Raw genomic sequence first — 144,179 nt, forward strand, 5'->3', positions numbered from 1 at the left:
GTTTCAGTGCTACCCTGCTCACGCCTCCTCGCCCCTTGTCAGTGGGGAGACACCCGCTCCCTGGCTGTCCCTAAGACAAGCTTAACGCACAGGAGTTCTGGACAGAAGAGAAGATTGTCTCATTCCAAGGCAGCCATGGTCTTCTGTTCCAGCTGGGTTTGAGACACAGACCACTGGGCTCTGATTAGTGGGAAGAGTGCCACTGGTTCTCTCTTGCTGTTGAACAGGGCTCGGACCCCAAACAGTGCACCATGGAAGTTAAGACTTGAAAGACATTGTTTGGGGATTAGTATCCAGAATATATAAAGAACTCCTAGAGCTCCATAAAATGCACAATCAACCCAATTTGTAAAAATAGGCAAAGGGCTTGAAGAGACACTTCTCTAAAGAAGATATACAGATGACCAGTAAGGCCAGGAAAAGATGTTCGCCCTTACTAATCATTACAGAAATGCCGAGCAAAACCACCCTGAGATAACACTTCACGCCCATTAGGATTTGTATTAACACAAACACAGAAACCAACCAGAGAGGACGTTTATAGACAGGATGTGGAGGAATAGGAACCCTGGTACTCTGCTCGTGAGGATGTCCAATGGTGCAGCCACTGGGGCCAACAGGATGGCGACTCCTCAACAAATGAAGCATGGAATTACCATATATATATGACCCAGCAATTCCATTTCCAGGTACACACCCAAAAGAATTGAAAGCAGGGACTAAAACAGGTATCTGTACGCCCATGCTCAGTTATTCTCAATAGCTATTATTAATCTCAATAGTATTAATAGTAATTAGTATTAGTACCATTAATAGTTACCACTATTAATATTAATGGTATTAATAGTGGTAACTATTAATGGTACTAATACTAATTACTATTAAGTAGTATTTATTAGTATTAGTAATTAGTCTTTATTAGTATTATCAGTAATTAGTGATTTCTAATAGTATTAACAGTATTAATAGTATTAATCTCAATAGCATTATTATTTTTTTAAGATTTTATTTATTTATTTGACAGACAGAGATTACAAGTAGACAGAGAGGCAGTCAGAGAGAGGAGGAAGCAGACTCCCTGCTGAGCAGAGAGCCCGATGTGGGGGGCTCGATCCCAGGACCCTGGGACCATCACCTGAGCTGAAGGCAGAGGCTTTAACCCACTGAGCCACCCAGGCACCCCAATAGTATTATTCTCAATAGCTAAAGGGTATGAACCACTTGAGTGCCCATCCCCATAAGAACAGATAAAGAGAATGCGGGCTGTGCCTACCACGGACTACTATTGAGCCTTTAAAAGGAAGGAAATTGGGTGACGGTCATGACAGAGGACAGGTATTGTGATGAGCACTGGGTGTTACATGCAGCTAATGAATCGTTGAACACTACCTCAAACACTAAGGATGTACTGCATAGTGGCTAACTGAACATAATAAAAGATCAAAGGGAATTAGTAGGAGTGTAACAAAGAGTATCTATCTATGGTCCTTCAAAGAGGCCAGAGGTTACTACTTTGAATTTATCATGAAGGAAATATGCTCTTGGCACAATAAATTGCCCTGGCACTAAATAAAATTTACGATCATAATAAAAAATAAACAAAAATGAAACAAAATAAAAAGGAAGGAAAATTCTGACCCGTGCTAAGCCATGGATGGACACGGTAAGGGAGATAACCAGTCCGAAAGACACACACACTGTAGGATTTACCTGCAAGGGAATTCACAGAGACAGTGAGGATAACAGTGGTTGCCAGGGGCTGGGGGGGGGGGCAGGGAATGGAAGTTAGTGGTTAATGAGCAGAGTTTTCCATTCACAGGATAAAGTGTTCTGTGGACAGAAGGGGCTGATGGTTGGACATCAACATGCATGCACTTAATGCCTCCAAACTGGGTTCTTAAAAAATAATTAAGATGAGGGGCGCCTGGGTGTCTCCGTCAATTAAGCATCTGCCCTTGGCTTGGGTCATGATATCAGGGTCCTGCGATCAGGTCCCGCGTGGGGCTCCCTGCTCAGCGGGGAGTCTGCTTCTTCCCCTCCATCTGCCCCCCGCCCCTCACTCATGCTCTCTCTCTCACATCAACAAATAAAATCTTAAAAAAAAGTAATTAAGATGATACCTGTTATGTGTGTTTCACCACTTTTTTTTAAAAAAAGGATAAAACCCAGCATGAACCTCAACCTCATCCCAGGAGAAGCTTTGTTCAAAATTGCAAGCATTTGTTCACAGGAGATTAAATGAACGTCTACTGGTTTGCAGGCTGTGTTGGGCACTAAGGGAGGGAAAAGAAAGGTTGTGCCCAGTGGGAAGACATCACACTTCCCTCAGCTCAGGGGAAGAGGGAGAGAAGAGGAGACAATTATTAACTCAAATGAAAGGCAGAATGGCTCACCAGAGATATGTGAACAGGCCTTAAGTTTTAGAGGAAAGAAACCGAACATCTCCACACCAAACAGGAGATTTAGGGGAGGGAGGCAGATTTCAACACCGCAGACTACCTAAGAAACCGGGACTGACTGGCGAACACCTAGAGGAGAGGAAATCTTGACGATGATAGCGTAGCGTGGAGACCAGAGGAAAAGGAGAGAGAACAGGTTGGCTGCTGCAATTGAGACATCTTCTAGAACAGTGCTTAGTAAGAGAACTACTAAAATACACAGAATTAAATCCCCCACAGAACCACCAACTACAGCCAATGTCTCCGGAAACAGAGCTTCCCGGCAAAGAATTTGCATTTCCAAGAATATTCGTATTATGCACACCATGGTTCTCTTCCGTGCAATGTAGCAGGGCAGTTGCCAGAGAACCCTGAGGTTCCGGGTCACCCTATGGGGGTGTCAGGGAAGCCGCGGGAGGACGGGTCTGTGGCCCAGGGTCCTTCCCGCTCGGTGCCTGCGCGCACCCAAGCCCGCGCCCTGACAGGAAAAGAGAAGCCTTCACTCCCTTGAAATGCAGAAATATTTATTTTGGTTTCCTTCATTGTTTTTTGGAAATTCTGTTTTGGTTTATAAAACATAGAAATAGCCAACACTTAAAAGCAAACATTCAAAACCCCAAGGTGACAAATTATTGACTTTTTGTGCAATGAAGAACACACGGATGAAGTTAGGCTACCCAATAGTGTTACTACGGTGACAACCCTTCAGTGCCAACCCTGTCGTGCTCAGGTAAGACACAGACTCTCACAAACCCCAAACCAGCTGCTTTCAGTGTGTACAGGACAAACCTCATTCGGTCACACGTGGCAAAGACTTGCAGCAAAGTGAAATGCAGCTAACTTCCAAATTAACTTTTAAAAGAACAAAACAAAAAAAATCCCTTGAGAAGTGAATCCCAGAAAATGAGTTTTCCAGATTTCTACACGCTAGAATTTTGGCTTGTCGAACACATTTCATAAAAATCAGGTAGCACTGTAAGAGCCTTCATTCTCACTGTCCATTTCGGTAAGTGCCCAAGCGTACCTACTCCCTTAATAGGCTTAAAGACATGCCCTGCCTGAGAATTGATCCGGGGGTGGGGAAAACCACTTAATCACAACACAATCTTTTGATATGAAAACCACATTAAAAATCCGTCGGCCATCACAAAGAATGACTGTTTCGGCGGAGATCAAGGGGGACAGTTCACTAGGCGTCACAGTTGAGCATGGTCGATCCAGGTAATTATTTCCTTCTTGAAATGCTTGTCTTCACTGCAGAGTCTGAGGCAGATTTTTTAATAACCCCTGGGAAGCGATCGGTGAGCGGGGAGGGAATCGGGTCTGGAGAAGAGGGTCTGAGAACATTCTGCGCTTGTGGGCACCGGAAGCCGTTCGCTCAGGTGAGCAGCCGCTCATCGGAGACCCGGCGCCTGTGCTGGTCTGAGCGGGATCTGTTCTCTCCTTCGCCGGGAACCTTCTGGTCCTCCGGGATCAGAGGGACCGTGGAGAAGCACGGCCGCTCTGAGACTGGGTCGGGCGCGTGTGAGGCAGGGGTTAAGAAAGAATCTCTGGTCCACTTGTGACGTCCTCCAGCTGGGACAGTCCTTGCTTTTAAGGGACAGCTTCCCTCCAGTGCACTGTACTTTGCAGAGCAGCAGAACACCTGCAGGATTTGCAGCAAGTAGCAGACATCTCGGAAATAGCAAAGTCCTAACCCCTTAGTTAGAAAAACAGGGAGACAAAAGTTTTCACCCGTCTTTTTTTTTTTTTTTTTTTTAATACCGAGGAAGTCTCAAATAACTTAGCCCATGGATAGTTTCCCCTTGACAATTTTAAGGCTCATTTAGGAAATTGTGTATCACCATAAACACGGTCTGCAACAGGAGGTGACTGTAAGGCAGTGTTCCGTTTCCTCTAATGTTCCTATGACGAGAACCCCGAATGCACAAGTCAAACATGGGCGCTCCCTTTCCTATGCGCGCTCTAGTCAAGATGACCGCCGTGAAGGCCCGCAGCTCCAGGAGACGGCGGAGGTGGGCGGCTTCGTCCTCGCATTAAACTTTGATGGTGGAATAAAGTTCATCTATCTGTGACCTAAAATAATTCCGAAGTTCGGGCCGTTTTGCCTTCATCGTTGGGGTCAGGAGGCCGTTGTCGATGGAAAACAGTTCAGGGTGAAGACTAATGCCTTTGACCTGCAAATAAATGAGGCCATTAAAGCAAACCTAGGGCCGACGGAACCCAGGCCTTAAAGCACGTTGGTCGGAAAGGATGGACACCCTGTGGCCGTCCAGTCCCTCCTGGGCCTCAGGCCAGCGGCTCGCTCAACACGGGGCAGGAGCTGCTCCCAGGACAGGCCCCAGGCTTGGATCCTGACCTCCGGGGAAAGAGCATGCCTGCCCTTGGTTATAGAAATCCCTCCCTGGGCCAAAGCTTGCCCTTTGTCATTCCTCGTGGGTTTCTTGAGGTCCTCTTGTGCTCCATACTTATTCATACAAAATCCTCAGGTCAGAGATGGGTTTTGTAGGGGTGCAGGCTCCATGACGCCAATCTTACCTGTTCAAATGGCTTCAGGCCAGAATCCTTCCCAAGCCTCACCATGTCCTCCAGGATGGCTTTTTTGACATCCTAGGAAGGTGAGAAAACGACAAGCTTGCTGTGTTGGCATCTCTGAAGGCACGCCCTGTGCCAAGCCAAGGTCCGAGGAAGCCGACCGCCCAACTCCCGAGCCTTACCTTGTTCCGGCACAGTTCTTCAAAGGAACCTGCGAATCCTTTCTTTTGGGCCCAGGGACGTAATGTCTCAGCATCTGGTACCACAATTGCTATGAGAAATGCCTTTAACACAGACAAGTGAGTTATTAGGTGGCTTGATCCAGATGTTCTGAAATAACAATTCTTTGTCATTCTGCATGAAACCTGGGACGATCTGACGGAAGTTACAGACCCTCCCTTCAGAACATATTATCAGCCCCAGGAGTCTACTGCGCCCAGGTTAAGAGCTCCCAGCTCTAAAATACAGATGGCATCAGAAATTTTTCAATTAAATATCTTAAAAAGGACCCCTGGGAATCAAAATCTAACGAAACCCTAATTTTTTACTTTTGTGCGCAAGCACGTGCGCGCGTGTGTGTGTGCATGTATACAGTTTAATAAAACAGGGTCAAATAAGCAGTGAGACCATAGACATCAAGTAACTTAAAAAAGAGAGAAAAAAATTTATATAGATTCATTTTTTTAGATCTCCAACACCGCATTTTTTACAATTTAGTAACAATAAAAGCAAATAAAAGTCGACGGTATGTTAAGATTATAGGTCAAAGGGAGATGCCTGGGTGGTTCAGTGGGTTAAGCCTCTGCCTTCAGCTCAGGTCATGGTCCCAGGGTCCTGGGATCGAGTCCCGCATCGGGCTCCCTGCTCAGTGGGGAATCTGCTTCTCTCTCTCCCTCTGCCTGCTGCTCCCCCTTCTTGCACTCTCTCTCTGTCAAATGAATAAAATCTTAAAAAAAAAAAAAAGATTCTAGGGCAAAGAAAAACAGGTATATTCTCAAAGAAAAACAGGTGCATTCCTTACAAGATAATATTCTTCAACAACTATTTAAAAGTCTCAAGATTCATAAAAAGATTAGCTTTCAGGGGACCAGGCCCTTTTCTTTTCCCTGACACCATCTACTTGATGTTTTGGCAATGAGACGTTCCGTTACGATATTGACCTTGGTTTTCAACTATACGTATTTACTGGCTCACAACCCCCACTGCTCACACACACGATTTTGGAGACACAGCACAAATACGATGGGTTTAATATGTTGAAAATTCTAAACTTTCTTATAATCAACCCATCAATATTTCCTTTCATAGTTTAAATTTAGAAGCATATTTTACGCACCCCCTAGTATCCTTATCCAGCTGCCCTTGGTATGCCAGAACACTCTAGGTGAAATAAAAATATGGGATTTAAAGAGAAAAAATTTTTTGGATGAGAAATGCCAAGCAGCAAACCCCGATAATGTTCTAGCACGTCACACGAGAAAGGCAATTCAGTCCTCACTACAGACCTTCCACTGCCCTGCAAATGCCCGGAGTTTGAGGCCCCGGCCACGCCCGTGCGACTCGGCTCACAGCCCTGAACGCGCGTACCTGCAAGCTTTCTCCGTGGACAAACACCTGAGCGACAGGCTCACTCCGCACGTAGATGTTCTCGATCTTCTCAGGTGCTATGTATTCTCCCTGTGCCAGTTTGAATATGTGCTTTTTCCTGTCGATGATCTTCAAGGTACCGTTCTGTATACGAGAGGGTGGGGAGGGGGGTGCTGTCAGGGGGTGGGTGGGAGGGGCGGGGGGGGCTCACTCCTGGGCCCTGGGGCAGGTCCATCAGGCCTACGCTGGGACTGTGGGAAGGATACAACCCCTGCACCGGACATGCCAAATGCCACCGTGTCCCCTCTGGTTGTCAAAACCCACCCCTGGGGGCCTTCCTGTGGTTCCAAAAGTCGGCTGCAGGGAAGTTTCTCTGGTTCTGGCACATTGGTCCCGCACCACGTCCCCAAGAAGAAGACTGAGGTCAAGGTGATGATGAAATGTGTTCCCAAGAGCCCAAGCCAGAACTGGACTGACGCTTAATCCCTCTTGAACTTGAAAGAAGGGACTTAATGTATTTCGGAGCACCTTGGTATTCTGAAGTCTGAATTAGCTGGGTGGGGAGGGGGAGCATTTTTCAAATCCGTAAAAATTTCCGGGAGTCTCATGCACCTTAAATCTACAAGAATGGGACAATGCAATGATAAAATCATGCAATGATAAAACTGGCGTACGCCACTTCTGTAATAGCAGTTCAACACGGGGACAACTTAGAAGAAGCAATTCCGAACTGGTCCCGGCCAGCCAAACTGGTCAAACCCACGGTTGTGGTTTCTTAAAGCTCTTTTCCTTCCTTTGACGGACCCCGGCATTTGTCTACAGTAATAATTCTGAGACTACATTCAAAGACGTTGGCCTAACCTGTGGGACACTTACCTCTTTTTAAGGGGAGGGCAAGCCTAAGAAACACACACACTCGCAACTTCTTGCCCACCACACCTCCTTCCTGGCCATTGACCACAATGTACCCTGTACCTTCTGGAACTAAGGCCTTCACGTGGAGGCCCAGCACTGATACAGAAAAAGCCATACACCGTTCTCTCTGGATTTCGAATGGGAAGCAGCCATCAGAATTGATGTCACGCATCAAAACCAAACATACTCGCTACATTTCAAGTGAAAAACCCACCCAGGCACGCTAGGAGTATAAAGCTGTTCCCTGCAGGAGATGGAAGAGCCTCCCTGCTACCCGCCTCTGCAGGGAAGGGGAACGTGAGGTCGCACAACAGCCATGGGCAGAAGAAAAGTATCTGCGCACGGGGGAGGGGAGAGCTTACCGGAAGCCACTTTCCAATGTCCCCCGTGTGTAACCAGCCATCTTTGTCCAGAACTTCTGCTGTTTTTGCTGGGTCCTTCAGGTAGCCTTTAAATACATTTGGCCCTTTCACACACACCTGAAGAGAGAAAGATCGGGAGCGAGGGTGGTTGGGCGGAAGTGGAGGGCGGGGGCCGAAAGTTCCGGTTAGGACTCAGGTAGGCATCGGAGACTGAATGTACAGCCCAGTGCCCTCCGCCCACACAGACTTGTGACTGTATTCAACAGCTAAGAGATGAGATCTTCAGAGTTCTCAACACAAGGGGAAAAAAAAATGATTTTCCTTGTATCTCTGTGAGATGATGGACTATGAAGGAGACTTATTGTGGGGAGTAATCACTCCACCACTGATGGACGTAAATCATTATGACGTTTACTCTCAACGCATACAGCGTGTATGTCAGTGACATCTTGAGAGAACTGTGGGGGACAAAGGTGATCTGTTAAGAGCATTTACGGGAGGGGTATTCTATGGAGAAAATGTGTGTGTGTGTGTGTGTGTGTGTGTGTGTGTGTGTGTTACATATCTCAACCTTTAGTGAGAAGCCCCGAATTCCATGATCCAGAGGGAGCTAGCAGGGAACCACACTGGGACCCTGGAGGTTCATCCAATGCCTCTGGTCCCCTTACCCTAACGACATCAGTCACAGTCAAGCTATAGGGCTGATGACTGCCTGAGGTTCCGGCTCAAAGCCCCCAAGAGGAGGAAATCACTCTGAAGTCATCAGGCTTTCCTTCCACTAGCCAGTGGCTCACTAATAGGCCTCCAGGGCCATGAGTTGTCAGAAACTATGCTCCAGGCCTTCGGGCACAGGAGACTTTGCACGGTCTCGAGCCCAAGTCCCTGCGGTGTCTGGCGGAAGAGACATGCATGGTACCCTCCCACATAAGGGTACCTTCAAAGAGAAGCCTATTTGATCCAGGATCACCAAGAACATCAAGCTCGGTGGCCTTACGTGACACTGCCGGCAAGCGGCCGAACTATCGGGGGAATGGCAGTGTGGGTGAATGACTTGCGAGGGGTGGGCTGGGGGGGCCACTCACCTCGCCCTCGCCCTTGGAAGCCAAGTAGTTCATCTCTTCCACGTCCACGAGTTTTATAAGGTTGCAAGGCATTGGGGCGCCAACATGGCCTGCGTGGTAAATAAAAGAATGATCATTCCCAGGAGGACTCCTACTATCTTTAAGCCAAATGACTTTTCTGGCCAACAGGCCCGCTCAGGAGGAGAACAGCTGGTGTAAATGTCTGTCTGCAGCGACGACAATCCGTCTCCCCGGTAAATGAGCACAGACAGTGTATTTCCAGAATAGAGACAAACATTCATAAGTCTCTTAGGACCTTTCCCCAGTTTGAGGCCCCAAGTTATTTTTTCAGAGTAGAAGTACTCCGGCTGTGGACTGTGAGGGTTTCTACAAATTCCTGGAAGCAGGCGTTCCGAAACCTTTACCAGGTTCCTATGATCTGACGGCCTGTGCTCACGGACTGCCCCGTCTCCCTCACTCAGACTTCTCTACTCCCTACTTCCTCTGAGAGGAGAAAACACACAGCTTTGGCGACTGGATTACTCTCTCGACGTCACCTGGTTCTGACCAAGATGGTCTTCACTTCCTTAAGTACAGGGGAACACGTTTTAGATTTAAGTTTATTAAGACAGGATGGCGGGGGGGCTGGGGGGCTCAGTCGGTTGGGCATCTGCCCTCGGCTCAGGCCATGATCCTGGGGTCCTGGGATGAAGCCCCGCATCCGGCTCCCTGCTCCTCCCTCTCTTCCTCGCTCATGCTCTCTCCATCTCTTTCTCTCTCTCAAATAAATAAGTAAAACCTTAAAAAATAAAAATCTCATTCTCACAGTTAACTCTCCTGCCAGAAGTTGCTAGGACTGGGTTGACTTTTTCCAAACAAACAATAGAAATGAGACGGGCTTTAAGAGCAACACAAATAATTCCTTCTATGTTTTAATAATGTCTGTGTAAAGAGATCGCTGTTCCAGGTTCTCTAGTCTGGTAAGGAACCAGTGGTTAAGAATTAAACCACGAAGAAGGTTCAGAGACCGTCAGTACGAGTCCCAGCAGAATTGTGCTCCTACAGTCTGGACACAAGAGTCCAAGTTCCCAGACGGTGCTCACATTTATGCCACAGCAAACACATCAGCAGCATTAGCCTACCAGAGCGTAGAATGTACCACTGGTCAGCCTTGGGGTGGGATTCTGGCTGGGTAAGTTCCTATACACTGTTTATGTGCTTTTCCACCAACAATCACTTCCTGTCAGAGGGCCCCAAGGACTTGGGCCCCAAGGATGTTCCTGGGATGAAACCACCGACATGCTCAAGGACCACTGCTCCACTGGGTAATTTCTGTATCTGCCTCTCCTTATGCCTTTCGGGAGAAATGACATCTTTCTTTCTCTCTGTGGGCTCAACCCCCAGCCCAGCACCCAGTGTAAACTTGAGTCAAATTTACCAGCAAATAATTTGACCCAAATCCATTCCCGGAAAGCTCTGTGAGGCCAAATGTTCTGAACCTGGTGCAAAGGGCTTTCATCCCTCAGCTGTTGGCTTCAGATTCTAGGTGAATCTCTACCACCACCTGCCTTCCGGCTGGTCCTCCAAGCACATGCGCTCTGTCACAGCAGCCCTTTTCCACGAGGATCCCTGATTTACAAGGCCATTTGCCCCAAGGCTTGATCACCCGAGACACAGAACTTCGTTGGTCAAGGGACCAAGGACAAACCCAATTCCAAGAATTCCCATCGGAATAACGAGATTCCCATAAGGAGTGTCCCACGGCTCGTACCTGCTGTCCAGTCCCCAGGCACAGTCAGGCAGCAGCCGGCGGTGCACTCGGTCTGTCCGTAGCCTTCATAAAACTGGACCAGCAAGAGACAAAACGTTAGTAAAGAGAACAGTCACACTGTTCTGCAAAGGCACAAATCAGGACGTTCTTCTCACTCCTGAGTGATGGCTAACTGTGGCAACATGTCTCTTTTAAAAATCTGTTCAGAACTACTACGACGGCACCCAAAAATCTCCCCCCAAATCCGAAACCCTGGCCGCTGTCCACGGTCATCTTCTACTTGCCCTCCTGCAGAGAGGTGAGGGGGACACTGACATGGCCTGACAGGTCACACTGCACATGACCTGCCCAGGAAGGCACTCGCTCTGTCTGCTCATGGCTGTGCCCCACACCTATCCCGTTAGTCACCCGGTCCCTGCTGCCTCCCGGTGCCCTTCAAGGCAGGTTCTCCCCAGGGTTTGCAGGTTAGGTCCTCACTTGCAACCCATCCCCATCCCCTCAGGCCTGATGAAAGGCTAGTTTCCTGGCTGGTACTTCCCCCAGTCTGTGGTGGCCAAAGACACATTACCTCCTGCCCAGGGGACAAGACAGACACACTCCTGTCTCCAAGCAACCTGGGAATAACGTGCTCTTCCAAACCAAAGTAAGACACCGGCTTATAAGAATGCCTTTGTGGAGAAGAGAGACCTGGGCTGGCAAAAGCCGGAGATAAGGAGCAGAAGGGACGCCCACCTCACCTGACAGCCGAGCGCTGCTCTCAGAAACGTCAGCACAGTGGCGGACACCGGCGCAGCTCCTGTGATCATCAGCCTGACTTTTCCTCCCAGGCTCGACTTGCAAGGTAAAGAGAGGGGAGACAGTGAGGGGCCAATGGCTGCACGCGGGTGGGTTCCTCAAAGACCCCTTCTGGAAACCTAGTCCCCGGATCCACCAGCTCCTCTGCAGGCCGCACAGAGAACTCTCGGGTGTTTGAAAGAGGAAGGCCTGGCCGTAGATGGTTGCCCCCTGAGGCTACCCCCTTCTCTATCAACACAAGCCAACACCTCTACCTGCAGGTATTTTGAAGGAATTAGAACAAGACTGTGGTGGGCTTGGAGGTAACCACCACATCTGGGGCATTTTGGGGGACACGGTATCATTATTCCATATTCTTAATCCCACGTGCCTATAAAATGACGTCAATCATAACATACTTGTTGCAGAAAAGGAAAGCAAAATAAAAAAATTAGAAAGGCTGAGTGCATCTGGGTGATTCAGCCAGTTAAGTTCCTGACTCTTGATTTCGGCTCAGGTCATGAGCTCGGGGTTGTGAGATGGAGCCCCACGTCGGGCTCTGTGCTCAGCAGGGAGTCTGCTTGAGATTCTCTCTCTCCCTCTCCCTCTGCCCCTGCACGCCTTCTCTCTTTCTCTCAAATAAATAAATCTTTTTTTAAAAAATTACACTGATAAATCACTGAACACTACACCTGAAACTAACGATGTACTCTATATGTTGACTAATTGACTTACAGTAAAAAAATATAAAAAATAAAAAATAAAAAAATTAGAAAGGCTCCAATACCCTGAATCCTTTTCTGCCTCTCCATGTTACCATGTTGTTCAGGTTTGCATGGGATACTGAGGTTTAAGTACCGGCTTTGTCCTTAATTTTTAGAAATGTGCCTGGTTTACTAAAAACGTGCTCCTCTCTCTCAGCTTCATACCGCGCTTTAAGAAAGAGCCCTCACAGACACTCCAAAAGGCCAAGTGAGTTTCCCCCGGCAGACAAGAGCTGTGAATGTGTCACCTGTATCTTGTGAAAGATCAGTCTGTCCCACAGGCTGTTGTTTCTAATGATGCCACTGCGGAGCTCTGCTTCTTTCCTCTTGGAGGCGAAGTCCAGCAGCCACCGTTTCAGCGTGGTGTTTGCCTGCCCAAAAATCTGACGGGTCAAGGAAAAAGAGAGTTACAAAATGATGGGGATGGCTCGAATCGAAAAGTCAGATAATAACAAGTGTTGGTGAAGATGTGGAGAAACTGGAGCCCTCAGCCTATGCTGGGGGGCAGGGAGTGTAATATGGCACGGTTGCTCTGGAGAACAGACCAGTAGTTCCTTAAATGGTTAAACCCAGAAGTACCACGGGGCCCAGCAATTCTGCTCCTAGGTAAGTGCCCAAGAGAAATGAAAATGTTCATTGCATCATTATGCATAATGGCCAAAAAGTGACAACAACCCACATGCCCACCGATGCGTGAAAGGAGAAATAAAATGTGTTGTAGCCACACGGTGGGATATTACTTGGCCATTAAAAGGGATGAAGTAGGGTCACGTGCCACCACATAGATGAACCTGTGAAAGAAACCAATCACGGAAGAACACGTTACATGATTCCATTCATATGAAAGTCCGGAATAGAGAAATCTACAGATTCAACAATCAGATGCATTTGCCTGGGAGTGGAAGGGGTAGAGATCAGCTCCAGGACAGATGCAGGGTTTCTTTCTGAGGTGATAAAAATGGGCTGTGGTGATGGTTGCAGAACTCTGTGGATATACCCCAAACCTTGGAATTTTATACTTTAAATGGGTGAATTATATGGAATGTGAATTATATATCTCAGTCAAGCTGTTTTTAAAGAACCATGAAGAAAAAACACCAGAGGTTCTCATAGATCACAGAAGCCTTGCCTTACACTAAAGAACATGAAAACTACCTCATCCAAATTGACCTTGAAGACTGCTCGTGCCACACGCTGGTCTCACCCAGGATGGGTGGTCCGTGCCACAGAGACCTCCCTGCCCCAAGGGGCTGGCCGTCTCTCCATCCCTGGCTTGGCTTGTCACTTCTTTCCGTGTGGCTAAGTAAGTAATGTTAAGTGCGTATGAACGTTACAATTTCTAGAACCATTTCAGTTATAGTTCTAATGTGATGCAACTGGCAACTTTATGAGCTAGACAGCAGGGGGAGGAGGCAACAGTCCATCGTGCAGATAAGAAAATGGAGGCTCTAAAGTGTTTATGGTACAAATAATATGATCTCCCACCTTCCACCTGTATTGGGCCTTCCGGTTTACAAAGTACGTTCATGTGTTTTCTCTTCTAATCCTCACCAATGGTTCTGTGATATAAACGCATTCTGGTTTAACTGATGGATAAACCACACTTCTGCGAGACCTCGTGTACAGAAGGTATCTGGCTGGCCCAATTCGAACCAAAGTCTCGGACTCCCTGTCCAGTGCTCTGTCCCCACTCTGCTGCTCCTTGGAACTTACTCGGTCAAACATCCGGTTCAGCAGTCTAGGGACCACAGGAAAGATTGTGGGTTGAAGTGTCTTGAGGTCGTCCATAAGCAGCCTGATATCTCCTTGGAAAAATCCTATTTTAGCTCCATGACACAGCATTACACACTAGCGTAGGAAAAAAAAATAACACCCATGTCTTCATCAAAGCAGGGACCACACAACATACACACAGACACACAAGGCTTCTGTTTTAGCATTTTGGAGCAGTGTCCAGAAACCATGAAGTTCCTACACGTTGGTCACTTTTCAAAAAACATTCTTGACTTCCCTGGTCATTATACAACATCAAAGTGTGGTTTTTCTCTTGATCACCCTGAAGATAAAGGAGCTGGTAAGAGACCAGACGACGTTGTTTTTAGTGATGATCATGGAGTTTCTGCTATTTCAGCTCTAGGATAAACAGCTGGTGAGTGAATGACAGGGTGTTAAGTAATCCCAGTATTTCACTTGCCTAGAAAATTTAGGCCTAATTTGTTCTCCAAACAACAACAGAGCAACTTGCAAACTTGGCTACTTGCCAAGTGTGTTCCAGTCTCATTTTTAAAAATCTGAATCTCACAAAAAAATGTCTGAAAAGCCACTGACTATGTTGCAGCTGGGACACTGGGGTGTCAAAGAGCAGAGTGGCTTAACATTCAGCTATGAACTACTCCATGGGTTTGTTCCCACACGATGCAAACCGCACCGGCAAGCCGTATGCAGTTGACCCACAGTCTGGCTGTTTTAAATTTTAAAGAGAAAGAGAGATTCAAAAGATGATGCCATGGAAGTACAAATGGTCTCAGGCTTGAAAGCAGAAACCACTAGAAAGGTACGCCCAGCCTGGTTCATGGTTTAAAAATTCAAGCTGGGCGAGGAGGGCTTTTGTCCTCGATGGCCTGCCTCCCAGGCACACATCCCAAACTGCAATTAGGCATACATGGGCCATTATCAGCCCATCTGAGATCGCTTTGGAAACTCACAAGATCTCCTGAGGTGCACAGGAGGAGAGGTAACAGACCCAAGATGGGATCTCATGACCCTTGGTCCTTTAGGGTAAGTGCACCCTACGGGCCAGCAGCCGATCAAAGGGCCACTCGCTCTCAGTCACCTCTCAATTAGTCTCAGTCACTGACACTCAGCACAGTGCCTGGCATACAGCCGGAGCTCAATAAATATTTGTTAAATGAATGGATGGTGCCCACGGTTTTTTCCTAAAGTACAGGATCCAAACTGTTGGAGAAGCGAAAGAGATGGTTGTTGTCACACAGTCGTACAAAGGGAGGCGAGGCTAAGGTCAGCTAAAGATCATCCTACTTTTCCAAGGGCACTTGGAATACTGGTGAAAAAAATGAATCGTAAGCGGACTTGTACAGTATGAACAACCCTAAGGAAAACCAGCAGCTCTTTACAGAGGCAGAGGCTTCATGAAGCTTTGCAGGATGGCATTCATAAAAATTCTACCTTGACAGTTAATCTTTCTGGAATCATGCCTAGGTGCATCTCCTGCAGAAGCCTGAGCTTCCAATTTTAAAATGAATGATTAAAGTTCACGTACTCAGACCGCTCCCCCTCCTCGCAACATTTATACTCTTTTAAGTAATTAGCGCCATTTCTAAAAGGGGGCCGTGCAAACAATTCTCTCTGGGGGTGACACTCTGCCCTGAAAACTTACCTGCATCAGTTGCTCATACATGTGTGCAAGTGGTAAAAACGAAATGTGTATGTCACTGGCATTCAAGTCAAGAGATTTCTGGAAAACACAACAACTTAGCAGAACACAAACAAACAAGCAAGCGCGCGCAGAAAAACAAAACAAGGCCTACCTCTACAACTCTTTCAAACATATGGGCGAGAGGCAAGAAAGATATCAAAGTATCATCTGGGGAAGGATTGACTGTATTCTGTAAGCAAAGACACCGGCAAGCAGAGAAGCGTTAAGATTCCCAGTAATTTCCCATTTTTATTTCAGAGCACATGATACCTTAACACTAAGGAGAAAGCGGCTTTCACTTGCAATCGGCCATTAATTCTCACAGAAGGATGGAAATGAAAAGGCAAGGCTTTTTATGAGTGGAGGTCATTCCTCATGACAAGGGAAACCCACTCAGGATTTTAGCCTGAACAGGGAAAATTTTGCCCAGATTGCCATATTAAGGGATCATGTGCTTTAATCATTTAGTATTCCAAAGTTACTGTACCCCACTGCCCAGCAAACTCAATTCCACCATAAGTAAGAAATAAAAGGTCCATTCCAACATAACACAGCATATTATGTTGTGGGAATAGATGATCTATTCCAACATAAAATAGCATTTTATGTTATAAAGGGATAGGAGGAGGGATGATAAGAGAAACTGATTTCCAAGCTCTTTTCATTTATAGTATAAATGCATTTTGAGTATTTTAGTTTGATCAAGATCTTTACCTGAGTGGCCTGCTTTATACCCCATGAAAACTACATCGATTTGTTTAGTGCAAGAGCTCTCCTCTGGCCCCAACTCCTCTAAAATGCTGATTTGTGATAGAGTTCTGCATCTAGGCTAAGCTGGACATCTGGTTTCCATTGCAAGGCTAAGGCTAAGAATGGTCTTTACTTAGGACGAGGCATAGTGAGGGTTTTACGGGGAATATTCATGTTATTCATGTGTAAGGAATTCTAGCCAAAGTAAGAGATGACCTCCAGCAGCTGCCACCATGCCAGTCAGGTGCCTATGCAACTGCCCCCAAGCCATGCCCAACCCCCACCAGTGTGGAGCAAACCCAGTAGCATGATCCTGCCACAATCTTAGATTAATTTTATTCCAGTGTGATCTGCATCCCAACTAGTTCATCTCAGGAGGTAACTGTTTATATAATGAGAAGTCAGATTCTATAATTTTTATACTTTTCAATTTTTGATCTGGTACTCAAAAGAAAATGTGCATTAGCAAGATTAGAAGTTTTACAAAGTTGAGAATGCCCTTGATCGTATCATTAATTTTAAACCAAGTTTGTAATCATTTGCCTCAGTGAGCCAGGAGTGTATTTTAAGTTTTCTTCAAAGGCTAGTTAGGAAATAAAAATTCTACTTGGGTGAGGTGCTAAATGTTGAATTGTTTATGAAATATATGCCCCCAAAATAGGTGTTTGGGACTAAGAAAGTGTGGGTGTAGGCAGGAGGGAGCTAGGCCTTCCGTAGCCACCAAAGACATGTACTCCCCAAAACCATTAAGCATGGGGGCTCTGGTCATGAAAATTAGGGCTCACAGAAGAACCCTCTCAGACACTGTTATGAGGGAAAGGCATTATATTGTTTGAGAAGGACTTTTAAAACTCAAGTTTGAGGGGCGCCTGGGTGGCTCAGTGGGTTAAGCCGCTGCCTTTGGCTCAGGTCATGATCTCAGGGTCCTGGGATCGAGTCCCGCATCGGGCTCTCTGCTCAGCAGGGAGCCTGCTTCCTCCTCTCTCTCTGCCTGCCTCTTTGCCTGCTTGTGATCTCTCTCTGTCAAATAAATAAATAAAATCTTTATAAAAAAAAAATAAAAAAATAAAAAAAATAAAACTCAAGTTTGAAATATATCCTTGGTGCTTGGACCGAATTGTATCACCCCTCTGCCCAAATTCATGTTTAAGTCCTAATCCCCCATGTGATTGGATTTGGGGATGGAGCCCTTGGGGAGGTAATTCAGGTAAAATGAGATCATGGGGTGGGGGACCTGATCCAACAGGCAGGTGTCCTTGCAAGCAGAGGAAGAAACAGCAGAAACCTCTCCCTCATTCTCCATGTGCACACAGAGGAAAGAGCAGGTGAGGACACAATTCTGGAGGTGGCTACCTACAGGCCAGGAAGAGAGCCCTCACCAGCAACCGAATTTGCTGATACTTTGATCATGGACTTCCAGCCTCCCGCACTGTGAGAAAATAAATATCTGTCGTTTAAGGCCCTCAGCCTGCGGGATTTTGTTATGGTCACCCAGAGGACGAGGACACACTGGGGTGGGGGAGGAGCGGAGCAAACTTTAAGATGACAGGAAACACTAAAGGTCAAAGCTTTAATCTTTCTCGTAAAATGGAAGTGAAGTCAACTGCAATAAGGACCCATAATTCAAAAACCTTCTGCGTCCCATTAAGATTTCATTTCTCCACTTAAACTATTTCCCCCGCACTGGAATAGTAGGTGGATAAGGGCACAAGAGAGTCAGTTCTTCTTGGTTCTGTCCCGGAAACAGTTATAGGACAGTATCCAAATAAATTTGTACCCTCAACAAGTTGTAATAACTTCTGTCTGTCAACTTAGCTTTACGGTCACACACAGGACTTGGGGGATGAGGTCCACAATGAAAATGATTTGAGGGCGGTGACCTTAGACTATATTAAAGCTCAGCTCTGAACTCTGCCTCTAATACAGCAGGGGCCTGACACAGTGGGGCTGCCTTTCCCGCTCTCATTCTTGAGGCCTCATGCCAACCAAGGAACATGAAGGAAGATGATGATACCCCCGAAGTTTACCTCTGTGACTTTCACAAAAGCTGAACAATCGCTCACTATATTTCCATGAGTGATCAGTGCTCCTTTGGGGTTGCCTGCAGAACACACAGGAGCAAAACAAAGTTAAAGAAAGTCCACCCAAAAGTGCACGAAATTAAGGACGCCCAGAACCCTATGTAATTGGGTTATGTGCCTCTAGCATTAGGTGCACCCGGGAGAGCCAAATACAGAATGACCTTACATTCTGGAAAAATCTGCCATCCTTTACGTGAAACTTCTTATCATGAACAACCTTTACTAACACGGGTGACTTTTAGAGGGCATGTAAGAAAATGTAGGAATTTTATTTCTGGAAATCAAATGTTGGTTTGTCCCAGGAAAGGGGAATCTACCGTCCGCTCCCATAAACATCTGAGGAAGTGCACAGCACACTCAGATTCCGAGGTCAGACACAGTGACGGGGAAGAGTGCTCGAACCCCTATGTCCTCTGCTTTTGGTCCATCTGTAGCTCAACTAAGTCCCACGTCACCTGCCATCCAAGAAAGGGGGTGTGGAGGGGACACACCTCCAGACACTGCTCAGAAGCGACTGCATTTCAAAACTTACCTGTCGTCCCGCTGGTGAAACAAATGACTGCAAGGTCTTCAGGTGCCGGAGGCTACAGGACATTTAAAAACAAAAACAAAAACCAAAAAGAAACCACACACAACCAAGGTGGTGTAAGTCAGAACCGAAAAGAAAACTACAAGCCATAAGCTAACCCCCAAGATCTGTACTAGTCTCAGAGACAAGTAGATATTGGAAGAGCTGAAGCAAGGGGCTGACTGGATGAACTTACCTTGGGCCTCTGTCTGTTGGCTCTTCCCAGGTCCTAAAGGAGAAGAGAAAAAAAAATCCTAAATGGGAACATTTTCTAAAAGTAAAGAAGGTGACATCCAGTCACTCCAAGCCGACCTCACCGTGGGATTCACTTATCACTGGCCCAAAGACAGTAGACATTTCAAATGAAAGAAATGGGCAATTTTAACCAACCTAAAGTGATATATTTAGGCATCGTCTTCAGACGCCATTTTCCAGTTGTCTTCGCTCATAAATAAAACCGTATAAATGGTATGAGGACTAGTCTTTCAAATAGGATTTACTCAAAAGAGAGGAATTAGAGTCTTTGACCGTGGATTTCTTGCCCCCACTCCCACTCCCCTTTATGGTCTTTAGCAAAGCCTGGCTCTTAACCAACGTCAAACCATAATCTTAACCCAAGAACTGAAGATGTTCTGTACCCTTCCGCGGTCACCCAATTCTGGGTAACTGGCATCTTCTTCAGTCTAGAGAGAATAATCCATCTCTCGTAGACGAAATGCTAGAGGCTCAAATAGCTGTACTCCACACATGGACTGGATTAAAAAAAATAAAGATTTTGGAACCTCCAATTACAAAACAGTCCTCTCGAATGGTCATAAAGAGTGGCAGGTTTGTTTCCGAAGGGTGCATTTCCCAGCAGCTAGCACCCGTCACTGCCAGGGGTCATTTGGATGTTGCTCAGTTCACTGCACACAGGTATCTCGGTGGCCACTTTAATTAGTTATTAATTTCTCTAATGAGCCATTTATATTCTTTTCCTATTAAAACTGAATGGCCTGAATGAACATATGGAGTGAGCATGCCTAGAATTAAGTGGAAATCTGATGAGTACGCTTAGGGTTCAGGGAGTTTCTGCCCGGCGTATGGTTTTAAACTGTTTTTAATCTTAATTACATTTTAAATTATATCAGAGACAGACCACTAATTCAAAACAGGAACAGTAAAGTCAACCAAGAGCTGAAGCAATGATAATTTCATTTTTTTCCCCAAAGGAATCTTCATCAGACACAAATCTCCATTCATCTGTTCAAAATTCTTACATAACTTCAACAGTTACATGCGATCTGACTTTTAATTTATCAGGAATAAACGTTATCCAAATGAGTGCCCTATGGGACAAGAAAGCCCAGAGCCTCAAACCTGTCTAAAGACATTATGTAGAAGAGAGTACAGCAACCATAAAAATGAAAGAGTTGTTGCCATCTTTAGGTTCCAAATGCCAAAAACAAAAACCAAAAAAACTTAAACCAGAAGAAAATCCAAATTCCAGTTAATGATTAGCATGCTAAAGTATTTAGGGGTGAAACAAGTGTAACTTAAAGAAAATGCATTAAAAAAATAGATGCAGATATGGGGGCTTAAGTGGGTAGGAGAAGAATAAACGAAACAAGATGGGATCGGGAGGGAGACAAACCATAAGTGACTCTTAATCTCACAAAACAAACTGAGGGTTGCTGGGGGGAGGGGGTTTGGGAGAAGGGGGTGGGATTATGGACATTGGGGAGGGTATGTGCTTTGGTGAGTGCTGTGAAGTGTGTAAACCTGGTGATTCACAGACCTGTACCCCCTGGGGATAAAAATACATGTTTATTAAAAAAAATTTTTTTTTAAAAATAGATGCAGGAATAAATGGAGGGAGTGATGTGTAGGGGATGAAGCAAATATATTGAAACACTAGCTGTGGGATGCTTGGGGGCTGCGCAGTAGTCTACTGACCAATTCTCCCAACTTGTTTCCATGTTTGAAAATTTTCATAATAAAGTATCAAAACAAGCAAAAATTCCAAATACCAATATTTCTCTTTTTGATCCTATAAAGCTATCTGTTAATATAAACTTGATCACAGGATCAGCCACAAAGCCAGTTTTACAACCACTTCTTGGAAATTAACCTTTGGCTTACCAAATTTTTAAAGACCGAGTATGAATTACATTACACAGGGAAGTATAGAGCGCCTTTGATAAAATGAAGCCTTTGATATAAACTTCATATTACAATCTTCATTTACCTAAATTTTTTCATCTTAAAATTACTAAATCGTAGAGGCATCGAAAAACACACCAAATTCCTGTGTGCGCACGTTTGTGTGGTGGGGTCACGGAGAAAGAGGAAAGCTGGAAACGATAGCATTATTGTGAGCGGCAATCACAAGGGCAGAAGCAAACGCGTGAGAACGCTCGGTAAAGAGCCAGCTTGCCCCATTGAACAGTACGGCATATGCGTTCTTATAGACTCAGCTTCTCTGCTACTGTGTGTGTACGTTTGTGTGTAAATATGTACACGTATAAGGACTCTGTTCGAACAAAGTACAGTTTCCCTATGAAGACTAAGTTCCTCCAGAAAGGTATGACACAGATCCTTGTTTGTAGCCTCCAAGGAGAACCATAAGTAAAATAAAACCCTATTGATAACAATTCCAGGGAAATATTTATAACATTTTCGGAAGGAGAACAACTTACTACTGCATGTAGCCTCCTCCTGCGATATGTCCCTGACAAGATCCTCCTCTTACCAGCTCCTTGGGATTAAACTATAATTCAAATCCTACTGGAGAATCAGCTTTTTACACAATGTGATGTCAAACAACTGATTTAAATATGGGCCCTGCTCATTTTCCTAGCATGGTTACCTTGAAAGTTTTGATTAACGTGAATCTTAAGAAATTCAATATAAAAATAAACCAAATCCGACATCTATGCTGGGAATTCACCAGGATGCTACAAAAGCAACTTGGGAAAAAAATAATGAGGTCAGTAGTCTAGAATAAATGTGTGGGCACTGCAACTTGTTTTACAAGAGCACCTTCTGTGTGATGGATTCACAGTGGGGCAAGCACGTAGAATTCTTCTTTCCAGTTAAGGAGACAGGAATTTCCACTCTGGGTCTTTTATAGGTTGTTGAGATGACCAAGCAGAGCTAGGATTTTCACATTTGAACCAAAATGGCCCCAGGGACACCTGTCAGAGGAATGGGCAGGATGACTCACCTCCAACGCCTTCATACTGATGATTTCCACGCCACATCTTTTGCCTCGTTCCAACAGATCGATGCCATAGGAGTCCATGAGGACGATGGTTTTAATGCCTGGTGTTAACTTATTTTCTACACCGTCTAATAAGAGGTTGGCCTTCTCTGGCTTGTCAACAAAAACCAGAGAGAGTTCAGCTAGGAAGGAAGAGATATGTGAAGAATGAGCTCTGAGGTATTAAAAACCTGACTGTATCATATCTGACACCAGGTTATTTTAAGGACTACAGTCTTTGAAGAGAAAGAATTGTGTGCATTTAAACAAAATCCTGGGGATGCCTGGGTGGCTCAGTCGGTGAAGCATCTACCTTCGGCTCAGGTCATGACCCAGGGGTCCTGGGATGAGCCCGATGGTGGCTCCCCGCTCAGAGAGGAGTCGGCTTCTCCCTCTCCCTCTGGCCCTCCCCCCGTTCTTGTGTTTTCTCTCTCTCTCTTCCCCTCTTTCTCTCAAATGAATAAACAAAATCTTTAAAAAAACAAACAAACATAAAGTCCCTATCAAATCAAATATAACCCAACATAAATCCACCAAAGCGAGCTGATAACCAGGCCAATGTCCACCCAAAAACCACAGACCTACCTTTGTTGACTATGTAGGTGATTGCTTCCGTTCCAAGGGTATCATAGAGGGGAACGACCACCATAGAGTAAGCAAAGCATCCTTGTTCAATCATCACCCACTAGAGGACCAGTAAAGGTTAGGGAGAGAAAAACGAGATGTCACCATGGAACTAATTCAAGAACACCACTCTAGAGAGATTCAAAGTGGAAACACTAAACGTGGCAAAATTCACATTTGTGTGTCTGCTACTATGTGCCAGGCACCCGGAGGGACTCATCGTGCGAACAAAACACCTGCTCCCTTCTAAGAAGGAAAGAGCAATTTGCTGGGAGAACTGATGCACATACACGAAAAGATAATTAACAATACAAGAGAGTGACCGACTCGGACACGAGGGAGCCCATGGTGGGCCACCTTCGTGGGGACGATAACTGAGCTCAACCCTTTGCCAGGGCAGCACAGTTTGGATGGAGAGAAAAGCCAGGAGACTCCAGTAGTGGGGACCGCATGACCGAGAGCAGGGAGGTAGGCAAGCACCCTGGCTGGCATGGGTGGCCCAGCAGGCAAGGCTGCGGTGCGACTAGGGAGGGGCCCAGTTCCATTCCCCAGGGAACACAGCCACGGAGGCTTCTCAGCACAGCAGAGGCCCTGGGGTCTGCAGATCAGCCAGGCAGCTGTATGCAGTAGGATCTGGGAACTGAGGAAGGAGGGACACATGCTTGTGTAACAGGAGAAATGTTCTGGCAACATCTCCCCGGAGAAGTGATACCGGAAAGACATGATAAGGTAACTGGTCACCTTGCCTCTAAACTCATCAGTCATGTGGCAACTACTCTGCCTTCCGGGCTAACACAGTGAGGTCAGCCTTTCACTTAAAATCCTTGGCCGCCGCATCACCTCCAGCTGGATCCTCGCATCCCCGGCAGCCCGCCGAAATCCTCGCATCCCCGGCAGCCCGCCGACACATGGCACCGATACAGACAGAGCTGCTGTGCTTAAGGAGCACGGTGCACTTACGTTTACTTGGCCCCGAACTACTTTTCCCCCTTTTCTTTCCCAGCACCAGTTCCAAGCGACAGATGTGGAGGTCAGGTCCGAGCTTCTCAGCGGGGTCGTGTGGTACGTGGTACAGGAGTCTTTCCTGCCCCTCCAAGCTCTACCATAAGAAAATGTCTCCTTCCCCAACACAGACATGCTGCTTGATGCAAACATGTGGTTGTTCCTGACATTTCCTTGGCTCCCCCACCCTCAGATACTTCAACACTCCACTGGGAGGCCACCTCCAGGAAGTCCTCCTTGACTGAGCTCCCATAATCCTTTTTCTCTGTGTCCACCCTTACCACACTTCAGAGAAAGCAGGAACTTATGGGCCGGTCTTCCAAGTCACTGTTGTGCTTTGGTGCCTCGCAGTGCCTGGCATATAGTAGGTGCTCAGTAAACATTTATTAAACTAGCTGATACATACAGGAAGGGGCTTACTCTGTGAAGTAAGGAATACCTGTCCTCGTGATCGACTCATTATAAAATTCCACTCATGCAAAAATCTGGGTTGTGTTCCCTTGAATGAGTTTTACTTGAAATGAAAGAAACTAAATTTCATGAGCCTGGTCACCATCCAGCTGTGGAAAACGCTGTTTTCCCTTACCAATACATAAAGCTGTAGGAAACCATCCTCATTTATACAACAGTCGGTAGCACAGGGATGGAGTCCACAAGTCTTTTGGACACAGGAACCAATCCAACTTCTTCAAGCTTAGTACCTGAATTTTTCCCAGCCAAGTTATGCCATTAATCTGTTCACAAAGGCCATAAGCAACAGCTCCAAAAGGGCTTCTCATGTAAACTGATCTTTAATGCAAGGGTCTGAAGAAGCACCTGACAGTGCCCTTGACAGCCAGTCAGACAGACAGACCACACACCCACACACAAAGGCTGACTCATGGTCAAGGCATGCCCATGATGTTTTTCCCCCCCGCTGCTCATGGTATTTTCAACTTTGTAATCTGATCAGAGGGCAAGCTCCTACCTTTCAGAGAGCAAAGAGGAGAGTCTGCAACTGACAAAGATGTGTCATGCTATTCTTCTAATCACAGACATAAGCCTTAAGGTAAGAAGATTCTTTGTGAGCTACTTGTTCTAGCAACTTCTCTGTTAAGTTTTTGTTTGGAACCTGGTTTTAAAAAAACAAAAACCAATAATCCAAAAAGTGATTTTCTTTTCCTCTGCACTTAAGGTCAAGGACACTCTGGCTCGGGTTTTTGTATGAGGCACTTTAAAAAAAATTTTTATTTATTTAAATTCAATTAACATAAAATGTTTGTTAATATAACATATAATAATTGCTAATAATGTTAATGTTTCAGAGGTAGAGGTCAGTGATGCATCAGTCTTCTACAACATCCACTGCTCAGAGCAGTGGATATTGTATCCGTTACTTCATGCCCTCACTATTCTCCCCTCCAGCAACCCTCAGTGTGTTTCCTATGGTTCAGAGTCTCTTATGGTTTGTCTCCCTCTCTGATTTCATCCCCTATGATCCTCTGTCTTGTTTCTTGAATTCCACATATGAGTGAAATCACAAGATAACTATGTCACTTTCTAAGTAATAACACAGAGACATATTCTCGGTAGAGATCAGAACACAAAATCAGGTCCTGAGCAAAAGCAGGTATGAATTCCCAATGGCTCTTCCATTCCAAAACTCTCAACACCACTCAGAATTGTCTCATGGTCAATACCTCGGGTCTGTTCTGAGCGAAGATGCCAATGAATTGATCCGAGGAAGGCTTGAAGCCCTTCTGGAGGAGCGCTGAGCCCACACACTCGGCTATCTCGGCAACCTAGAATGGGAAGGACAGACATCAGGACGGGTCAGGCCCAGCGCAAGGAACAGAGCTCACCGGGTGATGGCCGCGCCCAACACCTTGGCCAGCGAGCAGGAGCACACGATGAGGAGACCCTTAGCGCTACGTTTATAAAACGCAAGGCATGATTCGCCAGATCTCACTCTTAAGGGAAATGATCAGACGGCCTCCTCCTGGAAAGCAGACGAATCGGATCCCAACAGCTACAGGCCACAGATCGCTGGATGTTAGGCCTTCTGAGACATTTCTATTTCACACTTTACTTTCATAAAATTATAAAACTATAATTTCATAAAATTATAAATAATACAAGGACACAGAACTATTATTATTATTATTATTATTATTGTGACCATCTGAAGTTATAAAGAGGAGCAAAGCAGCCCAAACTTGTCACTTGCTATAAAAACAGAAATAACAAGGTTGGGGGACACCCTCCTTCAAAAAACTTGTAAAAAGTTTACATAAAATAAAGAGATAAGAAAATAAATACTCTTATTGCAAGTAAAAATAGGTAGATTCATAAAAATTAGGTAGGACTATAAACTTGCCCCCATCCTCTCCCTATTCCTGTTCCAAAGTAACTAAAAAAAATTTGTTTTAATCTTCAAATTTGGATTATTTTCCTGATTCTCAGGTGGTGGCTTCTCAAGAGCACTTGGGAATCACACCCACGCCCGTGGGATAAAGCCACACCTATTCTGGCCCAGAACTGTTTGTCCTGGCACATGGCGCCACCGCACTCTGCCTATGGGGACGAGAGCTGACACAGGTGAGGTGACAGCAAGAATGATATGAATATGCTTATTGTTTTCGTCCCACGGCCTGTTTCACAACCTCTGCTCGCATGTCAGGGACGGGAGCCCGTGAAACGCTGCCGTGGCTGGCAGAGAGTATCAGGATAAACCGCAGGCATTTCTAGCTCTAGATAGAGGCTCCGTACATTTGTTCGGGAAACCTCAAAGGGACTCCTAGCCCCACAAAGGTCAGAGTCACTAGGCTAATGAAAAGGCTTGAAGGTACAAGTCCAGAGTTGGCTTCTCTGGGTCTAGTTTTAGGTCTTCACCAGCCTCTGGCTGAAATGTACCAAACACAGATGAATGTCTTCAGAAACTGCAGCGATTTTTAATCTGCCTCGAGAAAATCCAATCGGCCAAGGACTTGCCTTCTCTGCCTTCTGGCTGGCATACAATAGAAGGAATCAGACAGCACTGGGGGGGATCTGTGAGGCCTGAAGCCCACCATGCAACACTGTGTGTCCAAAGCAATCGACTGTTTACACACCACGTGTGAAAATGAGGCGGCTCGGCAACTGCCTTATCTGGGCTCTGGTAAAGCAAAAGGAAAGAGGCAAACTCTCTCTGGCCCCCAGGGCCACACAGCACATTGCTCCTTCCACAAGGAAGGTACGCCACGCTGTTCTGCTGCTCTGCTCTTCGTCAAGAGCTTTGCAAGCAAAGCCTTTTGCATTTCATTCATCCTCAGAAGAGGGAAGGGGAAGAAAACACGGTGTGTGTCTCCGTGTGGGGAGGGCCGGTGAGCACAAGTCCCAGGCCGGCTTTGGGGTGCTTCGTGACCATCCCCGATCACATACACTCCAGCATGTGTCAGCTGTCAGGGCGCCCTTCCCACGGAACGTGGAAGGAGGAAGCTCATTTGTAGTCCTGAATGCCACAGGATGACCTGTCCCTACAGCAGGGAGCCATTTCCTGGACAGCCGTGCTGGAAACACGAGGCAGCAGACTGGACAATTCCCAGGGGCTCCTGTACACTCTTGGGGTCCTACTGCCATGGGGGAGAGAAACAGGTGCTTCGAGATGTCCTGTTATCATGATAAAAATATAAAGCAAAGTCTTCCTGCTCTGCTTTCTGCTGTCAGCAACTATTTAAACAGCAGCAGCTGTGAATCAGCGGGGCCTGCAGAGGGACAAGAATAAATCCACCCCGATCCCAGCTTCCTTTGTGCTGATACAGTAATGCAGGTGTCGCCTCTGAACATCTGTACCACTCACTACAGCTGCCCCGTCACACCAGTCCCCAGTGGGTCAGGTTACCTAGACCAGAAGATGTGGATCTCACTTCCGGTCCCATTTTTGCCGCTGACCAACTGTGACCTTGGGCGAGTCCCATCCTTTCCTAGGGGCTGTTTTCTCATCTTTAAAATGAGAGAGTTGCTCTATATTGGGGCTTCTAAAAGTCTCTAGCACCCCGTAAGGCAGAGGAGAGCTTCTATCCCCTCACGGGCTTTGGGAGAGAGTCACCTGCTTCAAGCACATTTCTAGAATATTATCTCGGAATTATATTCTGCTCTACGGTGTGCCCACTTAAGTTCTACAAGAAAGTGCTTTTGAACCACCAATGAAGTGACTTAACCATTTTTTCCCAAATCTTTGTGTAAAATTTCTCCCTTCAGAGGCTGCACATTAACCCCAGAGCTCTGGGCTAGCCCAGCGCACAGATCCTGGAGTAAGCTTTCAGTCCTCCCAGTCAGTAACTCCAAGAACGGACAGATTTCAGCCCCACAGTGTACGTGAGGACCCACAGAGCCAGAAAACTCACCTGTTTGTATGAAAGCCATTCGTAGGGCTGGTCTGGCTTCCGAGAGCCTAAACAAGGGCCATTATCTAAAAAAAGAAAAAAAGAATGAAAAACAAAAAATGGGTTTAATGTGCATAAATATTCTAATTGGTACCTGACTTCATTCTATAAAGTATCCACAGACTTTGGTCCCCAGATTGGAAATAAGGTAGTTCAGATTAGAAATGTGTTCTCCCAGGGTTCTGGTGTGATTTTTTGTTTGTTTGTTTCTATTTTATTCCTTAAATGGGGCAGGAGAAGAGGAAAAGTAAGAGGATACGAGGCAGGGGTGCCGGATGGCTCAGTCAGTCAAGCGTCTGCCTTTGGCTCAAGGGTCCTGGAATCCAGCCCTGCTCACCAGGGAGCCTGCTTCTCCCTCTGCCCCTGCCACTCCCCATGCCTGTGTTTTGTCTCTCACTCACTCTCTCTCAAATAAATAAAAAATATATATATATTTTAAAAAAGATATGAGGCAAATACAATTTTTAAGGACAATCAATTTGTGAATTCTTCATACCCTATTGGTTTAGAAAGGAGTCAACAGCTGCATGGTAAAAAAAAAAAAAATCCTAGTGTAGGTTTCAGAAGAATTCCTCAAAATTTCTAAAGTATAAAGCATTCTAACTCAAAATGTAAAAAGGAAAATGTGACTCTTAAATGTCCAAATTCTGATGACTTGGAATGTACTTACATGGGTGAAGCCTTACTGGCAGAGAAACAAAATAAGGAAAAGATACAAAATAAAGAGAAAATAAGGTGGGGTATTTGCGAAAGCAAAAAATAAAGAAATATCAGGATGTGTCCTGATTCTAACTTGGGTACTGAATAGGCAGAGAGCAAGAAAACCCGTATTACGTATTGCTGCTAAGGGCTAGTATAGTAAAAAGTACCACTGAGATCATTTATATTTGGAATCACGGGAGTTTCCTTCTGCAGATCGACCCCAAGCTCACTTTACGCTCAAGTTTGTAACTGTTGAAGACAAAGCAATGTCCAGCTAAAGGAAAAAGAAAGAAAGAGAAGAGAAAAAGCTGCCATGTTCAGATGATGAGAGCTGACCACAGAGCTAACGAGAAACATAGGCTCTGTGTTAAGCTGGGCCTCATAGCTCCTGCCACAGGGCGTGTTTTTGTCATCTCCCCTCTGGAACAGGGGACCTGCATTTCTGCTTTGAGACTACAGCGTATACAGCTGCCCCATTCTGTGTTTGAGTGTCTGCTGAGGTGTCCCGATTTGGTCTGGGGGCCTGGAGGATGGCAGGAAGGCTGAGCCTGGCCCCATCGGCAGTGCATGAGGTAGGGCCCATGAGGCAGAGTCATGCCCTGAAGAAAAGGAGGGGGATGGGTGATGGGTCAATCCCGAGGACAGGGAGGACCCAGGCTGGACCGAGTCACTGCTTCACATTGACTTCTGGCTGTCTCTACTGCAGCCTTGAGGCAAACAGAAAAGAGCACTAGGGGCCTCCTTCTCAGACTCTCTGCCATTCACAGGGACTGTGATAAAGGCCAGGCCGGACATCACAAGTTCCACCAGACACACGCCATATGAAATAATATTAGGTTATTCTCCCAGAACAGGGATTGGCAGTGTATGTAAGCTGCGGCCAAATCAAGCCTGCCACCTGTTTTTGTGAAGCCAGTCTTGCCGGAGCACAGCCTCACTCGCTCATTTACATATTATCTAAGACCTTCAGCCGAGCAGGCCTGATAGAGACTTTGTGGTCCCAAGAGTCTACATATTTACTATCTGGCCCTTTCCAGAAAAGGTTTACAGAACCCAGCTCCAGGACAGTTGGAACTTAAAAAAATACCATACCCGGGCCCTACTAACAACAACAAAAAAATTTTAATTCTTAAAAAAAAAAAAAAAAAAAAAACTTAAACTCAATTAATTAACATGTAATGTATGATTTGTTTCAGGGGTAGAGGTCTGTGATTTGTCAGTCTTTTTTTTTTTTTTTAAGACTTTATTTATTTATTTTTTATTTTAAAAGATTTTATTTATTTCTTTGACAGACAGAGATCACAAGTAGGCAGGCAGAGAGAGAGGAGGAAGCAGGCTCCCTGCAGAGCAGAGAGCCCAATTCGGGGCTCGATCCCAGGACCCTGGGATCATGACGGGAGCCCAAGGCAGAGGCTTTAACCCACTGAGCCACCCAGGCACCCCTCATCAGTCTTATATAATGCCCAGTGCTCATTATAACACATACCCTCCCCAGTGTCCATCACCCAGCCCAATTCTTTATATAATTGGACAGGGATGGGTTCCGGGCAATACTGCTGTGGAACAGAGACAAGAATCCACAGGTTCGCAGGCAGAGCCCTCCTCTTACACGTGGCTCCCTGTGTACAGTCTGAAAAGACAAGCTTTTAACAACTCCATGCCGGCTTCTCCTTTCATTCAAGAAACTCCCAAGTACCTTATCTAGATGCTGGTGTTTGCTCTCCTGTAAAGGCTTCGTCATATGGTAGTCTAGGCAAATTAAAGCTTAGAATAAGGATGCCTGGGTGGCTCGCATGGTTAAGCGTCTGCCTTCGGCTCAGGCAGGGTCCTGGGATCAAGCCCCATGTCAGGTTCTCTGCTTAGCAGGGAATCTGCTTCTCCCTTTCCCTCTGCCTGCTGCTCCCCCTCCCTCAAATAAATAAATAAAATCTTAAAAAAAAAACAAAAAAACTTTAAAAAAAAAAGGCTTAGAATAAAAAAAAGCTTCCCTGGTGGGGGTTAGAAGGCAAAAGTGACTTACAAAGCACATTCCTTCAATCAGTATAGATTAAGAAGCGTGAACTTTGTTTTCTTCAACTTCTCTGTAACAGTCACATAAGATTTTCATTTTCTTTTTTTTTTTTTTTTTTTAAAGATTTTATTTATTTATTTGACAGAGAGAAATCACAAGTAGATGGAGAGCAGGCAGAGAGAGAGAGGGAAGCAGGCTCTCCGCTGAGCAGAGAGCCCGATGCGGGACTCGATCCCAGGACTCTGAGATCATGACCTGAGCCGAAGGCAGCGGCTTAACCCACTGAGCCACCCAGGCGCCCCAGATTTTCATTTTCTAAGTAGAGAAAGTGACCAAAAAATTCTTGAAAAGTTACTGTCTTGAGGTCAGAGGAGAGTCAGAAGGATAACGTAAGTCATCATACTAGCAGGATGAATTCATTCTCTGCTCACACTGAGAAAAACGTAAAAACATTTCTACACATGGCTTTGTGGTAGTGGTAAAGATTCTATACACATATGTACAAATCTATACATATACGAATATTTAGTATACAAATATTTTGAAGTGGCTGTATGGAATGACCCACCCTGACCCTGACACTATATTTGAACAAGTTCAAAATATAGAAGTAAGTTGGCTTTCCCTTTAGAGTGGGGCTTAATGAATCTTCTATAGGAACACTGGGTCAAAAACACATTAGAGCCATCCAGTGTTACCAGTAGCCAGTAAAAAACAGGGCACTTCTGAGCGTGTATTATCTGCAATACATTGTGGGGCCAGAGTCGGCAACAGCACACAGTCCCTCACTGTCAGCCGACTCCAGTCTAGCTAATTGTGGCAAAAATAAAAGCTAGCCATCAAAAGATTTAAACAACAAACCATGAATCCCGGAGACCATTTCTACAGAGTAACCTGGAACAAGCCAAAACTAAGAGGTGAAAACACAAAGAGGGATGCGGGCAGCTGAGGAGACATTAATGGAGCACCTACTGTTTGCCAGGCCGTGTGCCAATGTCGAGAGAAGAGACAGCTGCCCTGCTCAAGGAGCCCTGGTGAGTGGGACAGAACAGCAGGCGAGTGTCTCCGCTCCCTGGAGGGGCGATTACAGAAATAGGCACAATTTGCTAGGGGGGAAACACCTCACCTAGAGGCAGGAGATGAAAAGGAAAGACTAGGGCAGTGGCACAAAAAAGGAAGAAATGCAACAGGCCCTGTAGAGGGCCAGTACACAGAGACAAGCGCACGAAGGCGTGGGGTTATGAGAAAGGGGAGAGGAGTGCTGGTTTTGCAAGAGGTTCGGTGTAAACTTGAGGAGACTCTATCCGGGGCCTGACAGGGAGAGAGGCCGGAAAGGCAGGCAGGAGCCGTGGAGCGCGGGCTGGGTTTCTCCGGCGACCGTTAGTGTGGGAGCGTGTCCCGTGAGCCACACTTGCAAAGGCTCTCCTAGAACACTACTTCTTTGGGATGTCAGTGTTTATTTCTCAAAATACGGGTCTCGTGGTCCAGTAAGTTTGAAAATGTTGGATCGGGCCCCATTAAACCCTTTGACCTCAGGAAATGTCAGTGCCCGATAATGAGCTAATCTCTGTGAGACTCTGCATAAAATCCAGGACACGCCGAAAACCTATTTGACCATGAGACCCTCTCTGCCCCAGGAGCAGCCAGAGAGGCTCGTGAGCTTTGGGGTTCACTCTCGAGATGGTATGGGAGGCGGCAGGGGACTTGAACAGGGAGAAGGGGACAGAGATGACAGCAAATACGACGTCCTCGAGAGAGACCGCTTGTTCTCAGTGAAAATCACTGACCATTAGTCACACAAGTGCAGCAAACGCTTACTTGAAATCTGGATGCCTCTCTGGAAGCCTTCGTACAAAGTTCTGACATCTTCGTAGAAATACACCAAGGGCTCATCGCTATCCAGCAGCGGGGATCTCCGAGCGCCATCGCTACCCTGTGCAAAGAGACACAGACGCAGGAGCACATTAGGGGAAAAACATTAAAAATAAAAAGCCTAACGTGCGCGTCCACCAGGCCCTCCACAGGACCCCTGTGGGGTCACTGCTCAGTATTTGTGGAATGAATGGAAGTGCAGGATTGCTAAGAGAACTCATTTGCCTGGGGTCAAGTGTAGCAGGCTTCAAAGAATCAAGGCTAAGACCAAACAGCCGTCAGAGGGGCCCATCTCTGAGCAGGGGTCTGGCCGGATAAGGGGAAGAGAACAGAAGAACTAGAAATGTGCCGCCACCACCACACAAGCCTCTACTATCCACGGCACGGGGGACGGAGCCTGCATCAGCTCTCATGGAAATGACAGGCTGTTTGCTTTTACTTCCATCCTGTGTATTCCTTTCGAGATGATTTCCACTGTTTGATCCCCATGTCCACAGTAGCATAATCTGGGAGGACCTTCTGATTTTCCAGGGAAATCAGACGACGACACAGGAACTTCTGGTACTATAGGAAAGGACCACTCACTAGACTATTTCTAGTGTGAGGTTTGAAGAAAGCAGAGAGGAAAGCCTTCACGAGAAAGGAGCAAAGGGCTGGGTCTCAGACAGCACAGTTGCTGATGGAGACACAAGAAGCATTACAGGGCAAGAACCAACATGGAGAGCCTTCGTAGGTCATGACCGCCAGACAGACTTTGGTGGATCCTTTTTCTTCTTCTGTTTTTTTTTGTTTTTTTTTTTTAATGTGTGTGTTTTTTAAAAGATTTTATTTATTCATTTAACAGAGAGAGCGAGCGAGCGAGCGAGAGAGGGAACACAAGCAGGGAGAAACAGGCTTCCCACCAAGCAGGAAGCCCCATGTGGGGCTCTATCCCAGGACCCCAGGATCATGACCCAAGCTGAAGGCAGACACTGAACAGACTGAGCCACCCAGGCACCCCTGTTTTTTGTTTGTTTGTTTATTTGTTTTTTTTTTTTTTTTAAGGATTTCGGTAGGATTCTTCATATCTCCTGTAAGCTCTCCCCCCAACCAATTTATCATATATGGACTTCAAAAAAAAAAAAGAACAGTACAGAAATATATTAAGAAAAAAAATGACTAGCTCCTATTATCAGTTCGATGAGTTCTTTCCAGACTTTTTTCTTTGCTTTACGTAAGTTTATATAAACTCTTTCATTATCTACTAGATACTAGTATGTGTTTGACACTTGACCTAATGCAGCAAATCGTTTTCTGGGATAAATATCACCCGATGATATATTTGACTCATCAGCATACTCTATCTTGGCAGATGCCTGCTAACACCTGTGGCCATGATTCCAAACATAATTATTAATTATAACACACTACTTAATAAGGCAGACAAGTTATTCTCTGTTTGTACTATGGTAGGAAAATCTCTGCTCCGTAGAATCATGCGTCATGACGACTTAATCTCTGAGTCTGTTTGCTTGTCTGCAAAACGGGGATCCCATGTGTCCGTGTCCAGGGTTACTCTCAGCTAAACAAAACTGGTCCTATAAAAGAGGAGTATGTAGAATACGATTCAGACACCCTATAACAAGCCTTAACTACGAATGCCAGTCCTGCTTAGCCTGTATCTTTTCTCCAACAAATACTCTGATTAAAATTCAGAAGTAATTTTGTGGCTTTACAGTACGCATTGGAAGCCTTTTCAAGCCGGGAAGGCACCCACCACAAAGAGCCAGGGGGTCACGGCTACGGCAGGAGAAAAAGGAGCAAGGGACGGAGTGAGAGCAAACAGGAAGAACAGAGGTGTGCCTGCTGCAGAGGAGCAAACAGCCACGTGTAACCGCCTCCTGGCCCCTGGCCCGGCCTGGCCCACTGTGCCTATCAAGCACGGCCAGGAGGCACAGACAGCTTGGTGACCCAGGTCCTCATGACCTCAGCTTAGGACAGGGCCTCCTATGCCTCCTATCCTGCCATGGTATCACTCGGGGGTCTCTCTGCAAAAGCAATCCTGCCCTCCCCCAGCATTCCACTGAAAACTCTCACAGCTATCAGTGGGGCAGAGGGGCATCAGGGGAATAAGACACAGAGCTTTCTCCGAAGGACTGCCGCGTCTTATCCTTACCAGGCCCTTCTAAGGAAAGCAAGTTAGCTCACCCTTCCCTAGATCTACTGAATCAGAAACTCTGATCCAGCACAGTGTGATCCAGCAGCTGTAGCAAGCCCTCCAGGGGATTCTGGTGCATGCTGGTAAGAACCACTCACTGGACGCATTAAGGTACGCAGGGGAGTAGTGAAAATCAGAATGATGCGTCAGAAAGAGAGCTATAAGAAGTGAGGCAGCAGCACGAAGAATGAGATGGAGGGCAAGGGACCAGGGAAAAATGCACTCATGTGGGCCTGGGTGAGGGCAGTGCCAAGTGGGAACGGGGTGAAGGGTGCCACCAGAAGTCGGAAGGGTTAATAAACGGGATCTGCCCAGTCACCGGGTCTAAAGGAGGTGGTCTAAAAATAGCAGTTCCATTTAATCAAAAATAGAAGACTGGGCATGGGGGCCAGGTTTGAGAAGAGAGTCCGTTTAGCTTTGGATATAGGGAGACCATATCCCTTTCAAGATAGTAGGTCAACCTCCCAATCCCTATTTTGAGAATCACTGGTCTGGAGGATAATTTGATGACAAACTTTTGGTTAAATACTTCTTTGGTTAATTTTTTGGTGGTACATAATCCTCAAAACTTTGAGAAACATGGAAGTAACAGAGCCAAATCCAAGTTAAAGAAGTTAATTGAAGACAAGATGTTTATTATTCTTCTTCTAATAAGCAATCAGAATACTTAGCAAAGGTTTGAAGACGAAGCAATAAATGAGCTCTAGGCCCCAAAGGCACACCATTTAAGGCATAGGTGAAACTAGGTAAAAAGTCACACTGTCACTTACTCGTAATATACTCTGTAATTTCAAAATTTCTGAATGAAAGGGGAGGGGGGCACTAAGCAAGATCTGTGCTTTGCAATGTGCTGCTCTATGAAATGATCACACATTCCCCTGAGGAATCACCATTTTAAAACAAAAATGCTATTTATAAACACTGGGTGTTGGCAACCTTAATTATACCTACAAAGGGGAAAGGACTGCACTCGGGGTGTTGGGAATCAGGGGTGAAACTGAGCTCACATGTCTATATGTGCTACAAACTCAAGCCATTTCAAAAGGAGGGCATTCCATTACTGGGTCACGCAAGGACATGTCGCTATTTCTAGGAACATTTACTTAAATGAAACAAAAATACTTCTGGACTTCTGATATAACCTACAGATGGAGGGTAGAGGCTGGGGTTTCAAATATTTCCAAGAAACAGAGAGAGCAGGGGTTCCGAGGTGGCTCGGTTGATTGGGCATATGCCTTGGGCTCAGAAGTAACCCCAAGGGTCCTGGGATTGAGCCCCGTGTCGGGCTCCCTGCTCAATGGGGGCCTGCTTCCCCCTCTCCCTCTCCCCAGCTTGTGTTCTCTTTCTCTCTCGAATAAATAAATAATTAATAAATAAATGAAAAGAAGGAAGGAAGAAACAGGGAGAGATAAGCAGACAACCCCAACTAAACGTACAGGAAATCAGTCAGTAAGATTGAGTATCAAGGAGAATTACGCTATACACTTCTTTAATGTGGTTTCAGAGTCTTCTAATTTAACAAAAAAATAGAGAAGGTCATGAGTCAAATACACTACGGTCACATCAGTGGTCCTGAGTCCATTCGGCAACATCTCTATAAGCTAAGGTTCCTCTTGAGGTCAGTATCCCCATGTGGGCTGAATTAGGAAATGAAAGTTCAAGTTCCACTTGGGGCCAGTAAGGGCAGGACCTCAGTGGATGTCTGCGTATCCGTGGTTCCCAAGACCGGAACCTTTGCCTATACGGGCCCTTGCTCCCACTTTCTGAAAGTTCACTTTATGAAACTTGACTTTTATGAAAGACTCGCATGAGTACTACCTGTTTCACCAACTGGACAAAATCCGAAGAGGAGTTTCACGTTTATGCAAAAAGGAGTTTTGTGTTTACGTAGATATTTTTGTAAAAGGGAAGTGGCATAACTGGAACTTCTGGAAAGTTGGGGGCACTCTTGCTTCATGCCCTTTAAAGGGCATACAAACGCTTACAAACGCTTTCAGAGGTGCGCTCTACTTATGGATACCAGGGGAAACCTGTATTTGATGAAAAGGACTCAAGATGATGAGAGTCATTTTGTGCACGCTCATATTTAAATGCAAAAATGGAATTACAGGGGCACCTGGGTGGCTCAGTGGGTTAAAGCCTCTGCCTTTGGCTCTGGTCATGATCCCAGGGTCCTGGGATTGAGCCCCGCGATGATGGGTTCTCTGCTCAGCGGGGAGCCTGCTTCCCTTCCTCTCTCTCTGCCTACTTGTGATCTCTATCTGCCAAATAAATAAATAAAATCTTTTTTAAAAAAATGGAATTACATTGTTGTGGGTTTCTGGAGGATAGAAAGATCCAGACTTTGTAAACTGGTCTCGTTCATCTCTGTCTAGAAAATGGGTATCTGCAGGCCATGACAGTCAAGTTCCCTCTGTGTTACTCCTGTTTACTCCTGCTGGGGGGCGGGGGCAGAAAGAGGAAGGGAGACAAGGGGGGGAAGGTGAACTACGTAACTTGTAAGGAAACTGTGGAAGACGTGGCTGAATTTTAATGTTAAATCCATCTCCAGGGGAAAAACAGCAGAATCACAGCCCTAGGGGCATGGGGTTTTTATGGGTTGTTGGATTTTTGTTTATTCATTTATTTATTATTTTGTATTGCCAATATCCTCCATGTGAAACTTTATTCCCAGCACTTACATTTTTACATGCCTCTTACCCTGCCCAGAGCATCACTGTCTTGCTCCACAGGCACAAAAACCACTCTTAAATCCAGTGACCTCTTAGACTCCCTGGCCACCAATTCTCAATCCCACCAACACCAGATTTTTGCTGTATGAAACAGGGCCTTTAAAGGCCAGCCGGTCGGTAACCTTCCCACCTCAATTCCCGAACGCTAACAGACAAGACACGTAAAACACACCTAAACTCCCCGTGATATGCTGAGCTGTCTACATCCCAGCATAGCAGGGAACCGTCAGGCTCTCTGTTCATGCTTACCCTTGAACAAACTGACTTCCTCAGATCCTTTACGCCCAGGGAGGAAAGAAAGGACAGAACCATCAGTGCTGGGTTCTGTCATCTGAGTGCAGGAACAATGGAGCTAAGTGACTATTTCCTGAGCACCCGCTACGCTACATGCCAGCCGCTCTGCAGGTGAGAAAGCAGCCCCAGGGCAAGGCTTTGGCAGGAAATGTCCTGGACGCAGCTCCGTTGACATCTGGCATGGTAAGAAGATTCTGTGGGTCCTGAGCAGGTTCAAACTCACCCCCACACCACTCATCTCCATCTTCAAGGAGCCAGGCCCAGATCACCGGTGGCCGACTCAGTTTTTTGGATCTTTAACACTTTCCCCTCATCCCAGAAGGGCTTCCATTTCACACCCCCCACCCGGTTTCCTACTTCCTGAGCCCCCACTTTCCCAAGCGAAGGATGTGCTTCCGGGGCGTGGGGCGGGGGGGGAGATCTGGCACAGCACTTGGAAACGATAGTTCTGTGCCCCAAGGCACATTTCAATGTCATCACGAGGGGACGTCAGCCAACCACAGAAGGGAAAATAGCACCCTCCCACCTCCGTGAGAGGGAAGAAAGTCTGGAGCCACCAAACCCCAAACCCACAAACACACATTGTTCCAGCAGGACAAAACTGCCTGTAGCATCTCTACATGCCCGCCTTTAGACATGCCAACCATTCCGCTCCGCTGTGGGCGAGTCGACAGGGAACCAGTGTCTACTTCTCATCCATGGCCGGCCTTCTAGACATGAAATATGAGAAGGAGGGAGTTTTGTCGAGGGGCTCGGAAAGTTTTCAGTTGTCATTTTTCATTTGACACGAGTTGCCCTGGCTATTTTTAAACTCAAATAAATATTCCAGCACACACTTCTGTCATTTATGAATACACACGTTCCCTGCTCAAGGAAGCCTGTGAGAGGCGGCATCCCTTGCACAAAATCAAAGCTCGTGGTCAGACCTGTTTGACCATACTCCTATTTAGTGAACAGTCGTAAGCGTTTACTGCCTGGTTAAATGGAACCGAGAAATAGATTTTTCTAAAACAATCATCTTTCTATCTTTGCATTCCTAAAGGCAGCTACTTAATAACCTCCAGGGCCTGGTCTTGGCATGGAGTCAGAAGCTCTGCCTTCAGTTCTCTGTCATGCCTGCCCTTGTCCATACGCCCACTCGCCCGCCCACCGCGGCCCCATGACCAGCGCCTCCTCATTCAAATGACCAGTCACCGTCAATTAGCGGATGAGCCCAAAAACCTAGAGAAGCCCGGTGAAATGTCCTTCGATGTGAGTGTAGCCAAGAAAAAAGTAACTAGCAAGGTTTTTCATACCTTTTTATTAAGAAGGTGGGGAGTCTTAGAAGACGTGCTAAAGTTACGGCAAGGTATGAAAATGCTGATGTTTGCATACCCCCAGGATGCTAGGTCTAAACAAACACAGCCCTTCCATCCACTCCCACTGCCCCAACTGCTAGGACCGCTTGCTAAAAATGCCCTCCGATGCCAAATGCTTTAGAAAAACGTGTTTGAAAACACTCTGAGCACCAGAGTAGCCAAGTTGCTAGGGATAAGATTAAAAAGCCAAATCTTTAAAAAAAGAAAAGCAAATCTTTGCATACGTCTTTAACCACACACACAACGATTTTGCAGTTGGACCAGGGAAGCACGGGCGGGGGGGGATGCTGACCGGACACCTGCAATTACAAACGGCAAGTGAATGGAGGCTGGCACCCCCCACACAGGAATTCCCACAAGCACTACTGACCGGTATGACGCCAGCGCATCAAGCCAGGAGATCCTCTGGGAGCCACCCGGACTTCCAGTCGACCATTCCAAGTCTCCTCCAGGATGAGAATTCTGTTTTTACTGAGGTTTCTAGTTACACGTGACTGCAGAAAGAGCTAGACTGTTGCTGCTATCTCTCCCTTCCTCTTCTTGCTCCCCTGCCACCTGCCACCGGGTTCGAATTCGTGAGTCTGACGCCCCCTGTTGCGGGTGCTCGGCCAAGGCCACCAGGCGGGCGGCCATGGGTGCACCGTGTGAATGCATCCGCCCTTCCCACGGCTCTTCCTGCTCTGGCCCGGCAGCGACCCCGCGGACCCTTCCTGCCACTCTGCCTCACGGCTGTGTTTGCCCCACTCGGAACCAGCCCCAGCCATTCACGTCCCGCGCGTTGCCATTCTTTGCCTTTTGATTTTTCCCAGCTTTACTGAGGTGTCCTCGATAAAGGCCCCTAGAGTGTACCGAGGTCCCGTGAGGCCCCTAGAGTGTACCGAGAGAGAGAGAGGCCTGCACTGTGAAGATTCTCGCAATGGAGTCATTAACATCTCGTCACCTCACAGACGTGCATTTTGTTTTCTTTTTTGCTGAAAACACTGGAGTCCTTCGCTCTTAGCGACTCTCAGTTGTCCCGGGCAGGGTTCTCCGCCACGTCGCCATGTTCTAGGCGAGCGCCTCAGACCTCGCTCATCGGGGAGCTGGAAGTCTGGGCCCTCTTCTCCCTATAGTCCCACCTCCCGCCCCGGGGAACCACCGTTCTCCTCACGGCTTCTCTGAGTCAACTTCTTTGGGTCATTTTCACTCTCTGGATTGCCAATGTCATTACCTCAGAGACAGGCAGTGTGTCTGTGCAGGTCCCATGTGAGTCTTCATCAAAACTTAAGCCCACGCTATCTGCTGAGCGTGGCCTCCAGGCCAGATGTGTTCCCTTTGGTGCGCTCCTTTCAGAGTTCTGATGAACCAGAGCTCTAGCTTGAGGGCACGAGAACCAGCTGCTCATATTACTCTTGGCTTAAGGACGCTCCTTGCCCTCTGCCAGGGAGAGAAGAGGTCCTTGGCTGTTCTGCCCTCCACCCTGTAAGCAATGCGAGGCCAACAACCTCTTCTTCCCAGGGACAGGGCGCACATTGCTCGGCCGATGTTCAAGTGCTTCTGAATGGATGCCCGTCAGATAACATCTCTGTGACTCATGGCAGACTAAATCCAGAGTGTCCCCTCCTCCGTAGGAGACCTTCTAGAGCACAGGACTAACACGCTATGGCAAGCTGCTCACCGTATATAGCCCACCATGTGGACGGGCCGATCTCAAGCTTTCCTGCCAAAACGGAGAGCCAGCCAGCATGCGCCCGAATGTCAGGAGATCATCTGGTGTGAAAGTCATCCAACTCAGACAAGAAGCCCGACACCCAAAGAACCGGTTCTGTATTGTGAAAGATACGGAGCCTCCCTGGAACCAAGGGGCCATGGCTAACAAGTTTAAACAGTGAATCTGTTACAGATTGATTGGTTTAGTTGCCAGAGATAAATCTGAAACGAAGTCCTGATATTTTTAAAATGAAGTCTCAAAAAGCCTGGACCTGTTGGTATAAAAAAGTTTTGGGGGGCTGTCTGGGGTGGCTCAGTTGGTTAAGCGTCTGCCTTCAGCTCGGGTCATGATCTCCGGGTCCTGGGATCCAGACCAGCATCGGCTCCTTGCTCAGCAGAGTCTGCTTCTCCCTCCCCCACACCCCATACCCTTCCCCTGCTGTGCACACGCTCACATAAATAAATAAAATCTTAAAAAAAAAAGAAAAAAAGTTTTTTGCATCCTACAATCTACTCCCTTCTTTAATATTGAAAAACAAAGCATATCACTTGGGTTTTCATTTAAGTACACCCTAATCTAGCCGTAGTCACTCAAAATCTTTCCATGTGAATTTGACAAGTAAGCTATCTCAAGGCCTGCAGGACATCTCTCATCTTCTTTCTTCTACCTCCTTCAGCAATTACAATGATTCCCTTTTATGCTTTGGGATGGTTTGTTGCCTCGATCCCTTAAACTCTGGTAGGTGGGCTTACGACCCAATCAGCACCAAGTTTTGCTCTGACCCCATCTACGTCCAACCTGGTGCAGGGGAGGAGGAGGAGGGGAGGCAGCTCACCAGAAATCCACCTTTGCTGCTGGCCCAGGCTCTGGCAGCTCCATGCTCTCGGCCCCAGGCATCCCTCCCACCCCATTCTTGACGGTGTCTGATCCCGCCGCCAGCCTGTGCGGGACACTCAGACTTCATTCTTCTATTACCCGTTCCTTTTCTTCCTTTCATTCCATCACTACTCGCAAACTCATCCGCCTGCAATACCCGCTGTCAGAAGAGGCTGCTCCTGGGTCCAAAGGTCTAGCCACTGGCTCTTCACATTAATCTAGACAGGGATACCTGGGTGGCTCAATCGGTGAGCTCAGGTCATGATCCCGGGGGGTACTGGGATCCAGCCCCAAATCAGGCTCCCTGCTCTGTGAGGAGCCTGCTTCTCCCTCTCCTCTGCCTGCCTCCCCCGCCTACGCTCTCTTTCCCTCTGTCAAATAAATAAATAAAATCTTTAAAAAATTAATCGAGACAGACCGCAACTTGCCTTATTATCCTTATCTTCCTCCTCCCCCGCCCCTGAAAAACCCTAGCTAGAATCCCTAACTTCCAAGTACTGCCATGAACTGTAATGAAAGCAGCATAACAGAGCCCTTGATAGCCCACTAATGGTAGGTGCGATTTTGCCTCTTTGGATTCAACTGTTTTCTTATATATAAAACATGATGGTTACGAGGAGGCCTTTACAGAGGAAGAAAACTAACACTGACCGAACACTTAGCATGGGCAAGCGGACACTCTGCAAATAATCTAAGCAGCGCCAATCTAATCTAACCCACCAGGGAGGGCAGATACTGTCACTCCTGTTTTCTAGAAGGCTGAAGGTCGGGAAAGTCAGGGGAACTTGCCCAAAGCTGCCCGGTCTAAGCCAAGGAGCCAGGCCCAGCCTCTGCCACATCCGCAGCCTCCCTGGTCCTCTCCAGCGCCAGCATGCTCTCCTCTGTCCCACCAAGGCCTGGGTCTAGGTCCCAAGGGGTCCCTAGTCACTGTGGTGAAGGTCATCTTCACCAGGGGACGTGGAGATCTCAGCCGACAGGCAGAGGCAAGCTGAACCTGGAAATGTGCACATCACCTGTGAACGTGATTAAAGGCCGCACAGACACAGAAAACCTCGCTTCCCTCCACAGCTCAGAGTCATGGAGCAGCAGCAGAAAAATTCTGTGGCAGATGGAAGTTCCTCCCCAACATGCAGGAAGAAGCAGTCCTTGGGGTCCCGCTGCTGCAGGCCGGGTCAGCTGCCACCACGGATGCCGGGGCACAGCCCTCTAAACACAGCCCAGATCAAACCATGCTTGAAAGTTAAAAAAGGCTTGCTGGATTCTGTTCCAAACTCCAGCTTCTCTGTCCCATTCCGCAGCCCATGTCCTCACTGCCTTTCATACATGGGGCTAGGGCTCAATGCTAACATCCCCTTTATCACCGTGACTTTTTTAAAAATTGTTTTTATTCACTTGAGAAAGTGAGAGAGAAGAGGAGAGAGAGAGAGAGAGAGAGAGAGAGAGCAAAAGTGGGAGGCGGGCAGAGGGAGAGGGAAAAGCAGGCTCCCCATTAAGCAGGAATCCTGACGTAGGACTCAATGCCAGGACCCTGGGATCATGATCTGAGCCAAAGGCAGACTCTTAACCAACGGAGCCACCCAGGCGCCCTTCCACCCTGACTTTTAAAAGGAAATGTCAGAAGCGGTAACTTATCAAGAACCTCTGTGCCGCTGCTTTAAGAAGGTGTAGCTTGGAGGGGCGCCTGGGTGGCTCAGTCATTAAGAGTCTGCCTTCGGCTCAGATCCCAGGGTCTTGGGATCGAGTCCCACATCAGGCTCCCTGCTCTGTGGGAACCCTGCTTCTCCTCCCACGCCCCCTGCTTGTGTTCCCTCTCTCGCTGTGTCTCTCTGTCAAATAAATAAAATCTTTAAAAAAAAAAAAGAAGGTGTAGCTTGGAATCACGCGGTGGGTGGTCATGAGATGCAGCAAAACCAAAAAGTGCAGATTCCTCTCGTTTTAATAACTGGGAAGGTTTATGGGAAGCGGGAGAGGGTAAAAATCTGGATGTGAAATGGACGGGGGGGGGGGGGGGAGAATCAGGATGTGGACTGGCAAATGGTGCTTGCTTGTTTTCAAAGTAGGAACCAAACAACAATATTTTATTCCGGCAATCAGTTCCTCTGACCGTGCCAGATAAGCAGGCTTTTCATGAATATGTAATGAAATGAATTAAGGGCTTCTTTCTGCCATAAGCAGTCCATACGGCCATGCTAGCTATATAAACGCATCTATAACTACCAAGCTCTCTTGAATTCGATATTTTAAGGTCTTTTTTTAGAAATGCAAAGCAAAAGGACCTACAAGTTCTGAAAACCAGAACTAAGTCCATTTCTATAAGCCAAGAGAAAAATCAGGAAGCCTCTCTACCAGGGAGTGGAATTATAGATTTTAATTTTCTTTCCGCTTCTCAGTAATTTTTAAACTATTCCACAGAGGACACGCATGCTTATTTTCCCAAGTCTCAGAATGACTTTATGCGAAGCTGGAGCTTAAAGAGCATATTGTAAGTGCTTCCACAATTTCTCATATAATACGAATTAGGCATTTACAGTTACTGCTAAATTATAAATATCTTAAACCTGCGCTTGCCAAATATTCTTTTCACAGCAATGGCAATGCTACTGTGAGACACCAGGTCCTCCTCCAGAAGAAAAGGAATCTCAAAAACCTCACACACATCTATTAGAAAAACTGAATTCTTCTCCTTCACAGTTTGTGATTAGCTGAGGTAAAATATTAAGCCATGTTTACCTTCTAAATAAGGCATAGAACCAACTTTTCTTGGCAATAATTCAGACATTCTATTTTTACATTTTGGCATGTATTAGACTGACATATCTACTATATATTTAAAAAGCTTCAAATTAATGAATCCAAGCAATTGTCTAAAGGAAAGCAAAGAACTAAAACTATAAATAACAAAACTATAAATAACAAAAAGGTACTCATCAGGCCAAGGTTCATTTGAAAGGGCATCTCTCCTGCTCACGGCCATCAGCCTGGGGAGCAGGGCAGGTTGGAGAAAAAGAAATATTCTTTATATGTGCTAAAAGTTAGAAATACTGAAAACGGATTCTGCCCTGGGTAGGGGAAAGCGAGAGACGACAACGCAGAGAATAGGCCAAGAGTCCCAGCACCAGAGAGACTCGGCTGCTTCATCTTTTCAACCCCTCACGTTTTATACTAAAGAGATTCAGAAGGGAAGGAAGGCAGAGCCGAAGCATTAAGAAAGAATCTTTCTAAAAAGGGTCCTTAACTTTCCCCATGCCATGGCAACCATTCGGCCCTAATGAGGGAAATACATTGCGTTTCACTTCCATGACAACAAGAACATGGCTGACGGTGTGCCCAAGTTCTACACAACTGTGGTACTCAACCTCTGATACCACCTGAATGCTCTTGGCTTGTTCTTGGCCTACCCAAAACTCTGTGGCCGTGTTATTCTGGCAAGTTCCTAGCATTGCCTTTTCCTAGGTGAAATCTCAGAGTCTCTTTCAAAAGCTTGGGAGGTGTTCTAAGTATCAGGTATACCACAGAGGAAATCCTTCTTTCTGGAATGTTTGTTTGACAACTCTCTTCTCTGCTGGAACACAAGCCCCTTGGGAACAGGGACTCTATGCCTCTCCTTTCCTGCTCACAGAATCTTCTGGGCCGACTATAGGGCCTAGCAACGGGTCAAAACTGAGTAGGACTCTTGCAGTGAGCCTCTGGGTGACTAGAGGGAGACACCCCGCCAACACCACCCACTTTGTCCCTCTGCCCTGTATTTTGGCCCTTACCCCCATCTATGACCCCACCGGCCAACTTTGTGTGTTGAGCACATTTTGGCTTACAAAGTGCCCTTGCAAGCAAATATCGGCCAGTGACTGATGTTGACCAACATAGCACTCGACGGGGAACCTGGAGAAATGCAGAGAAAATGCACACAGCAGGCAGGCCAGCCCCTCCACTTACCGGCACTTCCACAGACTGCATGGAGAGGTCGCATGGTGGCTTCAGGGCTTTGGGCCTCGTGGCGTACCAGAAGGTGGTGAGGGCGGCAAAAGCTCCAAAGCCCATGAGTGTGTTGGTCGGCAGCGTGCGAACGTACTGTCGGAAGTCAGCCAGCTCTGGCATTCGAAAATACCGAAACAACTCGTGGGCTTGCATCGTCCCGTGATGGTCGCTCCCTAAGCTGAATTCTGTCAAAAGACAAGAATGTCACATTCCTTCCAGGAAGGCAAGACCTGTGTCCAAAACTCCTAAAGGCCAACCATTCAACTTGATTCCTGACCAGTCAAGGCTCTGAACCCACAGTCTAACGGTCCAGCTCTTTCCTTGGCTGTCAAGCTTCACGTCTCTAAAAACCCTTTAGAAATTCATTGTACGTTTGTACGTGTAGGGGTGCCTGGGTGGCTCAGTGGGTTAAAGCCTCTGCCTTCGGCTCGGGTCATGGTCTCAGGGTCCTGGGATGGAGCCCCACATCGGGCTCTCTGCTCAGCGGGGAGCCTGCTTCCTCCTGCCTGCCTCTCTACCTGCTTGTGGTCTCTGTCTGTCAAATAAATAAATCAAAAATCTTTTAAAAAAAATAAAAAATAAAAAGAAGAAGTTCATTATATGTGTATCAGTTTGTGTCAAGCTTCCATTCCCCATGTTAAAAGGTTTCATTCAGGAAGAATTCTTGCCACAACATGCTCCAGGGGCGTAAGTCACCACCTCCTTCCCTGATACCGTCTCTGTTCCCTTCCACCTGATCAGATATACTCAGCTGTCATTATCACGGCTAATGAGAAGAAAGGGGAAGAGGCACAAATAAGCCCACACCACCTAACGGCCATCCGCTCCCGCTTCTGCCCACGCATCTCAGAACGAGCTCCCGATGGATACAGCACGCCAACCTAAATTTCAACATGCCTCTTGCCATCCCCATACTCTGTACCACAAAAGCAGCAACACATATGCCAGAGAACCAGAGTTCACTATTTGGATCGAATAATTTCTTTTATATATATATAATATGTATAAAATTTCTTCTATATATAATATAGTATTACATTATATTATAATGCTAAAAGGGTGCACATGAAGTTCAAACCAACCACCAAACATCTAGAGAGAGACTGTAGCGTAGTAGCTGAGAAGTAGTAACGAAGGGTATTTAAGACCCCAGATTCAAGAGCCAAATCCTGTCTTCCCAGCTTATTAGCTAGAGGACTGAGGACACATTACTTCACCTCTCTGAGTCTTGTAGCCCTAAGAATAAATGGAGGCTGAAAACAGTAGTGATCTCATGGGTTTTTATAAGGACTAAATGCACGGGGCACCAGAAACGACTCAATACGTTCTAGGCACTATCATTATTTCGCCTACCAAGACTCTGTGATTGGTCCTGTGTGTAGAACAGGAAGGGACAGAGTTAATTAAAAACAAGGCTAGACCACAAAGAGTTCACCAACAAAATTAAGAGGCCAAAAACGCACAGAAGAAAACTAGACAAAAAGCCTCACACTGGATATTACAGACAACTCATACATATACCAGTATAAAAAGTGTGCAGTACAGATAATAAGTAAGAGTAACTCTAAGGAGAAAACTATTGATGAGGAAGTACTCTACAGCATGTGTGGCAGTAAAGCGGAGAACATCGTGGTAAATGCGGACGGCTTTTCTCGAACACCGCCTGCCGATTCACAGAGTACGAACATTTTAGCTATCATTCAGGAGGCATCTGTGAGCCACTTACAGTGTGTTCTTTTAAAGAGCTAGGTCACAAAGCTGAAGATAATTTTCTTTTTTCAAATACAGACATGTTTACGTTTCCAATCTATACTACTGTAAATTTTTTTTTTTTTTTTTTTTTTTAATGGAGTGGCAGGGGACCCATTGTTTTCACCAGCCACCAGTCCTGTCAGTCTGGTCAGCTTGGGCAGACATGTGCTACAACAGCTCTGTGTAGGTGTACACACACACACACACACACACACACACAGAGGAAATTTCCAGGTTTTACATAACAATTGAGAAGGAACAGATAAGCAAGATCTCTTTAGGTCACAATGGTGGAGAGAGAGAGCTCTCGGACTTACAAAACCACTCACCATCTGTGCCACCCGGGGCTGACTGCTAGGTGACAAGCCACCACAGAGCAGAAGAGGTGGCGAGGGCTGGGGGTGGGAGGGGGCTGGAGGAGCTCAGCCGCCGCTTACCCGACCTGCCAAGGTCTCTCAGGACATCAGTCACATGCTGACTCGCGCGCTGCTGCCCACTGGGCTAAAGGTAACTAGCAGACAAAATTCATACTTGACTTCCCAGGAGGAGAGAGGGTGGAGGATAGGCCAATGAGCAGCTGAGAGCAGAGTCACCCCACTGCTCCACCCATGGGCAGGGACAGGCATCAGTGTCACTGCCAGTGCCAGATCTGAAAACAGACACTGTTTTCTTTCTGCTCAGTTTCCCCATGAGAAGAGACAATGGACATATTTAAAAAAAAAAAACAAAACAGCAAAATACATGATCAGATGTTGGGTGGTTATGTCGAACCAACATGAGACAGACCAAGAAAGAAACAGATTGTCTGTAGTACACTCCCGGCAGATTTACTCTAGATGAATGCACAGGAACTGAGTTACTCTGGTTGGTGCCCATCGTGGGGCATCCGGCATATGCCAGGCCCGGTGCCCACAGTGGGGAGAACCCGGTGCAGGTTCTCCATGGGCTCACCTGCTGGTGGGGAAGGTGCAAAATCAAGCCAGCAATGTCTGCACGGTGTGAGAAGCGCTCCCGTCGGTGGAGCCGGAGACGAGGCAATGTCTCTGTGAGGAAGAGACCGCGAGGATAAGCAGACAAAATCAAGTCTGGCCCCTGTGGTCACGTTGCAAAAACAGCACTGCTACCCTAAGGACGCGAAGCAACCGGATGTGTACAACGTGCAAACGTGCCTTTCTCTGCAATCGTTCCGCCTTCCAGCCGCCTTCACACCACGGCGCCCCAGATCTGAACAGGACTTTCCCACCCACCCCCGACACACCCCTCTGCCCTGGTCTCTTCTCTCCCACAGGTCCCGAAGGTGATTTCCATAAAACCTAGACTGCGTGAATTCGCCGGGGCTGTTCAACAGAATCCCATCGCTGTGTGAGGACAAAAAATAATTCCCCCGTGAACAAATGGTTATAAGCTGGTGATTTTTCTTTTCTGTTTTAAGCATCAGCAGTAGCCAAACTGTAGACAGCATTAGACTAAGAAAGAAAAAAAAAAAAAAAGTCTCTTTCTAGAGATAAGAAATAAATTAAGATACTAAGAAAACTAAGAAAGAAAACTTGAAAAAAACAAAAACTTCAGAAAATTACTGATTTAGGGGCACCTGGGTGACAGTGGGTTGGGCCTTTGCCTTCGGCTCAGGTCATAATCTCGGGGTCCTGGGACTGAGCCCCGCATCGGGCTCTCTGCTCAGCGGGGAGCCTTTTCCCTCTCTCTCTCTCTGCCTACCTCTCTGCCTACTTGTGATGTCTGTCAAAAAATAAAATAAAAATCTTAAAAAAAAAATAAAGAAAATTACTGATTTAGTAGCACCCCGGCTAGACCATTTAATCAGACCTGAGTGTGTAACTTTAAGGGTTTAAATCCAGCTGCATTCTTATCTTTAACTGGTAATGATGAGGTATAGCAATTTAATTCATGCCTCTCAGAGGAGAGCCAGGCGACAAGCCACAAACCAGCTTCACTGAACCCACTGGCTAACGCTGTATATAGGAAAACTATAGTCTTTCCGGTAAAGAACTAAAGCAAATCCTTCTTTTAAATCCACAGGAAGAACAACTCCTGTAAAGCATTATAAATCTCCCCTCTATGGAACTGCTATGAAGGAAAAAGTACTTGGGGTGTTTAAAAATGAAGGCAGACCCACATCCAAAGAAAACTGGCCACAATAAATAGCCTTTTAATGCTGCAGGTGAATATAAACACCACGCTTTAAGACAGTCCCCCAACAGGTCTTGAGGAAGAAGAATCCAACAAATTATTAAAAACCAGACAGATTTTATTCTTATTCCAATGGTGTTCCAGCTGGAATATTTTTAAAATTCTTTCAAAAGCAAATTTCCACATCATCCTCTCCATACGTTTGCAGGCCTGGCAAATAACAATGTTGCTGTTTGCTAAGAATAATGATTCAATCAGCTTAAAGGCTTAGGCAGTCAGTATTTCTCTGTCAAGAACGCACAAGCCTATTGTCAGCTAGCTTCTCCTTCCCTGCAACGCTCTTGAGACTCCTTCCTCCTCACACCTACGAAAAGGGGGTTTGCTCACTGGGGTCCTGAAGTCTAAAACCACAGAATGGGGGCACCTGGGTGGCTCAGTCAGTTAAGTGTCTGCCTTAGCTCAGGTCATGATCTCAGGGTCCTGGGATAGAGCCCCGCATGGGGCTCTCTGCTCAGCAGGGAGCCTGCTTCCTCCCTCCCCAACCTCTGCCTGCCTCTCTGCCTATTTGTGATCTCTGTCAAATAAATAAAATCTTAAAAAACAAACAACCACAAAATGGACAGTGAACATAAGAACAGCGGTCAGGGAAGTGTGGTGCACTTCCACGGCAAAGTACCAGAGGGAAGGGTGCCTGGGCTTCCAGAAACAGATGCACGGGGCCAAGTCACAAAAACTGGATTGCATGACCATCAGAAAACAGAAATCCTGGTACTTATCAACCCAAACTGTGGAGAGCCTTGCTAGTGGCCCAGCAAATGCTGATTTAGTGTTTCAGGAAGTAAAGCTTTCACACTCTGTATCACACTGTCTCGCAATACAAAACGATTATAAGGAAGCTGAGGCTGGAGATTTACGGGGCTTCCCCGAGACACTGACCTAGCTCTCAAGTAGTGCTTTTTCCTGTACGTGAACCATTCCTACCCTCTGCCCCTGGTCCTTAGCACAAGGAACATGCACCTACCCCTCTGCGCGGGGCGGGGGGGTAGGGATTGTGTGCAACTTGCAAGTCTCCTGACACCCACCCCGGCTCAGGAACCGTGAGAGCGGCTGCTCTCTAAAGGTCCTTCTGGCACTCACTTTCCACAACAGGAGCAGAGCCTAGCATCTGAACTCCATGTGAATGCCCCATGTCTTACATAACCGCTCGCGCTTGCCCCATCATCCTGCACTCGAACATATGGGCCCAAGGCCACCTGCACACAAAGTCTCACTTCTTACCATTTTGTTTACACCAGGAAAAAGGGGTGTGGGGCAAAGGTGACTCACAAGGGCATCATTCTCTAAGGACACAGGGGCACACACGTGTGCGTACACACACACATGCGCGCGCGCACACACACACACACAGCTCCTATGATTGCGTAGATTTATACTTACATCAGCATTTTATTTTCTTCCTATCATTTGCAAACCCAAAAAAAAAGGTAATCTGGACGTGTCTCCCCTTCTAAAGTTCCTCAAGCTTTCATTCAGCTGAATAATCACGGTCTGATGGAATACTTCGCTAGGAATGCAGCCTTCAAGCAAACCCACAGAAATAAACTGCACCCTTGTCCTGGCAGCGGCAGATGAAGAAATCCTGACATCTCTCCTTAAAAGCAACAAGCCAAGCTGGCAAGATGCTGCCATTCCTTGCCCCACCTCCTCCCCTGGTACAATAGGCTATTTACAGAAGCTCAAACTCCCCCTTTGTCCTGCGCTGGCTTGGGCAGAGCTTGACCTCCGGAAGGAACAAGAGGGCGGCAGCCAGACCGTGCGCTGTTCTTTCAATGTGCCACTCCAAAACTGTCGGATTCGTGCTCCTTAACCCTGGCTGGCAAATGACCTAAAGCTAGATTTGCTTAAGCCATCCCCTCTTGAACCAGAAGAGCGACCGGGCTCTCCCTGAAGAGGGTTGTATGGGAGTTCCACAGGGACGCCGGAGTCCACCAGTTTGGGAGGAAAAGCAGAAGTCGCTGTCCAAACCCCATTCTATACAAGAGCTCCTGACCACAGACACTGCCCTGGGACCATCGTCCTGTTCTGAGCCTGAGTAGGGCAAAGACCAACCATCCAGGTAACTTCGGGAACCCACACAACAGCACGCAAGTCGTTCCACAGGGAATTAATTACTCCCTTCTACTGCCTTGGAGCGGTTCTTCCCAACTAAGTATAATAAACCTTAAGCAACACATTTGATTTCCATGAAAGTGAGGCTCTGGATCACCAAGTCAATTTCCAACAAGATTGTAAAAGGAGCAATGAAGCAGAGACACTCTCCCTGCCCATATGCCCAAAGTTAGAAAGAGGACATAAAGCATCTAAAGCATCAAGCTCGACTAATTTATAACCAGTGAGACCAGGGTGATGCCTCACCTGTTCATACTGGCCACCAAGACACAACTTCCAGATGTGCCCCCAAGCAGTGAGATTCCAAATATCATGGGTCCAACTTGAACAGATCAACTTTCAGGGATAGAGGACATGGTCCAAGGTCTACTTATAACAACAGTTTCTGTAAGCTACGTACATACTTAGGCCACATGACAAAAAATTACTTGAGAAGTGTGTGCTTTTTCCTATTTACATTTCACTGGTATTTTATTAGAGTTCTTTGAGCAAGCTTCTTCAAACAGGATCTTTAAACGTGCTTCTTCAAATAGGATTTCGTGCGGTTACGTTGGTTGCCACCACTGAACAAATTCTCCCATGTCACAGTAACACACCTGTACAATGTTAGGACAGTTTAAAAAATGTGCCCGATGGGTCCATATTATATAACTCAACCTCATACCTGATTGCTTGTTAAACTGACTTTTAAAAGCTTTTGACAGTAATATCCACTATTTGCCTTTATAAGGTCAAACCTCCAGAAAAAACAACCTAATGAGTATTACATTTCTTTTCCTTAGAAAAAATCTGAAGTCAGTGAGGTAGGCTCTGTGAGGACCCAAGACTGGGACTGGCCGAGGGGCCTTTTCTACCTGATGGGTGTTCAAACTGAGGTGACTGACAGAACCCCCCCCCCCCACAAATGAGAGCCTGGGTAAGAGAGAGGCACCTTGCAAAATGAGGGAACCTGGGTGACATGAGGACATCAAGACTGACAGAGTTTGGGGGAAATCCTCACCCTCTCTCGGGGCATCTACATTATTTACTCTTCACATGTGGACCGTGTTCGTGAAGTTTGGAAGTAAGAAACGTAACACAAATATACACACAACATTCTGAGAAACAAGGTGGCAGTCAGGGCCAAAGAAATGAGAGAAGAGGTCACACACCCTCAAAGAGGAGCCGTGTGCAGAAGCCACAAAGAGGGCTGGTCCTCAAGGGATCGGTGTGGCCTCTGACCGTCAGCTCTGCTTCAGGGTATGGGGACTAAACAGTACGGTTGGAAGCAACTCCCCAGCTCAGCGCTAGGACTTGAACAGATTAATCTGGAATGAGTGACAGGATGAAACTGGGTTCAGGAGAAGGGAAGGAAGACCTTCAGGGAAATCAGTGTGAAATGATTTCTTTGAGAGCCGCTGTGCTAAGCAATCACAAACATGACTAAGCACAATTCTCACAACAGCCCCACGCAGGGAGATGTTATTAGCTTCAGCTCAAAGATAGGAGGCTGTGCCCGGGGAAAGTCCAATGTCGTGCCCCAGCTCCATGCGAGAACGGAACTAGACACCAGGTCTGAAGGCGAAGCCTGGGGACGCTGAAAGGCACAGGCTGCCACCAAGGCATGCGGTGATTCAAATCTAGACAAAGGTGGGAGGCAATGCACTGGATGGTAAAAGAACCATGACATGGGGCTTTGAAAAGCGGGGATCTGAACCCCAAAGCTCACCGACAGATGGAGGACCCAAATGTGGAACCTGCAGACAACGGAGTATCGTTCAGCCTTTAGAGCAGAAGAAAATTCCGACACGCACCATAATGTGGATGAACCCTGAAATGACGATATGTGTTCCAGGGACTTTGGATGCGGCGAGTTCGTGGAGACAGAAATAGAGGCTACAGGAGTGGAAGGTGGGAGGGGCAGGCAGTGACTGTGGGTCTGTGTTTGGGATGATGAAAAATTCTGGAACTCCACAGCACTAACGGTTACACAATACTGAGAAAGTGCTTAATGACAATGAACTGTATGCTCCAAAGTGGGTTAAAGGGTAAATTTTACATTATGCCTATTTAACAGTAAGAGGCTTTTAATGACTTAAAAAAAAAAAAACATATTTTGGTATGTGGATATAAAGGGGAAAAAGGAGGAACTGGAGGGCTAGGTTTTCGAGCCCGGAGAATGAACCATAGAATGTGGAAGAAAAATGGGGAGGGGGGAGGCTGGAAGGTGGTTTGTGGGCTCCCAGCCAGCTTCCCAAGGTCCTGAAAGCTGCCCTCCACGTGTGAGGAGAAGGGTCCACCTTCTCGTCTCTGGGTGAGCTCCCCTCCTGGCGCCTCACCTCAGCAGGGCTAGGAAGCAAGTGTCCCAGTCTCCACTCCTCCACGGAGCTCCTGACCTTCCCTGGAAGGCACCAGAAGGTCTTCCCTATGCCTCCACGCCCACTCTGTATCCCCTCCCTTTGCTGTCTCCTTCACCTACAGCCCTTTCCCTGGCACTGTTTTCAGATGTCCAGCCCACCCAAACAGGCCATTTTCTCTCATCAGTTCGTAAGTACATGACCTCCTCGGTCAGAAGCAGTCAGCGCCCCCCCCAAATCCTTGGAGGATGCTCCCCGCAGCCCATGGGTGACCCTTCACGCCTCCTACTTCGCACTTGTGGGGAGCGTCTGCGTCTCTCTCTCGGGCCGAGGGTCTCTTCCCATCTGTCTTTATGTGCCCCGATGCCTTGTCCAGGACAGGTGCTTTATTGACCGTCACTTAGTTGTGAGTGACCCTCTTGGATTCTGACCAGTTCTCTGCTATGGGCCCTGGGGAGGGTGTATTTATAGAACAATGATTCTCCAAAGGGAAAGGAGGTATTCCAAGTATTTCTAAACTTCAGCATTCTCCCTCTAAACCCCACATCGTGGCGGCGGCGGCAGCTGCTGGGAGCCCGCGTACAAGAAGGAAGCAAGCACCCCCACCTAGTGATGCGGGGGGTGGGGGGGAGAAAAGGTGGGAGACCACTGAATTAAAGCGATTTTAAAAAAATACTCTCCTGCCCATCTTCCCATGATGTTCTCCAATGCCCAGTCTGTTGCACTTCTGTATAATGTCGCCTCAAGTTCATCCAAGGACAAGGGTCCTCTCCTCTCCTTAGCAGACATGTAGACATATATTCAGACAGGAGACTGTGGATCGCTTTTTGAAAGACCAGGGTTGCCCATAAGGAAGGGAAGAGAGCAGACAAATACCTTTCTTAAGTAGAACTGCAAATGTCAGAAGAAGCGCTTGAGTCCTGACACCAGGCTGGCACCCAGCTTCTGGAGGCGAGTCTTCTAGGGCAGAGAAGAGAAGCCTCGAAACCAGAGAAACCTCCCAGGAGCCGCTGGGAGCAGCGGCGGGACTGCAGGGAGGTGAGCCCGTGGCACCGCCCGCGGCCGCGGGTGGGCGGCCATCTGAGAAAGGAATGCCACGCGCAGGACCTGCCCAGCATTCTCTGGAAGGCAGAGGAAAGAAAGCCGAAGAGTGCTCCTTCCATCACCCTTCAACATAGATGCGAAGATCTGTCACGGACAGCCACTTGGGAGAATGGTGACTGCAGTCTGCGCACATGAGGTGGCTTGGATTTAAGAGGAGACGTTTCCATTAAAAAAAAAAAAAAAAAAATATTCCTAAGGGAAGCAAGGTTTTTCCACTGGTCTTCAAACATTGATTTAATTTTGTTAAGTGAGTCCTCAGAAGCCAAGCCAAGGCAGGGCCATTTCCCGCTGCGAGGTGGAGAAAGGGGCAGGGTGGGCGGAACGGGCCTCGGCCAGTCAGTCGCCTCACTTGAGCTGGTGGACATCAGACCCGCTGGCTAGGCCGACCCAACCCTTCCGTGGGAACAGAGACAGAAGGGGCTTCGGTAGGTCCGGCTTCCCACTCACCCACTGGATCCAACAAGGCACGTGACCTCAGCTGACATTTGGCACAGGAGCCCAAATTATGTCTGGAGGACCACATGTTATGAACATGACACCACGGTCTGGGGGACAGGGCAACACCAGGAGAGCCTATTCTGACAAGAGCTAGGGAAGGAAATACAATTCAGAACGGACTCTCCACCTTCCAGGCCTGCGATGAACCACAGAACAAGCTCTGGGACAGGAGGCTTCACCCCCTGGGAGGGAAAGACCTTACTAGGAAAGAGGACAAATGTCTTTTGATGTTAGCCATGGCTGGACCCCATGAGGCAGGAACTCTACTTAGGGCTCCAGGATGGGAAGGGGGGCCCATTTGTTTGAGAAACTGCACACAGAGAAGGTACCTAAGTCCCGGGGTCCCCTCAGATGTTGTGTCCAGGAAAACAGGAGTCTCAGAGGCAAAAACCTCCTTGCTCTAGGGACTGGCTGTGCCCGCTGAGCTGCTGCCTGTGTGGGCCTCCGAGGGGATCCAGAAAGGGGGGGACAGAGGAAATCTGTGCGTCCTTTTGTCACCAACACCAGGGAGCTTCTCCAGGGCGATGCTACAGAGAGCAGAAGGTGGCCACGCAGCCTTGTCTTGAGTCAGGGACTTGGTAACAGATTCCACCCCCACCCAGAAACTCCAGATGACAGCATGACACGGAAAGATGACAAGCAACATTACATTAAAAACTGTCACTTCTATGCTACACCACATAGGTATTTGTTTTGTGATTTTATTAGTCTATGTACTTTGCTGTGTTATTACTTTTTTTTTTTTATTTCTCAAGATGAAGAAGATATCACTAGGTGAAGTCAGTTCATTTCTTCTCACACATACATATTTCCCACCTCTCCAGAAAATGGCCTAGGGCCTTCTAGAAGAGTGACAGATGGGGCAGAAGCCCCATCACTGTCCACCTGGTGTGGGACACTGGTGCAGCCAGTGACCAGCTATGTGGCAACTTCCACCTGAGGGTCTCTCTGAGAAAGGTCCCACCGCGAATGAGCAAAATCGCAGGGAAAAAAAAACACTCTCCCTCCTCCCTGGCCGACAGAAGGCCAACAGCATGAGGACGCAGTGCTCGTGGGCTTCCTCTGCCTTCGAAAAGTTTAGGGTATCGGTGAAAACAAACACTCCTGCAGGAAAGATTTAATCCAACTATCCAGGCAGAAAGTGAAGAAGTGAGTGGTACAGGGCTTCGGGAGGGAGAAAGCACTACAGATGGGCTGGTGTGGAGGCAGGGCCTTCCAGAAGGCGGAGGGGAGCAGGCAGAGACCAGTGGGGGGGAGGCAACAGCCCGAGAGCCAGCCCAGGCTGGCAGGTGGGGGGCAGGGGCGGCTGGCTGGTCAGGAACCGCAGTGCCACAAACCAGGGTCACTGTCATGCCACCAGTTCACGCTGAGCCCTGGCTGGCTGCAGAAGCTCGTCCCCCTGCAGTGGGGCATCGTCTGCCAAGCATCCCGTGTCCCCACCAGGGTGAGGCCTGATGCGGGTGACAGAGAAAAAGGAGGCCCAGTCCTTGCTGCTCACAGAGGTCACGACGATCAAATAGCAATGACCTGGCTAAGAAGGCTGAAGGGACACAACGTTGGGTCGAGTTACTTACACCTCTGAAAATAGACCATGGCTGCAGGGGGGCGGATAAACTAGACGAGCGGCTTAGCCGGGCGGGTAAGTGGGAGACAGAACACGGGCGGACCTCCACCCACACAGAGGAAGGCCAGCCACCCAGGGACGGGGACGCTTTCGAGTGTCTGCGGATTTCAGCACAGAAATTAATTGTTTAATTGTCTGTGTCCCTAAACAGCAGCGATGAAGGGAACCTCCCATTATTCTTACCCGGTGGGCTTCCTCAAGGCCAAACAGAGCCTTGGAAGAGTGTGGGACCCCCAATGCGACCTCTCCGTGTGGTCAGCTCTGGGGGAGACCTCTGGTGGAGGAAGTGACACATGAGACGCACACAGGGTTGAAGGATTAAGCTCATTGTATGTGGAGGGAAGGGTGGGGGCCTGGTGACAACCAGAGACAAGGGCTAGAATAACAGCCAGAGTTCAGGTAACTACCAGAGGAGGTGGCAGGCGGCAGGTAAGCTGCAAACAACACACACCCAACAGCTGAAAAATGACACCATGTTCCAAAGGGAAGGAAGAAGAAGAGATGGCCTCCGCCGGCTATTACCTACTTGCAACAAGTGACACGAATTCGGGGTCTCTATTTTTCCCTTGTGTTTTTTTTTAAATTTTATTAGGAAAATGCCCACATGGATTCAAAGGTAATTAGAATAGTTTAAGAAGGCACGATGTGCCCCTAATCCCAGCTTGAGCTTTATTCAGGACCAACGTTTTACGACTATTGTCTCATTTTACACCCATTGAAACAAAAAGCTTTCAAAACAAAAAGATTTCAAAGAAATGCCACACCTCCTCTCATTCAGGTGACACTTCGGAGGTCCGTCCAGCATGATGCTCCCAGCATGATGCTCGGGGAGCTCTGTGCACGGATCTGCTGGGAGTCAGGCTGACTGACCCATCCCTGAGTCCTGCCCTCTGACTACAGGTTTCAACAAAGAAAGCTAACCTAAATATTGACTTAAGTGCCATATGCAGCATGATTTTTAATTGTCACCCAAGGGAAGGTCCGTATGTTCAATTGAGAATATTTCCTGTGTATGCACTCTATATCAAACATTGCTCTAGCCTCAGGGGAGGGACACAGCATAAAATAAAAAATAAAACCTTTGTCCTAGGGATGCCTGGGTGGCTCAGTCAGTTAAGCATCTGCCTCTGGGACCTGGGATCAAGTCCAATATCAGGCTCCCTGCTCAGTGGGGAGCCTGCTTCTTCCTCTCCCTCTGCCCCTCCCCCTCCTTATGCTCTCTCTCTCAAAGAAATAAATAAAATCTTTAAGAAATAAAAAATTAAAATAAAATTTTTTTCCTAATGAGGCTTCTACATTGTTAAGCTTTGGTCCAAAGTCAAAATATACTCTGGGTTTAACATGACTCTTCTGACATAAGAGGCCAAATTAACATGAGTCACAACCTAGTTTTGCAAAGCAGTTTTGATTCCCCCTTAACTGACAAACTGAGTTCTCTCTCTCTCTCTATTTTTTAATGGCATTTATAGGTATCCTGCCATGCTGATGTACAAAGAAGGAGTTATTTTCTGGTTCTCTCAACTTTTTAAAATGCATCCAGAATAATAAAGAAATGGGTACGTAATATGGAAATGCAGCCATCAATGAACTCTAGACATCTGCAAATATTTTCTGAACACTGCTATATATATATATATATATATATATATGAATTTAACCTAAAAAGTAAATAGCTGCAGAAGTTCTAATGCCTCCACTCTGCACCCTGGGTGGTCTTCCCACTTCGGGGCACGGGGCACGTGTGCTCCGTTTTGGAAACTACCACTGAGCAGTACCCGCAAATTCTGCGAGCACCTGCCTGACCGGAGTCTCTGTCAGCTCTTGAGTATGGGAGACCAACAAACAAAAGTGCTAACTGGAGCCCCCTGAAAAGTGTGCCACAGCTAGGGGGCAGCGTTACCAGTTGGGGACAAAGCCTACACACAGACTTCCCACTGAAGAGGGAGACAAAGACACTCAACATTGCCCATGAGGGCAAGAAGTGTTCTGGAGAGGACAGGCTTTGCCAGGGATGTCGCTGGGGCAAGCGTGAGGGCCCAAATGGACTGGGCCAGCTAGTCTGGAGGAAGGAGAACCAGTGCCCCAGAGCCACAGGGGATCCACGGCGCTTATCTCTGAACCCTGTCAGGAAAACACAGGCTGGCTCTGCCTTCCAAGTCGAGCCTGTGTCTGGGCCCGCAGCCACACCTCTCTGGACCACGGTTCTGGCCTCTGGGAGGTGGCTGGTTGGACTGCTTGACAGGCAAGTTCCCTGCCAGCTCCCCATTCTGGGGTACCTCAGAAGCCTGCGTGACGCACAATGTGGGTAATTGTCCCTAGAGAAGGAACAAACAGCTATTTGACCATTTTACTAGTGGCACGGAGACAAGGTATGGTTTTAAGTAGAACTACCAGGTAAATGAAGACTAGGGTACAGTTATGTAAGATTATCTAGAACCTGACACTGATCTGCCTTCTTCCCACTACAAAGCCTATAGCCACCTGCTGTTTGAAAATCTCCGGAAGTACCCTGCAAACGATACCTCAGATATACCCCTAGACATTAAGTTCAACCCAATGAAAGTTCAGGCTTTGGTCTAGTGATTTTTGATGCCTTGATCTTACCTACAAGATCTAAGCTTTGCCCAGAACCATAATACACAAACCTGGGGCATCTAAAAGTATATTCTTGTCAGCCAGTGACTCCCTTCTATACCTCATCATCGGAACGTCTCCTGGTCTCAACCAACCATCAGGCGGTATTAAGTGCTTACTTGCAGTAAGGTCCCATGTCAAATGCTGCTGAAAACTCACAGATGACAATGACTAGGTCTGTTAAATGCCCAGAGCCTAGAACGGAGCTGCGGAGCCTATGTGAGGGAATAAGATATGTTCACGTGAAAGACAAATGAAGGACGGAGGGAGTTATTCCAAACCAGGAATAACCAGTACAGCCAGGCACCAACCAACTGGGAGCGAAGTAAGCCACTGGCCCACAACAGGCTCAGGAGATCCCCGGATGAACCAGGCTGGAAGTCTTCCAAATCAGAATTAGGGGTGGGGGCCCTTAGGGTGGCAGCTATTTCTACCCAGTATGGGAGTGTTTCCACATCTGAACCATCATCGTGGCTGCGGGCACACCGCCGCTCGCTGAATGTCAGCCCGGGGTTCCAGTGAGTGATGGGGATTCTCTAAGGAGCAAGGCTCTGAAGAAGGGGCGTGCGATAAGGCCTCGCAGACAGGTCATGCTAAATGCACAGGGTCCCTGGGGTCCTTCCAGGACATAGGAAAGCCAGTCAGGCAGAGGAGAGAGCTCACGGAAATGTTCTTGGGAGGCAGAGATCTTGATGCAACACTATGCTTCCAGAGTCTGCCTTTCCAGAAGTCCCAGGATGTGGTAGCTGGGGAGATATAAGGTAAACTGCAAGCTGGAAGCAAACTCTAGAAGCTCATGAGAGCCAGGCTGAAGACGTGGGGCTTTCTAAAGGGAGTCCTGGAAGCCTTCTGGGCAGAAGGGAGGGATTCACTCAGAGTTCTGCATTAGGAAAAGTAATCACCCTCCCTCTCCCTCTCTCTCTCTCTCTTTTTTTTTTAAGATTTTATTTGTTTATTTGACACAGAGAGATCACAAGTAGGCAGAGAGGCAGGCAAAGAGAGAGTGGGGGAAAGCAGGCTCCCCGCTGAGCAGAGAGCCCGATGTGGGGCTCGATCCCAGGGCCCTGAGATCATGACCTGAGCTGAAGGCAGAGGCTTAACCCACTGAGCCACCCAGGTGCCCCTCTCTCTCTCTCTCTCTCTTTTTTTTTTAAACGAAGGGTCTCTGCTGTCTAAACCAGAGGTGATGGGGCTATGGATTGGGCGGTGATGCCCAGGAGGAAATGGAAGAATGGCTATGTGTTGTGCAACCCTGTACAGAGAGTAAATTAAGAAAAGCAAATTGCAGGACAAAAATCAGAGAGTACATCGAGATCTGGTCATTCCCCGAACAGGCCCAGGAACAAACTCCCCTGTGTGTCATGGCCAGAGGGGAACACAGGTTGTGTAACCTGGGCTCAGTCACCCATCTCCCAAACAACAGGTTTGCCAAGAGAGCAAATTAGTCTATTTCAGTGTGGTGGGGGCCTGGGGTTGCTGGGAAGTCCCTCAGACCAGGGTGACTGAGGAAGCGAAGTGCCTGAGCTGGGGTCCCTACCCTGGCCCCCTTCGACCATGCAGCCCTGCTTTTATTTGCTATCTTGGGGTTCTGCCTAAAACTGTACTAGAAAAAAGGCAGCCCTCCCCACTAGAGGATACCACTGTGCCTTCAAACACTGAAAATGCACAATTCTGTTCTCTTGTCTAAAACATGCTGAGAAAGTCTGTTTCTGGTAAAAAGTGCCCTAAGATATGCAGCGGAAAGCAAATCTATGTGCCGCGGCGAGGCTGAGCACTTCCTTAAGCAGGTGAGGCTTGAGCAGCTCTGCTAAGCCTGGGTCCCTGGCCTCAGCCATGCAGCTCTTCCTTCCACACACCTGATGCAGTAAGCATGCGCCTCGACGGTTCACCAGTCTTAGGAGACCAACTTCCAGGGCAGGGCAGGCACAGCCTTTTACTCTTTAATTCTCTAGAAAGTCAAGCTGCTTAGCCAGTGATCCTGCTACTCACTAAACTGAGCTGAACCCAAATTTGTTGTCCTTTTCGGCACTCTGGTGGTCCGAGACCGAGTGTAAAAATGAGACAGGGAAATAGCAAGGGGCAGTGACATGGAGACTGTTCTCAGTCTCACCACCAGCTGGGTAACCTGGAACTTTCCAGACACTCCCTGGACCAAGAACGTTTCAAGGTCTTCAGAGGCAGCGGAGCCAATTAATTAGGAGCTCTGACCCTGAAGCCTGACTATGCGTGCAGGTTCAAATCCCACTGTGGGCGACTTAATGCCTGCACCTGTTTCTATATCCTTTGTAAAACAGGGATAATAGCAGGACTTACTTTGCAGGGCTGTTGGGAGGCTTAACTGAGTCAACACGTGAGAAGCACTGAGCACAGGGCCTGGCGCGGTTGGCTGTTATCACCACCTCTCCCGTCCCGAGCCTGAGCCTGCCCCTGCCCGGGTTGGGACCACAAGGTTAGTCATCTGACACTGCCCTGCTTTGTAGGGGACAGCTGAGCCTTGAGGCAGAAAGTAGTCTCTGTAGCAACTTTCTTTTTATTCTAGTTGTTAAAAGAATAAACGGTATTTGAGGTATTTGGGCCTTAGCTCTACAGACATTTCTCTCTTAACAAACCTGAGGGGGAAAGTACCCATTTCTCTTGCAGCCAAAACTGTGCATACGGACAGATAATACATTTATCAGAAGGCCTTCCAGAATGAGGAAATGGTATAAACAGCAATCCACATTTCCTCCTCTGATGCCCTAATTTTTTCCATTTCTCTTTCCAGACCATGAAATCCTTATTTCGACAGCTTCTGACTAGAACATATGAACCCCAAAGTCCATTAAAACCATTCATGAACAAAAATAATTCTCAAATCACTGTCCATTCCAACAGTTTTAGAGCAGAACATGCCCTAATTTCTTAAAAAGATACATTTAAATATATGAGAAGCTTGGCAAACTGTCCTAAAATAGTTATTCTTAAATATTCAACAATAGGGGCCCCTGGGTGGCTCAGGCAGTTCAGCATCCGACTCTTGATTTTAGCTCAGGTCACGATCTCGAAGCCCTGGGATCAAGTCCCATGTTGGGTTTGGTACTCAGCAGGGAGTCTGATTGAGGATTCTCTCCCTCCCCCTCTGCCCCACCCCCACACACATGGTGCCCTCTCTCTCTCTCTCTAAAATAAGTAAATATTTTTAAAAAATATATCCAACGATAGGAAAAGGGTAAATGAATTGGGACATATCCCATATACCACATTATACAGTTATCCTCAAGTCATTTTTTGAGGAGCAGGTAACAACATGGAAAAATGTTCACAATATAACTTACGTGATTAAAATTAAGTTATCAAAATTTTTATATTTGGGGAGCCTCGGTGACTCAGTCATTAAGTGTCTGCCTATGGCTCAGGCCATGATCCCAGAGTCCTGGGATTGAGCCCTGCATCGGGCTCCCAGCTCAGCAGGGAGCCTGCTTCCTCCTCTCTCTCACTCCCCCTCCTTGTGTTCCCTCTCTCTCTGTCAAGTAAATAAATAAAATCTTGAAAAAATTGTTTTATCTTCAATTAAAACTATATGCTCAAAGTAAAAAAGGCAATTGTTTAGAAAAACACAAAAAGGAAATGCACAAAAATGTGAACAGCATTTATTCTCTTGAAGACGGGTTTTTTAAGAGCTCCCAAATTTTCTATAAGCATAGATTCCTGTTATAATATAAAAAACATATAATATATATTCCTATTTTAATATAATTCTATAACAAAAGCATACATTCCTATTATAAATACTTTCATATTTATATACTATATACACTTTTTTAAATTATAATTTTATATTTTATATTCATACACACACACAAACATACACATACATATATAGGTTTTCTAAGGCAAATCATTTTGACTTAGGTATTAGTTTTCAAGTTTTCATGTAAAACTTGAAGACTGGCAACTAACTCATGAAGAGAATTTGGCCAGGTACCCACACAGAGCCACCAGTTTTGAAATCTTAGATTTTGCAAACAAGACATTTGCCTCTAGCCACAGGCATTCTCCCAAGCAGGCAGCACAGGGCAACAGAGTGCTCACCTCCACCTCAGCTTTTGTCCAAAGAATGTGCCCTCTGTCCAAGCCAGCCACGTTTCAAGCAAGGCTTGTTCCATATTTCATGGTCCCCTCTTGATTCCAAAAGGTTACAACTCAGTCAAGAACTTCTGAATGTGAGGATATAAAAAAGGCAGGAACAGTAACCTAACACAGACTACACAATAGTTTTCTCTCATCCTTGCCGTCTGGGCAATTTTTTCACAATTCTGTATCACGTTCCACAAACTAGAAATTCCTAGGCGCTGTCTGTCATTCCCCATTTTAGTTAAGGAACTGGAGATAAAATGATCATTTCTGAGTTGCAGCCAGAAACACTGGTAAAACTGCTTCTATTCTAGTTCTTAAGCTTTACAAACTTGGGTTTCTTTAAAAGCTCTCAGAGAGGGGCACCTGGGTGGCTCAGTCAGTTAAGCGTCTGCCTCGGGCTCAGGTCATGATCCCAGGGTCCTGGAATCCAGCCCCAGATCCCTAGGTCCCCAGGTGTCCAGGTGTGGGCTCCCTGCATAGTGGGGAGTCCACCTCTTCCCTGTCTCTCTCCCTACTCATGCTCGCTCGCTCTCTCTCTTTCAAATAAATAAATAAAATCTTTAAAAAAAAACAATTTTTTAAATAAATTAAAAAAAAAAAAAAAGCTCTCAGAGCCCCTTTAAGTACGACAGTGTTTAAAACTAAACCCAACCCCTGGCAGCTTCAGATCAGCTCCGTTCAGAGATGCAACCTCTAGGCATGAATGTCAAAGAAAAGTGTCCCTAAGATATTTGTCTGCTCAAGCTGGTGTGACAACCTACAGTAAAAACCTCTGGCTCCTTCAGTCTACCTCTGACTGAGCTGCCCGTGAGAGAGCAAGGCTTGAAGACCACGGTTTCAAGTTAGGCTGTAAGATACCAACAGCTTGGAGCTGCCTTAAAGGAAGTTCTTCTGTATTTTTGAACACAAGAGTCTAACCCATTGCATCATCCAAACAATACTGTTCATAAAACATTGTTAATGGATCCTAACTCAACAGATTTTGTATATAAGAGAAAGTTAGTGCCAAAGAATAATGGACAGATGCTTTATGGGGAAAGTTTGCGCAATAAATTCAGCAGCTGACCTTAAAAATTATATATTCATCTCAGGTTCTTGAGTGTCAACATCTAGAAATTACTAGTATTTCGTAGTCTTGGTCTTTCCACAAAAGTGAAACTTAAAGAGAGAGAGGAGAAATCCCCAGCTGTAAGGACAAACCAGTCTGATCTTTCCCTGGCCCCTCCTCTGAACAGGTCCATTTTCCACAAAACGGCTACCTCAAAAACAAAAGATGTGGTAAAGCCTGGACAGGAGGCATGACAATGTGGCATGCGAGGAAACTTTGAGTTCTTTCAAGCTCCATTCAGAAGAGAGAGAGCCATGACAACTCTGCCTCTCTGATACAAACAGAAACCAGTCCCTACCTGCATTTGTCCCAAGTAGCTCTCTCTCTCTCAAATGTCCCAAATCAAAAAGCCCAGAGATCTCTTTCTAGTCAGGCTGCCAGCAATCATAATAAAATTACTGCCAAAATATGCATGACATAGACAGGAAGGAAATAGGTCAAAATGCTTATAATTGCGAGGGAAGGGTGATTAAAAAAAAAAAAAAAAGCTTCTCTGTTTACAGTAAATGCAAAAAACAGAGGTGTATAATATATGGCCTATGATAGGTCTACATCATTTAAGTGAGGAAGGTAAGTATGAAGTTTGCTTTTAAGGACTGTCTTTTTCAAGTCATAGAATCTTAGCTCCTGAAAGGCTTCAAGCCTAATGTGAAAGGCTCCTTTCACAAATAAGGAGTCAAGTTTCAGACTGGAAGGTATTCTCCCAGTTTGAGTGAGGACTAGAAAGAAAGCCTCCAAAGACCGGCTCCACCATGTTGGCAAGCAAGATTTCCTCTAATAAAGTTCGACCTCCTCGACCCCACTCATCCGCCAATCTAAGCTGCCGTCTCCACTTGAAAAGTGCAGAATCAACCAGAAATTTTGTTTGTGTTAAGCAAATAACTGCTTACATTGAGGTAACCACAGGGGATATTTGTGTCAGAAATTGTGAGATTTCACGTTTTTCTCATGTTAAGCAAAGACAAAAATAGATAGATAGATAGATAGATAGATAAATAAATAAATAAAAGGAAGGGTATTGACAGTCGGGGGCACTTCGGATACTCCTGCACCAGGAAGATGCTTAAAAGTGTTAACTTCAGGGACGCCTGGGTGGCTCAGTTGGTCGGACGACTGCCTTCGGCTCAGGTCATGATCCTGGAGTCCCGGGATCGAGTCCCGCATCAGACTCCCAGCTCCATGGGGAGTCTGCTTCTCTCTCTGACCTTCTCCTCGTTCATGCTCTCTCTCACTGTCTCTCTCTCAAGTAAATAAATAAAATCTTTAAAAAAAAAAAAAAGTGTTAACTTCAAAAGACAAAGAACACTTTTATCAAGGTTTTAATTAAGCTCCATAACCTTGAAGGTAGGCGGATCGGGGAAGGGGTCTGAGATTTAACACACACACTGATCAGTGTCTGTCTCTAGGTCCGAGTCCACGTGTCCATTCAAGCCGTTTCCCACCACTCTCTGTTCACGCCGCAAGGAGATAAGGCATCATTTCTGCTTCCTAATTTCAAAACACAGGCTTCGTACATGAGTGACTCCAGCACCGCTGTGTGCAGCGGCTATGGGCACTCTGGAGACACCGCGAGAATTTCTACACTTGGCAACCGGCTTTTGGATGCTGCCTTTGACCTTTCCGCAAGCGCCCCGCGCAGGGGCCACTGTCACGCCGCGGCAGCAGGACCGTCCGGCTCGTGCTTCCAGGCGCGGTCCGAGAGCGCCTCAAAAACCCTGCCACGGGGCCAGGAAGGACGCCCGTGGCCGAGAGACCACCGGTCCCAGCCCCGCGGGATCATCCCTGGCATGTGAAGCTCGGGGTCCGCCTTGCGGGCCGGGCCGGTCCCCGCCGCCACACAAACGAGAGGCCGATCCCGCGGCGCGCGTCCCCCGGACCCCGCCGCGCACCAGCCCCGCTCCCGCGCAGCCCGGGCATCCCCGGCTCAGGCACAGGAAGCGGCCCGAAGGCCTCTGCCACCGCGGAAAGAGGAGCCGAGGGCAGAGGCCGGAAAAGCAGAACGGCCCTGGGAGCCGAGGGGAGGCTCACGCGTCTCCGCGGCGGCCGCTGCCTCCCGGGCTTGGGCCGGCGGGGCAGCCTGAGCCCCCGCGCCTCCACCGAGACCACCGGCGCCGCAGCCGGAAAGGACGCGGCTCCCCTCGGCAAGAGCACTCACCTCCTCGGCTGGCCGGCCGCTACGCCGCCAGCTGTCAGCACAGCCCACAGCCTGCTCAGCGCCCGCTCGGATGCTATTTAAGGGCGCCGCCGTAGAGCCGCGGCTCCCTGGCTGCGCCCCAGCTTCCTCCGCCGCGGAGCCAAGCCGCTTGCCGGTGCGCCAGCCGCGCCCGCCCCGCCCCGCCCCGCCCCGCCCCGCCCCGCCCCCGTCCACAAGCCCCGCCTCCGCCAGCAAGCCCCGCCCCCGACGTGCGCCTGCCTGCCTCCGGGCGGGAGGAACCCAAACCTGGCTGCGTGCGGGCGGGTGCTGGGAGGCAACGAGCAAACTCAGCAGGAGTCGCTTCGCCTGCCTTCCATTTCTTAGCGAACCTGTGGAAGGGCGAAGGGTGTATCATAGAGCCTCAGCCTAGAAGCCCGGCCAGCTCTGGGGTCCCGTTGCTGCGGGGACCGGAACACGCCCTTTTGCGTGCTCCACTTTTGGCGACCCGGGTTTCTCTGCAGGCAGAGACCCGGGGCGGGGTGGGGAGCTTCCCTGGCCTATTTTCTTTCTTTCTTTTTTTTTTTTTGACACTCACTTGCGGAGCCCTTTTTACCCGATTTCACCACGGTCCCCACATGGGGTTTTGCCACAGTCCCTGGCAGGGAAGACTCGTCTGGACTTCTGCAATGTCTTGATCGTGAAGCAACTCCGGACCTATCATACTGGTCTAGTTACAGCAGAATGCAGATCCAGCGTTACTCAAGGACAATATCCACCTGCCAAGTTCTTGAGGCCTCTATCTCCAATTCAGCCCTGGCTGGGGTTTTGAGGGGTTCTGCATCTGTGCAATGCCCATTTGACATGAACTTCTTCAGGTCCTATAACAAATGTTATTTTTCCTCCCAGCACCTGAGGTCTGCCAATGTCCTTAACCTCTAATAACGGTGGTTCAGGTTACAGGGGTGCTTGCGCCTGGTATTGGGAAGAGAGCTGCTATCTAGTACTTCTTTAAATTTGCAGCATGAAAAACATCATTGTGATGATAAACCCCTCTGGAAACAACAGCCACAATGTACTGAAACAGTTCACACACGTTATCTCCTTGAATCTTCATCATAACCCTATGAGGTGGATGCTGACATGATTCTCCTTTCACAGATGAGGGAGAAACTGAGGCACAAAGGTTGAATGCTACTGCAGACAAAACCGCACTTGGAACTCATGCAGTCTGCTTCCAGAGCACGCCATAATAACCACTGGACTGCACTTTGTCCTTAAGATTTTGCGAGCCGTGCTCACTGGAGGTGGTCTCCAGCATATCAAGTTGACTCAAGCAAGTCATATCCCGGGGACTTTCCTCCCAAAGTGTGCCAGGCACTATAAGACAGTGATGGCGAGGGCAACCCATGCTCCAGTGGCCTCTGCAGCAGCACAGGACTCCACAGACTCTCTAAGATGAAAAACGGGCTCCACTTTCCTTTCTGTTGGTTTTCACTTGGCTAATCCTTGGTTTGTCTGCTCAGATCTCTTCTTCCTCACCTGTGATTTCATCACTCGTAGCCTCTTCTTTTTTCTCTTGCTTCTCCAACCAGTCCTTCAGCCCCTCCTTATGCACTTCAAAGTTCTCTGCTGTAGTGGTTTGTACAGGGCTGCCATTACAAGTATCACAAACCAGGGAGCTTACACAACATAAATGTATTGTCTCAGAGTCCTAGAGGCTGGAATTTCAAAATGAAGGTGTGGGCTAGGGTTGGTTCCTTCTGAGGGCAGCGAGGGAAGAATCTGCTTCAGGCATCTCTCTTTGGCTTGGAGAAAGCTGTCTTTTCCCTGGGTCTCCTCACCCGGTTTTTCCACTGTGTGCGTTGTGACCACATGTCTCCTTATGAGGACATCAGTCATATTGGATCAGGGTTCACCGTAAGGGCATTAATTTGAGGACCTCTGTGGAGGCCCTATCTACTTGGGAGTTAAGACTTCAACAAATAAATCTGGGGAGAGGAAGAGATGCAATTCAACCCACAACGTGTGACAGCTGTCACGGACTATCTTCCCTGTCGCTTCCCCCTCCAAGACCCTTTTTTCCTCGTCGGTTGGCTCTTCCTTGGTTTCTAGCTCTAATGCAGGTAACTGACCCCTGAGAATGAGAAAGGCACACAATCAGGAATTACATCTCAATTCCTACTCTCTCTGGTAAAGCTGCTGTATGATATAGGGAAGGAAGCAAGTTCAGGTTTCTCCTCTGGAAAAAAAGGTTACTAGACTAAATAATTCCTCAGGTCTCTTTCATAGCTAACACTTAAAAACAAAACAAAACAAAAAAATTATCTCAAAAAAAGTTTCACAACGTATAGGGTTTCACAACATATAGGGTTGTTCCATGACCATGAAATAAAGACTTTGAAGGCACGCAGAACTGCACAGTGGTTAAAAACATTGGCTAAGCCCCCTCTCTTCCTCTGTAAGACAGGAATAATGGCACCCACCTTAGGAGGGTGTCAGCCCATCGCCTTAGTTTTCTCATTAAATGAACGTTCCAGGCTCCACGGTGGGGGGTTCCATTTTGTGACTTGGAAAGATATAGGAACACAGACTTAAGTCCCTTTTCCATCTTCTTTTTTTCCCCAAACATTTCTGTAGCCACCCGAACAAAAGGCAATTAATTGAGTGTTGCAATGGAGCAAATCTCTGATCAGTTGTTCTCAGTCCCATATTGGCTTGATTAAAATGCTATGGCTAACTCTGGCTAGATCCAGATCTATCGAACACCAGTTGATCCATTTTCTGGAGAAGCTAAACAGAATCAAGGTCCTTTTGGAGACAAACTGAGGGACAGGTTGACAATGATCTTGTCTCAAAAGCTCCCACTTGTGATTGCCAGCAGCAGAATTGTCACTATTATTGATCTTCTGTATCTACCGATTTTGAGCACAGTCATCTGCAGGATAACCACATCCATTAATAGTGGCCGATGTGCTTTTAATTCCAGGATGGCTAAAGAAAGGGTTGGCATCAGTGGCTGGTGCTTCTCTCTCAGTCTCCTTTGAGGCTACATTTGCACTAGGCATATATCCCTCTCCCCCGTGAAACTGTTAGTGTCTAGAAAGCGGGACTGTATGCCATTAATCTCAGATTTGCTGGGCTTCCAGCAATAGGAAGAAAGGATGTTTCCACCAAACTGACACTGTTCTATAACTACTGGTGATTATCACATAGTCTCCAGTGGCCCTCATTGAAGCCATAGTCTTCCCTTCTCCCACGCCCCTTTTATTGCTGCCATGCACTTGATCCTCTGACTTCATTAACTTTATGAGGAGAGTTAGTCTACAGCTCTCTAGCCAGTAACCTCCATGGGTGTACCCATCTTCCCACTGGGAAGTTCCCAGAGGCTCTCCGAGGCTCTTGTCCTGCTGGGTGGAAATACCTGCCGATTAAGAGCAAAGCCTTAGAGTCAGACTGCTTGGATTCAAATTCCGCAATTTACTGGTCCCAGACCTTGGGCAAAAAACCCTCTAATCCCTAGTTTGTTTTATTTTTTTTTTAAGATTTTTATTTATTTATTAAAGAGAGAGAGAGAGCATGAGCAGGGGGAGGGGTTGAGGGAAGATGGGGGAAGCAGACTCCCCCACCAAGCAAGAAGCCTGACACCCATCTCCATGTGGGGCTCTATGGCAGGACCCAGAGATCATGACCTGAGCTGAAGGCAGACACATAAGCAACTGAACCACCCAGGCACCGCTAATCCCTAGCTTTCTTATCTGCCAAGTGAGTATGATATCCTAGGGCAGCCAATCTAAATCACAATCCGTTGTAAAGTGCACCATTATTGTATGTATCTCTGAGAAAGAAAAAAAAATGTTCCACATTATATTTGCAACATCACAGTTGACAGATGAACCCTATATTGCTTGGCTTTTACTGCATAACAAATCACCTTAAACCTTAGCGGCTAAATGTCGGTCTTTGGCTCGGTCATTATCCCAGGGTCCTGGAATCAAGTGCCTGCATCCGGCTCCGTGCTCAGTGGGGTTTCTGCTTCTCCCTGACTTCCCCCCACGTTCACTGCTTCTGCTGTCCTCTCACTCTCTCTTTCTTTCACAAATAAATAAATAAATAAAATTTTAAAAAAGAAAAAAAAAAACTTAGTGGCTTAAAATAACAACCATTTATTAGCTCACAGTTCTGTGGCTGGGTCCATGGGCTGGGTTCAACCAGATAGCTTCTCTGCTGGTCTCTCCTGAGCTCGCTCTCTCTCTCTTGCCGCCAGTCAGCCAGTAGATAGATGAGCTGGATGGTTCGAGAATGGCCTCAGTCACTTGGTCGTCAGGCTGTTTGCTGGGGTCCCTTAGTTCTCTTCCAGGTGCCCACTCCAGGGAGCTAGTTCATGTGTGCTAAAATGGTGGGCTCAGGGCTCCAAGCTCAGCAAAGGGGACAAGCCCTGATGTGCAATTGCTTTTCAGATGCCATGTCTGCCGCCATTCCAAGAAAGCCACATGACCAAGTCAAGTATCCATGTGGGAAAGGATTACCCAAGGACATCAATTCAGAGGGGAACTATGGTGACCATGTTGCAAAAAATCTGGAAAAAAAAATATGCATTTAAGAATACACAAAATATAGTAGTAGCGATGGATGTTAAAGATTTATTAGGGTGATCATATTATAATATACATATATCCAATCATTACACTATATACCTGAAACTAATATGTTATATGTCAATCAATCTCAACTTGAGAAAGTAGAGAAGAAACATATTAGCTGAAGTGAACATAGAGTTTAAGAATATTTACTTTGTAGCTTTGTTGGTGGAGGGACAGCCCCCCCCTCCCCATGCTTAAGGAGATGAAAGGCAAATGTTCTGGAAAGCAGAAGTCATTAGCTTCTAGCAGAGGCAAGACCTTTCTCTGGGACTGGAGGCAAAGAAGTTCAAGTTGGTACGGATCAAGTTTGAAAATAGTAGAGTTCAAAGAGGAAGGAATCAGGCCCTCCACTCTTGTGACCAAAGTAAATAAAATATTCTTCATTCTAAAGAATATAGAGTCGTGATGCCCTTTCTCCCTCCGCATTCCTCCAGAGATTGCAGTCCTGTGCTCCCTCTGTTTTCACAGAAGAAATAGGGTTTTTACAGGAAAAGCCAGGCGTCTGTGAGTTTAGCCTTGATCAATTTTAAAACATGACTGTCCAGTTCATTGGATAGTGCTGGTATATACTGTTTCCCTAAGAGTTTCTACCTTTGAGCATTCCTGACGGGTCTAGCCTTCCTTAAACTTCAGTAAGCCAGCACGGTTTATCAAACTAAAGTTCCCAATTCATAACCACTGATGCTCTGATAAAATAAGCATTTCTGCTTTAAAACTTGGAGTGTCCCTTTAAACAGTTTAGATTGACAAGATGAAATATATCACCAAAAGAGCTCCTTTCAGGGTACTTAAATATTAATCACGCCCCTGCCTTCCAAACATTGCGTTCTTTGTTCAATAATCCCTCCACTGACCAATAGAGGAATACAGAAGCCAACACTGCTGAGTGTGTGTTTTCTGCTTATTAGAAGAACATTTAAAAAAAGAAGAAGAAGAAGAAGAAGAAGAAGAAGAAGAAGAAGAAGAAGAAGAAGAAGAAGAGGAAAACCATAATTTCTTAAGAAAATAAAATCCTGGGGCACGTTGGTGGCTCAGTAGTTAAGTGTCTGCCTTCGGTGCAGATCCTGATCCCAGAGTCCTGGGATCAAGCCCTACATTGGGCTCCCTGCTTGTCAGGAAGCCTGCTTCACTCCCTCCCACTCCCCCTGCTTGAGTTCCCTCTCTTGCTGCATTTCTGTCAAATAATTAAATAAAATCTTTTTAAAAAAAATAAATACAATCCTATGTCTGATTCCTGAATAAACACTGGGATAGATCTGGACAGACGGGCAGATGATGATAGGTAGGTAGATAGATAGATAGATAGATATAGACAGAGGGATAGATATGATTGGAGTATGATGGGCCTTTGGGGACCAAGGGTCATCTTGGATCCAAGAAAGGATTTTATTTAAGAAAAAAAGCAGGGTGGGAGTGGTTAGTTGCCCTGTGAGATAATGTCTGTGAAGCACTCAGTACCTAGTACCGAGCTCGATAAATACTATTGCTTTTGCTTCTCTTTGGAAAGCCTTTGTAGCTTATGCTTCTTTCTACCTGCAACCCTGTAAAGTCTTATTTATCATCCAAAACCTAACTCAGGCATCCCTTTCTCCAGGACACACACACGGACACACACACACACACATAATGTATTGTCCCCAGAGCCGTGCTAGCCTGCACATGGAATGTGTGGCCTGTTGTAACTAACAGATTGTCCCTTCTGTGCTTCGAGGCCCATGGGCCTGGCTTTGAGCTCCCTGACAGCAGACATTCTGTGTCTAGCCATCTCCTACCCTCCTGTCAACGCGACACTGGACACTCAATACCCATTTATTCAACGGAACAGCTCTGCCGCCTCCAATAGAACAGCTTCTCATTCCCCAAGTGTAATTGTTCTTTCCTCTGGAGTTGCTCCCCTGGCTCTTTGTAATGTTTCCATCGTAGGACTTGTCACACTCTGTTGTGATGACCTGTTGGTGTAACACGCACGCGGACAGAATGTGCGTGATTCTCCCTGATATCACACAGATTCCCCCTTTCCCTATGCCTGATAGTAGCCGGGAGTACTCTGCAGATTCCTGTAAATGAATAAAAACTGTTTCAAATGCCCATTCTAGTTATACTCAGAAAGGCCTGTGGCCTAGAGGTCCGGAGGAAACTTAGATTTAGTATTAATTCCTCAGTTATCTCTAGTCCTCCCCTCTCCTCTCAGGTGGCAATGCTGTTCCCTTACCACATGCTTGGGAGAGTGGTCAGTGGAGGCCCAGCCCCGGTGCCTGGGGCCTCTCCCACCTCCTACCGTCCCCCACCCCCCTACCCCCACCTGCCACCACCAACAAGGAAATATTATGTGGCAGGCCCACAACACCCAGCAGTATTTTAAGTTTCTCTCAAGTGAATAGAATGTGGCTGGAAACACCACAGGGAGTGCAGGGGACTTGGACCAGATCATTGGCCACCCCAGTTCCTGGGGACAGGACACTGGTAACCCCCCGCCCCAGGGTTGGCACATCAGCTCTGAGAGGTTTTGAAACTGGGCGAATGGAGCAACACGCAGCCTCCCTTCGATCCGCTGGGGCTTCTCCTTCATCCCCACTGCACCAGCCCTCCCTCTAAACGCCCCCCCAAGCCCACGCCTCCGCCTTCTGGAGACTGCCATGGCCCACCTTGAGAATCTGATGAACGCTACACATCCTCACTTCCTAAGTGTTTATCACATGCTGTCTGTGGGTGTCCGAGGATCCCTAGGTTAAGAGCCTCTGATCGAATAGAAAGAGTATTCAGCGGGGGATTATAAAGATCTAAGTTCAAGGCTGGTCTCTGCCCCTTAGCGGTTTAAAAAAAAAAAAATGGTTCAAGAAAACAATTTAAGTGATATTGATGAGGGAGCAGAAAGCAAAGTGAGGGCAAAGCACAGGCTGAGACCCCACAACACCCCGGCAACAGGTGGCATCTGTGGGATCTCTGTGACATTCCTCAGTCACTCCCAGCTGTCCTGAAACTAAGGAAAGGAGAAATGGTTAACTAACAGCGATCACAGTCCTGCAAGACCTGAGTCTCTATCAGTGATTTAGAAGAAAAAACCATTCTTACGGGTCTCCAGAAGTTAGGATGTTGATAGACCCCCAAGATTCAATTTCCTGAAGCCCTACCATCAGCCTCCCATCCAAAGTACGGCGGGAAACAAAGGTAGAAGGAAATGTAAATCAAGTAAAACTTCCTTACAATTTGCAGCCCATTGACCAACACTAGCCGCCGGCAGAATAGAACCTTCCTCCAGGAAACTCCCAACAGTCAGAATGTTAATGCTTGGCTGGAGGGAAAAACCACCTCAGCTTGACAATAGCCAGGCCCCCAGGATCCTCCAAGGCTTCTTTAGCATATCAAAGTCCTTTTGGATGCCTCCCTTTCCCCTCACCTCCCCCACCTCCCCAATACAGAATGACCTACCCCTCACCAGCCCAGCTCAGCCACTTTTCCTGCCCCCGCTTCAAAAAAATCATCTTTTTCTGCACCGAAGACGTCTCAAGAATTCTTTTCTGCACCTTCAGCTCCAGACCTCACCTACATTCCCAAACTACATCAATAGGAACAAATTATTGAACACTTCATGGAGCCGATAGCTCCCATTCAAGAACCATACAGCAGGGAGGGAAAGCAGGAAGCACTTTAAAGATAAATAATAAAGAACAGGGAAGAGAAAAACAGAAAATCTCTAATTGGCTGGGGCTACCCAGTTAACCTTGACTGCAGTGAGAAGGAACGAAGACATACTAGAGACTGAGCTGGCTTGGCATTTGGGGATTGGTGGACTCAATATATTGCATTTCTGGGCAAGGGGAGCATTTATAGGGACACGAAAGTTATCTGAATTTTGGTTTCCTGATGGTACATCATGGGCAGGAGCAGGAGCAGATCCATCATGGGCTTAGAAATTTGTTTTAAGGCTGGTTACGTGAATCAGCTCTGAGCCTCTACAGGTTGTAAGCGGCTTGCCACCTAACAGGCTCTTGGTTCTAGGTTCCCCAGCGCAAGCTTTCAGCTATAACCGTTTTTAAGTCCGTGGTGCTATCAGTTTGGCACAAGCAGGCAGCGAACGATTGATGGTTTACTCGAAGTTCAGCTCTGCATCCCTTCACTTTAAAGCATTTGCTGGATCCATTGACTAGATGACCTCCAGGAGCCCGGGACTGGAGAGGGCAGGTAAGCGCGGGACCTCATGTGTGTACACCTGCTCATGAAAGGTGTCGAGAGCGGACTAATACACGGGACCGCAGCTCACAGTATGATGGCCTCCTGCCTCTCTATCCCTAGAATAGACTCCCTCTCAAAAATTTCAGCACAAAATATTTTACCTAATTCACGCCCTAAAAGAACCCGTGGTATGGGTGCCTCCAGCCTTGTGGCCAGGTGATCGAAGTCTGACCCTTGTTTGGCGTCCCCCTCTAGAACATTCTCTTTCTTCCCTGACCCTGTTCAAGTCAAAGCCAAGAGTCTCCATCAGGAATATTCTTATATAGTCAGCACTGAGGGAGACGTCTTTGGCCTAAATATGCAGAACACACGGCTTTTTGAAATTAGTTCCATTTGGTAAATAACCAATGTTCTCACTGACTGAATAAAATTTATCATAATATTCACTCTGCCCAGCTAAAGGCTACTAAAATGTGTTTTGCAAAGGACTGGTTTTGCATCACTGTTAAAAATCCTTATACTTTTTTTTTTTTTTTTTAATAGCTGTCAAGATATTCTTCAATTTAAAATGCAGGCAGCTCACATACATATGGGCTTCTGGTCATTTAGACTCACTAAACGTTTAGGGACGACTGGGTGGCTCAGTGAGTTGGGTGGCTGCCTTCAGCTCAGGTCATGATCCCAGTGTCCTAGGATCGAGTCCCACATCGGGGAATCCTTGCTCAGCGGGGAGCCTGCTTCTCCCTGTTTGCCACTCCCCCTGCCTGTGCTCTCTCCCACGCTCTCTCTCTAAGAAATACATACATACATACATACATAAATACAAAAAAATTTAGACTCCTCTACTTTCATGGGGTCTTCTTCAGGTCAGTTGATTTGCCAAAATTTACAAAGCTCCCGCTTTGCCAAGCACTGGGGTTTTGGATAATAATCTGGAGAGGTCACCTAAGGCATAACTAATTGTAATTTTCTGAACTCTTTCTCCTGGGTGTTGTTCTTACTGAGGTACCCCATGCTATTTAGTTTCTATAACTTTCATGTTAGATGGGGGGAAAAATAGCACAGTGGTCCAGTCTAAACACTGCATTCATAGGTCTGCTTTAATGGGTCATCTTTTCAGGTTTATTGAAAAACCGTCTCTACCACCCATTCACATTGATGAAGCAAGCACCATCTGGGGCTAGAACTGTTGGGGGTATAAGACATGATTTCTGCTTGCAAAGGTTTTTAAATTAAATTGGGAACTGTGATAAAATAAGGAATATATTTAGTCTTTATCCTTGATTCCTGGCACAGAGTCCCTAAAACCCTTGGAAATTCCCAAGTCCTTAGTGTCTTTTATTACTCAAAGTGAGTCCCTTTAGCTTGAGTTTATGCTAATGAGGCTATGTGGGTCTCAGGATAGGATTGGTCTTCCAGGAAGGGGCAGGGGTCTGGAGATTAAGTTTTATAAAACTTCTGAAAAGAAGAAATTGGATGAGCTTCTGGGTGAGTGGTTGCAGTCACCCGCCCGGAGGGAGGGGGCCATAGCCCCACGCCACAGAGAGAGACACTCCTGAACTCAGGACCCCCCTGGACCTTACCCTATGTACCTCTTCATCTGGCTGTTTATTCTTATCCGTCATAATTTCCTTTAGAGTAAACCAACAAATGTAATGTTTCCCTGAGTTTTATCAGTTGTTCTAGCCAATTATGGAATCTGAGAAGTGGGTCACGGAAACCCCCAATCTATAGCCAAATCGGACACAAGTGTGGGGTGTCACTACTTGTAACTGGCATTGGAAGCTTGGGGGGCAGTCTTTCGGGGACTGAGCCCTTAACCTGTAGGGGTCTGTGCCGACTCTGCGTTAGGCACAGAACTGAATTGTGGACATCAGCAGAAAATTGGCTGTTGGTGTTGGAAAATACCCCAGGAACGCAGAATATATTGATTTAAAGATAAATAAGAATGCCAAATAGCACTTGAAAAATGTGAGTGGTGTCTCCATGAGCTTATGCTAGGTCTTGCTACAGTAACATGACCTCTGAAATGTCGGTGGCTGATAACACAAGTTGATTTTTCATTCTCATGACAGCTGAGCTAGAGATCAGCGGTGAACGCCACAGAGATCAGCGGTGAACGCCACAGATCTTCATCTTTCTAGGACCCAAGATGGCGGGACAGCTTCCCTCTAAGGAGAGGTCCCTCACGGCAGAGAAGAAAGTGCAAGTACCACGAAATCGCTCTCAAAGCTCCGCTTGGACGGAGCACGTGTCACTTCCATTCACGTTTTATTGCCCCCATCAAGTTATGAGAGTATCATAATAAGAATCCTTTCATAGGAAGGGACTTCGGATAACAGGGCCCGAGATTCTCATCTATCACAAATAGTGTAGAGAAGGAGCGCTCTGAGAACGAAGTTGGAGGAAGATCTTGGGAACCGTAGCCATGACAGGCCCCTCAGCTGGAGCCACTGAAGGGGTCTTGAAGGAGGGTTAGGATTCAGACAGATGGAGTGGTTCTGGGCCCTTTAAATGCCATGGCAAAGTGCCCAAGACATATTCAGATGTCAAGAAACAGACAATTCAGAAAGAATTAGGGTTGGAGTTGGTAGGTTGTTTAGGAGGAAGGCTGAACTACTTGAATCACTATATATGGAAATGTGAAGTAACTGCTACTATTTATTGAACTTTGCCCTAGGAGTTGAGATAAATATACTCTTCTTTAAATCTACCATGAGCTTTCTCCCCATTTTAGAGAAATTATGGCTTTAGAGATCGAGGTCCTGGCCTGAAGCCACAAAGCTGATGCGTGCAGAAGTCAGGATCCAAACCGTGACAGTCTGCTGCAGAAATAGTCTTTGGTCTACTACTGCTGGGAGAGCCTGGAGGGATTAATACACTTGCCCTGTGCCCTAAGCCAAAAAGCCGGCTTCTTAGCAGCAAGCAACAGAAGCCCACTATGACTGATGTGGATAGATCCAGAACACTGGGAAGAACTCACAGGATGTTCAGGATGTTCAGGACATGCACCTGGCATCTAAGCCGAGAAGCAGGTAGAAGCCTACCCATCTCTTAGCAAGATGAGTCTTGTTAGAATGCCACCAGCACAGCCGCGATAACTGCCACAGGTAGACGCCAGCCCTCCCTTTGTGTCTGTTACCCTCACTCAAGAGTCCAAATTGTAGGATGAGCTTCGGCTGCCAGCTTCTGGCCCTGTGCCTGAGCCCTGGCTGCCAGGGGTAGAGAGAGAAAGAAGGAGGATCTCTCTGCTTTGTTGTCTGGAGTTGCCGGCAAGGTAGCATGACCCCCCAGATAGGAGGAGTGTTGAACATTGCAGAGCAAACTGCAATGTCAACCATATGACAAATGTCCACCATATTCTGTAAACCCATGGGGGGGGGCATGCAATTCGGTTATTGATATCATATATCTCATATGCATATATATGCAAAACATATGCATATATAACATATGCAAGGCGAGAGGCAGGTACTAGGATTGGAATTGATATAGACAAGGTGAGTTAATTATCTCTCAGACACTTGGGGTGATGGAATAACGGAAGGCCTTAGGGTGGAGTAGCCCCTCAAAGTTTTGAAGGAGAAATGCATAAGGATCATCAAGCTGATGATAACAAGCCCAGGTACCCATGAGCATGTAGGGAGGTACAGGTGTGTGACACAGCACCGACTGTGAAGTACCGGGAGTTGAAGAGGGACACGGGGCCGCCATGACAGCTGCTCTCGGCCAGCCCAGCTGGTTGCACTGGGTGATGGAGAGGTAATCAACAGTTTCAAAGAGAGGTGGCTCACGGTTGCATTTTATTCATTTACTTATTTATTTTAAGATTTTATTTACTTATTGAACAGACAGAGATCACAAGCAGGCAGAGAGGCAGGCAGAGCAAGAGAGATGGGGAAGCAGGTTCCCTGCCAAACAGAGAGCCCAATGCAGGACTCGATCTCAGGACCCTGGGATCAAGGGGCTTAACTCACTGAGCCACCCAGGCGCCCCACGTGCTTGCATTTTTGAAAGCTCGCTCTGATCCCTGATGGAGGGTGGACAGCAGGAATGGGTGTGGATTGGGGTTAAGCCTGGCCACAGGAGATCAAGTTTCCATTTCGACTCTTTCACCAATTAACTGTGTGATTTGGCCTCCAACTTGGGCTTTCTGTGTTTAGGTCTCATTATTCTCATCTTTAAGAAGATTTAGATGGATAAGATAAATTTTTTTTAAGATCTTTTGTTTATTTTAGATGGAGGGCAGAGAGAGAGAAACTCAAGCGGACTCCCTGATGAGGGTAGAGCCTGAGGCTGTGTTCCATCTCATGACCCTGACTGAGATCATGACCGGAGCAGAAACCAGGAGTCCCACGCCTCAGCTGAGCCACCCAGGTGCCCTGGATGGATAAGATAATCTGGACGTGGTCCAGTTCCCTTCAGAAGTTCTAGGTTTAGTCACCCCAAAGGCAGATTGGAGTACAAATATAAAAGAACGTCAGTTCCAGGGTAAGGTATTTGAACTACTTACTGATTTATTCAACAAACATTTATTGCGTTTTCTACGTCCAGCACTGTTCTAGGGACGTAGCAGAGGACAAGAAAATTCTCCAATCCTAACAGGGTGGGAAGTCAACAGTAAAGAGACAACGGACTAATAATATCTAGTGGCAATATGTGCTATCAAGAAAAATAAAGCAAAGCAAAAATAAAAGTTGGGGGGATTGAGAGTGACAGGAGAGAGGCACCCCCTACACGTGCTGGCAAGGAAGGCTTCTCAAGGAAGCAAAAAAGATTTTGAGAAGATATTTAAATGAAGGAGGGATCAAGAGCCTTGAAGACAGGTGGAAAGAATTTCCCCAGCAGAGTGAGCAAATAAATGGCAACTGTATTCTTAACAACGTGGATGGAGCTAGAGAGTACTGTGCTAAACGAAGTCAGAGAAAGACAAACTCCATATGATTTTGCTCCTATGTGGAATTTAAGAAACAGAACAGATGAGCATAGGGGAAGGGAAGGAAAAATAAAATAAGATTAAAAACAGGAAGGCAAACTGTAGGGCACTCTAAACTTTGGGTAATAAACTGAGGGTTGTTGGAGGGGGGGTGGGTGGGGATGGAGTAACTGGGTGGTGGGCATTAAGGAGGGCACGTGAGAATGAGTACTGGGTGTCATTTGCAACTGATGAGTTGCTAAATCTATGTCCAAAACTAAAAAAAAAATAAAATAAAAAAAATACATGGCAACAGCAAAGGTATCAGACAGGTACATTTAAGGGAGAGCAGGAAGGTCAATGAGGCAGAGCAGGGTAAGGAAAGTTTCAGGTAAAGGGAAGAGCCAAGACAAAGGCTCTGAGTCCTGTGTCAGGACGGACAGGGCAATCAATATGGTGAAACGGAGCAAGCCAGGAAAAGGCTTGCCATAGATGAAGTGGCAAGGGGCCAACCTTACTCCATGACTTGTTTTTTATTCCATTATTTCAGTGTGGTAGGCACCGGGCTAAGCTCTGGGAACACACCCATCAACAGGCCATGTCTTCAAGGAGCTTAAAATGCTTCTAAAGCACTCGTAGGTTGTCAAACACATTTTTAGTTATCGACCGTATTTTCCAGCACTGCATATCTTGCCAACTCAGTCAAGATTTTCTAATCCATCAGGCTGTTGCTTAACGTGTCTACTTTGCCCAGCTTTGCCCTTATTATCAACCCACCCATCTGAAGTTTCTTTGTCTTTAGGGTAAGGTCAAATACCAGTTACTTCAGGAAATTTCTTATACCCTAGGTTGGAAGAAATCACACGCATCCACTGATCTGTCCATCCACCCATCCATCCATCCTATTCTTTGATTCTTTTCCTTTCTAGCAGGTCTGTCCTGGACATTGTTGATGCAACAGTGCACAAAACAATTCTGCTTTCAATTATGTCAGAATGTAATGGCAAAGTTTGACAAGAACTTTCCCGTTGAATCACGGGAAACATTACAATCGATTGTTTTTTAAGCAGGCACTTCCTATTTGCCCAATGCCAACATTAAACACAATGAGTAATAATAAAAAGTTAAGTATCAAATCCTAACTTCAAGTACATCTCCTGTTTTACAAATAGAATCTGTAAACAATTTTTCATTGTAGAGAAAAGATATTAAATATCTGCTAATTAAAGTCTTCATATAAAATTCAAATAATAGAAATTCAATTGGATAATTTGGTAGGATGACAAAAATAAGTACATTTGACCGTTGAACAATGGAGGGGGCTAGGGGTGCTAACCCTCCCACACACAGTTGAAAATTTTCGTACAGCTTCTGACTCCCAAAAAAGTCAACTACTAATAGCCTACTATTGACCAGAAGCCTTACCAATAATGTAAACAGTTGATTAAACCACATTTTGTATCTCATACATATTATATACTACACTCTTACAATAAAGCAAGCTAGAGAAAAGAAAATATTAAGAAAATCATAAAGAACAGAAAACATAGTTACAGAACTGTACTGTATCAATACTATAACTTTGTATCATGTTTACAAAATGAATCATAGTACCTCCCTCAATATCATCTTATAGGATACAAACACACTGTAGATGTTAATACATGTTAATAACACTAGACATCAACAAATGAAGATACAATGTAAAAAAAATTCATATTTATTTATAGGTCTAATAATTCACGCATTCACAATGAAAAAGCAGCAAATGATCAATTTATGGTAGCCTAGTGTATCCTGTATGGTTGCTTCACCGGAGCCTAGCGTATACATTAGTGAATGAATTGCTATAAAATTTTTATGGTGCACAGCTTTATAGTCTTATTCATAACACAGTAACACAGTACTGAAAACACAGTTGCATTGTTTAAAAGCACTTACCCATGATTGGCCAATATGTAATTTCTCCACTTATAAGAGAGAGATGCATACTGTACAGTGATGTAATTCTTTGAAAGCAAAGTTATAAAAGGGTAAAAAAAAGAACATATCACTAATTTTGTATTAAATACCACTCACGTTATGCCTACATAAGGATAGTCCATCCCTTTCCATAAAAGTCTTGCTCACGGTGTTCTATGCAGTGAATTCTTAGTCCACAGTCCATGTTCCCACACGGGAACGTCTCATACGGTTCTTGCCCTACCGATGTTAGATTTCGCAGATCATTCTTAATGGAATGGCTTAATGACGATATACTATTCATGAAGTGGAAATGGATCATCATAAAGTTCTTGATTCCTATCGTCTTGACAGTGAGTAAGCTGAGCAGGGGGACGAGAAGGCATTCGTCTTGTTGTCTCAGGGCGGGCAGAGGAGGAAGAGATAGAGGAAGTAGAAAGAGAGGTAGGAGAGGCAGGCACACTGGGTGTAAATTTATATAAATATATTGTAATTTCTGCCTTACTTTTTTGCTTTTTTCATGTCTCTAAAAATGTTTCTATATGGTACCAATCTTTCTTCCTCTGTTTCAACGTCCGTATTGTAGAAGGGCCCATGTCATTAAAAAAAAGTCAAAAGCAGTCTTGAATAATCAGGTTGATTTCTGCCAGATTGTCCAATGATCATTTTTTGGGCACTGTTCTTCTGTATCTTCTCTCTCACCATCGGGCATCGGTCTGGAAGTATTCATTCATCTCCATCAGGCCACCTCCTATCTCCTCTGGTGTGGTATCCATTAGCTCTTGAATTTCTCTAAGCCCCATATCTCGAAACCCTTCCTCCCCTACCTTTTTTCTGCCATATCCATAATCTCTATCCTCATTTCCTTTTGGCTCTGTCGTAACTTATGTGAAGTCATGCCAGCTCTGAGCAGCTTTCTCCAGCAGGAATCCATTGCTTCGGGCTTGATGGCTTTCATGGCTTTTTCTTTAACAATGATGGCATCTCCAATGGTGTAATTCTTCCAGATCTTTTTGATTTCTCCTTCCCAGGGTTCTTTCCTATAACTTTGGGAATACTTTCCATAGAGTAATGTGTGTAATGAGTCTTAAAAGTCCTTATGGCCCCTGATCTAGAGGCTGAATTAGAGATGTTGTGTTTGGGGGCAAGTAGACCATTCCGACGCCTTTGGTGTTGAACTCATGGGGTTATGGAGAGGGGCACTGTCCACTATCAAAGGAACTTTATTTAAAAAAAATTTTTTTTCAGACGAACTTTATTTTATTTTTTTTAAAGATTTTATTTATTTATTTGACAGAGAGAAATCACAAGTAGATGGAGAGGCAGGCAGAGAGAGAGAGGGAAGCAGGCTCCCTGCTGAGCAGAGAGCCCAATGTGGGACTCGATCCCAGGACCCTGAGATCATGACCCCAGCCGAAGGCAGCGGCTTAACCCACTGAGCCACCCAGGCGCCCTGAACTTTATTTTATTTTATTTTTTAAATATTTTATTTGTTTATTCATTTGTCAGAGAGAGAGACAGACAGAGTGCACAAGCAGGCAGAGGCAGAGAGAGAAGCAGGCTCTCCACCGAGGAGCCCAATGTGGGACTTGATCCCAGGACCCCAGGATCATGACCTGAGCCAAAGGCAATGGCTTAACCAACTGAGCCACCCAGGCGTCCCTCAGACAAAATTTAAAAGGCAGTCACTTATTACTAAGGTACTTCCTGACTTCAGGGACAAAGTATTGATGGAACTAAGCCCGAAAAAAAGGGTTCTTCTTGTACAACCAAAAGACCGACACAGCTGGTGTTTATCTTTTCCCTTCAAGGCTAGGGGTCCACAGCTTCATAGATGAAGGCAGTCCTCATATTAAACCCAACTGCATTTGCACAAAACAAGAACATTAGCCTATCCTTCCTGCCTTAAATTCCGGTCCTTGCTTCTCTTCCTTGCTAATATATACCTTTGTGGCATTTCTGCCTTTCATCTGCATTAAAAACCCATTCAGGGTATGCCTGGGTGGTTCAGTCGGTGAAGCATCTGCTTTCAGCTCAGGTCATCATCTCGGGATTGAGTCCTTCATCGGGCTCCTTTCTCAGCAGGGAGACTGCTTCTCCCTCTGCCTGCCGCTCCCCCTGCTTGTGCTCTCTCCACCACCCCCCAACAAACAAACAAACAAATAAATAAATAAAATCTTCAAAAAATTATATTAAGGGGTGCCTGAGGGGCGGGGGGCTCAGTGGGTTAAGCCTCTGCCTTCTGTTCAGTTCATGATCTCAGAGTCCTGAGATAGAGCCCCGCATCAGGCTCCCTGCTCAGCAGAGAGACTGCTTCCCCCTCTCTCTGCCTGGATCTCTGCCTACTTTTGATCTCTGTCGATAAAATAAAATCTTTTTTTAAAATTATATTTAAAAAACCCATTCAGGAAGATCTTTCTCCTCAATGATTTTCTTAATGTGTCTGGGAACTTATCTGGTGCCTCTTGGTTGGCAGAAGATACTTCTCCTGTTAACTTGAGATTATTTAAGACAAACTTCTTTCTAAAATCAAACCATCCTTTTCTGGCATTAAATTCTTCAGCTTTGGGGCGCCTGGGGTGGCTCAGTTGGTTAAGCGACTGCCTTCGGCTCAGGTCATGATCTCGGAGTCCCCGGATGGAGTCCCAGGATTAAGTCCCGAATCGGGCTCCCAGCTCCATGGGGAATCCGCTTCTCCCTCTGACCGTCTCAGCCCTCATGCTCTCTCTCAATCTCTCTCAAACAAATAAATGAAATCTTTAAAAGTATATATATTCAAAAAAATTATTTAGCTTTGGATCACTTGCCTTCCTTTTGCTTCAAGTTGTCGTAGCAGGACTCGATTTATCTTAAATGAAGTTAGAGGTGGTCGGTATGCCTTTTTTTTTTTTAAAGATTTTATTTATTTATTTGACACAGAAAGAGAGTGATCACAAGTAGGCAGAGAGAGAGGGAGGGAAGCAGGCTCCCTGCTGAGTGGGGAGCCCAATGAAGGGCTTGATCCCAGAACCCTGAGATCATGACCTGAGCCGAAGGCAGAGGCTTAACCACTGAGCCACTTGGGCACCCTCGGTATGCTTTTCTTACAACAATCCTGCACCCAGATAAAAGCTGCATTCTTGGGGGGCCTAGGAGTTGAAGTCTGTTAAGAGTCTGACTCTTGATTTTAGCTCAGGTCATGATCTCAGGGGCATGGGATCAAGTCTCAGCGTGGACCCTGCTTGAGCTTCTCCCTCTCCTTCTGCCCTTCCCCCTCCCTGCTCCCCCTCCACTCACCACGCAGTTTGCACATTCTCAATAGGAGAGAAAAGATATTTTAGCAAGGAGTGCAAGGTTTCCATGCCTGCTGGCGTAGCTGTGGCAATGGCGTCACAATTTTTTTTTTAACCATGGTCCTTTGCTGGATTCGTTTACTTGAAACCACTCACAACCATAGATCTAAAGATCACCATCTCCAGGACGTATCAAGCAATTCGACTTTTTTCTTGTAAGGTCAGGACCTCTTGGGAGCACTTCCCACATCGCCAGTAGTCCTTCTTATGGATTCCATGGCATTATCTAAAGTATTGCCCTAAACATGGGGCACCTGGGTGGCTCAGTGGGTTAAGCCTCTGCCTTCGGCTTGGGTCATGATCCCAGGGTCCTGGGATCGAGCCCCACATCGGGCTCTCTGCTCCGTAGGGAGCCTGCTTCCTCCTCTCTCTCTGCTTCGCCTCTCTGCCTACTTGTGATCTCTCTCTGTCAAATGAATAAATAAAATTTTTTTAAAAAATCTTATAAAGTATTGCCCTAAACATTATGAAAAACATGCAAGACCTGTGAGTGATCGCTTTTTACTGCAACACACGGTTTCCTGGCGAGATGAGCTGCCCACATGGAGATAATTGGCATTACAGGGCTTTTCAGAGGATACTTGCGACACTTGAGCTCCCTGCAAGAGCAGCAGGAGGCGGCTACAAAATGATCAGTGTGATGTAATATGCACTACAGTTAGTTTCAAGCAGTTATGATTTAATACTACCTCTCTGTGTAGTATGAAACTGAGTGAAGGTGGAACTCCCATTGGGGAGTGAAGGCCCATTTGAGAGATGGTGAAGTATTAGAAATCCTAGGGAAGAGTATGGAGCTCCTTCGGACGGAGGGACTTAGCGCTGCTCATCATCATCCCCAGACACGGCCTGACAGAAACATATGTTGGATGGATGAATTTTTTAAAAAGGAATGATTGAACCATAGGAGCTACTTCAAATTCTTATTCAGGAAAATGACTTAAAGAAAGTGGTGCTTCTAGAACATTCGCCTGGCACAGCAGAGTAGGAGAGAGTGAAGAGAGGGCCCCCCCTTGGGAAGTGTGGTGTCACATGGAAAAGCCCAAAATCACCCCCAGAAAGAGCCAAAGATGACGCCAGGGACCAGAGGGATGGCGGGGTGTTTGTGAGAGAGGAGGGTGTTTGAGGACCGTCGTCTTAGGAGAAGGTGAAATCCGGGGTGGGGGAAGGGAGAGCATGAGGACGGAGAGGCAGGCCCCGGTCCATTCACAGAAGAGTGCATCAAAGCTGCCTGCTCTCCTGTGTGGAAGACGGTAGGCAGAATCCCGCGTGAAACGTTCCCACTCAGCTTGCCGTCCTCTTTTAAGCTAATTTCCCCTGCAATTCTGAAGCAATACCAACTCTTTAAACAACCAAATCAGCAAAGTGTGCCCGTGACTTATTTCCATAAGTGTCTGGTGTCCCCACCTTCTCTGTGATCCAGCTGACGAAAGCTACTGTTTTATGTTTTGTGCGTGTTAAGGGGGCAAGGGTGAACCTCGCCTGCTTCTGAGCTGGGGGGTATGATACTCTTGATGAGGTCCCGAAAAGGCAGCAGGAAGCTGTGCTAGGAGGAGGAATGATGTTTGCTCTGAGATTGTATCCACCACCCCCCCGGGAAAGCTGGGGTGATGCAGCCAATAAATGAAAGGGTTAAACCCTCCGTTGGCCTGTCTCTGGATCCCCCATCCATGGAGAGTTTTAGAAATAGAGCAGAGTTTTGTCTGGAAAACCTTAGGACCTGTCCGAAGGCTGGCATATATTCAGATGACTCTGTTGAAACACGGCTGTTACATACAAATAAAAGTCACATTATCATAGAGTTTGTGGGGCATCCAACTCTCTTTGTCAGAAGGATAATAAGGGTTCACAGAATTTCTGAGGGCGGTGGCAGCAGCATGTGGATCAATTGGGAACATCCAGGCCAGTGATGGATGATGGTGGCTTCTACCAACATGGCAGCCCGGATGGTGGAGAAATCGGGGTATTTCTGGAATATATTTTGCAGTAGAACCAATAAATCTTATTTCTTGGTTGGATGGGATTGGGCAGTGGTATTAACAGAGCAAACAGAAAACTCCAGAATGACTGGTTTCTGTTTTGTTTGTTTTTTGCCCTGAAAGACAGGTAGATGAGGGTACCTCTGAGATGGCAATGACTGGGGCAGGAACCAGTTTGGGAAGAATATAATAATTGTGGGGCGCCTGGGTGGCTCAGTGGGTTAAGGCCTCTGCCTTCGGCTTAGGTCATGATCCCAGGTCGTGGGATCGAGCCCCACATCAGACTCTCTGCTCGGCAGGGAGCCTGCTTCCTCCTCTCTCTCTCTCTGCCTGCCTCTCTGCCTACTTGTGATCTCTGTCTGTCAAATAAATAAATAAAATATAAAAAAAAAAAAAAGAATATAAATAATTCTGCTCTGGAGATGTTAGGTTTGAGATGTCTGTTACTGACCTCAGAGAAGTTTCTGAGCAGGCAACCAGACATACACTCAGGGGAATTCAGGGCTGGAGACTCAAATTTGGGAGATGAAGTTTTGCAAATCTCCTGGCTCTTCCTCAGACGTTAGAAGGGGCGAGAGGGGGTAGAAATGCTTCTTGCTTCAGAGAAATGAGTAACTGGGATGCCTGGATGGCTGAGACGGTTAAGCGTCTGCCTTTGACTCAGGTCATGATCCCAGTGTCCTGGGATCACCCTAAGTCGGGCTCCCTGCTCGGCAGGGAGTCTGCTTCTCCCTCTCCTTCTACTGCTCCCCCTGCTTGAGTTCTTTCACTCTCTGTCAAATAAATAAGTAAAATCTTTAAAAAAGAGAGAGAGAAAGGAAGAACTGAAGTCCATTTGCTCATTCACATTGTCATTCATTCTTCAAATTATTTATTCAGTTCTTTTCAGTGCTAGATAATGTTAAAGTCTGTGAGTACAGTGTGATTCGATGAGCACAGACAGAGGCAATCCTCACCCTCATTGAGTCTGACACCTAGACAGCACCGCGAATGTAATCTGAGCCTCCAACGTAAGTTCAAATTTTCTAATAGCCACGTTAAGAAAGCAAAAAGAAATAGATGAAGTTGGGATGCCTGGGTGGCTCAGTGGGCTAAGCTTCTGCCTTCAGCTCAGGTCGTGACCCCAGGGTCCTGGGATTGAGCCCCGCATTGAGCCCCGCATCTGGCTCTCTGCTCGGCAGGGGGCCTGCTTCCTCCTCTCTCTCTGCCTGCTTCTCTGCCTACTTGTGATCTCTGTCAAAATAAATAAATAAAATCTTTAAAAAAAAAAATAGATGAAGTTCATTTTAAGAATGAATGTTACTTGGGGCGCCTGGGTGGCTCAGTGGGTTAAGCCGCTGACTTCGGCTCAGGTCATGATCTCAGGTCCTGGGATCGAGTCCCACATCGGGCTCTCTGCTCGGCGGGGAGCCTGCTTCCTCCTCTCTCTCTGCCTGCCTCTCTGCCTACTTGTGATCTCTCTCTGTCAAATAAATAAATAAAATCTTTAAAAAAAAAAAAAAAAAGAATGAATGTTACTTAACTCAAGATGTCCCAAATAATGTCATTCCAACATGTAATCAATATAAAAATGATTAATAAAATATCATACATTCTTTTTTTTAAATTTGGTTTTCAAAATCCACTGCATATTTTATACCTAGAGCGTGTACCAATTAAGAGGAACCCCACGCTCCGAAGACTCAGTAGCCACTTACAGCCCAGATCTAGAAGGTACTGTGCAACTTTGCTCCTTGATGTTTAAAGCCCTCCCTTCTGCCTACTGGCCTTCTCTGGATGCCAGGGACCATCTGAAGCTCCAGGATGCCATCAAATAGTGAGGCTGAAACTGGGGATCACAATACCAGAGCGTGTCCCCCAAAGGGCCAGCAATGGCAGCCTGATGGTACAGGTACCATCGAGACAGAGATCAGTATCCAGCGAACTCCAGCCACACCTGGATTAATTGTTGACGCACTGGATGGAGGATAATTGCTGTGTGCTTTTAAAATGAGACCATCGCCACCAGGGTAAATATGTGTAATAGCTGGGTTTAAAAAAAAAAAAGAGTTGATTTTCAGTAAAAGTAAATCAAGCTGTTTAAATCCCAGGGTCTCCCCCAGACAGCTCCCTTTGTCTTGTTTCCCTGCCATGTGGTAGTGACTCTACTAAGGCAGGCTGGGACAGTCTGGGGTCCCTGAGAAGCAGCAGCCAAAGATTTGCTTCGGGAGCTGGGGAAGGGTGGGTTGGCCATCAGACGGCACTGCAAGTGTGACCTCGAGTGGAGGAGGGGAGGGAAGGTGGACTGGACACTTCCTCGGTTTCCGTGCACTCAGGAAAGAGCCTCATTGTGGCAATGTGGTCATTGGTGGGGTGCAGCCTGTCGGAAGGGTGGCCTCAGCAAGGCAGAGATTGTAGAGCAGAGCGCAGCCAGCAGGCGCCCTGGGCCAGTCATGCCCCCGAGGAGCTGGAGGTCTGCAACCTCAGGGCCCCTGTAGGCCCACATTCAGGCTCTCTCTTGAATGAGTGGTGCAGGCCCAGCTTGGCTCATACAGGGGGCAAGTCCATGTGACATGGTGGAATGTGCTCGAGAGCTGGCACTTCGGTTCTGGGCGGTTGAGCCCCAAGTCCCTGACTGTCACTAGCCTTGTGACCTTAGGTGAGTCACCTAACCTCTCAGAGCCTTGGTTTCTTGATTTTAAAGTAACACCTATCTTGGGGCACCAGGGTGGCTCAGTCATTAGGTGTCTGCCTTTGGCTCAGGTCATGGTCCTGGGGTTCCATGAGCCCGCATCAGGCTCCCTGCTCGGCAGGAAGCCTGTTTCTCCCTCTTCTACCTCCCCTGCTTGTGTTCCCTCTCTTGCTGTGTCTCTCTCTGTCAAATAAATAAATAAAATCTTTAAAAAATAATAATAAATAAAGTAAAACCTATCTCACAGCATGGTGAGGAATGAAATGAGCACACATGGTATAAAGTGCTTTGTACGATGTTACAAATGTGTGTGTTTGTAGCAAAATCAACAAAGCGCAGTTATTAAAGACCAATTACAGAAAATCTGGAATTTTGCCATCAGAAAGTCTGTGGCAATAATGAGCATTTGCTCATCTTTGTGGTCATGTTTGTGCAACACTGTGTCCTCTTCCAGGATTCAGATTCTAAAGGGCCTTATCACTTACTAGATGTCAGTTTCTAGATTATGTGCTCTATGCAGATATTTATAAAAAATTTTAAAAGGCACAAGAATCAGGAGAGATAAAGAGGATTTTCAGAAAGACTTAACATTTCATAAAAGAGGGCTATTCTGCTCCCAAATAATTCATGGTTGATGATAATTTATGTTAAATCAATGGTAGCAGCTCACTGTTTCCCTGTTTTCCTTTTCTGCCTTCGAGGATCAGAAGCATTTTCCTGTGAATGCAAAGCTGTTTTAGTTAAAGGATGTCCCTCAGTTTATATTTTTGGCAAATACTGAGGTTTGAAAGGCAGGACAGACGCCTCTGAGATACTGTAGGGCATAAAATGACGGGTCCAAGCAGTAGCTCAGACCCCTCCTCCAGAGACTCAGACTCTGGATCACTCGTTTTGTGCAGGATTCTAGTAGATGGAGTATGGAAAGCTGGAAGAACAAAGCTGGAAAGACTCCATGGATTAATTTCTAAGTAGTTGAAGGATCTAGAAGGTGTAGATTTCATTCTGAAAAAAAGAAGGGGGTGGGTGGTGGGGGTTGGAAGTAGCTAATCTGATGTTAGACCCAGGGTTCTAATGTTAGCTCTGGGGTTGTGGGTAAGTGAAATGAGGTGTTGGACTGGTAGGAACCGGGTAGCCAAGGGTGGAGGCTGAACTATACCAAGTGATTCAGCCCAGTAACAATGTACTCGACTATGAAGAAACAGGTCACTCCACCCAAGGACACCTCCAGACAGAAGACACCCCAACCAGGCTGCTTGTCTCCCTGCTGATCTCAGTGAAGTGCTTTGTTTCATCTTGCCACCACCCAAAGATTAAAGGTGGTGATTTCTCCTTCAAAGGCAACCCTAAAGTTATAGCTTTCCCAACTTCTCCTTCCTTCTGACCATGCGAACTCTTCTATTTCACCGCAGTCCTGCTTCCATGGGTAGTTCAAAGAGCACCTGACTACAGCAAGAGGGAACAAACTAGACCCAGACAGAGGGGGTCTAACTAAGCCAGGGCTTTTGAAAGTGAGGTCCACCAACCCCACCCTGCATCAGGGTCACCTGGAGAGCTCATGAAGGAGGCTTTGTCACACTGGGTGTTGTACGTAAGTGATAAGTCACTAAATTGTGCTCCTGAAACCAATATTACACTACAGGTGAACTAACTAGAATTTAAATAAAAATTTGGAAGTGGGGGGACAGAAAGCTTCCTAGGATTTGCAAATAAGAAGCAAGATGAAAGAAAATATCAGTCAACCAGCATCAAAGTTACTAGCTAACAATAGTAAAAATAAAAATAACATTACTTCTATTATCATTAAAAAATGCAAATCATATATCTGATAAGGGGTTAATATCCAAAATACATGAAGAATTCATACAACTCACTTGCAAAACAACAAATAATCAATTAAAAACCAGGCAGAGGGGACGCCTGGGTGGCTCAGTTGGTTAAGCAGCTGCCTTCAGCTCAGGTCATGATCCCAGCGTCCTGGGATCGAGTCCCACATCGGGCTCCTTGCTCCGCAGGGAGCCTGCTTCTCCCTCTGACTCTGCCTGCCATTCTGTCTGCCTGTGCTCGCTCTCGCTCTCGCTTGCTCTCTGACAAATAAATAAATAAAATCCTTAAAAAAAAAAAAAAAAAAAAAAAAAAAAAAAAAAAAAAAAAAAAACCAGGCAGAGGATCTGAATAGACATTTTTCTAAAGAAGCCATTCGGATGGCCAACAGGCACATGAAAAGTTGCTCCACATCCCTCATCATCAGGAAAATGCAAATCTGACTCTTAAATACAGTGAACAAACTGATGGTTGCCAGAGGGAATGCAGGTGGAAAAAAGGGTAAGATAGGTGAAGGAGATGAAGTACCAACTTCCAGTTATGAAATAAATAAGTCACAGAAATGACAAGCACAATGTGGGGAATATAGTCAATAATATTGTGATTCTGCTATACAGTAACAGATGGTAACTACACTTATCCTCGTGAGCATTGAGTAATTATAGAATTTTTGAATTGATATGTTGTACACCTGACACTAATACAATATTTTATGTTAATTTTATGTCAATAAAAAAAAATGAAAAAATAAAAAGAAGAAGAAAGGAGGAGGAGGCTTCACCAGTCCCACCCAGACCTACTTATTCGGAATGCCTGGGTATGGAATGCAGACCTGTATTGTTCCACACATAGACTAATTTGGACCCACACCTACACTAATTTTACCCCAAGTGATTCTTTGCACACGCAAGTGTGAGTACCAATTAGATGATGTCTAAGCTCTCAGATCACAAAATCCTGTGGCTTCATGACCCTGGTTTGAGAGAATTTATCTTGTTTTTCAGTTATTTACAGTTTTAAAGTTTTAAGCTCCTTTTTCCCTTGGGTATTTTCTCTGTACCTTCTCTTTGATTAGTCAGAGATCTGTTTTTTAAGGCTTAGCAAATTATTTTAAAATAATGTACATAGCACATTACATGCAAGACTCTCTGTGTTGCATGGCGGACGGGATACTTGCAAAAACATACGAGGTCCCTGCCCTGAAGGAGGCCAGAGGAGGAACTAAGATCACGTGGAACCAACTTTGCTGCACAGCTGAGGTCAATCCCAGGGCCGACAATTCATGAGGCCCCCCTTTTGATTGGTCAGTACTTGGTCATGCCAGTTGATAAATATTCTGAATATCCATTCTGGCAATAAACAAACTTCTTCAAGATTTGAGAGGAGGATGATATTACAACCAGCTTGGGCAATGAGGGGAGCTCCACAGAGAAAGAGGCAATTGAAGAAGACCTTCAAGGATGGATAAGATTTCAATGGGAAGACGACATTCCAGTAGAAGAAACAGTATGAGAAAAGGCATAGGTGTAGGGAATTGTAAGGTGTGATCATGAGATTGAATTTGGAGTGAGCAGAGAGAGGCTTAAAAGGAAACAGGAAACATGGATGGTGTATCAGTTATCTAGTGTGGCATGACCCACCACTCCAAAACCTAAAGGTTTAAAACAACGACAATCTCTTTATCTTGTTCAGGATTCTCCAACACGGCTTTGTCCCATCAGTGTCAGCTTCACTGGGGCTGGAGGATGCACTTTCAAGATGGCTCCCTCACATGGCCGGAAAGTTGGAGGTGGCTATCTGTTCTTCTTTATGTGGGCTTCTCTATAGCTTGGGCTTCCTCACAGTAGTTGGGTTGTAAAAGCAAACATTCCAAGAGAGCTGGGTGGAAGATCTCTCACCTTTTATGACCTTTTTTGGGGGAGTCATAGTATCACTTCTGCTGTGGTCACAAGCCCACCCAAATTCAAAGAGTAGGAACAAAGACCACAACGCTCAACCGCAGGAGTGCCGAAGTCTTTGTAAGAAGAGAATTCGGGAAGGGAGTTGTTGTTGCTGTAGCCAATGTTAGAAAATCAGAGTGAACAGAAACTCCAATAAGGCATTAAATAGTAATATCAAGTGCTTTTTAAAAATATAGATGATTTCATTGCATATATCACAACAACTTTCCAAGTAAGCAAAGCAAATAGTATGCTTTTTTGCAGATGAAAAAAGACATTCAGAAGTTGTGGGAAAGTGGATGTGCCAGGAGTTTAATGAAGCTTTAACTTCAGAGCCCCTACTTGGCACTGATACCTTCTTCCAAAGTCCTAGGAGGGGCCCAGAATTGTGGCCTCATAGTCATACATTTGATAAATGTTCAGAGGTAAGATATACTAACTGCAATTGGTTAAATCTGCCCAACTTCTCACTTCAACCTCCCCTCCATCACATTGTTCCTTGTGTCAGGTGTCAACAGAGTGGATATCGGCATTTGGAGATCTAATTAAGGAGAAATCAAATTGTGGATAGATTTATTTTTGTTGGAGTAGGATAGATTGATGTATTTTTCAGGAACTTCAACATATGGTTATGGTATTACTGGGAATCCCAAAGTAGAATGACCTTCAGGGATACTCCTAGAGCTTACTGGCGAAACTGAAGTCCAGGATGTGAGGTTATATGGTGATATGACTATGCCCTGTGGTATCTGGGATCAGAATGAAAATACATGGGTAGTGGCAGAAAATGTTAAAATGTACATAACCAGAAGCTTGTCTGTGGAGAATGTTTCTGACCAGGACATCATTGCTATACCTTTCCAAAGGCAGAAGACAATGCAAGGAAACCAGAAAACATTATAATATAAGTATTAATTAAGAGAGAGGGTCTGGGGGTGCCTAGGTGTCTCAGCTGTTCAGCGTCTGCCTTCAGTTCAGGTCATGATCCCATGGTCCTGGGATTGAGCCCTGCATCGGTCTCCCTGCAGGAAGCCTGCTTCTTCCTCTCCCACTCCCTCTGCTTGTGTTCCCTCTCTCGCTGTTTCTTTCTCCGTGTCAAATAAATAAATAAAATCTTGGGGGGGGGGGAAAAAGGAAGGAAGGAAGGATGGATGGATGGATGGATGGATGGAAGGAAGGAAAAAAGGAAAAAGAAAGAAATAAAGTTTGTCCTGCAAGTCTTTGAAAGGAACACTGGCTCTCAGAGCTGCTGACAGGTAAGAAGTGATGCCTGGAATTGGTTTGCAGGAGGTGGAAGAGAAATAAGGCCACCTAGTTGTCATCATAAAGAGGAACCTATGGAGAAGAGGAATGGGGTCACCATCATTATCAACCAGTAACAAAAAGCACTCATGATTTTAAAAAAAAAAAAGCTTTATTTATTTGAGAAAGAATGAGAGTGAACATGAGAGGGGTAAGGGTCAGAGGGAGAAACAGACTCCCTGCTGAGCAGGGAGCTGGATGTGGAGCTTGATCCCAGAAATCCAGGATCTTGACCTGAGCCGAAGGCAGTTGCTTAACCAACTGAGCCACCCAGGAGCACTACAAAGTAGCATCTTTTACATGACACGGTGGGGATACTGGAGTACAGAAGGTGACCACTAGGCAGACACACTAAATTGGACCCAGTTTCTGACATGTATGATACAAGGTAATATCAAATGAAGCTAACTCAGGCTAGCCTATTGGGTGAAACCAACAACAGAAGGAAAAGTAAACTTACACGATGTGGCAACTGTGCCTACATTACTCATTGCCACATAATACTTGTCACTTGAGATGGACTATAGGTGTCACCAGGGCAGGAATTCGAGAGGAAATATGATCCTAAGAATCACGTCCAAAGCGGGCTGGGGTAGGGAGGTTATTCCCACACCGTGCTCCAAATAGTATTCCGGGGGGGGGGGGGTTCGGCTCATGATGGAATTCCAGTGTATGAGGGGAAAGAACTTTGAGTGTGTTTGAGGAGTGATCTGAAACCCATAATGATAACAGTTGCTATCACATTTTTAGACACCAGTGTCAAACCAGAAAAAAAGAGATTAGGTAAAATAACTTTGAATCCTGAGGATGCTTTGAAAGAGAAACAATCTTTGATGTGGCTGTTAAAGGTCACAGGACCCAAGATATTATCAGACATGGTGGGGTTGGGATCAGATGGGTCAGGTTGAAGAGTGGTGAAACCTGAAGGAGAATATAAGAGTTCATACATGTCAGATGAAGACTGCGGATCTAGTACTAGGCAAAGGGGACATGTCCACAAAGAGATAGGCGGTGGGAAGGGGTTGGGAGGAACTGAAACATACTCTGAGCATTACTGGTGGTACTGACCTCCTCAGAAAACAAAAAATAACCTCCTGTGTTTCCTTTGCTACTACCTCTGGCAACAGCCTAGTTCCCAGCACATTTATGTCTCCAATGAATGGATGAATGGGCAGTACCCACTGACTTTTTTGCCACCTGCTTCCTCCCAGCCTGGGTTCCAGCGGTCACTACACCAAGTGCAGAGTTTCTTCCGAGTTCCCTCAGTCTTTTCCCTCCTCAGCAACCCTGAGCACAGTAGACCTCTCCCTCCTTGGGAAAAATCCCTTCTCTATTTTGTGACTTCTGTGATCTGTGTTATTGTCTTTTGTTGTTGTTGTTATCTCTCCCTCAGCTCCTTTGTTTGGTCTTTCAACAGCTTCTCTCCCATCTCATGTTACCCAGATGGAGGCACCTCCAGGTATCAATCTGGGTCCTCTGGTCTTCTCTCTTTATATTGGGCTCTAGATATTTTTTTTTCTCAAATAAATACAATTATTATAGCAGTCTCCAAATCTGCATATCCAGAGTCAACCTTTCTGTCCAAGTTTCTAGTAACTAGTCCTCAATGCATTACCATCATTTCAAACTCAAAAATCCAAAACTTAACTCATCATCTAGCTCCTAAAACTAACTCCCTCCCTCGCTTCCTAATTTCTGGTCATCATACTTCTCCAATGCTTCCAAATATGTGTCTTCGGCCTTATCTTTTCCTTTGTTTCCTACATCAGCCACCACATCCCATGGACTCATCTTTGCCATGTTTGTAAATTCATCCTCACCTGTCTCTCCTTTTCCCAAAAATCCCAGGGGCCCTCATCACATGTCTCCAAGGATATAGCCCACAAGCTGTTTTTCTCTCAATTATCATCTGGAATCATTTGGCAGCAGGGACAGTAGCAGGAATACCATGTGTCAAACACTTGCTGTACATTAAGTACTTCAGCAGAAGCTTTAAATACATGACCCCTCCTTCTGCGCCTGGGTGGTTCAGTCAGTTGGGCGTCCGCCTGAGGCTCAGGTCATGATCCTGGAGTTCCAGGATCAAGTCCTGCATCAGGCTCCCTGCTCATCAGGGAGTCTGCTTCTCTCTCTGACCCTCTCTCTTCTTGTGCGCTCTCTCTCTCTTCCTCAAATAAGTAAAATCTTAAAAAAAAAAAAAAAAAAAAAAAAAAACACTAAAATACATGACCTCCCTTAAGAATGGGTGCTACTGCCAAACACATTTTACAAGTGATAGACTGAGCCTCAGCAAGTTCACCTGTCTCCCAGAGTCCTTCAGCTAACATGGAGTATGACCTTGAACTCATATCTTGTCTAATTCCAAAGTCGCCATGCTATGTATGCGCTAAAATATCTCCAGCTGTCTCCTGTTACTTCCTGGGTCAAGTCCCACACCTCTGTTCAATATCCAGTGTCTCCACAACTGGACTTCACCAAGCTGTCTAGTTGACTGCGTTCTGCTCTCCAGGGTGGTACCCTTCTTCTTAACTACCCCCACCTTCCTATGTAGTGGGTGGAGCACAGACATTGAATCACAATTCTGACATTTAGTACTCTTACTTGTAAAATACCCATCTCATAATCCCAGATTGCTGTGAGGATTAGATATAATGAACATACAGGGCATGGCATGGTGCAAGGAATGTAACAGGTACATAATAGATAAGACCCACTGTTGACGGGTGGTATCCCTTCTGCCTCTGTGCCTTTGTTCATGATCCTACCCATATATAATGCGTGTCCTTCCTATTGGTCTAACCCAACAGTTCTTAAAGACCAAATCCCACCTTTATGAAACTCTGCTCTACTCCAGCAAACACTGATCTCTCCCCTCTACATTTGTGAATACACTTTTTGTACACACGAGATGACTAGTATTATATACAATCTTATTCTCCAGTGGTTTCCTGCAAATGAGACTCACATGTGACTTGTGCACTCCCTTGTATTTCTTCTGTTCTCATCTTCTTTCTGTTCCCATCACAAAGGTCCTGGAGTGTACCTGGAGTGTACAAAGGCCTTGGCAAAGTGTACTGGAGTGATTCGTTTATCGATTGATGGAGAAATTTAAACTTTCGGAGAAGCGTGAGAGAAAAGACAGCAAATTGGGTATTATCTTGTTTGATTTGATTTAGCGCTCGGTTTATCCTGTAAGATAAGGCCTGGACCAGGAGAAGTGGTTCAGAAAAACAGCTGATAACATCTATGGTCTAGGGAAAGAGAAACAGTAGATCTCTATATTACTGAGCTCTTACTTTGAAGAAATGACTTGAGATAGATTTTCGGGGAATGGTAGAGAAAGAGACACAGTTGAGAGTGAGAATCAGTAGCCTGGTAATAGTGAAAGGAGGATCCAAGACATTCTTTTTTCTTTTCTTTTTTTTTAAGTAACAGAAAAATACAGGAAATACATTTCAACAGAAAATCCAGAGGTTACATTACAGAAGTAAGACTGTGACTGACCTCAAGAGTAAGAGGAGAAGCCTTAAATGAGCTCAGGGACCCAGTAAATTGGGTCGTGGGAAGCCAGAAGCTTTGCCTAACTAGCTACTAATGAAGGAAATTAGATAACCATGTTATTTTGAAAGAAACCAGATTATGTTTATTGAGTGATCTGAAAGAAATGAAGGGGTTAGATACGGATGCTTTGTGTTGGTTTCTGAGGCTCTGACCCACCAGAGAGTCATTTTGCCTTATTCATGGAATTGCCAAGATGGGCGGCCATCTTGACAAGCTTATGAGGTTTGATGGGTGGGAATGGCCAGCAGCAAAAATAAGTTAAAAGGAGAGAATGTGCTGATGACTTTGAACCCCTTCTAATTCTGTTGAGATGTAACTACATTAGTTAGAGTGAAGACAGAGTAAGCAGCAGGAGTGTCGTTAAGTCACATGGAAAGCACCATCTTTGACTGTGCCAAGCAGCAAGGCTGTTTACTCCAAAGACTGCAGCATGTAAGTTCTTCAAGGTAAAGGAGAAGAGGGATATGTCAGCCAGGTTGGCTAACTGTATCCAACCGTCCCAGAATTCCAGTGATTCGCCTCACATCCAGTCGGGTGGTAGGCATATGGCATTTCCCATGATGATTCACGGACATGGCTTCTTTCATGCAGTTCTACCATCAACACAGGATTTCAAAATCACCTTGGTATCATCTAGTCGGCAGATGGGGGAGTGGGGCAGAATTTCCTTAGCCCCTCAGGGCCAGTATAACCTCCATTATATTCCATTTATGAGTGCGGATTATATGTTTTCACACAGATGTTACAGTGATTGGGAAATTAATTCCACTGTGTTCTCAGGAGGATGAAAGAGGCTGGGTGAAAGAGTCAACCTCTTTAGAGAAAAAATATAGTATTGGGCTGGGTAAAAAGTAAACCAGGTAATAATTCATATTTTTCTGTCCATCAGCATACCTTTAAATGTGGGATGATTTAACTTTCTATTTCAAACAGCTGTTTTGGACTGTGAATACTCAAAAAGCATAGGGGTTCCATATGCTTTTTGGTAAAACATATGAGTAAATGAAGAGGGCAAGAATAAATTTTTGAATGCACGTGTTATTAAATCAGTGACGCTTCTACAGCAATATGGCGGAAGCTAATTTTGCCTCACCAAGAAACAAAGAAAACGTAAAACTCTATGAAGCAGAAATGAGAACGGAACTATGAAAATTGATCAGAGACAAAAATTATAGAGCATTGAAATAGTTGAAATCCAGTGACCTTAATGTTCCATAATCGCATTGGTGGGGGGCCTTTCATTTTAAAGGTTATTTTTCTAGTTTTAGGTCTCCTAAACACTTTCGGACTGAAGGAAATTATTATGACTTGCATGCAAGTAACTTAATTTACAAAGCTCAGGGAATTTTCCAGAAGCATCAAAGGTAGATTTGAAGGTAAACACACCTGACCAGTATGATACAGCTTATAGAGATAGGGAAGGTCATTCTGAAGCAACAGCATGAGGGATAGGAGTTGGAAATAGACTAGAACTTTTTATCTGTGGGATGATTCTCAGACTCTCCTGGAAGACACATAGATCTACTTAAAGTTAGTCCAAGAACCATGCTTTCTCCTTACAGAGTCCTTGGGTAACAGAAAAGATGTCTCCATTCTAATTTCAGCTCTACAGCAGACAGAGGTCGTCTAGTTTAACGCCCATTTTAACTTGAGGGAAATTCCTCAGAGAGGGAAAATGATTTGCTTAAGGTCACAGATGAAGTAGATAGTCTAATTCCACTCCAAAAGGACACAGGAGCAAACCCATGGATGTGTTGAAACCGAGGCTGTTTGGATGCAAAATATCACAGGTGCTTTGACAGAATGCGGGATGGGCAGTAAGAAAGAAGGAGGCCCCTCATTCCTGAAGCAGTGGGTGAAGAAAGAGTCTATAGTCAGGTGGGTGAGGCCTGGAGCTGGGGGTTGCAAGCAGCCTTCAAGTGCTCAGAAAAGAAGAGGGCGAAGAACTGCTTTCTGGAATCTGTCTGTTTCATTATAGGAGGAAAAGACATTATAGGAGGAAATGACACTATGGGTCAGTTCAAGCCCCAGAGATGGGGCCAGGCTGGGTGCCAAGGCCACCAAAAACCGAACTGGAATTCAGAATAAGGCTGGCCTCCCTCCCTGTGGCCTGGAGACTAGAGCAGGCAATAGATCTGGGCCCGAGGAGGGAGTGGGCCCGAGGGAATACCCAGCTAGAGATGAAGGCAGGAAGAGAGGGCTGGGACTATGGCAAGTGCTTCTGGATGCTGCCAGGTGTGACAGACAGCAAAGTCCCTCAGGAGTCACCTGAGCCCAGATATTGTGACCAGGCCACCGGACTCGTTTGGGCTGGTGGTTTCTTTTCAAGCCCCACGAGGTATGCAGGAGGGTAGAGACACTTCTGTGTTGGGTCTGTGGCATTCAGGGCTGGCTCTGGGGCTGGGGGTATGAGAGGGTCAGGAGGCTGGAAGTGGATTAGGAAGCAAGGACCCCAGAAGCAGGGAAAATTGAGTAGAAATGAGGACCAGACCCAGCAACTCTGTGTCCCCGAGGTCTCAGATGGGTCTTCTAAAGACCTTAGGATCGCCACTCAGTGTTGTCACTTAGTAGTTTGCTTGACCCTGGGCAAATTTCCTGTCCTTGCTAGCTTGTAGCTTCTTCCTTTCATTTAAAAAAATATATATTTATTTATTTATTAGACAGAGATCACAAGTAGGCAGAGAGGCAGGCAGAGAGAGAGGAGGAAGCAGGCTCCCTGCTGAGCAGAGAGCCCCATGTGGGGGTTTGATCCCAGGACCCTGGAATCATGACCTGAACCAAAGACAGAGGCTTTAACCCACTGAGCCACCCCAGGCTCCCCAAGCTTCTTCCTTTCAAAGGGTCAAATAACACAGCTGGTAAGTAGGGACATGGAATCTCAGCCAGCTGGTGATGGTCCGAAATTCACTCTGTGCCTAAGGCCCAGCTGCTGGAGCATCACAGGGGCTGCGTGAGGCTTGGGGAAGGGCGCTGGGCGGTGGGAGCTGTATCCTTCCCAGTCACCTTTCCTCTGGGGCAAAAACCCATTCTCCCAGATTTTCCCTCACAGGTCCATGATCCATTTCCTCCTCATCTGATCAAGTCTGGGGGGTGGACAAAGGCCGTGAAGAAAGAACCGCCTACCTAAATAATGTGACAGCCTATACCATTCAGGTAACATCACTCACAGTGAGATGTACTAAATCCTTCCATGGCCTTCCATTGCCGGCTTCCGTGTGAGATACAAGTATCACCACTGCTACCAACCCTGTCACCTTGCTTCTATTATTAGCCCCGATTGATGGATGATGTCACTGAGGTGCACCCAGAATCACCCAAAGTTCTGGAATCAGAATTTGAACTCAGGAAGCCTGTGCTTTTGAACCACCAGACCACACAGTCCTTCTCTCCTGGATTAAGCTACTAGATTATGAACAAGTAGCAAGAGAGGGAAGAGAAGGAATTTTTCATGGGAAGAACTGATAGCTGGAGTTTTGGGGGAGAGGGAGATGAAAAGAATTGAACTGGAGAAAAAAAAAAAACAGTTTTTGTGGGGACAAGAGAGAGTAAAAGTTGTCTGAGGAATAAGATGAAGTCTTCAAAGCTGGTTTTATTCATGTGTCGTCATATACCGATAAACTAGGCCTTCATCGAGAAGCAGGAAGGAAACACGGTATCAGGCTCCAGGAGACTCAGGCTAAAACCAGATGTTTGGACACCTCTAAAGTCTAGTTTGGTGACAAGAGAGGTTTCTGACAGAGTGTGGAAATCACTGCCTAAAATAGATCCTTGGACCAAAGGTCACAGAATTACAGGAGGGCTTCAGCAAAGACACGGGGGTGGGGGTCTCTCTCTCTCTCACTCTCCTAGGATGCTTCCTGTCTCTGCGCAGAGCAGGGATGGAGGGGGGTTTCTGAGTCATGATGAAGAAACTCAAACTCCACTCATCCAGGTCAGGCTCCTTCCCTTAATTCTAGCCAAGATCAGACAAGAACAACAAAAAAACCTAGGGTCAGTGACTAGGGGCAGAGAGGGCATGTAGAAATGAGGCCCCTGGGGACTTTTTTACATTGCAAAGCCCTGAAATTATTCTCAGTTTTGCTCTGTTGTAAGAGGAGCCACAAGTTAGCAACCATCTCTTGGTGGAGAGGTGCGAGCCCAGAAGTCTACTAACCTCTGCCCAATATTTTCAGATCAGCTTTGTGAGTCTCTAGAAGACATTCCTTATCCTATGGAAGTAGGCAGAGGGACAAGATAATTATTCAAAAGTTATTGCAGGACTGTTTTTATTTTAAAAAAATTTTTTTTAAAGATTTTATTTATTCAACAGAGAGAGAGAGACAGCAAGAGAGCAAACACAAGCAGGGGGAGTGGGAGAGGGAGAAGCAGGCTTCCCGCCAAGCAGAGAGTCTGGTGTGGGGCTTCAATCCCAGGACCCTGGGAGCATGACCTGAGCCCAAGGCAGATGCTTAACCAACTGACAAACCAGGTGCCCCCAGGACTGTTTTTAAAGGAAGAAAATCCAGGTACCAGAAAAGCAGAGCTCTTAGTCTTTTGAACACTGATGTAAACTATGATTGTGATGGACAAGAGTGACCAGGATTAACAGGGTAACTGAGGTCCACAGGCTTCTAGAAGCCAGAAAGAACAACACATAACAAGGAAAAGAGAAGAATGGCTGACTGAGCAGGAATAACAGGTCTCATTTCTTCAGTTTTGCCCTCTACCCCACCTCCTAGCTCAGCACGGCTAGACCTGCTCCTCTCTATGATGACCACGGATGAGTTTACACCAAGGGAGAAAGCCTCAGCCTGAGCTAGTATTGCGTTTCATAATCGCTTCCCTTCTTCCACTTAGGTTTTTTCCCAAATCTAGAAATAGCATACTTGGGACGCCTGGGTGGCTCGGTCGGTTAAGCAATCTGCCTTCGGCTCAAGTCATGATCCCAGGGTCCTGGGATCAAGTCCCACATCAGGCTCCTTGCTCACCGGGGAGCCTGCTTCTTCCTCTGCTCTGCCCCCGCCCCCCTCCCTGCTCTCTCTCTCTCAAATAAAAACATCAACTCTTTAAAAAAAAATAGCATACTCATTGAAAAAGATTCAGAAAATACAGAAAGGGTCAAAACAGAAAATCCCTTGGAATCTCAGTATGTGTTATCCTTTGCCCTAAGAGTAAGGGGTCATTTGTCTTGTTCATCAAGCTCTATTCCCCAGATCCAGAGTAAGCGGCACATAGTTGGTGTCCAATACAACACCTTTTTTTGGTGTGACTCATCAACCTATGTTTTAAAATTGAATCAATCCATATACAGAGATTACATCTTAATATCTAATTACACATTATCCACTATTTCAAAGCATACTTTTTCAGGTAAACATGTACATATAATTTTCTCCTGTGCATTCTTATTGTGGTAAAACACACATAACATAAAATTTATGATTTTAACCATTTTCAAGTATACATTTCAGTGGCAGGAAGTTCATTCACAATTTGTACAACCATGGCCACTGTCCATTTCCAGAATTTTTTTCTCATCTCAAACAGAAACTCTGTCTCCATTAAACTAATGGAGACTAACACTAACTCCCTAATCTTTCCTCACCCAGTACCTGATAACCTCTTTTAGCTTTATCTTTTGGCATTTACACATTCTAGGTACCTCATATAAATGAAATATTTTTATTTTTAAGATTTTTAAAAATTATTTATTTATTTGACACAGAGAAAGAGATAGCAAGAGCAGGAACACAAGCAGGGGGAGTGGGAGAGGGAAAGCAGGCTTCCTGCTGAGCAGGGAGCCTGATGTGGAGCTCGATCCCAGGACCCTGGAATCATGATCCAAGCCGAAGGCAGACGCCCAATGACTGAGTCACCCCAGCACCTCACATATAAATGAAATCTTACAGTATTTGACACTTTGCTTCTGGTTTATTTCATTTAGCATAACATTTTCAGTGTTCTTTCACGCTGGAGCATGTTAAGTCTGAATACTATTCCATTGTATGTATATTCTGCATTTTGTTTATCCATTCATCTATTGATGGACATTTGGGTTTTCCCAGTATTTATTGTTTTGCAACTCCTTTTTTCACTTTATAATTTCTCACTCATGGCAATCTCTTTTTGTGTATAATATTTCTATATATATGTTATATATTATATATACTCAATATGTTATATATTCTCACAAATATAAGAATATAACAAATAGTGATAATTATCACATATATTTATCCATTTTATGATTTTATTTGACAATTTCCCTATGAGTGCACAAGAGATGACCTAATCATTCTCCTGTATTTGAACATTAGGTTACCTCAGACTTTTGCCATGGCAAGTAAGGCAGAAACCTCCTTGGACATGAAGGTCTGTCCAAGTGTGTGATGAACATTACTGTTTCTCAGTAATAGATCTCTGGAAGGCAAATTACCATGACAGTTATGTTATCTAAACTTCTCGATGTTTTCTTTCCAATTTGCTTCTCATATGGTTTTCTGGAAAGGTGCATGGGTCTTCTAGTTGTGAATGAGAAAGTTAATTGTCCCCTGTCTACACGGAGTGTTATCACACCAAATGTCTTTGCTAATGTTATTGATGAGAAAATTGTAATCTTATTGACTGAAGTTGCATTTAGTGGGTTACGGGACCTCGCTCGGGCAATCTAATATGTCCGTGTCCCTCAGAGCAGCTCTTGTGACTTGGGCGGTGGAGAAGTCTGTAACAGTGGGGGTGGGGGCAGGAAAGGGGAAATGTGAGGGCACAGGTGGAGAGTGGGGGAGTGGGGACCAGTTAGCTGGAAGTAGGAGGATGGGGGGCTCTGATAAGTTAGACTCTACCTGCATTTATAATGTACTGAGTCCTAGCTCAGCTCTCTGCTACAACCTCGGTCACCACAAGCAGAATCTTCTCGGTTTCTCAGGCTAACAGGCCGGCTGCACTAATCTGCAGTCCCAAATGATTTCTACATGGCTTGCCATGAAAAGGTGTTATTATTTGCACTTTTTTTTTTTTACGATTTTATTTATTTACTTGACAGACAGAGATCACAAGTAGGCAGAGAGGCAGGCAGAGACAGAGAGGAAGGGAAGCAGGCTCCCTGCTGAGCAGAGAGCCGCAATGTGGGGGCCTCGATCCCAGGACCCCGAGGCCATGACCTGAGCCGAAGGCAGAGGCTTAACCCACTGAGCCACCCAGGTGACCCTTATTATTTCCTTTTTGCAGATGAAAAAAATCCAGCCTCTAATAACTTAAGGAACTTTTCAAGGAAACACAAGTGTTAAGTAGCCCGTCTGGGATTTGATGTACCTCACTATAAACCTACGCTTTTCCTTCTACATTCATTTTTTTTTTTAAAGATTTTTTTTTTTTAAAGATTTTTATTTATTTGAGACAGAAAGCGAAAGAGAGAACACGAGAAGGGTGAGGGGCAGAGGAAGAAGCAGACTCCCTGCTGAGCAGGGAGCCTGATGCAGGGCTCGATCCTGGGACTCTGAGATCATGACCTGAGCCAAAACTCAACTGACTGAACTACCTGGGGGCCCACCCCACCCCCAGCCCCGGCCACCAACATTCACTTTTTTTTTTTTTTTTAAAGATTTTATTTATTTATTTGACAGACAGAGATCACAAGTAGGCAGAAAGGCAGGTCGAGAGAGAGGAGGAAGCAGGCTCCCCGCTGAGCAGAGAGCCCGATGCGGGGCTCCATCCCAGGACTCTGGGATCATGACCTGAGCCGAAGGCAGAGGCTTTAACCCACTGAGCCACCCAGGCATCCCCCAACATTCACTTTTAAAAAGCTTCACAAACTTGACAAGTGCTGTAAATTTATACCAGGAACATAGAAAAGAATGTTTATTTTACTCGGATGTACCTTTTTAACAGCATTTTTATATAGATCAAAGAGGTTCCCAAGTGAATTGATAAGTAGAATTTTCTATTTTTAATGTTCAGATTTTAATAGCACAGTAGAATGCAGCAAACACACCAGAACCTAATCTCTGCTCTGCTGCTTGCTGTTTATTAGCTGTTCGACTTCGATAGATCCCTTCCTCGCTCCCAGCTTCAGTGGCTATGATATCCAATCCCCAGAGTGGTCGTGAAGTTAAATGTGACAATATATGTAACTGAATCTAGCAACGTAGGGGCATGCATTTTAGGTGGCCAATAAGAAATTCTACAGGTCATGGTGAGATGGCAGTTGGCAAAAGGGAACAAACTGGGGACAATTCATGAACAAAGGAACTAATGCATTTATTGCTAGTCTATATCTCTAAGGGAAAGGAAGATACATTTCTTTAACTTTTTATTGAAGTCTAACACAAATACAGAAAAGCGAGCAAATCGCCGTAAGTCTCAGTGAACTACCCCAAGTAATCCCACTCATGTGATCACCTCCAGGACAAGAAATGGAACATAACCAGCGACTCGGAGCCCTCTTGGTTTCCCCTCCTCATCATTTCCCTTTCAGTCTTTCCCAGTGGTAACCGAGTGTTGTTTAAACCAATGGGCAGAGTTTTGCCCATTTTCTATGAATGAAACTTGGCCCCTATCTCAGACCATATATAAACATAAAGCACCTAAAAAGTATGATGACTCTCATAGGCATAATTTTCAGTGGTGGGGGGGAAGAGCCATTCAGGAAAGAATATCATTTACATAAAGTTGAGTCTTTTGAGTAACAAATTCTTAAGGTAGCCATATTGGTCAATCTTTTCCCTTACAGTAATACTTTGTGACTTAAGACTTCCCGTCAATTAATCTCTGATAAAGAAGAGGAGAAAACATCACAGGGGAAAAAAGAGTGTATTCAATAAATGGTGCTGGGAAAATTGGACAGCTACATGCAAAAGACTGAAACTGGACCCCCATCTTACACTATCTATAAAAATAAATTCAAAATGGATGAAAGACTTGAATGTAAGACCTGAAACCACAGAACTCCTTAAAGAAAACACAGGCAGTAAACTCTTTGACAACTCTCTCAGTGATGATTTGTTTTTAATTTCCAAAATAAAAAATCAACAAGAGGGACTATGTCAAACTAAAAAGCCTCTGCACAGCAAAGGAAACCATCAACAAAATGAAAAGGCGTCCTACTGAATGGGAGAAGATATTTGCTAATCATATCTGATAAGGGATTAATATTCCAAATATATAAAGAACTCTTAAAACCCAATTCATTCCACTAAAGTAGCAAACCAACAATGTGATTAAAAAATGGACAGGGGCGCCTGGGTGGCTCAGTGGGTTAAGCCGCTGCCTTCGGCTCAGGTCATGATCTCAGGGTCCTGGGATCAAGTCCCACATCGGGCTCTCTGCTCAGCAGGGAGCCTGCTTCCCTCTCTCTCTCTCTGCCTGCCTCTCCGACTACTTGTGATTTCTCTCTGTCAAATAAATAAATAAAATCTTTAAAAAAAAAAATGGACAGAAGAACTAAATAGATATTTTTCCAAAGAAGACATCCAGATGGCCAAGAGACACGAGAAAAGATGTTCAACATCCCTAATTGTCAGGGAAATGCCAATCAAAACCACAATGAGATATCTCCTCACACCTGTTAGAAGGGCTAACATCAAAAAGGCAAGAAATGACCGGAGTTGGAGAACATGTGGAGGAAAGGGAAAGACATTGTGCACTGGTGGTGGGAACGTTAACTGGTGCAGCCACTATGGACCCAGTATGGAGGTTCCTCAAAAAGTCAAGAGGAGAACTACCACATGACCCAGGAATTTCACTTCTGGATATTTATCCAAAGAAAACAAAAACCCTAATTCAAAAAGATATCTACGCCCCCATGTTCACTGCAACATTATTTACAATAGCCAAGATAAGGAGACAAGGTAAGTGCTTATTGACAGATGAATAAAGAAGAAAGATGGGGGAGATATATGTAGAATGGAATATCACTCAGCCATAAATAAGAACAAGATCTTGCCATTTGCAACATTGTAGATGGGCCTTGAAGGCATTTATGCTAAGAAATAAGTCAGAAAAGACAAAATACCATATAATTTCACTTACATGCAGAATCTAAAATAAACAAATCAAAACAAAACAAAATAAAATCAGAAAAAGCCAAGCTCATAAGTACAGAGAAGACTGGTTGCCAGAAATTTAAATTTAATCAAATCTAACAGTTTATTTGTAGATTCTTTCGGATAGTCTATGTACATCACCAAATTATCAGTAGGAGTGGTTTTTATCCTTGTGTTCATATTCTTATACTTGTTTTCTTTATCTTGCTTATCAAATTGGCTGGACATTTTTGTCTCACTCTCAATTCCAGAGGGAATGTTTTAAACATTTAATCATGCTTGTGTAAGATTATTTATAGGCGCATTTTAGTAGATTCAGGAAGTTTTATTTATATTCGCTAGAGGTTCTAAACACAAATATACATTGGATTTTGGCAAGTTCTTTTTCAGCATTTATCTAGAAGGTAGTATGATGTTTTCCCCTTCATTCTGTTAATGTGACAAATTTCATAAATCTTAAACCATTCTCTCTTTGTTCCAAGCATGATGGGTTTATTTTTTAAAATTATTTAATTTATTTATTTCAGAGAGAGGGGGACAGGGAGCACGAGCAGGGGCAGGGGCAGAGGGAGAGGCAGACTCTCCGCTGAGCAGGGAGCCTGATGTGAGGCTCAATCCCGGGATCATGACCAGAGACAAAGACAAACCGGCTGAGCCACCCAGGTGCCCCCGTGATGGATTTACTTCATTTTACTCTACTATAAAACCAAAGATTCCATTACAGCACAGAGACCATTATATCTCTAAAGGTCTTGAGGAAGTGGCAGGGCACATGCAAGACATGAAGTACAAACTGGAGGATTGGGTCAGTTCCTTCACCACATGTCACTGCACTGTCACTGAGGCATGCCTGTAAACACACCAGACTGAAACGTCCCACAGACTTGACAACTTCCAGGCATGCCTTCAAGTGCCGACCTTCCGGTCTGTAGACTTCAGTGTGGGGAAGATAACCATTCTTTGGAAGAATAAAAAGTTCACGCTTCTGAAATGTCACAGAAGAATTTTAAGGTCAAAACACAGCAGGTTCATTTCTCTTCATCTCCAGGGATGTTTTTACTCAAAACCACATTAACTCACAAAACAAACTGAGGGTTGCTGGGGGGAGGGGGGTCAGGAGAGGGTGGTGGGGTTATGGACATTGGGGAGAGTATGTGCTATGGTGAGTACTGTGAAGTGTGTAAACTTGGCGATTCACAGACCTGTACCCCTGGGGATAAAAATATATGTTTATAAAAAATAAAAAATAAAAATAAAAAACCCACATTAAGCTTTCCAGTTTGACTCTCACCCCAACATTTTGACCTCCTGCATTGATGTTCTTTCCATCAATTAAAGCTGATGGGGTCAGTTTGACTTGTGGTTGGCAGTTGGGGTATCACCCAGTCCAATCACTCTGGGATTATTTGCTTTAGCAGATAAAGGAGTTCTACAAGCCAGTGTGTAATTAGCAGTAACATCAAAACAGGTATTGGTGTCAGCTATGTGAGCAAGGCTCATTGGTGATCCGATCTTCTCATTTTAAGCTCCCGGTAGATACAACCTCCAAGTTCAGTGCCATCATTTACTTGAGGGTGTAGCTGGAGGTCTGCAGCCTGGTAACCCATGGTAAAAATATTTTGTGACTGTTTAGACTTAGCTCTGTGAAAACTCATCTGAGAGCCAGGAAGCCAACTTTCAAAGGCTAACACAGCTCAACCATAAATGTTTGATCCAGAAAAATCTATATCAACATTACTGTCAAGATGGAAACAATCTTATTTATAGGGGACTTCAATTTCCCACTATTCTTTCCTGTATTCAGTACAAATATGGTATCAAGAGTCAGTTTCAACCCTTCAACCAACTTATTCTATAAAGACATTTCTGGCCCAAGGGTGCCATCTCTTTCATTTTTGGTTGAAAAGAAGTCCCTAGTTACAGATCTTACATTTGGTCTCTAGGTTGTCTGATGCTTTGCCTATATCTGTGGAAGCATTACCGGAAGTAGAACATTCTACCCCACTACAAGATTGGGTTCTTAGATCTACTTACTATACCAAACCCAAATCCTCTGTTGAAGACATCCTTTGCCACCATTTCTAGCTCACAGTAAGTCAATGTGTTATGTGTATCTCCAGCCAGAGGACCTGTTTCCATTCTTCCAGGGCAACCCAAATTTTAAACCATCCTTGCCTTTCTGGAATACCCCACTTTGGTCACAATGTATTCACCAGACATTGTTGGACTTGTTTTGCTAATAGTTGATTTGATTTTTTTTTTAACATTTATGTTGTATTGGCCTATTATTTTCTTTTTTTTATAATGTTCTTGTCAGGTTTTGGTATCAAGGTAGCACTGGCCTTGGGAGACAAAATGTCAAGTGTCTCACTTTTTCTCTCCTCTGGAAAAGTTAATGTACAATTGGCATTATTTCTTTCTCAAATATTTGATAAATCTCACCAGCGAATTCATCTGGATTTGGGTTTATTTTTAGTGGAAAGTTTAAATTATGCATTCCATTTCTTTCATTATTACAGGACTATAGAGATTTTCTTGTGTCCATTTAGGTAAACCGTGCTTTTCTAGATAAAAAAAATTCTAGGTATTCACATTGGTTTTAATATCCTTACAACATTTCAAATATTTGTAGGATCTGTAACAGTGTCCCCTCTTCCATTTTTTTTTTTAAGATTTTATTTATGCACTTGACAGAGAGAGAGAGAGGGAGAGAGAGCGCGCACGAGAGCACAAGCAGGGGGAGTGGGAGAGGGAGAAGCAGGTTCTCTGTTGAGCAGGGAGGCTAATGTTGGGCTTGATCACAGGACCATGGATCATGACCTGAGCCAAAGGCAGATGCTTACATGACTGAGCCACCCAGGCACCCCATCCCCTCTCCCATTCTTTTTATTTATTTATTTATTTTTAAAAAGATTTTATTTATTTAATTGACTGAGAGAGAGACCACAAGCAGGCAGAGAGCCAGGCAGAGAGGGAGGGGAGGAAGTAGGCTCCCTGCTAAGCAGAGAGCCCAATTCGGGGCTAGATCCCATGACCCTGAGATCATGACCTGAGCTGAAGGCAGAGGCCTTAATCCACTTAGCCACCCAGGCGCCCCCCCTTTCCCATTCTTGATATGGGTTATTTTTATCTTTTTTCCCCTTGATCTCATTAGGGAATTAGTACTATACAATTACAGTTACAATTACAATTACAATTACAATTAGGTACAGTTATTTTGAGGTCTGTGTCTGATTATCTAGATTCCATAAGTCTATTTTTGTTGTGTTTCCCACTTTGGTTATCTATCACAGTAACTTGTCTCTTTATAGACTTATGAATATTTTAAAAGAAATATTGGATATTGTATGTGAAAAACTATAGGGAAAAATTGAAAAATTGAAGTTTAGGATGATAGTCTCTTTCAGTAGAGAGGATTTATGGTTTTCTTCTTGTTAATAGCAAAGAGTTCAAGCTATCCCAGATAACCTGAGTTCAGTCAAAGATTGGGATTATTTGAAGCCACTTTAAAAGGGTATTAGGATCCTCCTCTTTGGTAGTCTCTGAACTCCAGCTTTTTCTACTTAACTTCATGAATGTGTCACCCTCTGTTGAACTACTCAGCCTCTCAACCACCTCTTCTGGAAGCTCCAGAGACCCAAATGCAATGCCCATCTCCCTTCTTTCGTAAGATGTTGGGTCCCTGATTCTTCATTGAGTTCTCAATTCCCCAATGCCTTCAAAGATTTTTAAAAAATAATTGTTCAGCTCTTCTAGTTCTTAGCAAAAGGATTAAGCTGAATTACTTAGATCACCCAAAATCAGAAGGGGGGACCTCCCAGAACAGAAGTCTTTAGGTATAAATGAAAGGAATCGGAGTGAAGAAAAAGACAGGCTACAAAATGAAATATTAGAAATATTAGAAATCATATGCATATGAACATACTATGAAGAACATAAACAGTACAAATGAATCTATATCTATATCTATATCTTTTATCTCTTTTATATATATACCCTATGACTAATCACCTCCCCACTTTGATACACTTGCCTGGGAAATGTAATAAAATTTGTTATATAAACCCCAATTTTCGATTATTAATGAGAATATAGAAGAAATTGAGAGAGGAAAAAATAAATGATATATACTGCAGTTACTTAGGTAATAATAAGATGCAAATGGTCAATCAATTATTAGGGACAAAATAATTACCATTCAAAACATGAATTGATAAGAAGATGTGAGAATAGTAAAGATTTAAAATATAAAAATTAGGAAAAATTTATGGTTACTGTAAGGGTGGGAGGAAAAAGCCAAACTAAGAGCAAAATAGTGTTAATAAAACAAAAGCACAGTAGCATTTGGAAAAAAGAAAAAGAAAAAAAGATAGCAATCTTCAAAGAAGCTTTATCACCAACAAAAATAATAGAAAATAAAGTAGTGGTAAAATAGAAATTAAGGAAATAAAATTTCTTAAACAGGAAACTTCAAGTATCAACTCTTGTTGAAAAATCAATTTTCTATAGTTAATTTATTATTTCCTGCCTCAATAGTTACAATGCGTGTCACATATTCCAAGACTTTTTGTTACTTTCGGATATTTATCAACAGTTTTTTAGGATTACTACTTTGAACATAGTCTTTATTGAACAGATGGAAATGTCAAATGTGTATGGAAAGAGGAAGAATCTACACAGACCCAGTTGATCCTGAACAAAGCTTCTGGAATAAATTCCTGGTATAATTTGTGTTTTCCTTGTATTGGCTTCTTTTTCTTAAAAATCTACCTACAAAAGGATTCCAAGGAAGTGATTAAACAATGACTTTAAAAGAAAGTACAACTTTTAGAGTTGCACTAATTTAGGGCCATGGTTCCAAGTCAAAAGATTGCATTTATAAATGCAGGAGAGGAAAGGAAACAGAATTGTTGAGGATGAGGGATGAGAAGCAGTTCAACAAATATTTTATCTTGAAGTCATTTCTGGGTTATTAGGACAAGAAAGTGTACTGAATGGGGTCCAAAGCCAAACTAGCCAACCAAGGCTAGGACCTAAGAGCTTCATGATGAGTTGACTTGAGAACGAAAGGGAACACCAACCAAAGCACTGCAGATGCTCAAGCCTGGCACATTCTAGAATGTTCTAGAAGTCAACATGGAGCACATGATGCTAGATAGACACGAGGATATTCAGCTCTTTTAGTCTTGCTTTTGTTTTTTGTTTGTTTGTTTTTTAAATATTTTATTTATTTATTTGACAGACAGAGATCGCAAGTAGGTAGGCAGGCAGAGAGAGAGGAGGAAGCAGGCTCCCCACTGAGCAGAGAGCCTGATTTGGCGCTTGATCCCAGGACCCCGGGATCATGACCTGAGCTGAAGGCAGAGGCTTAACCCACTGAGCCACCCAGGTGCCCTAGTCTTGCATTTGTAACTGAAGAACAACTTGATAATAGGAAGATCATATTAGAGAACACAGAGTAACACAGAACACAAATCTGGTGTTTGAAAACTAAGAACTATGTCTGGAAAGACTTCACACAAGCCATCAAAACATGAGGTCAGAATATGAGTCAACCTGCGATTGCACTACTGGGTATTTACCCCAAAGATACAGATGTAGTGAAAAGAAGGGCCATCTGTACCCCAATGTTCATAGCAGCAATGGCCATGGTCGCCAAACTGTGGAAAGAACCAAGATGCGCTTCAACGGACGAATGGATAAGGAAGATGTGGTCCATATACACTATGGAGTATTATGCCTCCATCAGAAAGGATGAATATCCAACTTTTTTATCAACATGGACAGGACTGGAAGAGATTATGCTGAGTGAAATAAGTCAAGCAGAGAGAGTCAATTATCATATGGTTTAACTTATTTGTGGAGCATAACAAATAGCACGGAGGACATGGGGAGATGGAGAGGAGAAGGGAGTTGAGGGAAACTAGAGAGGGAGATGAACTATGAGAGACTATGGACTCTGAAAAACAATCTGAGGGTTTTGAAGGGGCGGGGGTAGGAGGTTGGGTGAGCCTGGTGGTGGGTATTATGGAGGGCATGTATTGCATGGAACACTGGGTATGGTACATAAACAATGAATTCTGTTACACTGAAAAGAAATTTTAAAAAAATATATAAGTCAAAATGCAACGATTGCACTCTCAAAATAGCATATATGTCTCTTAACCTGAACATCTGACTCAGGATGTTTCCTCTATGGGTTTCTTTTCACTTATTATTATGAAAAGGTTTGAAGAAACCATCCACTGTAGTACTCCAGAAATTTTCCTCTTGTTTTTGAGTTATCCTGAGTTGTCTTCAGTTATATCAAAGAATGGTATGAAATCCTCAAACAAATGAATTAATAGTTTTGTTTTGTTTTTTAAGATATTTATTTACTTGAGAGAGAGAGAGAAAACAAGCAGGGGGAGCAGCAGAGGAAGAGGAGGAGGCAAGTTCCCCACTGAGCTGGGAGCCCGACGCAGAGGATCAACCCCAGGACCCTGGGATCATGACCTGACCCAAAGTCAGATGCTCAACTGACTGAGCCACTCAGGTGTCTCAAATGAAGACAATTTAATTACAAGCTTTAATTACAAGCTAAATATATACCAGAAGGGATTTAGGGAGATCGCATGGAGTGTTATAAAACAAAATAACACAAGAGTGTTGGGTCCGTAACCAAAGGAACGAGACTGATACAAAGCGAAGGTCAAGCAAAGCTTTATTTCGTGCCAAGCATCGAGAATCAAACTGACCAGTCAGGGCCGTCTCTTACAAAGGGGCGACCCTTCCCTGCCTCAAAGACTAACTTTTATAGAGCAAAGGCCATGTGGTAGAGCCTAGCTACACACAGGTGGCCAATGAGATTACAATTTACCCTAGTAGATATTTGAACTAGCCTATCACCTTGGTCAGAATTGGCGACGAAAAGGTGAGGCCCACTCTCCCTATAGCCAGGGAGACAGTATGAGCGCTCTACTGATTGGATGTCTCCACGTGGCCTGACCTGCCCTTGTATCTGGGCTTTGCAAGTAAGTTCCTCTGGGAGGGGCAGGGTCAATCTAAGTTTACTGCATAGGGTTAATCTAAGTTTACTACATAGGGTCAATCTAAGTTTACTGCATAGGGTCAATCTAAGTTTACTGTGTAAACAACAAAATGGCTCCCTCCGGTTAAGTAGGCCCTTATAAGAGTACATTCTTTCTAAAAAGTGTGGTAACCTTTGTATTATGTAGAGTCTATCTAAAAACACCATATAGTTTCCACACATGTGTCTTAAAGTGATCTGAAGCTACAAAATATAAAAAAACAATGAACTGAGCAAACAAGTCTTACTTTAGGGATACAGAATCAAAACAATTGATGGATTTATGCCTTTTTTTTTTTTTTAAGATTTTGTCAGAGAGAGAGAGAGCACAAGCAGAGGGAACAGCAGGCAGAGGGAGAGGGAGGCTCCCCACCAAGCAAGGAGTCCGATGTGGGATTTGGCCCTAGGGCCCTGGGATCATGACCTGAGCTGAAGGCAGACACTTAACCGACTGAGCCACCCAGGATTCCCGGATTTATGCTTGTCGCTTTTCACTGCGTTGAGTTATATACCACTTGTAAAACTATTGTCTCTCCAGTTCTGACTTAGGTCCTATGTTCTGCTTTGTAATGCTGGGGTTGGGGCTGTACCCACAATTTTCCTGTGCCCTCAACCTCCCTCTTGGAGTGTCAGTAAGGAGCACTTGAGAAAGACTAGGAGGCAGGAGGAAGGAAAGGGACCTACTCCTTTTGGTAGCTTCCTGTTCGGGTCGGCATCGGAAGCCGTGCTTCATCCCCCTCTAAGTTGTACTTTGTTCCAAAGGGAGCAGTCTGCTGTCCTCCTAACCTTTGAAGCCACTGCCTCATTGTCCCCTCAGAGGCCACCACTAGCAGCTGGTGTCTTGTCCTCAGAGCTGTAGGTTTCTGCTCTGTGGGCCTTCTCTTTAAGCTTCTACATTTTCAACATGCCAGCATCTTCCCTTTGTTGGAACCCTGGGGGAGTGGGGGAGTGTCACTACTTCCTGTAGCTGCTCATTCAGTCTATGAAATGTGATACCTGCATGTTCCATTTCACCTTGTCACTTACTCTAATGGGTAGAATAATGGTCTCCCTAAAGACATCTGCAGCCGAACCCCCAAAACCTGTGAATATGTTACCTCACATGGCCAAAGGAATTTAGCAGTTAAGGATCTTGAGATGGGAAGATTATCCTGGATTATCTGCAGGGGCCCAGCATCATCACAAAGGGTCTTACGAGAGGGATGCAGAGGGTCCAAGTCAGAAAAGTGGGTGTGACGATGGAAGCAGAGGTTGCAAGGATGGGAGGGCCGCTGAGACAAGAAATGCTTGTGGTCTCTGGAAGCAGGGATCGGCAGGTAGGCACAGATCCACGGGAGCCTCCAAAAGGAACACAGTTCTGCTGACACCTTGATTTTAGTCCAGCGAAAATGTTTGGACTTCTGACCTCCAGAATGATAAAGCAGCAAATATGTGTTGTCTCCAGCCACTCCATGGGAGGTAATTTGTTGATGGTGGTAATAGAAACTTACTCTGTTAGACCTACTGATGCGCTGCATGTCTCCTGACTTCACCCCAACTGAGTCAAGTAGAACTTCAGCTCTAGGTCTGTATTATTAACAGCGTAAGTGCCACTCAGTTATTTCGCTTGATTATTTATTCTGTTAGAATCATCAGGTCTCAATAATCCTCCCCAAGGTTCCCAGGTGCTTGTGACAACATACTGATGTTTTAAAAATAGTCTTCCTATTTGCAAAATGTTGTCCTTCCTTTCAAGCCAACTTCACATTATAGAACGTGAAAATATATGAGCTACATTAGAAATGAAAACAAAAGACACTGGCCAGTTTGTCAGGTTGTTGTGAACGTTGGGAAAAACCAGTGTGAGAGCCGTGGCACTCATTATGGTGGGAAGCAGAGAAGAACACCTGGATGCCAAGAGCAGCGGTCTGGCTGATGTGGAAATGAGTGAAGGTCAGTCATCTGATCATGAAGGTATCCAGAAACTAGAAGTCCAAGAAGACTGGGAGACGATGTCAAGTGCAAACTCAAGGAATGTAGCAAAGGTATGAAGTCGTAGCTGCACAACAGCACTTCTGGTAGTTGAACTGGAGCCAACATTGAGGAAATGCCCAGTAGACTAGAAACAAGGCTGCCATTGTGGTTGGTAGTGGGCAAATAGAGTTCAGAGTCTACGGGTATCTATAAAGGCAGTAACAAACAAGGAGATCCACAAAAGGGATTCTTTGCTTTATTTTATTTTGTTTATTTACTTGAAATAGAGAGAGAGAGAAGCAGACTCCCCACTGAGCAGGGAGCCCGCTGACATGGGGCTTGATCCCAGGACCCTGGGATCATGACCTGAGCTGAAGGCAGATGCTTAATTGACTGAGCCACCCAGGTGTCCCCACAAAAGGGCCACCTAAAAAGGAATTTGATTTCTAGTTCTCAAAGCAGATACATGGATATGTGTCGTTTTGATTCTGATTTCTGTAACATCTACTGCTCCGTGTGAAAATATGCAAGGACTCCAAGTCAATTTAGAGTTAAGTACATATACGTAAAATATATTTAATATATGATATATGTAATATATTTATACATATTTCTACAAATGTATATGTTTTATAAATTTTTTACTTAATATTTTAAAAAAGATTTTATTTATTTGACAGAGACACAGCGAGAGAGGGAACACAAGCAGAGGGAATGGAAGAGGGAGAAGCAGGCTTCCTGCTGAGCAGAAAGCCCAATGTGGGGCTCGATCCCAGGACCCTGGGATCGTGACCTGAGCCGAAGGCAAAGGCTTAACAACTGAGCCACCCAGGCACCCCTACTTAATATTATGTTTATATCTATATAAGTGTAGATATAAAGAGATTTATTTTAAGGAATTGGAGCATGTAAATATGGAGGCTGGGAAGTTCAAAATCTGCAGAAGGGGCCACAGCCCTGAGACTCAGGAAGAGATGATGCAGCAGTTCAAGTCCAAAGACTACTTGCTGGCAGAACTACTTGCTGGCAGAACTGACTGGATGAAGCCCACCTACCTTATGGAGGTCAATCTGCTTTACTCAAAGTCCACTGATTCAGATGTAAATGTCATCCAAAAACACCCTCAAAGAAACATCCAGAGAGGGATGCCTGGGTGGCTCAGTTGGTTAAGCATCTATCTGCCTTTGGCTCAGGTCATGATCTCAGGGTCCTAAGATTGAGCCTGCTTCTCCCACTGCCAGCTGCTCTCCCTGCTTGTGCTCTCTCTCTCTCTCTGACAAATAAATAATAAATTCAAAAAAGGAAAAGAAACATCCAAATTAATGTTTCATCACCTAGCTGGACATCATGGCCCAGTCAAGTTAATATATAAAATTAACCACAAAATTGACCCATACCCTGAAGATATTAGAACAACTTGAGAACTGAGTTATGTAATGCACTCTTCAAATGCAGGGTCCAGGTTAAACAAACCAAACTGATTTTGTTCCAAGGTTTTTGTTTGTTTGTTTGTTTGTTTGTTTGTTTTTAAAGATTTTATTTATTTATTTGGCAGATAGAGAGCACAAGTAGGCAGAGAGACAGGCAGAGAGAGAGGAGGAAGCAGGCTCCCCACGGAGCAGAGAGCCCGATGCGGGGCTCGATCCCAGGACCCTGGGATCATGACCTGAGCCAAAGGCAGAGGCTTAACCCACTGAGCCACCCCGGCGCCCCATGTTCCAAGGTTTTTAAAAAAGCACAATTATAATAAAACATCACATATTTTAAAAGAAGTAATCTGAGAAACTGTTCTTATATAATGTAATGGCAAAAAGGGAAATAATCGTCTCCCTTTAAGGGAGGACTAAGGAGCAGAAGTTTCTGTAACACATGTTTCTTTTCTTTTCTTTTCTTTTCTTTGTCTAAAGAAAAAGAAACTATATAAAACATAAGACTACCAATTATAATAGCAAGGCATATTGAAAGGAGTGAGAAGTGACACTTTATAACTACAAGAAACAATAACCCTGAGACTTCTGATGGCTTTCTACTTCGAGGGTCGCTTAGTCATTGGGTAAAGTAGGGCTACCCAAACGGACAGCCTCTGAAGGTATTATAATTTCAGAGCACACAATGATAATTAAGAAAAATAACTGAGTTACTACATTGGCTTATATTCAGTACAATGCTGAATCTGTAAGAAAGACTAGATACTGAATCGACACAGCAAACTGAGTGCCTGTTTCTACCGCCCACCCAAAACGTCCAGAACAAAAGACCTTAAAACATTAAAAGAATGAGTTAAACCAAGAGAGATTAAAAAAAGAAGCACAACCAGAAAGCTTCAAACTTTGAGAAAAGTCACAAATGATAAAAAGCAGATAGAATCCTATTAATGGAGGAAACCCTAATCCAAAACACACATAGGAGAAGATAGCTATGGTGTTAAGGATAACTCTGGCAGAACATCGAGTTCCAGGTAAAGGGAAGAAGGAGCAGAAGTGACTGAGTCAATGAGCAACTTGGTGACCTGAATAGCCGAGGAAGGCGGATTCCTTCTCCTTGCCCTTCCCATGCTGAGGGAGGACATCAGCAGGGCCGGCCAGGCGGAGTGGACCCCAGCTCATGTCCCCAGAGAGATCTGAGAAGTGCCTTAGATGTCCAAGCTGGGATTGTCAACCAGGCAGGTGCGAGTGTGGTTCTGGAACTCGGGGAAATGTAGGGACAGGAGAGCACAGGTTGGAGTCATCCCACCGGGACAGTATTTGAAGCCAGGAGACTGTGTGAGATGACCTAGGGAAAGAAGGCACAGAAAGAAGGGGCCCCGGGACTGAGCCCCAGGACACCCCAACATGTGGAGCACAGGCTTCGTCTATGTGACACCGGAACAACCAGTGAGAGAAATTAGTTTACATTTGTGAACAAGTAATTGAAGGGTGGCATTGGGGGTGACGTGGAAAGGGTCTTGCCCACCTGGGACAGAGCTGAGACACATTCTAGTCCTCCCACCAAATCCAGGCGTCAGGGCTGACTGGGAGCTCTGTCACACGAGTGCAGAGTAAATGTCTATTTAATGAGGAAATGTGTACATCTATAAATAAACTTCCTGTTGTTTGGGGAGACTTTAGACCAAATTTCTCCCTGTTGTTAAGCAGTGTCTTCACTCACCTCACATGCTTCCTCTCCATTTGTCCCCCTTGGCAGGTAATACACCATTTAGGTTCAAAGGCTTTTATTTATTTGTTTGTTTGTTTGTTTGTTTATTTAAGGTGGGGAGAGGCTGAGGGAGGGGCAAAGGGAGTCTTAAAGGGACTCTTCCCTGAGCAGGGAGCCCTGGCAGGGCTCGATCTCATGACCCTGAGATCGGGACCTGGGCTGAATCCAAATCAGAAGCTTAACAACTCCACCACCCACGCACCCCCCCCCCAAAGACTTTTAAATAAAAAGGGGCATCCTTGGGGCGCCTGAGTGGCTCAGTCAGTGGAGTGTCTGCCTTCGGCTCAGGTCGTGATCTCAGGGTCCTGGGATCGAGCTCCACATCGGGCTCCCTGCTCGGCAGCAAAGCCCGTTTGCTTCTCCCTCTCCCTCTGTGATCGCTCTCACTTTTGGTCTCTCTCAAATAAATAAATAAATAAACAAAGTCTTACTTTAAAAAGGGACATCTTTCCTTTTTACCTACCTCAACAGTAAATTAGCATTTTGTCATTTTATTTCTAAGTTCCAGCTGTACTATTTCATTTTTCCATGAAGACCTTTTCATGAAAAATAGCAGATGAGGAACTATTCCCTGATAGAGTCTTCCAAAGATGGAAGAGAATAAGAGAATAAGAGAATAAGAGAATAAGAGCCAGGACCACACCCAACCGGCTCCTTTTTCCCAAATAGAGATTTGACCTCCGTGCTGACCACTGAGTGTGATGCCATTAAAGGAACCAGTAGGTTTCCTTGTACTGTAACAATATTCACACCCTCTTAGAATTCTAGTGTCTGTTTAGATCACAATGGGGTGGAGTGCCTGACCATTAGTCCTAGTTCATGGGAGCACCCATCCTTGCAAAGAGGAGGAGGACAGAAACAGACAAGAAATCTGTGCACAAGAAAAAAAAAATGTATTGTGAAATATTTCCATGCCAATAAATGTAACTCTACCTTACAATTTTTTTCTGACTTCAGAGATTTCCATTTTATAAATTTGTAACTCACTTAACCCAACCTATATTCTTGGACATTGAATTTTTTTCTTTTTTTTTTTTTTTAAAGATTTTATTTATTTATTTGACAGAGAGAGATCACAAGTAGGCAGAGAGGCAGGCAGAGAGAGAGAGAAGGAAGCAGGCTCCCTTGCTGAGCAGAGAGCCCGATGCGGGCCTCGATCCCAGGACCCTGAGATCATGACCTGAGCCGAAGGCAGCGGCTTAACCCACTGAGCCACCCAGGCGCCCTTGAATTTTTTTTCTTACCATAAACATCTGTTGCTGCAGTCTGGCTGTTTCTTAAGAGAGAAATTCTTAGAAGAGAGGTTGGTGGATTACGTGATATGCTTTTAATGGATTTTTGCCATGTACTACCAAAGTGTTCTTCAGAATTGTCATAAAACATACATTCCCACTCCCACTATCAGTGACTCCTTTTCCTACACCATGGCTAACTTAGACATTACCATTCTTTGAAATCTTTGTCAATTATTTGGGTGGAAAAAGCAGCTTATTGTGGTTTAAATTTACATTTCTTTGCCTATGTTTTTTACATTTTTATTCAAGTCCAGTTTATCAAGCTGTTAAAGATGCCAACAGGAAAAATGCAACCTCTCGTTGCTGCTTTTTTCCAGGGTGACTTGTCCAGTAGCAGGCTTTCACAAGTGTCTTGGGACCCAGATATCTGGGTGGTCACACAGCAAGAGCGGGGTAGTCTGAGAAATCTGACCCTGTTTCCCAACCCTTTGGTGCTTGCACTGTAACAATGGTCTGTCGCAAGACAGCAGAATAGTGTCTTTAGGCTGGGGAAATATGTACCTCTTTTAAACCGTGTTCACCTAATGATGCAAGACTTTTGCAAAAGTTGGGGAGGGATTGGAGGAAAAACAAAAACAAACAAACAAACAAAACAAACAAAATACCCTGCAGAGAAATGAGAATGTGAAACTGCCAACTTCACAACTTCATGAAAAGCAGTTCCAGCAGCAAGAAGCCCTTTGCTTTCTGGGGCAAAGACAGGCCAAGAGCCTACTCTTCAAACATCCCCTCTAACCATTTAGTAGGAAACATTATAATTCTAAGATGATTAAAAGGCTTCCATCGTAGTCCTGCGATTTGGGTTGGGGGTTTATTCTCACTGTCTCTGTTACTGATGTCAAGGGCTGTGAGCTTTGGCTTCCCCACTGTCAGGCACCCAGGCTTGCTTAGGTCAGTTGCAAAATGGGTTGAAGGCTTTTGAGGTTTTAGAGGATTACCAACGATAGCCTGTCCTGGCTACAAAAATCATAAAGTGACATTTTATCACACAGTCCATGGAGTGCTTGGGTTTTCTCTGTAAAAACAGAAATTGTTACTTTTCCTTTAAAGAGGGAGAAAAAGACCTACTTCCAATTCAAGCAGCATATTGACTATTGCAGAAGAGTGAATGCTTTTTGGGATGAATTGCTTGTATGGGGCAAGGAAATGTGAGCAAAATGCTGTTGAAATTGAGAAAAAAACCTACTGAAAGGTGGAAAAAGTCTGGTAAAGCATTCAAACCATAAGGAAGCACTTCACTTATGACAAAAATGCACTTTAGCCAGCAGTGTTTAATGGCGTCCCCATGCGATGTCTTCTCCCCAGCACTGGCCTCATGAATGTCCCCCATCGGACCCTCCAACAACCCAGCAGGGACAGCCCCTCAGGACACAGGCTAAAGCCTGCATCTTAGAGCCAGGAGGGACCTCGGAATGCACCTAGTACAAATTCCTTGGAGGTTAATAGCCAGCCCAGAGGAGATACCCTGGACATCTAGCCAGGCCATCGTCTTTCTGAGATGCTCTCCTTCGGTCCACACCCGGTGCCTCTCAAAGCCCCTCTCCGATTGGCGGCTGCTCTGTGGGAGTGGCAAGCATTCCTCATACATGCTAAAATGCAGGTGTAGATGAATTATAGGATGTCTGGGATTTCTAAGGATGGCGAGACCTCATTGGGGACCTAGATGAAGCCAAGTTGGCTACGAGTTGGTCATCGTTCAAGCTGATCACGGACGCATGGAGTTTACTATACTATTCTAGGTTTCACCTGTGTTTGAAAATGTTCATAATAAAATACTTTTTAAAAATAATGAGATAGTTAAGAAAGAAAAAAAAAGAATAAAGAAAGACTCTCTGGAATTCAGGGTGTGAGGAACTAGGAGTTTCCTACAGAGCATAGGTCTGGTGTTCTATCCATGGCTTTTGGTCAATAACTATGGACAATAATGATAATGATCAGAACAATGACATGTAAGAAGATGAGTATGGAGAAGCTCTATCCTCTAACAGGTGCTTTAACTGATTCAAAGTAGGTGGCCCGAGGACCGCAGACTGAGAAACCCTTCAGTCATGAGTTATAGAACATGGTCTGATTTCTAACTTCCAATGGGCCAAATTTCCTTTATTCTAGCAAGGCCACTCCAATGGTAGATGTGGGCAACTAACTCAATTTATCTCAATAGTCCAAAGGATCTAAAAATGTGATGATAGGTAAGTACTTCCTAAATACTACATACCTCATTACTCTCCCCCCACCGCAACATATTTATTGACAGAATAGCCTTCCATAGTTCTTAAAAATTTGTGTATCAGACTAAAAAAGCACCACTGGATAGCAACCATTTTTTTAAAAAATATTTTATTTGTTTATTCATTTGTCAGAGAGAGAGAGACAGACACAGTGCACAAGCAGGCAGAGGCAGAGAGAGAAGCAGGCTCTCCACCGAGGAGCCCAATGTGGGACTCGATCCCAGGACCCCAAGATCATGACCTGAGCCAAAGGCAGTGGCTTAACCAACTGAGCCACCCAGGTGTCCCAATAGCAACCATTTTATCACAAGATTTAGTAAAAAGGAAACTATTAATTATTGAGAAAAAAATGGGAAAATACTGAAAGTTCTTATTATTCATGAAGGTATTTGATTTAAGGAATTTAAAAAACCATTTATTAGAAGAAAATATTAATATGCTAGCACTTCTTTGGCAGTTCTAGGGAGACAGTCAGGTTCTGGGGAAGAGATAAACCAACAGTATTCCCCTCGAGAACACAACTGCTAATTTTGGATCAAGTTCTGTAATCGGTGAGTTATTTAAGAACAGGGTTATAGGAAAACAGGATCTCTCATACCTTGCTTTAGGACTGCAGAATGCCACAACCCCAGTGGAAGGAAATTTAGCAGACCTATCAAAATTACAGATGCGTGTAATTTGACTCAGTAATCCTCTAGACACAACTTCGCACACTTAAATGTTAACAGCCTTGCCCCATTTATTGTAACAGCAAACAACCGGAATAACCCAATTGCCCATCAGCAGCAGAGTGGTTAAATAGGTCATACTCATCCAAACAATGGAAGCCATGCAGCTGCTAAATAAATCAGAAAGAGAGAGAGGGAGGGAGGGAGGGATGGAGGGGAGGAAGGAAGGAAGGAAGGAAGGAGTAGACCCCCCTCTATTCCTGTTATAGAGAAGTCTCCAAATTAAGGAGAAAAGCAAGATGCTGAAAATAAGGGAAAAATAGGAATATATATTCTTATTTGCTTAATTCTGCATAAAGAGGCGTTTGAAGGAAGTAGTGAAAGTAGTTATAGATAGGGTAATCATATTATTTTTTGTCTAAATGGAATAGTTCTGAGAGGGAAAGGGATCACCGTTAATATTTATACCAAGATAGTAGATACAACTAGAAACTGTCCTAGACAAACCAGTCTATAGGGTCACTCTACCCAACCCAACCTACCTAGTGGGGGTGTGGGGAGGAGACGGGGCATGGGGAACAGAGTAGCCTGGGACAGGTGGAAGTAAGACTTCACAAAGTACCCGTTGTGACATTGCTTTGACTTTGGAATCATGCCTATATGTTACCTATTGGAAACAATGAGAAATAAGATTAAGAAAATATTGAATACCACAATCACTGTAAAGTTGACTCCTGGATTTCAATGGTCTTTATGGTCTTATGGTAGATAAGCATTTAATGATATATAAACTCCCTATTGGTGGTGTTTGAAGATAAGACTGGGCAAGCGTGAACACACCTATGTTCTCACAGGTGAATTTTCCAATTAAGAGTGGAGGATATTCAACCTTCATTTATTCAGCCATCCATTCAGGTTTTCATTCAGCTTTCCACCAGTATTAATTGAGCACCTTTTATGTGCCGGGCTAAGTGCTGAGGCAGAATAGATTCTGACTTCTTCAGGGAGCTCTGGGTCTAGAAGAGGCTACAGATAGCCCACAGGACATAAGAACAGCATAACAAAGTGCAATGGCCACCAAAATAGCAAAGCTGTGGGCTCATGTGCTTCCCGGAGGACATCCCCAACCTGCTGAATAAGTAAGTGAAAGAATGAATGAGTAAAAGCAATGACGTAAAATGACCTCTTCTCTCTTTTCCAATCCTGCAAATTGCTTGTTGTACGACACATAGAGCTACTATCTTGGAAGAACAAAAATGAGCAAAGTCAAATTGTTCTCTTTGGTTGTCAAGAGGGTTTGGTAGTATAGAATAGTCCAGAATTCTAGGTCCTCGCCTTGACTTGCTGTGAGACTTTAGAGAAGGTAGTAAGACTGTCTAAATTTCAGAAAATATAAAATAATGGTGTCTGGCAAATTGCTATCTGTAGATTCATAATTCTCTGTCTGATTTGCAGATTTGTATCTCTATATTTCCCTCCACTTCAATAGCAGGCATGTCATTTTCCCCTCTCAGGACCTTTGTACATGCTGTTCCCTCTGTTTGGAATGGCCTTGCTCTTAGCCCTCCCAATGCCAGCTCTTCTTCATATGTTAGATCTTATTTTCCCCTTTTCAAAAGGGGCTTTCCCTACTATCTCTCAAGCCAATGTTCTTGTTATTTTCTGTTTCCTTCACAGTTCTTATAATATTTTCCAGGTATTTTATCTGAAACTATAAGTTTTGTAAAGCAGGAATGGTATTTCTCTTTTATCCCTAGGGTCTAGCCCCTGAGAAGTAGAACGTTCTCATAGGATATGTTGAATGAATTGGTTACAAAGTCCTTTCATTCGGTCGTATTCTAATTTCCTGAGTTGAGTGGGAGGTGGCGTAGATTGCTTCATAAGACTGTCATTTCCAGCTTAAACACAGCTGTGACTTGTCCAGACTCATGTGCTCCCCCACCACATACAACGTGGGGGGAAGAAGGGTGCCCACGTTTGTGCTGTCGAAACACTTAAGTGATTGCATGCTGTGGTGCAGGTTTTGGAGGCTGTTAATCTTGTTCCAAATCTGGCTATTTCTGAGACGTAGCTCCCATAGGACACCAGCTCTTTTGTCTGGATATAATTTTTTGCAAAAGCGATAATTATTTATAGCAGTTTACACAACTGACGTGTAATTCTACTGGGACAAAAGTAGCAGGGCTGACGAGAAGCCTGCCAATTATGAATTATTTTGGGCCCCTTGGCACAAATCTATTCTCTAAGACAGACCAAAAATTATCTTCCTCTGGGCCTCTTCCTTTCCATGGTATTTTTTTACCTCCATTCCTGCTTTTACATTGAACTTAAGAGGCTACAGTTAGCTTAATTTAGTAGTTACCCCGGAGGCCCCGTCACCCTACTCAACCACTGACTCATCTCTCCATTCATTTTATCAGTGACATCAGGCCAGGCTAGAAATAAATGCTGAGGAAAAGCCAGCTAAGGAGAATATACGAGTTTTTAATTGGGTCTGAGAATGAATAGTTATTTTGAAAACATTTTCATGGTCTCCAATGAATCACATGTTCTCCCCTCTTGCCTTCCCCAGATGTCTAGATCTCTGAGAACACCCCAGAACAATGAAAGATGAGTGGCAAAAGGGCTTGCATTCTAGAATCTAGACTGAGTGTGGAGGAAGAGGCAATCTTCTTTCCTACTGTGTTGGGTGTTGTTGGTGAGAGAAAGGGGAGAGTCAAGAATGGCTCCAAGGTTGGGGCCTGAGAAAATGGAAGGATAGACTTCCTGTCAACTACAAGGTAACAAGTTCAGTTCAAGCTGGTTATTAGACCCCCAAGGGGAGATGCCAGAGTGCTTTGCTTGGAGAACAGGCCTGTAGGGACCTTCTTAGATGTCCAGAGCCTGGCACGTGTCAGTATGGCACAGCTACCAATGGTATCTCTGCTTCTCTCCCCAAATGAACCATAGTGTTTGCCTCCCCTCCTCCCACTGACTCCTGCTTCTAAGAGTTCTTTGGTATTTTTCCTCTTTCCCGGAAAGTCAACTCAACCACCCTTCAGTTTTCAGTCATTCAACAAACATTTACTCTGAGCCAGAGATTGCCTAGGATGAAGATGGATGGGTCCCTGTGCCTTGTGGGAGCCTTTCCCTTTATCCGCACCATCTCCTCTGATCTCAACCACAGACTGAGCCCCAGCTACCTCGAGCCCTCCTTCTCATCTTGGTCACATGTAGTCCTGACTGTCGTTGAACAATGTGGGGTGAATATATTGCTCCCTAGTGAAGATGCAGGCTGTCTGCCTCGAGCACGTGGTGCGCATTCAGCGACTCCTTGTGGGATGATATTCACAACTCTCATTTATTTGTTTGGTCTCCAGAGCCTCACTCTTTGGATGCATCGCCAGATCAAGTCCAAGCTCCCATGACCTAAGGATCTCCCAGACTGGGAAAGGAGCAAGAAGGAGGAGAGGAAGGGTCTAAGTTGTCAGCACTGGACTCTTGACTTTCATCTAATGGGCTTTGATTCTTCTGCTCCAGCTCAAAGCCCTACCCACCCTGAGCCAAGTTCATTAGCACTTCTCTGAGAAGGGGGCTGCATGGCATCAAGTAAACAGCATGGGCTTTGCTGTCAGGACAACCTGGGCTTGAATTCTGCTCTGCTACCTGCTGGCTGGCAACATTACCCAAGACACTGAGCTTCTACCATCCTCCTCTTACTCACTTCTGCAATAACATATCCTTCCTCCAAGGTTTTTGTGAGAATATATATATATATATATATATATATATATATATATATATAGCAGATAGCCCAGTGCCAGATATATAGACCTGCCCAGGAAATAAATACCATCTTCTCTGAAAGGGCCCACCGGGACCTTCTCCAATTCCTGGGCTGGACCACACCAGTGTTAATAAGTCAGTTCCTTGCCTGTTGGCTTTGGCTAATTCCAGAAGGCAATGTTCCAACAACTTTCAGAAGGGAGTCCAGCTTGAACTACCTGACCCACAGGGGTGGTCATCAGCCGATGAGTCCCCAGGAGAACTAGAGAGAGAGAGTCCTTATGGGGGAATCACAATGGAGTTATGGGGAGTCCATGTGAAGGTCATTCATTCCCTTCTCTTGAATCTCACAACAACTTCCCTCAATCCTAGTTTGTTATGACTTGATCCCAATAGTTTTGGGTCCAGGAGTAGTGAGAGGAATTTTAGACTTTTTCTGGTGCTTTGAGAGAGCAAACGAGATTGGACATAGGTGATGAAGTGTTTCTGGAACAGTAAAATTAGTCACAAGGCCAGGTCTACACAGGCCAAATCAAGTGGAGTACTCTGAGAAAGAAGGAAGGGATTGTGGGCTTTCATTACAGGGCAGTGATTCTCTGCAGCTTCCTTCAGTGCATTTGCAAAGCCAAGACTCCATTTAATCCTTATCCCTTTCTGGGGTTTTGGCCCCAGGTCATAGATGAGGACATTGCTTGGAGCAATTACAAGGACAGAATCCTGCTCAAAACCCAGGTCTTCTGATCCCAAGACCAGTTTTCTTCTCCCTCCTCCATCTTGCCTCAGATATGGGTCTCGATTCAACCTCTTCCTGCACAACAAGCGTACACGACAATCATCTGGTTAAATCCTCACATTTTATGCCCAGCTTTTCATACATTCTTAAAGTACCCATTTTCCTGTGATTTGTGCGGAACTTGAAGCTTGGCCATAGAAGTATCTATCTGAGGGTGATGACCTTCCTTTGCTCGAGCTGTCCAATATGTAATCACCAAATCTGGGTAAATACAACTGCTTTTCCCAAACTAGCAGGAGCAAGTCTGAAGCTCATCTCTTTACTCTTTCTTTCATTTGCGGTTTTTAGGTATAAGGGTGAAAAGTCTCCAGCTCTGCAGAATTGCTATCAGATAAATATTTAATAGAAAAGAGCACTGGGCTCAAAGTCAAGGCAACATTCTGCCTGGTCAGCAGCCCTCACCTTTGTCCCTGTACTATCCTCTTTAAACACCCCAAATCTGCAGACTCAACTTCAGTCTGGCCTCTGGGGTCAGGTCTGTCCACAGCCCAGTGGGTTTATCCCAACACTGACCCTCTTTTCTGGCTCCTGCCTTGTATGCTCTTTCTTTACTCCCTAAAATGAACCCCATCTTTCACCGGATCTTTGGGTTCCTGCCCTGTTTCTTAAGTTTGAATATCCATGTTTGTTTCTTGTCAACCATGTCAGTCCCTGTGGGACTGAGTTTCTGAGTGTCTAGTACCAGAAGTCCTACCAGAGACAGGACACCTGTTCCTGAAAACGGTCCACTACCTGGGACCTGCTCGCTGCCATCAGGGCACCGAACACCATCTGGCCTCAAGATCTCCCAGCATCACCTGTTCCCAACTTGTCCTTGGGTCCCAACAGCTGCTGTGTAGCCACAACTTTCAGAAACCTCATTGTTCGCGAGACTGCACCTGCTCTTAGCAAAGCGCTCTCAGTGTGTTGGCCAGCTCCCTGTCCCTTTCTGGTAGGTACACTTAGTCCCAAGGTTCTGATCCTCATGGTCTGTCCCATATGAAAAGGAAATAGCTCATGCAAGGCACATCCTAAGACAGAGAATTGCAGAGAAATGGTTTGAGTCTGGCTCTTCTACCAATTAGCTTGGTGGCCCCAGGCAAGTCAAGTGACCTCACTTAGTCTCCTCTCTTAACCTCAGAATGCTGAGTACTGAAAGTGCTAAATGTGTGTGTGGTGTGGAGAGGGGGCGTCTAGAACTTTAGTAGATCGCCGGCAATTTGAGGATTCTGTGACCTCCACATTTACACAATTAATTTATATGATGAATAAGATGGAAGGCCATTGTGCTCAATACACAAACACAGGCCGTGGTGGTGAACTGTATATGTCAACTTGACTAGACTTAGGAATGCCCAGACGGCAGGCTTCTGAGCGTGTCTACAAGTGTGACTCCAGAGGACATTAGCACTTGACCAGCTAGATTGAGTAAAGAAGATTGGCCCCCATAAGGCATCATCCAACTTGTCGAGGCTCTCATAGAACAGAAAGGTAGAGGAAGGGCAAATGGTCTCCCTCACTCTCATTGAACAGGGACGCCCAGCTTCTGCCCTCACACACTGGTACTCCTGGTTCTTGGGTCTTTGGACTCAGACCAAGGTTTACACAAATGGCCCCCAATTCTCAGGCAAAGTTTTCAGTTTCCATAACCACGTAGGTCAAGTCCTCTCTGACAAACCTCTCTGTCTCTCTCTCTCTCTGAGAGTGGTCTCTATGTGCTTGCAATTCTGGTGTGTCTAGACCAAAACAGAGAAGAAGCTTGGTTGTGAAAGATCACCAGCCAGGACAATGTCAAGGGAGCTTGAGGCCAGAGAGAAGGGATGCCGCTACGTGGGGGGTGCTCTTGACTCTCTACCCTGGACCAGAACTTGCCTGAGACTCTTTCAACATGGCGTCCCACAAGCTAAAACTTATTGCTCTCCCTTCCTGGAGCAAATCCCACTGTGTATAACCATTGCTTCAAACATATTAACGTACGAAGTTCCATGCACACTAGAGACACTGTGGAAGAGGGGGCAGGCACGAAAGTGGCCTGGGGAGAGGACAAGGGATGCTTTGCCTTTGTCCAGCTCCTTCCCCAGGGGAGGACAAGTCTCCTACCCAACGCTACCCTATGCATATTTCAGGGCAAGGAGAGGCGATTCCTCATGAATGCATTTAAATTACTGATTCTAGACATTCCTGAAATAAAGTCTTTTGAATTGATTTCAGTCCTTATACCTGGATAATTTTATAGATTGTATAGACCAGAAAGAGACCTAATTTCCTATCTATAAAAACTAAGAAAGTATGCTTATCAATAAGTATTTCGGTTTCTTTAACCAGCGATCACATTTGTTATTTGTTCTCTGAATCCCAAGGGCTGAGTTCATTTTTTCAAAATAAACAACAAAATCCTGCCTTTGCGCACCAGTGAGCTTGTGGAGGGCTGGATGGGTGGAGGTGTTGGCGGGGAGGCAAAGGCGTCCCGCCTGCCTGCTGCCATTCAGTCTCTGAGTCTTTTCTGCCTTGGGGGGCATGCTCTAGAAAGAAAAGTTTCCCATTTGTTCACAACAATCTTCTAAGGTAGCTCAAACAAGTGTTATTCTTCTGCAAATGAGGAAATTAAGGCCCAGGGAGGTTAAAGCCCTGTCCAAGATCTCAGGATTAGTTAGGAAGAGAAACAGAGTGCTATCCCCTGACTTTTTCTGCCATTCTCCCTGGGACCCACAGCTATGACAGTTCTGCTCTAATGTGGCTTGTGACCCTTCTCCCCTTATGATCTCCACAGAGATGCTTTTCCTTGCACTGAACACTTCAATGCACACAAGGGACACTTCTTGATCACCAGCCAACCCCAAATGAAACTGCTTTCCTAACTAAGGAATTCCCCAAGGAAACAGACAGAAGGCCACAGCCTCAGATATTGCAGGAGGGACACAGGGGCAGTGTTGGAGGAGGTCAGAGAGAGGATGTGATGACTGGCTTGACCCATAAGCTGAACTCAAGCTATCAGAGGCTCCTCACCCCCTACCCTGGTCGGCTTGCCCTCCCCATGCTAGCAATTTCCCCAAGAACGTAGCCTCTCTAGAAACTTTTAGACCTGGAAGCCAGGTATGGAGAACTACTCTTCCTGTGACCACCCAAGATAGTCCTTGTGAAGAAGTTCCCTTGCTCATTAAAACTGCCACCTATCAATCTGGAATGTTTTTCCTCTTTCTTTGGTCTTTGGTCTTTCCTTACCCTGTGACCTAACAGAGAAGTTTCCATCTTCCCTGTCACCAGAACATGCCTCTATCCAGAGCACTTAGCACTTGAGATTTGAGGGAAATGTTGCAAGTCCATTTGGTTGCCCATAGGTTCCTCGTTCCTTGGTCAGTCTGGAAGCTTTCTTATGGGCCACTCCTTGCTGGATGATGTGAGCCAATTAGTGAACATTTCTACACATCTGGGGAGGGCCCAATATGTAAAATGGGAAAAATAAGAAAACTCACCTCCCAGGGTCATCCTGGGGGTGAGTTGAGACCACTGTTTTGTAAACACTGAAGTTCTAGAACAATGTCACCATTATGATTGCTATTAGGTGGTTGGAGTGTGGACTATAGAAATAACAGATGGTCTCTGCTTCCTTTTGCACTGAGAGGGAGCCTACAGGATATTCACAAGACAACAGCATTCCTTAAGAACTACATCATGCAGCATTCACTTAATTCAAGTATAATTTTCTTATAGTTAAAAATCACAAAATAGGCTGGGACATGTGTTCTCAGAGCATACAGATCCATAATGATAGCAGCAAAATTTTGCTTTAGTGATGCTTTTTTAAAAAGTCCTAGCAACATATGGTAAGTGCTGTGAAGTGTGTAAACCTGGCGATTCACAGACCTGTACCCTGGGGATAAAAATATATTATATGATTATAATAAAAAATTAATTAAAAAAAAAAGTCCTAGCAACATCCTTTTTGTTTAGCTGTCTTTCCCTGAAATCAATAGGGCCGAAGGTCAAGGCCACTGCCAGGCCTTTTTAATCCACTGCGTCTGACCTCATTTCAAGGGCACATTTGCAACACCACTACTTTTTTAGAAGTTTAGATGCTACGATCATGGATAGAAAAGATGTCAAACTATTTAAACAATGCGTGTTAAAATAACAGCACTATCATCACCAAAATCACAACAGCCTCTGCTCCAGAGTCCCACTAAGGCTCGCCATGACTGTGACCAAGGCTTATACGGGTTTCTGTTTGCGGCTAAAGTAAGCGACTGCCAGACACAGGACGGAAAGTGGTTTAAATGTCACTAAGTTGGTGCTCTGGCCCTGTTATGCCATTCTGCACAAATCATACCAATTTGGAGGAATTTGCAGTATGTTAAGTGTTGCCCATTCAGAAATATCTTAGGACTCTTCTAAGGAGCATTATTTAAAATTTATATAATCCTAATATACACGAAATGGGGATGCATGCTTGGAGCAAATTACATCCAAGTGGCCGCTAAGCCCTGAGAATAAAGGTGGGAAAACTGACGAGGAGGGGGCCACTGGGTAATTGGGGGATACTTTTCGAAGAATGAACATTTTGAATACACTGGATAAAAATACATTTTGAATACACTTGAATAGAAAATAATTTGGAATGTGTTGAATAGAAGACATAGCCTAATGACTATAATATGCCAATTCTTTGTACCACTGGAAATTGCTCAATTCCAGAATCAATAGTTCTTCTGATCTCTGTACTTTTGAAGAAAACTGGGATCCTTTCTATTTAGTAAATCCTTTGGGTTTCACTTAGCAGCAGGGTAAACACCTGGGGGCAGGGAAAGGAGCCACCCCCAAAAGGGTAAGTGCCCCCTGAACTTCCTGGGGTGGGGAGCAGGGGCAGAATTCAAACTCACTTTGTCAAACACAGAGCATGGATCACCCAGTATTTCTCAATAACTAAAATAACCAAATAATCATTAATATCTGTTGGAAAGAAGCTTAAGTGGGCGTTCTATCTTTGGTTGCCAAAGGATACATTAAATCTTTTTGGGTGTTTGTTTGAGTAGTGGACTAGATAGTTGAGGTTGCTTAGGGAAACACAAGGCACATTTTTATCCTGAATGGAGAGCCAGAAATCCTGACTTTAAAACAGCAACAAAATTCCTTCTTTGCTCGAATGAGCACATCAGTCAGTTAATCAACAAATATTTATTGAATCCCTGCAATGGGAACTCTGACTTCCTTGTTTAATAACACTTGGTGAATTCTCTCATCTCCTGTCAAAGAAAATATTTCCTCTATCCAATTGTCTTAAAACGTGTTTATTTTTCCATTTCATCTTTGGACCAGCTAAAGGTGTTTTGTGGTTGTTGTCATGCATTTTTGCCTCCCTCCGATTAGAGATGGATTATTCAATCCTCTGTCTCTTTCCCATTCCAAATTCTATCCCCTGAGGTCAAGAAAGAAAAGCTGTGTTTCCGTGTTATAGAAGACAGACCCACCAGTTAAGTTCACCTACCTACCCTACCTCATGCTACAGTTCCCAAATCTGGTTGTGCATAAAAATCACATGGGGAACATATATACGTATGTAATCCAATGGTAGTCAATGTGCCTTAATCCATAGAATTTCACTTGGGAACTACTGACATTGTTTTAAGGCAAAGAAATGGAAGAGGCTTTGCCACAGAGCTAGACCTGCGTGCCCCACCCTCTCCTGCCCCCTCCTAGCTCACAGTCCTGTTTCAGATCCGCTTAAGCCGCCATTACATTCAATAACCTCCAGGATTAAAGAGATGAGTATCTCTTTAAGATGAGATGAGTATCAGTAAAATCCTAAATGTACTTTTGGACATACCAGTTTTATTTTTTCCCCCTTGGATCTCCACTCTCTAGGAATATGTGGGGTCTCAAATTCCTTAAGGGCAAGAACCTTTATGAAAAGTGACTGGGTACAACTATCATATGATCTCCCTGATATGAGGAAGTGGAGATGTAATGTGGGGGGTTTGGGGGGTAGGAAAAGAATAAATGAAACAAGATGGGATCAGGAGGGAGACAAACCATAAGAGACTCTTAATCTCACAAAACAAACTGAGGGTTGCCCGGAGATGGAGGAGGGGGGGAGGTGGGGGGGGTAGGGAGAGGGGGGTGGGGTTATGGACACTGGGGAAGGTATGTGCTATGGTGAGTGCTGTGAAGTGTGTAAACATGACGATTCACAGACCTGTACCCCTGGGGCTAATAACACATTATATGTTAAAAAAAAAAAAGTGACGGGATAGCACATCATTGTATGATGGGCGCTGTTGAAAACAAACCACAAGGGCTCCAATCCAATCACTTTAGATCAAATCAATCACTCAGCATTTACTGAAGGCTTGCTAGGTGCATAGCTCAGTGCTAGGCTCTCTGGGGATAGAGGATTAAGGGGGAAAAAAAAACAAGGAAGCATTCCAAAGGAACTTGCACTCAAACATAAGGAAATTAACCCAATGTGTGCAATCAGTTCTCCTCTAGGGTTGTTAGGGTACCATAGCTGCTGTAACACACAAAAGCCCCACGTGTTTCATATATATTTCTAGTACATGGGTAGCTTTCCTTCAGCAGGTGATTCAAACACACGGTATGAACTATCAGTTGATACTGCTTTAAAATGGTTAGAATCATAAAGCAGTACTGTCTCCTTGTCCTCTCACTGAATCACTTATAAGGCAAGTCTTCCGCTTGGGATTTTCTTCAATTTGGGAACTCCAGGCAGAGTGTCCCACCCAACCTTCGTAACTGGGCAGGACCTCACCACACAGATGTTCTGGTCATGAATTTTCTCTTCGGTTTTCTCATCTATTTTTATTTTCCCTTTTCTCTGATTTCTCTCCTTCCTTCTCTCTTTTTAAAAAATCTTACTAATGTATACATTTTGGAAAGGCAAAATTTATAAATTTTAGTAAGTAAAACCAAACCCCAAAACTATAAATGCTGTTATGTCACTTCAAAGCCTTTTCTAATGAAGTACAAATGCAAAAGTAAACACATGAAAATAAAATGTACTGCCATTAGACAAGAAAAAGAAATAAAAGGCATCCAAATTGGTAAGGAAGAAGAAAAACTTTCACTATTTATAGATGACATGATACTGTATATAGAAAACCCTAATGACTCCACCAAAATGAATTGATAAATAAATTAAGTTAGGTCACAGGATACGAAATCAATGCACAGAAATCCACTGCATTCCTATACACTAATAATGAAGCAACAGAAAGTGAAATTAAGAAAACGATCCCCAGGGCCCCTGGGTGGCTTAGCTGGTTAAGCATATAACTTAATTTGGGCTCAGGTCAAGAACTCAGGGTCGTGGGATCAAGGTCCATGTCGGGCACTGTGGTCAGTGAGGAGTCTGCTTGAAGATTCTCTCCCTCTGCCTTTACCCCTCCCTTGGCTCACACATGTGTGTACTCTCTCTCTAAAATAAATCCCTTTTTTTTTTTTAGGATTTTATTTATTTGTCAGAGAAAGAAACAGCAAGCGAGAGCATAAAAGCAGGGGGAACAGCAGACAAAGGGAGAAAGTAGGCTCCCTGTTGAACAAGGAGCCTGATGTAGGACTTGATCCCAGGACCCTGGGATCATGACCTGAGCTGAAGGCAAACACTTAACCAATTGAGCCACCCAGGCACCCTGAATAGATAAATCTTTTAAAAAAAGAAAAAAATCCCATGTACAGTTGCACGAAAAAGAATAAAATATCAAGGAATAAACTTAGCCAAAAAAGGCTTATACTCTGAAAACTATAAAACATAGATGAAAGAAATTAAAGGTGACACAAAGAAATGGAAAGATTTCCTATGCTCCGTGATTGGGAGAACACATATCCGTACTACCCAAAGCAACTGACAGATTTAATGCAATCTGATTCAAAATACCAACAGAAGTTTTCACAGGACTGTAACAAATAATTTTAAAATTTGTGTGGAACCCCCAAAGACCCTGGATAGCCAAATCAATCTTGAGAAAGAATAAAACTGGAGGGATGATATTCCCAGATTTCAAGATACACTACTGTAGTCATCAAAACAGTAATAAAAAATAGACTCGGGGTGCCTGGGTGACTCAATGGGTTAAGCCTCTATCTTTGGGTCATGGTCTCAGGGTCCTGGGATCGAGCCCCGCATCGGGCTCTCTGCTCAGCAGGGAGCCTGCTTCCCCCTCTCTCTCTGCCTGCCTCTCTGCTAACTTGTGATCTCTGTCAAATAAAACCTTAAAAAAAAAAAAAAAAGACTCATAGATCAATGGAACAGAATAGAAAACCCAGAAATAAAGCCACGATTATATAGTCAATTGAGCTTCAACAAAGGAGGAAAGAATATATACAATGGGGAAAAGTCTCTTCAACAAATGGTGTCAGGAAACCTGGTCGGCTACATGCAAATGAATAAAACACTTTCTTACAGCATTCACAAAAATAAACTCAAAATGGATTAAAGACCTCACTGTGAGATCTGCAATGATAAAAATCCTAGAAGAGAGCCCAGAGAGTAACTTCTTTGACATGGCCCATAGCAACTTTTTTCTAGATAGGTCTCCTGAGGCAAGGCAAACAGAAATGAACTACTGAAACTACATCCAAATTAAAAGCTTCTGTACAGCAAAGGACATAATCAACAAAACAAAAGGCAATTTACTGAATGGGAGAAGATATTTACAATGACATATCTAATACAGGTTAGTATCCAAATATATAAAGAACTTATACAACTTAACACTACCCCCCAAAAAATCCAACTAACAACTGGGCAGAAGACAAGAACAGTCATTTCTCCAAAGAAGACATGCAGATGGCCAACAGATGCATGGAAAGATGCTCAACATTACTCATCATCAGGGAAATGCAAATCAAAACCACATTATCTCACACCTGTCAGAATGGCCAAAACAAAAAACACAAAACAACAGGTGTTGGTGAGGATGTGGAGAAAAAGGAACTCTCTCACATTGTTGGTGGGAGCACAACCTGGTCCAACCACCATGGAAAACAGTAGGGAGTTTCCTCAAAAACTTAAAAACAGAATTACCACATGATCCAGTAATTCCACTACTGGGTATTTACCCAAAGAATATAAAAACATGAATTCAAAAAGATATATGCTGCCCTATGCTTATTGCAGTATTATTTACAATAGCCAAATTATGGAAGCTCTACGAGGGTCTATCAATAAATGAATGGATAAAGGTGTGGCGTGTGTGTGCGCGCGCGCGTGCTTGTGTGTGTTTTCAGTGAAGTGTTCAATGTGTGTTCAAACTAAGCCATAAAAAAGAATGAAATTTTGTCATTTACCACATGGGTAGAGCTAGAAAGCAGAATGCTAAGCGAAATAAATAGGAGAAAGACAAATGCCGTAAGATTTCTCTCCTACACAGAATTTAAGAAGTCAAACAAACAAAAAAGAGACCAGCAAAAAAACAGATCTTAACTACAGAGAACAAGCTGATACCTACCAGAGGGGAGGTGGGGGTGTGTGTGTGTGAGAAATGGGTGAAGGGGATTGAGTACACTTCTCCTGATGAGCCCTGGGTAATGTACAGAATTGGTGAATCACTGTATTGTACACTTGAAACTACTAGAGCACTGTATGTTGACTATATTGGAACTACATTACAACTTTTTTTTTTTTTAAGATTTTATTTATTTACTTGTCAGAGAGAGAGAGGAGCGAGAGCGAGCACAAGTAGGCAAAGAGGCAGGCAGAGGGGGAAGCAGGCTCCCTGCTGAGCAAGGAGCCCGATGTGGGATCCCAGGACGCTGGGATCATGACCTGAGCTGAAGGCAGCCGCTTAACCAGCTGAGCCACCCTGGAACTACAACTTTTAAAAAAGAAGAAAATAAAAGAGTAGAACGCAGGAACTTTGCCAGTATCTTCGCTATATATATATATATATATATATATATATATATATATATATATATATGTATATATATATATATATATATATTTTTTTTTTAATCCAAAAGTATCAGTGGCTCAACACAGAATGCTAGGTCTCTTCCTAGACCAGGTGGGGACAATGTCCTCCTCATTTCGGCAGCCCACAGAACCAGAGGGAACACAGGTCTTTAAAGGGCTCCCCTTTGTGGCAGAGCTATGGGATCCAATCATCAATGGGAATCACTTTTTTCCCCCCAATGGGAATCACTTTTAACGCAAAGAAACAGCAGCGGCAACAAAAATCTTCCTTTTTGTGGGAGGGGGAGGTGGAATGATGGGATACTTGAGAAAGCAGAGGCACAGGAAAGCCCTTTTTGGCTCTTCCATGGCCCCCGCAATCCTGACATGAGCTACCACTCAAGGCAAAGAGGGCCTGACTTTTTTCCCAGAATTTCATCGCTCATTAGCCAAGCTGTGGCTTCCTTGGTGTGTGTCGTTGGCATGAGATCGCACCCACAGCAGGTCTGGCTAAAGGGTAGACAGTTTCTAGGAACTTTAGGGTACAATCGTTGTGTTGATTTCTCAGATCCCTGGGCCAGTGCTAACACGAGGCCTCTTCTGTCTGGCTTCTGAATCTAGACAGACAGCCGGGGCCTGGAGGCTGGCCAGAGGGGTCACGGGAATAAGCCATGAGTGCAGGGGACAGAAGCCCATGCACACTGAGCCCATGTGGCAAGTCCCTCAGAGTCCAGTCCATTCCACCGTTAAAGCCCCCTACCTTTGGTGTGGGCTTAAAAGAGAGCATGATTTTCATCCATATTTCACCATCATATCTTTCGTAATGACTGGGTTCCCCCAGGGAAGTGGCCCTAATGTCTAAAAAATGGGAAACAAATAAGAATGTATACATTTCTTACAAATAAGAAATGTATCAAATGGAAAAGTACCAGGGATATCCCCAAGCCCTGAACAGTGGCATCTCACAGATGCTGTCAATACTGCCTGGAGGACTTACTCATTCATGTTTCATAGTTTAAAGTTGTGTAGATGCGTGTGTGTGTGTGTGTGTGTGTGTGTGTGTGTGTAAGGCATGGCAGGCAAAGATGACTTCTCTCTGCCCTATCTCAGTTTACCAGTCTTCTCAGGGCCACAAGGCCTTAAGTAGATGTGGAAGCGGCTAGATTGAGGGCCTGCTTGAGGCATGTTTGTCCCGTGAGTGGGGACAGAGCCAGTTCGCTGAACTCTTCCAGCGTGGTCTTGGGTCATGGGGATGTAGGAGTGTACCTAGAATGGCAGAAAGAGAAGTTGTAGAGAGACGGAGCACCACTGCCACGGGGAATGGAAAGCCGGGAGAACAGAGTAGGTTTAAGAACTCTTTTGAGGGACTTTACTGATTTGTGGTGCCATGGGTGCCCAGAAACTTCCATGGAAAGTCAGCACGTATGACACTGTAATAGGAGAGAAACAAGGGGATACAGACCATCTCTGATGGCGGGTCAGGTTAGACTCTACTCAAGAAGTGACATTCAGATTTTATCTTAAAGGATGGATGGGGGGACACCTGGGTGGCTCAGTGGGTTCGGCCTCTGCCTTTGGCTGAGGTCATGGTCTCAGGGTCCTGGGATCGAGCCCCGCATCAGGCTCTGCTCAGTGGGGAGCCTGCCTCCTCCTCCCTCTCTGCCTGCCTCTCTGCCTACTTGTGATCTCTGTCTGTCAAATAAATAAATAAATGATCTTTTTAAAAAAATCATAAAAAAAAAAAAGGATGGATGGGAATTTTCTAGAAAGGAAAAGATGGGTGGGGAAGTGGGTCTCAAAAGCAAGCCCAGGACAGATGCTGGTCATTCATTTTTCACTGGTGCGGGGGGGAAAAGTAAGGGCAAGGTAGTATATTTTCAAAAAGCTAGATTTAGTCAGTTTAAAGGAACTTTGGTTTGAAGTGCTGTCCTTTCTACTTTGGGAGTGCGGCCATTTGTCTTTCTCTTACAAAATCAAGGTACTAATAGCTGGTATTATTGTAAGTTATACTCTCCCTCACTTGGCCCAACACAAACAATATTCACATTCCCACATTAAAAAAAAAAATGCACTGGTCTTTGAAATCCCATGAATGGAGAACAGTAGCAGTGAATTTCAGGCTGAGGGAGCAGAAGATACGACAACCATCCTGCCCAGACAGGCCAGGGTGTATGCGGAGAACGGGGAGGAACCCCGTGTGTGGTAATGATGGGGACACAGCAACGGTTTAGGGTTAGATGGGGAAGGGTCTTTCATAAGGAACTCAGAATGCCTTGAGGAAACAGGAACCAGCAAGGGCGCAGAAGTGGAGGAGAGAGCTGTTTATATTTGGAGGTTTTTTGGGAAGGTGATCTTGGTGTTCAGCAAAGCAGATAAACTGGAGAAGAGATGAGACAGTGAGTAATGTTCCATGGATAGGACGGGAGATTATAAGCAGCAGCGGTAGGAATGTGGAAACAGAGCAAGACCCCAAAGATTATACTGTGACAGCACGGGGTTCAAAGACATTCAGGGGAAGGCTATAAAGAATGCACTATCAACTAGCAGAAATAACCAGTGAATTCAAATGTATCTGAGGATGTCTCAAAGCCAAGTTGTAAAACCTGCAAATAGCTTATCAATCCTTCAGGCTCAGAAATCCCTTTCTGGAATGAATCTGAACTGAGAACAACACTGGGATTACCCCAAGTCTGTTTCACCTAAGAAAGGATGCCTCTGGGTCTACTGACCAGGACTTTAATCTGGTATTTTTTGAGAATAAGAGATGACAGATTCAAAAGACTTCGGGGGGCAGGCAATTTAAGGGACAGAATAGATTTGCAAGCATTATGATACACTGCAACGGATTCTTGGCCTCCGAGAGAGGGCGGATATAGGACGTGGTAGGGACTGTGGCAGACGGGAATTTCCATGCCCTATCTAAGGGGCCTGCTGCTGCCCTGTACCAGCTTATTGTTGCACTGACAATGAAGCAGCACTTCTAATTTTTTTGGACAAAGCTGGAAATCTGGATTTCTATTGTCAATTTATTTTATTTTATTTTATTTTTTATTTAACTAATTCAATTTTTAAAAACAACCACAACACTCCGAGAGTCCAGACCCATTTCGTTTGCAAGCTGGGTGCGTTCCACTGATGTCCCATCCAAGACTTTGGGTCAGGGGTTAGAGAACTATTGAGCCAGTCTATGTCCACAGCCAAACCTCATAAAAGAAACATGTGAAGCAGTTTAGTGATATAGGTAAGAGAGTCACCTGCTGGGGTTTCCAGAGATGGTAACATTGTGTTTTGGAAACTTTACTTGTAACCTCCAAGCAATGCTACTGCTTTTACCACATTTGTTTTTCCCAACTGCTTTATGGGAAGGAAGAAC

At 45.1% G+C, this 144,179-nt stretch overlaps 1 protein-coding gene and 1 pseudogene across 6 annotated transcripts; both read right to left on the reverse strand.

Moving 5' to 3' along the window:
* Nucleotides 1-2,945: 2,945 nt before the first annotated feature.
* On the reverse strand, nt 2,946-72,203 carry ACSL1 (acyl-CoA synthetase long chain family member 1). Of its 6 annotated transcripts, none has more exons than XM_045069462.1 (22): nt 71,818-72,203; nt 45,978-46,204; nt 32,844-32,958; nt 28,274-28,338; nt 25,589-25,690; nt 22,869-22,968; nt 22,248-22,426; nt 19,239-19,271; nt 19,007-19,058; nt 18,421-18,494; nt 15,756-15,833; nt 15,605-15,682; nt 13,921-14,055; nt 12,456-12,590; nt 11,407-11,502; nt 10,670-10,742; nt 8,920-9,008; nt 7,838-7,954; nt 6,561-6,704; nt 5,156-5,257; nt 4,977-5,048; nt 2,946-4,615 (listed from the first exon to the last, which is right to left on the reverse strand). In XM_045069462.1, exons 2-22 carry the CDS (start codon nt 46,170-46,172, stop codon nt 4,475-4,477), a joined length of 2,175 nt encoding a protein of 724 aa, XP_044925397.1. In that variant the 5' UTR covers nt 46,173-46,204; nt 71,818-72,203; the 3' UTR covers nt 2,946-4,474. The 6 variants fall into 6 exon arrangements, with proteins under 6 accessions (XP_044925397.1, XP_044925396.1, XP_044925399.1 ...); XM_045069461.1 differs by lacking the exon at nt 71,818-72,203 and adding an exon at nt 67,664-67,819; XM_045069464.1 differs by lacking the exon at nt 71,818-72,203 and adding an exon at nt 51,357-51,533.
* Nucleotides 72,204-84,155: 11,952 nt separating this feature from the next.
* On the reverse strand, nt 84,156-112,093 carry LOC101675731 (annotated as a pseudogene).
* Between the last annotated feature and the right edge of the window lie 32,086 nt (nt 112,094-144,179).

Source organism: Mustela putorius, unplaced genomic scaffold (assembly GCF_011764305.1).
Source record: "Mustela putorius furo isolate JIRA1106 unplaced genomic scaffold, ASM1176430v1.1 tig00003932_pilon_pilon_pilon:0A:0A, whole genome shotgun sequence".
Taxonomy (NCBI): domain Eukaryota; kingdom Metazoa; phylum Chordata; class Mammalia; order Carnivora; family Mustelidae; genus Mustela; species Mustela putorius.

Coding starts and splice junctions, on each gene's coding strand:
- ACSL1 (XM_045069462.1), bottom strand. CDS start 46,172: ATGCAAGCCCACGAGTTGTTTCGGTATTTTCGAATGCCAGAGCTGGCT. Junction 25,691..28,273: donor AATGGCTTTCATACAAACAG/GTGAGTTTTCTG, acceptor TTCCCATTCTAG/GTTGCCGAGATAGCCGAGTG. Junction 15,683..15,755: donor TGTTTGAAAGAGTTGTAGAG/GTAGGCCTTGTT, acceptor TGTGTTTTCCAG/AAATCTCTTGACTTGAATGC.